General features: G+C 38.8%; 4 protein-coding genes and 2 long non-coding RNA genes across 10 annotated transcripts in view; 2 read left to right on the top strand and 4 right to left on the bottom strand.

Moving 5' to 3' along the window:
- LOC121368373 overlaps window positions 1-27,394 on the bottom strand; it is a 39,877-nt gene extending 12,483 nt beyond the window's left edge. Inside the window, exons 1-3 of one of the 2 annotated variants that reach the window (XM_041493067.1) lie at window positions 27,273-27,394; window positions 24,764-25,145; window positions 22,369-24,065 (exon numbers count right to left, since the gene is read on the bottom strand). In XM_041493067.1, coding sequence (XP_041349001.1) covers window positions 22,775-24,065; window positions 24,764-25,145; window position 27,273 — 1,674 coding nt within the window. In that variant the 5' untranslated portion in view covers window positions 27,274-27,394 and the 3' untranslated portion in view covers window positions 22,369-22,774. Of the gene's footprint in view, window positions 1-22,368; window positions 24,066-24,763; window positions 25,146-27,272 lie in introns of those variants that run through there. The other variant, XR_005957511.1, reaches the window with a different exon arrangement.
- Window positions 27,395-30,521: 3,127 nt separating this feature from the next.
- On the top strand, window positions 30,522-37,882 carry LOC121368371. The gene is made up of 2 exons (XR_005957509.1): window positions 30,522-30,642; window positions 36,559-37,882. It is a non-coding gene; the product is annotated as an uncharacterized LOC121368371 (long non-coding RNA).
- A 3,025-nt stretch (window positions 37,883-40,907) lies between these two features.
- LOC121368368 lies at window positions 40,908-48,877 on the bottom strand. 2 transcript variants are annotated; one of them, XM_041493063.1, is made up of 4 exons: window positions 48,732-48,877; window positions 43,800-44,190; window positions 42,816-42,872; window positions 40,908-42,189 (listed from the first exon to the last, which is right to left on the bottom strand). In XM_041493063.1, coding segments are annotated over exons 1-4 (1,719 nt in total). In that variant the 5' UTR covers window positions 48,733-48,877; the 3' UTR covers window positions 40,908-40,919. The 2 variants fall into 2 exon arrangements, with proteins under 2 accessions (XP_041348997.1, XP_041348998.1); XM_041493064.1 differs by lacking the exon at window positions 48,732-48,877 and adding an exon at window positions 45,220-46,069.
- A 920-nt stretch (window positions 48,878-49,797) lies between these two features.
- Window positions 49,798-73,415, top strand: LOC121368372. Its single transcript, XR_005957510.1, has 3 exons — window positions 49,798-50,136; window positions 62,913-63,031; window positions 73,178-73,415. It is a non-coding gene; the product is annotated as an uncharacterized LOC121368372 (long non-coding RNA).
- On the bottom strand, window positions 61,418-74,865 carry LOC121368369. Of its 2 annotated transcripts, none has more exons than XM_041493065.1 (4): window positions 74,302-74,865; window positions 68,750-69,664; window positions 65,037-65,093; window positions 61,418-63,165 (listed from the first exon to the last, which is right to left on the bottom strand). In XM_041493065.1, exons 2-4 carry the CDS (start codon window positions 69,493-69,495, stop codon window positions 62,367-62,369), a joined length of 1,602 nt encoding a protein of 533 aa, XP_041348999.1. In that variant the 5' UTR covers window positions 69,496-69,664; window positions 74,302-74,865; the 3' UTR covers window positions 61,418-62,366. The 2 variants fall into 2 exon arrangements, with proteins under 2 accessions (XP_041348999.1, XP_041349000.1); XM_041493066.1 differs by having other exon boundaries at window positions 74,413-74,865.
- A 16,747-nt stretch (window positions 74,866-91,612) lies between these two features.
- On the bottom strand, window positions 91,613-106,758 carry LOC121368367. 2 transcript variants are annotated; one of them, XM_041493061.1, is made up of 2 exons: window positions 101,582-103,672; window positions 91,613-92,942 (listed from the first exon to the last, which is right to left on the bottom strand). In XM_041493061.1, exons 1-2 carry the CDS (start codon window positions 103,429-103,431, stop codon window positions 92,147-92,149), a joined length of 2,646 nt encoding a protein of 881 aa, XP_041348995.1. In that variant the 5' UTR covers window positions 103,432-103,672; the 3' UTR covers window positions 91,613-92,146. The 2 variants fall into 2 exon arrangements, with proteins under 2 accessions (XP_041348995.1, XP_041348996.1); XM_041493062.1 differs by lacking the exon at window positions 101,582-103,672 and adding an exon at window positions 105,906-106,758 and having other exon boundaries at window positions 91,618-92,942.
- Window positions 106,759-117,212: the final 10,454 nt, after the last annotated feature.

The raw sequence follows: 117,212 nt of genomic DNA, 5'->3' as shown, positions 1-117,212 counted from the left end.
TGGGGTGGGGGGATTTGGGTGTTGTTTTGAGGGGGGATTGTGGTTGTTGTTGTTTTGTTTTTTTTGTTTTTTTTTACTGTGGGTCTACTCAAAGCCAAAAACAAACAAACAAAACAAACAAACCAATTATTGAAACATGTTTTGTTTTATGGCTGTCATTGTTTGTAGTACATTTTGAACTAATAACTAAATTGTATGTGAATTGATTCATTGGATGTTTTCTAATTATTTTATTTCAATCTAAATCACAATTTTTATTTTGATGCGCTTTGGCCATATGCAAAAAACGGGTCAGTTGTGGGCGGGTTTGTGCTTATTTATTTCATGAACATTATCCTAAACTGTGATTAATATGAAAACAGAATATAAATGTACAGATAAATAAGGTTTCAAAATGCTGGACAATTTTTCATGCACCTATAATTGGATATATGTACATGTATTTATATATATATATTGGGTTATTATTTCTTTTAAATCCCATTTTTTAAAGTTGAATAGAAGAAAAACTATGCAATATAGAACAGTGAAATTTTGCACATCGCCAGTGTATTGGTGTGTATTGAGGGTACGATTTTCATTTTGATACGTCTTATGGTATGACAAATTTTTTAAAAAGTCACTAGCCACTAGTGGATTAGTAAGTTCCACTAGTTCACCAAAATAAAGCACTAGCCCAAATTTCTGATAATTTACATAACACACTTGAGAACATAATGTCTTACTTTTAAAATGGTCCGGGGCGGGACGTAGCCCAGTGGTAAAACTTTCGCTTTATGCGCGGTCGGTCTAGGATCGATCCCCGTCGGTGGGCCCATTGGGCTATTTCTTGTTCCAGCCAGTGCACCACGACTGGTATATCGAAAAAGAGTAGCCCATGAAGTGGCGACAGCAGGTTTCCTCTTTCAATATCTGTGTGGTCCTTAACCATATGTCCGACACCATATAACCGTAAATAAAATGTGTTGAGTGCGTCGTTTAATTAAACATTTCCTTCATTTCCTTTAAAATGGTCCGTGATAAAAAAATGTAATGTCAGAATATGCCACATGCCAGTGAAAATCTAGATCTACTGTACGTATTAGAAACGATGATCAATTTGTTCACCACTTACTTTTCTTACAGCCCATAGTCTTTTGTACAGGAGGAAATACGCTTCTTTATTTCTTAGAGTGTTATTTTTGCCCCCAACATGTCGAGATTTTTCTTCTAAAGCCTATCTTCAGATGAAATTGTCCACAGGACCGCTGTCGACTTTCCCAGAGGAATAAAGAAAATGTTTTATTTAATGACGCACTCAACACATTTTATTTACGGTTATATGGCGTCAGACATATGCTTACGGACCACACAGATACAGAGAGAGAGGAAACCCGCTGTCGCCACTTCATGGGCTACTCTTTTCGATTAGCAGCAAGGGATCTTTTATATGCACCATCCTACAGACAGAACAGTACATACTACAGCCTTTGTTACACCAGTTGTGGAGCACTGGCTATAACGAGAAATAGCCCAGTGGGGCCACCGACGGGGATCGATCCTAAACCGACCGTGCATCAAGCCAAAGTTTTACCACTGGGCTACGTCCCGCCCCGGACCATTTTAAAAGTAAGACATTATGTTCTCAAGTGTGTTATGTAAATTATCAGAAATTTGGGCTAGTGCTTTATTTTGGATGTCAAACATTTGGTAATTCTGACATATAGTCTTAGAGAGGAAACCCTCTCATTAGTAGAAAAGGAAATTGTATATGCACCATTCCACAGACAGGATAGCACATACAACGGCCTTCGATTTACCAGTCGTGATGCACTGGCTGGAACCAGAAATAGCCTAATGGACCCATCGACGGGAATCGATCCCAGACTGACCACGAATCAAGTTAGCGGTTTATCACTGGTCTACGTCCCGCCATGAATAGTTTATAGTCATGCAAAGGAATTTTGATAAGTTGGGGGCAAAAGTAACACTCAAAGAATAAAGAAATGTTTTTTAACCAATATACATGTTGTCACGGGGATCCTATAATACCCGTAAATGAATAAAACACGATTATCCAAATATCTCTCCTAACTGTATATCTATTAGATCTCTCTGTAACGGGCAGTTCAAAAACCGCGTGGCTCGTCTAGGTATGATCAGAGATACGATCTTATATAAAGTATGTATTATTATAGCACGTTTAGTTCACTAAAAAAACACAACAAAAACACAATACACCTTGGAATCTGTATTAATACTACGCTGACAAATGTACTGCCGCAGTAGTTAATTAACAACAACAAATAATAACAACCCAGAACTGATCACTTAATTAGTTAATCTCTAGGTGTCTAGTTTACACAATATTCTAATCACTTCACCGTGACACAACACCCACACGTGTGATACTTGAGAAACGCTGCCAGGGGAACTTAATTAATAAGGAATTACAACTCTATTCCTAACTGGTTAATTTTTAATTAACCTGTAACTACTCATTCAGTAACCTTGTAATACAGAATTAATAAAGACAATAACCTACAGTTTACCTAGGTCCTCTAGGATGACTGGCTAAGCTTTATAATATTAGAACAGTGAAGCCTACAGTTTACTTCGTCAGATTACCGGAAACACTGTCTAAATAATATTGGTATAATACAGTATTAAAATATTTTAAGTCACATCAATCACATCAAGGTTATACAACAGAGCAGAAATAATATATAATTACCAGTCCGGACGGACAACGTTCCCCCTGGAAGCCTTCCTATGTTTCTCCTCGATATATCTAAAATCCTAGCTATTTATTATAAAAATCCGAATATCGCCTGGGGGCACATCGCGGTCCTCCCCCTATCGTGTGCATTTTCCACAGCGACCAAGACGACATCTTTTTCTTAGATGGTCAGACTAGCTGTCGGCAATCGCGGAGGTATTACTTAACTACTGGCCACATGGCCTCCGCATCTGGTCTGGATGTGTATTGGGAATAGCTCGACCACCGTCGCGCGGAGTTATTACGTAACAAAGGGCCCACCTAGTCTAAGTGCATATTGGGACTGCACACGGCCCTCTAAAACAATTAATATCGCCACAGGCGAAAAGAAATTAAGAGCATGTTTCGTCACACATGTATATATTTGTTTTTAATGGACAGGGTAAAAATAAAATGGTGCAACAATCGACCATCGTTGGTAGTGTTTGGTACGGTAGATGTTGAGTAGGTGCTCACTATATAATATTACATAATGAAAATATATCGGTATTCTTATTGGTAAAAAAAACACCCAGTCACATGACCTTCCATAAATAGTGATATTGCCCTGAGACGGTCTCACCGGTCCACCAAAAGTAGCATTGCCCTGGTAGATTTAACCAATGAAAATAAAGATGAGACAAAATTTTATCTAATTAAAGAGTAGGTAACGTAACGCAACGTCAACTGCTATCTCTAATGTAAACAAGCACAAACTTGTGACAAAACACTTTGCTGTTTTTCAACAAAAAGATAACATCGTTATTCATACTGTGTTTAATTCCGCAAATACAACAAAGACAAGGTCAGTAATTGTCAAAATGTATAGGAATATCTCGCAAATTTTGAAACGTACATGATAAAATGTTGGAATCGGCACTCTTAGCAGTTTATGTCAGAAAGTTAAAAAATGCATTTGAAGGTAATCGGTAACTGACATTTGCGGGATCAAATAGACAAGAACACTCGCAAATCTAAAAACTCCATATGGTTATCTCCTAATTTTGTTTTTATTGGCTGTTGCATCGGGTGCTATTGTAAAATTAAGCCATGTATCAAAATGGAAATGCCACCATGACTAAATATTACAAATGTTTTTTGTTTTTTGGGTGTGTTTTCTGTTTCTGTTCCGAATATCAATGATACGTTTTTCGCGCTATTCAGCTTCAAAATATTTATATTTATTTATACTTTTATTTCACAGTTTCAGACAAATGTGTATTTAAGCCTTTCAATCTGGACCAAGAAGCAATGGAATTTGCAGTCCGTTCTTTCTGTTCAAGTCTTCTTGAGAACTGTGTAGTTCCACATCTCACAGCGAGCAGGATTCCAAAGGCCACTGTTCAACAATTCATAGCCTTGTTTGAAGATCACACCTGCAGAAGTCTGACTCACCTGATCGAACACGTGGGTAGGTGTGCAGGTGTGGTGCTGACCCAGCTGGAAACGTGTGATGACGTACAGAAGTTGGACAGCTATCTTCATTATATTATGGAGAAACTTGACGAGTTGGATAAATATATATCGCAGTATGCACGAAGCTACTATGTTGACATACTTAGAAAAGGATGCAACAAGGATGATTCCAATGGTATTTTAAAGTTCTTGAGTTCGTATACACTTGTATTGAAAACACAGCCATTAGTCCATATATATATTTCTCTCTGGCACACACCCTCTTCACATTCACAATACACACACACACGCACGCACGCACGCACGCACGCACACACACGTGGATCATTTGTTTACAGCCAACAAGAGTTGTATAACTAAATGTAACGTTTTGATGAGACCAAATTAAAGTGCGTGAGGCGACTTCAGAACTTTGGTTTACTAAATATCAAATGAAAATATTGTTCTATAATTGTTATAGGATAAATAATAATATAATTCGCTACTCGTCTTTTTTAATATGTAAAATATCAACCTCGTCTAGTTAATCGGTATTTGTTTCGGCAGAGCCTCAACAAATATCGATTAACATAGACTCGGTTGATATTTTCCATATTAAAAAAACACTCGTGACGAATCCTCTGTATATTTTTTTCCTAATATTGCAGAAATAAATACTTCAAGGAACCCATCACCTTACCAAGCAATCCAAAAGAATTTTGAAAAAATTCGTCAATATCTTGATATCCATGGATCTGATATCAGAGACCATCTGGTGGCAAACAACATCATCACGGAAGACGACGAGGCTAGCATCATAGCCAAGCCAAACCCTCGAGAGCAAACGGAAGAGCTGCTAAAACGAATCGGGGAAAAGTGCGAGTATGACCGGTTTTCAAATATCCTTCTGCCTGCCATGCGTAAAGATCATCCTCACGTGAGTGAGCTACTGGAGAAGAGCCTGCAAGATGATATCATCATCCAGAACCTAGAGGAGCTGCCTCTCGCGAGAAGTGTGGCGTCTGTGTCATGCTAAATAAAGCAGATCCTAGAAGGTTGGCGCTACAGTTCTATCAAAAGGAAATAATTATGGCTAATCTCTATTATGACCTGCGAAATACTCGACTGTCCTGCCGGGAAAGGTGGACTATGTTACTGAACAGTCTAAAAACTGATTCTGATAAGGATGTTCTGATGTCAGCATTGAGAAGCGAGTACCGTGCCATAGCAGACAGTTTTCTGTGTGATGGAAGTATTGCAACACGCTGCCTGTGTCCAAAGTCTGAAGTACAAGATGACTATACGTCCAGTGTCGATGCGGGATCTGTGGACGGAGCATCAGATATTGCTCGTAATTCAGACCTGAATTCTATGTATACTGAGCTCGACTGTATGAGTAAATCTTCTGGTTTGTTAATTTTCATGTCGGTGTATATATAGCAACTACTAAACAGTATATACGGAAAATAAATGCAATTTCTTTATTAACGTTTTACCACTATATTCTAAAAACACAAGCAATGTAATTTACACACAAGGTACCTTTAAATGACTTGTTTTACTAATGAATCACACTTAATATAGCCTACAGCCACATTAATACGTGCATTTGTTTCCTTAGGTTGCATAATGTTTAGTTATCAAAGTTAATTATTTTCACCATATTGATACCAGGGCCGTACCCTGACCAAAATCCATGGGGGGGCACTAAATTTTATAAATAATTTTTAACATACTATAAAGATTAAACATTTCTATGCTATTACTGGAGATATATAAAAAAAAAAAAGGACAAAATTCTCAGGGGGGGGCAGCTGCCCCCCCCCCCCCCCCCCCCCCCCCCCCCCCCCCCCCCCCGGAGGGTACGGCCCTGGATACAAGTGTATTAATTAATCATGTTGGATAAGGGTATACATCAGATATATTGGGTCAAAGATTTAACGAACTTATTCTTCTAAAATTGGATTATAAATGAAAATTACAGTTATTTGGTATACCAAACCTCGCTACTGTGTCACCCAAAAAGATGTAATTGTGAACCAGGTTGTAGGGAAACCCATGTCAACCCTATCGGCATTTGTTGGGGGGGGGGGGGGGGGGGGGGGGTTTTAACATCTTGAAACGTTACTGAGCTGAATATAGCACACAGTTCCTGAAGATAGAGCGATGACTTCTATACCTGACTAGTACACTTTTGGGTACTTTAAAGAAATGTGAAACTGCTTAAGCCATAGTGAATACTAATATATGGAATTGTCGAAAGCTACAGCATACTTGGCACAGTAATGGATTTAACAAGGTCCATGGGCTTGGTAACCTATCACAGCCCGTAGATTTCGTTTTCCTGATATGATTATATGCACTTCTTTACTTAGAACTTCAAGGATTATCACTTCTCCAATATTTAGAAATATTCCTTTGAAGGGACTACCCTGAGTTTTCAGCCTTTATAAGATGTTTCCGGACTAACACAGCCTTTGAAGGGAATAAATTGCATATTAAATATAAATGAATGAATGAATGTTCAACGACACCCTAGCACAAAAAATACATCGGCTATTGGGTGTTAAACTAAGGTAATATATTAAATACATTTTCTTGTTTAGAATACCAGTGTCAATATAATATTATCCAATGTGTAATATAGGAATTTGGCAGAATTGTTTCTTCAAAAAAATGCTCAGCTTTAAGATAAAAAAAATATTATATTTGAATTATTTGTTTGATGGTAGATTTGTCATCTTGATTTTTTCACATGATGATCCTTAGGCATCATGGACTTGAACTGATTTCTTATGATTTTGTTTTCTTTCACAGATTATTCCAGCTATACAGCAGCGCTAGCGCCCCAACCCGTACGCTGCTTTGTGTTTTGCAAGGAAACTGAAGACGTGGATCCCGGTGTCCCGCACCAAGGCAACCGTTCAGACACTGAATCTTTGAAACGTAAACTGGAGCAATTTGACATTTCACTGAGACGATACTCAAATCCATCTTATGAGGAGTTGCGCACAGCCGTGAAACAAATGGCGTCAGAAGACTGCTGTGGTGGTTGTTCGGGGTTTATTTGCGCAGTGGATGTTAGCCTATTCTGTGATCAGATATCTGAAAGACGGACTCCGGACGAGGTCGGCCATGATATTATAACGTGGTACAGGGAGGCTGCTTGTCCTCAATATGCTGTCAAACCAAAGATTTTCTTACTCATAAATGACGAGTATCACCAGAGAGTCAAAATTTTATCAGAACGTGAGTATCATTTCCAAGCATGTCCTGGAAATCTCCCTACAAACCAAAATATTATATCTAACCAGCCACTTTATGATATCAACCGTACTGCAGGACATTCCCATGACGAATCGGATAAACTAGAAAGGGAGAACATTTTTCTGATTGCTTCTAAACATGAAGTCCACGTCACTGGCTGCAGACAATATGACATCAGAGGGGCGTGGTATCTTGACGTCATTGATTGTATCTTAAAGCGATATTCCGGTCTGAGATATTCCGGTCTGAGATATTCTCTGACGGCAAAGAGAGACTTGCAGCGGTTGGCAAGCAGGAACTGTCGAATGAAAACGTACTACAATCCGTATGTACTGAGAAAACCGTATTTCTTGTTGACCCATGCGTTGAGAAATACTGGATATCGCCTGAATGGTCTCTGTCTTCAAAGATTCAATGAGTAAGTCAGTCATAATTTGTTACAGCAAGCCGTAGACAGTAATGACCTTGTAGTCTGTTTGTGTCAGTGAAAATACGTAGTGGTCGCTAGAAGCCAGTGATTGGCTACTGTGGTAAGTCGTAGTCGGCACTGGTCAATTGTAGCTAACAGTGGTCAGATTTAGCCAGTAGTGGTCAGACAAACAGCAGTGCTGCTGAGTAGTAGCCAGTAGAGACGAAGGAAATAGTTTATTTAACGACGCATTCAACACATTTTATTTATGGTTATATGGTTAAGGACCACACAGATATTGAGGGAGGAAACCCGCTGTCGCCACTTAATGGACTACTCTTTTCGATTAGCAGCAAGGGATCTTTTATATGCACCATCCCATAGACAGCATAGCACATACCACAGCCTTTGATGTACCAGTCGTGGTGCACTGGATGGAGCGAGAAATAGCCCAACAGGCCCACTGACGGGGATCGATCCCAAACCAACCGCGCATCAAGCGAGCGCTTTACCACTGGGCTATGCCCCACCCCCAGTAGAGACGAAGTCATAAGCAGTAATGGTCAGTGTAGTCTGCTGTGGTCATCAGCAGACGGCTGTAGTGGCCATTCAGCCAATAGTTGTTAGTCATACCGGTCTCCTTGGTATCGTGGTTAAGCCATCGGACGTACGGCTGGTAGGTACTGGGTTCGCAGCCCGGTACTGGCTCCCACCCAGAGCGAGTTTTAACAACTCAGTGGGTAGGTGTAAAACCACTACAACCTCTTTTCTCTCATCAATCACTAACAACTAACCAACTGTTCTGGAAAACAGCCCAGATAGCTGAGGTGTGTGTCCAGCGCAGCGTGCTTGAACCTTAATTGGAAATAAGCACGAAAATAAGTTCAAATAAATGAAATGTTAGTCGTAGATAGTAGTGGTTAATTGAAGACCTGTGGTCAGTCGTAGTCATTAGTGGTCAGTCTTAGACAGTAGTGGTCGATCTTAGTATAGTGGTCAGTCGTGTGTCTAGTAAATGTGAACAAAAATACTAGTAGCCTACCTGGTAGTTTCAGTATCCCACATGATCAAAGTATATTTAACAGTATGCCATGTGTTGATGTTACACCTAACATTATAAGTGTCATAAACATTGAACCTTTAAGACAATCAAGTATTTACAGAACAGAAACAATATTTGAACTCAGATCACCACATGCACATACCCCAAATGTTAATCATCTTTGGTTCCAGACTCAATCTGTGCCAATCCCTCTATATCTGACTTACCTCCTAGCTGTACTACAAATGTCAGTTTATCTTCTGTACAAACTACATGTGCTGAATGTCCTTGTTATGCTGCTACAAATGTCAGTACCAAACCCGCTGATTTATTGTGTGAAGGTAAAGTCTATGTAATCCCACCAGCATATACATGTACTACCACAAATGTTGACTTACCTAGTATAAGCAGGACACATAAACTATACTTATAATACTATTATTAATACTACTACAGATGCTGACTTACCATGTGTTAATAGAGCATATGCTGACTTTGATTGTGTTAATAGTGCAAATGTTGACTTAACATTTGTAAATAGTGAATATGTTGACTTAAGACTGTGTATATAGTGCAAATGTTGACCTACCATGTTTAAATAGTGAATATGTTAACTTAGATTGTGTTGATTTACCATGTCTAAATAGTGAAAATGTTGAGTTAGATTGTGTTAATAGTGCAAATGTTGACTTACCATATGTAAATAGTGAAATTGTTAACTTATACTGTGTTAATAGTGCAAATGTTGACTTACCATGTGTAAATAGTGAAAATGTTGACTTAGATTGTGCTAATAATGCTCATGTTGACTTGCCTGAGAGTCCCACATATCTCCATATACCATTTGTAAACAATGCATATGTTGATTCAACTTGTAGTGGTAACACAATTGGTTGTATCCCATCAGTAAATACCTGGAGATAGTACTGATATTACAAGCCTATATTTACCCCCTATTAATACTTCATGTATAAATGTTTTCCCACCCTGTGATAATACTCCAAATGTATACTCAATAACAGATAATAATTTACCAGCATATATTGACCTACCATGTTATAGAAGTACAAATGTATTTTTATCTCGAAATGTATATCCACAAACGGGTAATAATTTGCCAGCATATATTGATCCACCATGTTATAGTAGTACTAATGTATTTTTACCTCGAAATGTATGTTCACTAACGGGTAATAATCTACCAGCATATATTGATCCACCATATTATAGTAGTACTAATGTTTCTTTAACTATGGTTAGTATGTTCCCTACATGTGTTAATTCATCTTGTGATAGCACAACAAATATATACATACCTCCAGATATGACAAGACAAGTTGATACTCATTGCGATAGTCCATATATCAAATCATGTAATGTTAATACCTCAAATGTACATACAGCTCCTATCTCCTATACAACTGTTGACTCACTTCTTATCAGCACTGTCAAATGTTTTAAATAGAAAGATAGAAGGAGAAATATTATATGCTATAAAACAACTGAAAAATGGCAAGACAGGTGGAATCGATAATATTATAAATGAATACATTAAAGTGACTGCCGACATGATGCTTCCAGTCTATTCCAAGTTATTTAACATAATTCTCGATAACAGTGTTTTTTTTAAAATAACGGAAATCGTCTACTCCCTGAAAACTATAGGCCGATATGCTGCTCTGTTGTATCTCGAAACTATTTACGACTATTTTAAACAACCGATTAAATATCTTTATTGAAGAAAATAATATATTAAACGTTTGATCTAATCTCTAGGACATGTCTTTGGCAAAAATTGCTTTAAAATAACATAAATGGAAAATTCTTTAAAATTATCTACCAATTTACCAAATGTATCAAGGAATAAAATCTTGCATTTGTACAAACAATGAAACATCAGATCTATTCCCTTGCAATATCGGTGTCCGTCAAGGAGAAAATTTGTCACCTGTTTTGTTTTCTATTTATTTAAATGATCTAGATAATTACTTAAAAAGCCACAATTGTACTGGTGTATCTATAGCCTCTATTAGCAATTCGCCAGAAAAAATAGGCAGAGTTACGTCCCCTAATCACTAACCACTTCCGGCGCGTTCCGCTTACTTCGGGAATAGCCGATGGTCACAGTTGTTTGTGAATCTTCAGCTGAGATTTATGCATGCCAGTCCCTGGCATCATAAATGTCCCCACCTATGCTTTAAAAATAAAGAATAATACAGGTAAAAATTAAGTTGATGAAATTGCGTTTTGTTATAACTGAGCATGTGTTAAATGTAGGAGATGAATCTAGCGAGCTGTCAAACACCCTGATTGTTTTGGTTTTCTTGCATGGAATTTTTTGTTTTGTTTTTTTGTTTCAAAGCTGCAATCTCGCCTCACATTAATTATCATAATTTCATTTAAACATACAAACACACCTGCAGTTTTAACGAATTGTGTGTGACAGTAACACCGTTGTAATAGATAATAGAAACAGATGACATAGCAACAATCTCGGAAACCGCTCTTTATTTTCTAAGCTTATTATATGCCGACGATACTGCGCTTCTCGCAACAAACGCCTCCGATTTACAATCCCTTAATGCCTTTTCACAATATTGCAATAAATGAAAACTTAAAGTTAACGTAAACAAAACTAAAATAATAATTTTTAATGGTACTGCTAATGACTACAAGAAGGTATTTACATTAGGAAACCAAACACTCGAAAACGTAAAAGAGTATACATATTTAGGGTTAACTTTTACAAAACTAAATAAGTTTAAAATAACCAAAAAACTGCTAACACAAAAGGCGACAAAAGCAATGTACTTTATCCTATGTAAAGACAATAACTTTCAGTTGAATGTAAATTAAAATTATTTGATTCCATGGTTGTCCCGATTCTTTTATATGGATGAAAATATTGATATTATTGAAGGTATTCATATTCATCCTACCAGTAAGGAAAGGAACCCCACTATTCATGATATACGGTGAACTTCGAAGAAACCCCTTAAATTAATTATCCAACAAAGGATGATAAGTATCTGGGCCCGAAATGTTTCTGGAAAACAAACAAAAATATCCCTCTTATTATATAAACTAATGTTGCACGACTCTAACATATCTGGATATAATTTTAAGTGGATAAAACACGTGGAAAATATATTTAACCAACTGGGTATGACCAGTATTTGGATGTCACAAAACTTTTCATCTATACCACTACGCATTCATCACGTTAAATTAAGACAAAACGATCAGTACCTACAACAATGGAATAGCGACATAGCTTCATCATCAAGGGGTAAAATGTACATCATATGTAAATAATATCTAACATTAGAAAAATATATTATAAAATTACCACAAATATCCTGGACTACGTTACTAAAATTTAGAACATCAAACCATTACTTACCAATCGAAACAGGACGATGGAACAACACCCCAGTAGAAAGCAGACTATGTACACTATGTAACAAAAATGACATCGGAGGCGAATTTCACTGGTCTACTTGCATGCTCTTTCTTTAATAATTCCCGCAAAAAATTGTTAAAGCCATATTATTATAGAAAAACCAAATGCTGAAATTTAAACAACTAATGACAAATGACAAAATAAGTCTTCTAAAAACATTCTGCAAATTAATAAAAGAAATTACGGATAAATTCGGTAAACCTTAAAAAGAATTGTCTCCCAAGCTTATGCTGTCTTATTCCGACTACTACTATCCATGTTTGCATATATATATATAGATTATTACTATTAGAATTATATTTCATTTTTTTTTATTATTATTATTATTATTATTAGAAATATTTTTGTTTTGATTTTGTACATATCAATTTTCTCCGGTAAAGCCCATCTTGTCACTGTCATAATATTATAATTATTGTTAATGTACCTCATATGCCGCTGAATAGCGGCCTGAGTGAAATAAAGTTCTGTTCTGTTCTGTAGCCAGCAGTGGTCAGTCAACAGAGAGGTCAGACAGTCGTATACAGTAGTGGTCAGTCGTAGAGAGTAGTGGTCAGTCGTAGACAGCAGTGGTCAGTCGTATACAGCGCTCGTCATTTGAAAACAGCACTGGTCAGTCGTAGACAATAGTGGTCAGTGGTAGACAATAGTTGTCAGTCTTAGGCAGTAATGATCAATCGTAGACAATAGTGGTCAGTCGCAGACAGTAGTGGTCAGTCAAAGGCAATGAACGCATGTGTACAGCATGTGTACAGTGAATCTAGGGGGTAAAGGCACAAGTAAAAAGTTCATAGAAAAAAAACCCCCAGGAAAACAAGTCACAGGCAAAAAGTCACAACTTTTAATTTAAAAATATATTAGGCAATGACACATTTTGTCACTGAAAGATTTTGTCAATGTTCTTTGTAGGGAAAAAGGTCACAGGGAAAACGTCACAACTTTTAATTAAAAAATATATTTGGCAATGACACATTTTGTCACTGAAAGTTTTTGTCAATGTTCTTTGTTTTCAATGTTGGTGGTTTAAGTGAAGACAGCAATGACGACAACTTTGTTTTGCGAGATGCATGTTTGGTAAACATGAACACCTCATAACAGATTTTGTTACCACCCTTATTGCTATGAATAAATTCCATACTAAAAATACTTTTGATACTAGAGCAAGCTGGAGAATATAATATGCACAATATGAAGCCTCTTTCTTTAATAGTAAGCCTAACTGACCCAGATACAAGAAGCCATTCTAGAAACCCACCCTAATCAATAAGTGACAAGCCCCCCACCCCCACCCTGCATACTATGATGCCACATTCAATACTCTGCAAACCCATACATTTGTATAAAAATTGTGACTTTTTTCCTATACTAAATTGTGACTTTTTTCTGCCTCTGTCCCTTTCCCCCTGAAATGAAAACATTTCCCCACGATTACAGAAGCGACAGGCAGTGGCTTATTTAAATATCGGTGATAGAAGCCAGTCGATGTTATTTTTTAATTTCCAGTTACAACAATATTCTGAGCATATTTTAAAGATGTTTAGGCTCACTGCATTGGGAGAGTCTGCGAAAAAGAAACCCCAGTGTCGCCAGCATAAAGTGTATAAAGTAGATCAGAGTTGTTTTATTTCAATTTTAAACTGTTACATTGTTTCTTGATCGTTCAGATATATAACAAACAGAATCTGACAAAGGTTCTCACCCTGATGTACACCGTCTTAAAGGGACATTCCTGAGTTTGCTGCAATTTTTAAGATGTTATCGACTAACAGAGACTTTTTAACGATTGTAATTACATATCAAATATATTTTTCTGCATAAAATATTAGTGGCTGTATATTAAACGTGTTTTTGATCGTTCTAGTATTTGTACTAGTTTAAATTTCATTTTATTTCCTAAAAAAAAAAAAATTGAAGACAAAATCCAGTTTGGGATTCTTACAAATATTAAGACGACCAGAAACACATTGAATATACAGACACTGATATTCTAAACAAGAAAATATATTTAATATGTAAGTTTAATCGTATAAATATTTTATTAGTCGGAAACATCTTACAATGCAGCAAACTCAGGAATGTCCCTTTTAGACGAATATTTGTTATTGCAATAAACACAGGATCTCATCAGTTTGTACATGTTCGTAAGAATTCTCAGGAATTTACCGTGTATATTTAAATTAAAATATTAGTGGCTGTATATTAAACGTGTTTTTGATCGTTCTAGTATTTGTACTAGTTTAAATTTCATTTTATTTCCTAAAAAAAAAAAAAATTGAAGACAAAATCCAGTTTGGGATTCTTACAAATATTAAGACGACCAGAAACACATTGAATATACAGACACTGATATTCTAAACAAGAAAATATATTTAATATGTAAGTTTAATCGTATAAATATTTTATTAGTCGGAAACATCTTACAATGCAGCAAACTCAGGAATGTCCCTTTTAGACGAATATTTGTTATTGCAATAAACACAGGATCTCATCAGTTTGTACATGTTCGTAAGAATTCTCAGGAATTTACCGTGTATATTTAAATTTTAAAACAGTTCTACAGACCTGTACACCATATCGTGTTAAATACATTTGAGAAATTTATAAATGCTCAGTATCTTTTTTCTTTTGTTGTGTAACTTTCATATAATGCATATATGGAGAAACTATGGTGATTTGTACTCTTTTTTTTTCTAAAACCAACTCTATTTTCTTGAGCTTCTCTTCATTCTAGAAAGTGAGTTATTCTTTTGTTACAAAACAGATTACAAGTGATACAGAGCTCTAGGATTCGGGTTCTTTCAGACTGCCACCCCCACCCTCGCCCCTTGTAAATAGGTTTAACAATGATAATTAACGCGTGCGTTGTTGTTTGTTTTGTGTGGATGTTTGTGCTTCCTCGAGACAATTATTTTTGACATTTATATATAGGACTTTGTTTTCTAGAGCACATTGATTTATTATTGGCTATTGGACGTCAAACATTTAATAATTCTGACGTATAGTCAGTCTTAGAGAGAAAACCCACTACATTTTCTCATTAGTACCAAGCAATCTTTTATATGTACTATCTCAAAGAAAGGACGGCGCATATGGCCTATGACATACGAGTCGTGGTGCACTGATTGGAACGCGACATCGCCCAATGAAACCACGACAGGGATCGATACTAGACCGACCACACACCAAGCGAGCGTTTTACCACTGGGCTACGTTCCGCACCATTTATATCGAGTGGCCAAAAATAAAACCCACAAAAAAACCCGTCCTGACCTTTAAAGGCATACTGTCACGGATTTAAGGACATTATTTCTCTAAAATTGGATAATAAATAAAAATTACATTTATTGTTGGCAACCAAATCTAGCTATCGCACCACCTTAACTGAGCCATGATGGAGTGAAATCCATGCCATCCCTCTCGGCAATTTTAGTTTTGGAATTATAGACCATTGCCATAATTCAATTATTTTTACAAAATGTCACTAATAAATAGAGTATTGTGGTTATAATTATGGTTGAATAAAGTACATTTAGGGACAAATCAAATTATTTTTGTTCGGGTAATACTTTGTTACACCATTAAATAGGTCAGTGGTCTGTGACAATATGCCTTTAAGGGTTAATAATTTGCAACTAACCACTATATTCTCGTCCGTAAAGTCAAGTCTTTTCACATCCTGTTTCGAATACCTGCTGTACAACGTTTTCGAGCGGGTCTTCCTTTTTTGCTTGACAGTTTTATTCCGCTGTGAAACTTATACGTTTTGAAATATTTTAATTCCATTTCTTTTGTAATGTTCTGAACTGATGAGCGTGCAATACCAAAATCTTTGGCAACCTGACGCTGAGACTTATGAGTCCCTGACTTGTCCTCCTGCGACACAATTGCTTTCTCCATGTAATCCTTATTTGTTTCGGTATTTGCGGTTCTTGGCCTTCCACTGCCTCGTTTTCTGCTGGTAGAACCTGGAGTCCTTATTTTCTCAAAAAGTCAGTTAACTGTTCGCATATTCCACTTTTTATCAGGGAATTCCCTTATAATTCTCGCACCACACCAGCCCTTTTTTCTTGAAACATACCTCAGTAATTGCTTTATCCCTCTGATTAAGTACCATGACAGGACCTCAAGAAAGCAAACATCAATCTCCCAGCCTGTTCAGAACAAGACTGAAAAGATTAACACCGCGTTAGTGCCAGACAGACTAGACACCTTCTCTTGACATTTGATTGACAGGTGCCATCCATGTCATTGCAGTTTTTATTTTTGTTTTTAATTATCTGACTGCAAAAGATTTGTTTGTTGTATATATTGTCATTTGGTGGTAAATGTCTGTATCTAGCAAGCAGTGTACAGGGGAAGAAGGGACTACGGGACTATGGCAGTCAACACGCCCTTCAGAGTATGCATGAATGAATAAATTGACGAAATGGTTTCTTGTTAACACTAGTTTGAAACGGCGTACTTTCGTGTTATCCGTAATTGATTAAAAAAAAAATCCACTTTCTCAAACTAAAAAAAATATATGGCGCTGCAATACTATACTTTCGTGTTAAGGCTTTAGAAAAAACAACATAAACATTATCCGTAATTGATAAAAAAAAAAATCCACTTTCTCAAACTCTAAATAAAATATATGCTCGACTCTGCAATACTATATATTAAATACCGTTTTACTGGCTATTTTGATAATAAAGATTCTTCTATACCCTGAATTTCACTTTAAGGAATGAATATAAGGAAGTTCTTTTTTGTCAGAAAGGAAGGAAGGAAATGTTTTTATTTAACGACGCACTCATCACATTTTATTTACGGTTATATGGCGTCGAACATATGGTTACGAACCACACAGATATTGCGAGAGGAAACCCGCTGTCGCCAATAAATGGGCTACTCTTTTCGATTACCAGCAAGGGCTCTTTTTATATGCACCATCCCACAGACAGGATAGCACATACCACGGCCTTTGATATACCACTTGTGGTGCACTGGCTGGAGCGAGAAATAACTCAATGGGCCCACCTACGGGGATCGATCCCAGACCGTCCGCGCATCAAGCGAACGCTATACCACTGGGCTACGTCCCACCCCTTTTTGTGGTGAAGACATATGGGGTTTTTGGGGTTTTTTTAATCCAATGGGACGAGCACGATATGCATTGATCGGATCCCAGTAGTCGATCGTTCCCGAAGGTCACCCCATGTAGCCCTGCCCGGGGGTTCATTGTACAGCTCTGATCAATGTTGCTGGTTAGTCTGAGTATACGCACACATCGTACCCCAAACTAGTCCCGAACGCTTCTCGAATGTCCTGGACACTGTGGCGGATCCAGGCAAAAATCCACTTTTTGGGGGGTGGGGGGCAATGACATGTGGCGGAATGCGAAATTCACCTTTTGGAACTTTTTGGGAGAGGTTTTTGGACCGTGGGAATGTGGGGTCAATGACATTATATTCATTTTTTTTATAACCCATTTGTACCCTTTTGCGTTTCTTTTTTTGAAGAGTATATATAATAAAATTATAAAGTCGCAAAATTTACGGGGGGCGGGCCCCTGCTCCCTTCCCCTAGATCCGCCTCTGTTGGAGATTTGTGATAATTGTTCCGATTACTAATTTTGTAATTCTCCGTTCATATTGTCAGTTTTATTTTCTATTACATATTCTATGTCACAGTTTGGTTCTGCCTGTCACAGTTTTGGTAGTTTACTGTAATACCTAAACATGCATAGGCTGACTGTTGTAGTTTGCTAAGGTTTAAACCTGTAGTCGAGTTTTGCCGGTAATTTCATGATCACATGGTCTGACTGTCACAGTTTGCTAAGTAACTAAACCTTCATAGTCGAGTTTTGTAATGAGGTATACTGTAATGGCTGGGCTTTGTGATAACATATTCTGATGTCACAGTTTGCTCATTAACAAAACCTGCATAGGCGACTTTTGTAATGATGTGTACTGTAATAGCCGGGGTTCATAATCATGTATCTTGACTGTAACAGCCTTTGTCACAATAGCACATATTTACCTCAGCTCATCTCCCCCAACATTCCATCCATCCTACATCACAACCCCGCATTGTTATAACATTCCCAGTCTGGAGCTCGACGCGGTAAGACGTGTTTGTTTCACTTGTGCACACTGCACGTGCTTTCGCGGCTCGACTTGGGGATCCTTCACTTCGTTGTTTTTGTCAGCGAAGTGAAGTTTTCTACTGGGATGTATGCGGCCATTGGAACTGATTGAACGCTGGAAGGTTTCTCGTTACGACAGTCTGCACCACCAGGTTGGATTCTTTTTTAGCGAGATTCCTTGCCTCCACGTCATTTCTCCGTCTGTCTATGTTGACTCGTTTTTTCGTGACTCGTATGACGGCCATTCTGCAGAACGCCACGGTTGTTCGCGTTTAGTCTTTGCATGTCCGAGCCTGTCCTAGCAACACTGGGAGATTGACCGCCCCACTCTAAGAAGAAATAGGAAGCGGGGTCGGTCCCTACTACTCTTTTCTAAACTTTACTTTGTTTTATCGTGATACCATCTCGTATCCTCCGGAGTCGGGCCCGTCCGCACCACTATAGGTAGTACTAAACCAAATAACTTCCGGCTGGGTCAAAGTGCGAGGTGCACCGAACTTTTGATAGAGAAGTGAACACCACAAGTCCTGTGATTGGTTATAAATGTGAGTGTGTTGGTTGTAAAAAATAATAGTTTCATCTGGGTAAAAAAAAATTGCAATTTTATTTCATCTAGTACCAATGTGTCAAGTAGCCTTGTGCTTGAAACATGTATGGGGTACCTGTAAAAAAAAGTACTCGAATTTTGTGCGAAACTAGGGTAGTCATAGATGCTACCCGTTATCTCAGAAACGAGCAGCTTGACCCCCATTTTTTTCTGATTCACTTTAAGTGTAAGGGGTGGTAGTATTTATATCCGTGGCGTTTATGTCGGTTGATACGTTGCAGGTAGGAGTTTTAGCCACATATGTTACTATTGTCGTCTATGGGATTTGATTTGGTAGTATACACCCTATACCAACCCATGACGACTGAACTATACCCTAGTCTGATTCTCTCTCTCATTCAGACGGATCCGGCTTCTCAAGATCTGTATTTCAGCACAGCACTACACCTTCGACGTCTGTTGACTGTCAATCTAGGGAGTTTTCTTATAGGAACGAGATGGGTTGCATCCCGTCAAGAAAACCCCTATTTAATAAAACGGTTAACTGTGACGGCTATTATATATAACGGGCGCAGCCATTTTGTTCCATCGCAGTGAATACGCCCTCTGGCGAGTCGGTGATTACGTAATACTTAACGCCTCACGTCATGAATTAGTCTTAGAACTGAAGAAAAAAACGTACCTGATTTTTGAGTGATAATAAAACAAGCATGCATCACAATGTTCTGTCATAATATCCATCCAAGTAAGCCAGCAATAAGTACATATTATGTTTCAGTACAAAATAAACCACCATTGTCAGTGGTCGAAATAACTGTATCATGTTTTGTCCATGCAGTAACCTACGTACTGAAATGATAATCGGAGTGTTTTCTTAGTTAGTTGGTCTATCGTGTAGTTGCCTCCACCAGTCATTCCTGATTGGCCGGTGTATATTTGGCAGGTAACTAGACGAGATAATTAATTACCGCCGTCTAGACACAAAAATACGTACTGATATTATGAACATCACAGGGTATGGTGAAATAACCTTCTACCCATTAGATCTAAAATTACGCTTTTTTGATTTCTTAAAGTGTCAGTATGTGTTGGTGGTCCGGGTATGCATCGTTCCAACACATTAGGCTCATGTTTGAGTTTACTTCCCCTTTAATGAAATCCACAAATTAGGTAAACCATGTATTGTCCTTTACATAGCCAGAATGACGAAACTCGCCAATTGTTTTCTCCGTGTGCCAAGGAAGCTTCTAACAAAATTGGTTGGAACTAATCATGTGTTTGGATAGCATGTTTTTAATTGGTTTAATTCTATAGGTCTTTCAAGGTACGAGTGGGATTTATCCGATTCTCACTCCCAAAGGATGGGTGTGCCTCAAGGTAGCATCCTCAGGAACTTTATTTTCTGTGAAAATTAACAGCATCACCCAGTGTTTAAAACCAATTGTTGATAGCTCGTTATATGTTGATGATTTTCAGACTTGCTACAAGTCGTTCAGTGTGAGTATCAGCATACAAGTATTACTTGCAGGTATTAGATCCTATACACAACCAAGGACTTAGGCTTTGTCTTGGTGCTTTCAGAACATCTTCTGTGGAGAGTTTGTACGTTGATGCACACAAACCTAGTTTGGGTGCTAGACGTGCAAATCTTTCTCTGAAGTATGCTACGAAGATTAAATCAATGCCAAAAAATCCTGCACATAATGCGATGTTTGATAACTAATATATGAAGTTATTTGATGCGAAGCCGAATGCCATCCGAACATTTGCTTTTCACATTAAGCATTTTCCGACATTGATTTAACTGACATTTTGGAATCGCTTTCATATTTTGTTTTGCCATCTTGTTCTGTAAAACCACCAAAAATTGGAATCGATCTCGTGTATCTGAAGAAAGATCGCACAGATGCAGTAATTTATAATTTAGTCATGGAAATCAACACGAGGTACAGTGATTACATTCCTATTTTCTCGTCACAGCCAGTGCACCACAATTGGTATATCAAGGGCCGTGGTATGTGCTATCTTGTCTGTGGTATGGTGCATTTAAAAGATCCCTTGCTACTAATGGGAAAATGCTACGAGTTTCCTCTCTACGACTGTGTCAAAATGACCATATGTTTGGCATCCAATAGCCGATGATTCATAAATCAATGTGCTCGAGTGGTGTCGTTAAACAAAACAAACAAACATTATATTCCTGTTTACACAGACTGATCACGGGATGGGAATTCTATGGCTGCATTTTTTTCATTAGACACAGTTATTTCCATAAGATTGCTCGATTCGGCATCAATCTTTACTGCTGAAATGTTGGCAATCATTAAAGTCCTGGAACAGATTAAGGATTCATATGCATCCAAACAATATTTTTACATATCTCACTTTCGTGTCTCCGAGCATTACAGCACATGAAATTGGAGCATGCTTTAGTTGGGATGGTGATACAAAAGTGTGTCTTTTTATCCATTGCCAATAAAGATGTTATATTTTGTTGGATACCCAGCCATGTTGCCATTCAGGGCAATGCAAAGGTAGATTTTGCTGCCATGTCTCCTTTGAATTCGCCCCCCCCCCCCCCCCCCCCCCCAAATCGGTATTGGTTCCCCATGCAGTGATTTTTAATATTATATTAACCAAAATATCTTTTTGACTTGGCAACATGTTTGGGACGGTGAGGTCACGAACAAGCTTCATTCTGTCAAGCCAGTCCTGGGACAGTGGCAGTGCTCCTACAGGCGGAGCAGGAAGTACATGAAGCGGTATCGTGCCGTGCCCGTATCGGGCATACGTATTTGACGCATTCATTTATTTTAAAGAAGGACCCTATTCCTCAGTGTGAACATTGTCTGAAACCGACGAAAAACGATATACTTGGCAAAAGAAATGTTTTGGTATCATTTAAATTACACAAACACCTTAATTTCTATACAAATAATATACTTATCTTGGCATACAAGTATATCTTTATAATATATGAACGTTTCAAAAAGGTGTAATTACTAAATAGTAAATTTCCCCTTAATATATTAGATAAACCATCTAATGCACTTTAGATTTATAAAGACTATTTGGTTAGCATTTCTGTGGTTGTTTTGTTTGTGGGGTGGGTTTTTTTGTGTGGGGTTTTTTATTTTTCAAATTTGCTTAGTGTTCCATTTTTGGGCCCTTTCCCAAGGTCCTTTAGTTTCTGAATGACCCAATTCAGAAATTTATCCCAGGTGACCTAAAAATCCATATCCATATTGAACTAACTGATGAACGTTAAAAAGATTTATGAAGACTATTTGGTTATAGCATTTCTGGGTTGTTTTGTTTTTAATTGGCTTAGTGTTCCCTTTTTTGGGCCCCGCCCCTGAGGTCTCTAAATGTCTAAATGACCTAATTCAAAAATTTATTTCAGGTCATCTAAAAATATTATATCCATATTGAACAAGCTGAGCAGCAGTATACAGGCTTACTTTATATGAACATGTTATTAACAACAATTCTTGGTATATATTCTTTGTAAAAGCCGAGATAATCAAGTCAAATGATTCATGTTTGCACCTAAGCCACCCATACCCCCTATTAGAAAATAGGCTGTTACCTATTGCTGGTGCCACATTTCAACTCTACACCAAGTCCAGTAATGTTTCAGAGGCATCCCCAAGCAGCCTGTTGAAGTGACAAACCAACTGTGTTATGCTCAACAGTTTTCTAGCCTAAGTGACTCGACTTGTTACAGGTTAACATTTGAATATTGCGTAAAATATAAAATGTAGATCACCAAATCTATAGCGTCATATTATTTATGCGATATAACCTTTCTGGCTACGGGGGTGATACAGTCTATGAGACTTTTACTCTTTTGGCTCTGTTGTTTCAGGTTATAAAACGTTGACTTTTCTCGATTCACATTCTCCGCGTCAGATTCACTTATGCCACCAATATCTCTCAACGTCAATGGAGTTAGATTCACACACGACCTGTTTTCTGGATTAGTGATCTTCTTGGAATATTTTAGTCTGTAACACTTCGTGTTAGTAACTTGTCCTGCTTGTTTGCCAATGTCATTTGGGTGTTTCTCTGTCATTTTTTTGTCAGCTGAAATCAGTTTGTGAACGCCAGAAGTTGAAGTGTTCTCCGTTTCCATTGATTTAGACAGTGAGGCTCTGACGGAGATGACATTGTCTTTAGAGATGACGTTGTCGAGATCACTAATCCTGTATGAACGCTTGAAAAGACGTTTTGACGAACACATGGATGGCGGCTGTTCGCATGAGGATCTGATGGCCAAATTGGTTTCCGGGACAAGATCAGGACTGGACACTTTACATTTGGTTTGTTGCTGTGTTTTTGATCGAGATACCTGTAAATTGAGCTCTCGATCCTCTGGTGGATCCGGTTCTTTAGAGTCATGAAATGCTTTCTCTTTGAGACATTTGCTATTTCTAACTGGGATGAGTTTAGGTAAGCTGCTGCTTGACATCATGTTAACCGCCCCGCCTTCAGACCGTGAAGCTCTGACGGAGATTGTATCGTTTGTGGATATGACCTTGCATGTTAATTCGTTTTCCATCTTTGATTCTGACACAGGATCGGTATGTATTACGGTCACTTTAATTGCTGATCGACAGATCTGTAAATTTAGCTGTCGATCCTTTGATGGATGCAGTTCTTTAGAGTCAGAGGATGTTTTCTCTTTGGGATATTTGCTCTTTCTGACTGGAACGAGTTTAGGTAAGCTGCTGCTTGACATCATGTCAACTGCTCCACCTTCAGACCGTGAAGCTCTGACGGAGATGGTATCGCATGTGGAGATGACCTTGCATATTGATTCGTTTTCCAACTTGGATTCTGACACAGGATCGGGACTTGTTACTGTCTCTTTCATTGTTGATCGATAGAGTTGTAAATTGAGCTGTCGATCCTTTGGCGGATGTCGTTCTTTTGTCTCAGGGTATGATTTCTCTTTGGGAGATAGGCTCTTTAAGACTTGAGCGAGGATGGGTAAACTTCTGTTTGACCCCATGTCACCCATCCCGCGTTCAGTCCTTTTGTCGTCTGCTTCAGGGGGTTTATTTCTCTTCCAGGATCTAGAAAAATTGAGCAGAATGATGTGCAATGTGCAGTATCTGAAAAACATGTTTACCTTTTCAAGGTGTTGGAGAAAGGTAACTTCTTTCGTCCTTTTTTCTTTGTGATTTGTTATACTTGTCTGTTTTAGAGTTGTTTTGTTTTAGTGGGTTTTTGTTGGGGGGGGGGGGTTCGGGAGTGGGGATGAGGGAGGTGTGTGTGTGTGGGTGGGGAGGTTTGGTTCTTTACCTCAAAATGGCATCAAAACATTGGATCTAGGGAGGGATCTATTATCCTACCCTATCTTTATATGATACAGGGGCTGATTCAAGAGAGGGACCAGTGCCCTCCACCCTAAATATATTCAAATGCCTCTTTTTTCCGATTCTGTGGTTTGTCTTTCTTTCTTTTTTATGGGGATGGGTTGGGTGGGGATGCTCTTTTAACGAGCTGGTTTATGTGCCCTTTTCCCTTAGTCCCCCGACAAAGATATTTCCTGGATCCGCTCCTGTGATAAATGTATAAATGTCTCAAAATGCACGTAATACTGAATAGATCGAAAATGTTTAGGATCATAGAACCTCTGAACCCGTGATTATTTATTGCGCGCGCACACACACTGACACACACACACACACACACACACACACACACGGCCTTTCCCACACCCGTTTCTCACTTGAAAATGAATTTCAATTGGACCAAAATTAATATTCACCGTATGTTCTTAATCTTCTCGGCATATGGGTCGATCAGATCGACTCCAAGTTTCGGAAGATCAAAAACATTGTAGTTGCAGACGTTGCCCACTGTGTATTTTCGTCGGTATTCGTCGATGTATTTACTCGACTCGGCGTGGTATTCGAAAGTCGAGTCCTTGAAGACGTTTGAGCAGGATTTCGACTTTTTCGAATGCTTGGCCTTCTGGCGGGTGACGTCACCTGCTTCCATGCACCAGCCGCAGAGGGGTGTTTTGAAGTCGTCGCTCTGTGCAGCACAAATGCATAGGGGTTTCTTGTCAGATTCCATTCCCAGGAACCACTGGGGGCTGTCGTTGCCGAAGGAATGGATTTCTGGACATGTCTTATACTCGGATGCCACTGTAAAATGATACGTGAAGCAAATACTTAAGTTGTAATGGTTGGTAGCGAGATGACGTCCATTGGTTAGTGGGTCCATAAACATTTTAATAGATCTAAAGTTTGATTTGTTTACCTATACCACTTGAGCACATTGATTAATGAATCATCAGGTATTGGATTTCAAACATTTGGCACTTGCATCAAGCAGTCTTTAAACCAAACTCGTCACATTTTTTCCCCAGAACCAGTAAGGAATCGTCTGTAAGCACTTTCCCACAGACAGGACAGCATATGCCCGTTGTTTGTTATATTAAGTCGTAGGAAGAAAAACTCAGATCATGGGATGAAGAGGGGATTTAATCAATCGTGTTCAGGGCTGTATTAAAAATCCCACAAGGAGACAGGCTTAAATTGTATGTCCGAAATTCGCGATAGAGGCCAATAAACATAGCCTATACACATCATTTTTAATACAATCAATCCCCCCGGTGGGCCTAACTACGTACCAAATTTCAGCTATATGGGCCCACAACATTTGTTACAAAATGACAAAATAAACGGCACAAAAATAGTTTTAACACAAAATACTACAAAATTCGCGATTGAGGCCAATACACATAACCTGTACATGTAAACACTTTTAATACAACCAGTCCCCCCCCCCCCCCCCCCCCCCAAAGTACCCAATTACCTACTAAATTTCAGCTAAATCGGCCCACAACCGTTCTTACAAGTCAGTTTCTATAAAATCTCATGGATTTAATTTTTACTGACTATCTACATAAAAGTGTTGAAATATTGAATTAATCCGCTGCTTGCTCCTTGGGGAATTGGGATTTCTAATGTTTTTGGGGGTTTTTTTTTCATTTTTAAAACGCGAAAATTAGTGTAGGGCCTAAGTCGAGAAATTGTCAAGTTATACCAATAATATTTTTACTGTTGTAATCTACTCTTTATACCTTAATAAACTGTTGATTTACATTTTGAAATTTTGGAAATGTCTTAGACAGATTTTGTAAATGAAAATTGTACATACTTGCGCAGTTTGTCTCTTTAAATCTATGAAGGTGGCAGAAATAAAATGTATATGTTTTATTAACATGTAAAACATTAAACAGGTGCAATGTTAATTTTTTTTTTTAAAAGCAAAACAAAATAAAACAGCACTACCAAACTACAATCTGCAAGCATGGCTCCTGCAGTCATTAGTTCGAAAACTGATGACACGGGTGAGTTTACGATCAACAATGGCGTAGCCAGCATGAGGCAGACGAGGCGCGTTCCTCGTCTGGAATTTCCCCAGATTTATTTTATTTTTCCCATGACACTGATATTTATTTTACAGGTCTGGGTTTTCCTTTACGTTTTTTCCTGTCTGGCTACGCCCCAGGAATACACAACACCCTCTGCTTATTTTGTGTGCGAGAGGTAAACCTGGTTCTCAAAGAAGCAATATGAGGTTTTATTTATGGGTTTATAAAAAGTATTATTGTTGTTTGTGAAGATAGTTCTGGCCGATTTGGCTGAACTTTTGTAGTTGGTTAGGTGAGAGGGGCGGGGCGTAGCCCAGTAGTACAGCGCTCGCTCGATGCGCGGTCGGTCTGGGATCGATCCCCGTCGGTGGGCCCATTGGGTTATTTCTCGCTCCAGCCAGTGCACAACGATTGGTATATCAAAGGTCGTGGTATGTACTATCCTCTCTGTGCTACTAATCGAAAAGAGTAGCCCATGAAGTGACGACAGCGGGTTTCCTCTCTCAATATCTCTGTGGTCCTTAACCATATGTCCGACGCCATATAACCGTAAATAAAATGTGTTGAGTGTGTCGTTAAATAAAACATTTCTTTTTTTGGTTAGGTGAATGTGTGTGTGTGTGTGTGTGTGTGTGTGTGTGTGTGGGGGGGGGGGTTACATATTGCTATAATTGAATAACGTATAAATAATGTCTGAGTAATGCACAGCTATTAGGCCTATAGCTTGCAGGCGCGGCACAGTCTAAAAAAACAAAAAAAAACCTAGTGGTACGGTTCGAGGTTTACATCCGAAATCCGGACTAGTCAACATCCCGTTTGTTTCGTCTCCCATATTGCTGTTAAAAAAGTTACAAACAAGTCTAATTTGGAAACAAAATACAAATATACTTACTACTTTAACCTTCACACCATATCAACACAACTTTTCAAATATGAAATTGTTTTTAATTAATAAACGATAATTTGCTTTATTATAACATCCCTTTTTGTTTTCTTTCTATTATGACGTCACACATTTGCATGACGACAACACACAACAAGCCATGACAACGCGCCATGGTTGGGGCGGGAGGGATGTAGGCCTAGTTATTATCCATATGGTTCAACATAACCGAGTGAATAATAGTCATACGAAGCACACATGTAATAAGTGTAATGACGTAATTTTGGGAAGCGACGTTATAACATGGTGTTGCTTCTTCAGTCCTAGCTCAGACTGTGCATTTACTGTAACTATACTGTGTCCCCCACTAGAATCAATATATCTCTACAGGTACTAATAGACCAAATCAATTCCTATTTGCCGATAAGTTTAACGTTTACTAATAAAACTGATATAAGCAGCGTATCAACACATCCAGGAAGTACAGCAATAGAAAGTGTGGCACCTCACATCTAATCTACCTGCAAGAAAATGGGGGGTCACGTATCATTTAAGAGATTTAGTTAATGTTTTTAATAGCAACCGTCTGGAAATTGCAGTTCCATTTTTGGGGGTACCCCGCATTAGTTTCAACCTCTGGTATATACGGCATAACAACTGTATATCAAATAAAAGTGTATTTATTTATTGTCAATGGATAATAGTATTTGCACAAATGATCAATCATATGTCACATATTACTACCAATCACACCCACAGCTTTTTTTTTTTAAACATTAATGTTTGCCATTGTAACTAAAATATAGAGGTTGTACCTGATCCGTCAGTGCCCCCCCCCCCCCCCCCCACTCCTTCCCCCCCCCCCCCCCCCCCCCCCCTCCCCCATTCCCAAAGTCGTTCCTACGGACCTGTAATAATCTCTATTTAGCATACCCACCCTTAATAAAGACACTAGTTCTTCAGATTGGAGTGTAAAATAGTTTTGACCATTACAGCTTTGGATCAATCTGAAGTGTTTCTGATTTTTCTAGCAGTTCTTAGTGCAATTTATGCTTAGAAAAAGGGGATCCGTTTAACAATTATCCTCGAGTGATAGTCAACTGGCCTATTGACAGAAAATGGCATCTGCGCACGCGCACTGTAATGTAGGATCAACTTCAAGAAATAATGTTTTATCTTGTTAAATTTACCATCGAAATCAACCAACAAATTTCTTCCTTGGCCAATTCAAGGAGTTTTTGCCTGAAATTTTAGTCCAAATACATTGTATAGGCCTACCAAACAGAAATTGCAAACAATGTTTTTTCTTTAAACAAAACCAACCACACCGCACCCCACCCCACCGGGTAGATCCGACCAATAAGAACGTGATAATGCCCAGGTTTGAAGTGCTTGCCGATATAGCAAACCATGCACCACAGCAGGCGTATTAAAGTCCGTGGAATGTGCTGTTTGGTCGTTTCGAATGTGTAAAAACAATTTAGTGCTAATATATTAATCAGAGTACCTTAAGTGATACAAGTGGTCTTGACAGAGATAATTACTGTATAGACCGTTCTTTTGTTCTTGAATTTGCACCCGAAATCAGGAATAGACAGCATCAGGCTCAGACAGTTTTTATTGCCATGGTGATGCCGCTATGGTCAGGGCAGAAGAGCGGTAGGCCTAGTTGTATAGTATACGAGCACACGTTAATGTGGACACCTCCACCTTAAAGGAACTTGCCCTCGATATTGAACTGTAAAATAGGTTTGATTATTACAGCTTTTGGTAAATCCAGCCAGGGCCATAGCTAGTGGGGGACCCAGAATTTTTTTTAAAAACTTTAAGAAAATTCTCTTCTTAACCGTTTAAGACTATTAACTACTTAGTTGCCCCCCCCCCCCCCCCCCCCCAACCCCAAACAAAAAATCCTAGCTACGGCCCTGCAGTATGTTTCCAGATAGAATACGGTAGCTCATAATGTAATACAATACACTTCAGGCGAAATGAAAAAGGGCCGTTCAACAATTACGTGACGCTCTAGGGTGCGGGTATTATGAGATGTGTTACTAAATGTAAATGGTATGGGAGGGAGGGGGAGTTTGTCAAGAGTTTTCTAAACCAATTAAACCAGTTTTCGAAATTGACGGGGCAAACAGCAAATGCCGATGAAATTGCACAATTTTTTTTTTTTTTAAATCAACTTTATATTACAAGCAGTGCATTTTCAGCCCAGTGGTAAAGCGCTTTCCTGATAGCGCTGTCGGTATAGGATCGATCCCTGTTGGTGGACCCATTAATTGAGCTATTTCTCGCTCTCGCTAATGCACCACGACTGGTATATCAAAGGCCGTGGTATATTATAACTGAGGGATGGTGCATATAAAAGATCCCTTGCTACTAATGGAAAAAATGTAACGCGCCAGGAGCCTAGCTTCCATATACGAAGCAGCGTACCACCTGAGATTACATTTTTTTAAATTAAAATATATGATGTAAATGTTTTATTCTCTATGTTTTATTCCATTGTCGCATACCTGTTAACTCTCACGCATTTGGCGTGAGTCTCACGTATTTCTAACAAACATCACGCTCTCAAGCAACGTTACTATAATCTCACGCTTTCTCTAAAAATAAAAATATTTTATAATCGTGGTTTATATTTGAGAGCTGAATGGAATTATATACTCATTATGCAGGGTCTCTGAATTCGTTACTTATTAATAATTATACAGCATATCATTTCAATGCCAACAATCACTCGCGGGTGCTACCGATGATCGACTTGTATGATTTGAATTAACAGTATATTAATTATTAAAACTTGCACTCGCTGGGGTTTTTTTTTTTTTTTTTTTTGGGGGGGGGGGGGGGGGGTGTTTAGATTTCCATTTTGGACTTAAACAAACAACAACAACAAAAAGGCCAAGAGCGTACAGTCCCTGGACCCTGACTTCTAACTTTCTCACGCCTAAGAATTGCCACAGGTTGACAGCTCTGTTGTCGAAAAAGTGCATACCACCTGAAAATCCCAAGAGCGTTTTCTCTCTAAGACTATAATAATGTCAAATTACCAAATGTTTGACATCCAATAGCCGAGATTAATACATTAATGTGCTCTGGTGGAGTCGTTAAATAAAACAAACTTTAATGTGTCAAAATTACCAAATGTTCGACATCCAATAGCCGATAATTAGCAAACTTTTAATCAAGTTTTAATCCCGAGCAGTGATAGATTCCGAATTTCGGAACACTTCGACCGACGTCGGTAATTTTCCGGAACCGGTCGACTGATGTGGCGGCACGTTTTAAAGCGTCTGAATACAGTGTGACAGGAAGTGCGCAGCAAAAGGCTGCCAAAAGATAAATAACATATTCATTACAAAGAAGAATAAAGGTAACAGCTACTTAGTCGATATTTTAAATATAATTATTAGCATATAGCCAATGATATTAACTGAGACGTAGGCGAAAGTTTCCGTTACAATATCATAACTACACATCACAAACCTACCCTAATGCTTTATAAGATATATCATTCATATAGGAATACAGTAACAGTAGGAATATAGTGACACATTACACGAGTTTTGTGGAAAAATATCCCGAATAACCGTGGACAACCCCCCCCCCAACAAAGGAAAGCAACTGTCTTGCATCCAACCCTCATTTTGAACGACTTTTTGTTCAAAGGGAAGTAACTCCGTTTGGCAAAAAGGGGTCTATTCCTTTAATCAGATCTAAAACGTTAAGTTAGAACAGTGATTGTTTCACCACAGAAATCATTAGATTTAATACACAATAGTCAACAATTATTTTCAAATTATTTAAAGAAACATAGTAGGCACGGGGGTGGGGGTAAGCACATGTGAGCCTTTTTTTTTTTCTTTTTTTTTTTTATCACATTAATTTGCCATTGTAACCAAAATCTGATATAGAGTTTGTACCCTATCCGTCATTGCCCCCAGTCCTCCCAGAGTCGTTCCTACGGGCCTGTGTAGTTCATTAACTGTTTAGGCCACTTAAAAAATTTAGGGGCGGGACGTAGCCCAATGGTAAAGCATTCGCTTGATGTGCAGTCGGTCTAGGATCAATCCCAGTCAGTGGACCCATTTGGCTATTTCTCGTTCCAGCCAGTGCTCCACAACTGGTGTAACAAAGGCCATGGTATGTACTATCCTGTCTGTGGGATGGTGCATATAAAATATCCTTTGCTGTTAATCGAAAAGAGTAGCCTATGAAGTGGCGGCAGCGGGTTTCCTCTCTCAATATCTGTGTGGTTCTTAACCATGTCTGACGCCATATAACCGTAAATAAAATGTGTTGAATAAAACATTTCCTTCCTTCCTTCCTTAAAAAAATTAGTTGGTGATCATCCCAGCATGCCACAGTCCCACCATACCTTTTTTTTTAAATTAATAAAAAAAATTTCTAACGATGTTCAATTTCGACATGTAGCATCTCTATCAGCCATATACAAATAAAGCAAGTATCAAATCATAAGCTTCTTGGTGTGTATATATATAGACTATTTCCTTCAATGGGATATACAAGCTGACAAGATCTGTAAAACACTGACTTAAAAACAATAATGCTGCTAGCAAACATAAAGAAGCATCTTACGCTAAGTATCAACAATACTTTATTTTAATGCCTATATTCAACCATTATTTGACTACTGTCTGACCCATATGGGGCAGATGGGCAATTCCACAGTAACACACGTGATATTCAGACATGTCTATCAGCCTGTACTGAATAACTGTGATATATCAAGGTGCTCTTGTGTGATTTATGATAACGTATACTGTCTAACCTTGTTCAATATCCCAAACATATTAGACTATGTTGAGGGGTTGGGCAGGAAAGTCCCAAAAGGGTCGGTAACACACGTGACGTTGAAGTTTTGAAGGGTCATGGATTTTATTCAAAAACTCTGTGAAGTGTGCACAGGTAATAAGTTGATGTCAAAGTGTGTTCATAGATGAAAAGATGGTCTACCTGTACCAGCTTAAAATAAAGGATAGTTATTCATAGTCTTGCTGGAATCTAAGTCTTAGTTGGTGGTAACACGTGACACTGTCTGAAAATGTCATCAGAACAACTGGAAAAAGACACTCAAAGCAATTTTAAACAACTTTTTTGACGTTAAAACAATGTTTTCAGTCAATTCCAGAGATTGCTGTATTATTCTAAAATGTTAATAAATAGTAGTTTCAAATGATACTGTCACTAATCAAAGTTTTTAAAACAAAATGTTCTCTGGTTTCATTGTTATATTTTAAGTTTTAAATGCATCATATGGGTTCTTTTTAATGAACAGTGAAATAGGTGAAAGTCAATATATTAACAAGAACAAGATCAGTTAATGGATAACTGTTTAAGGGTGATTCCTGGAATATTTAAAATGGAAATATCTCTTATAAGGCATAAAAATAATTGAATTATGGCAATGGTCCATAATTCAAAAACTAAAATTGCCGAGAGGCATGACATGGATCTCAGTCCACCTTGGTTCAATTAAGGTGATGTGATAGCTAGATTTGGTTTCCAAAAATTAATGTAATTTTTATTTATTATCCATTTTTTTAGAAATATGGTCCTTAAATCCGCGACAGTATGCCTTTAAGAAAGACAATAATATTTTACAGATATTCTGACTAACATCCTCCAAATATGACCCCAACCCTTACTGGTATTTTTCAAACAACTAAAAGTTAAAGTTTGTTGTGTTTAGTGACACCACTAGAGCACATTGATTTATTAGTCCCATACCGGTCCAACCTTGTCTGTCCTTCTGTCTGTGTGTGTGTGTGTCTGTCAGTCTGTTCATCCCACATATAGTTTTCCAGATTTAAAAAAAAAGAAAAAGTTTTTATGTTTGTTTTGTATATAGCTTTACCATATACTATTATATATCAAGTTTGACTTCCATGACGATTTACCTAATTTTGATGGAGTTATGGCCCATGAACTTTTGTGTATAGCTTTATCATGTACTGTTTTACAGATTGCTTTTGACTTTCATGATGATTTAACCATATTTTAAAGAGTTATGGCCCTTGAACTTAGGAGATATGAAAAGTTGCCTCACGATATTGAGCTAAACGTTTGTATATAGCTTTCTCATATTCTGTGCACCACAACTGGATAAAGGCTGTGGTATGTGCTTACCTGTCTGTGGGAAAGTGCATATAAAAAATCCCTTGCTGCATTAGGAAAAATGTAGCGGGTTTCCTCTGATGCCTATGTGTCAGAATTACCAAATGCTTGACATCCAATAGCCGATGATTAATTAATCAATGTGCTCAAGCGGTGTTGTTAAACAAAACAAACTTTTAGGCGCAGTAGGGGACATGTACTGAATTACCAGTACTCTCAGAATGCAACTATGCAGGTTAATCATTGGCAATTGGATATCAAACACTTGATAATTTTGAAATGTAATCTTAGTGAAAACCTGCTATATTTTTCTATTAGTAGCAAACGACATTTTATATCCACATTCCCATAGACAACACAGCACATACCATGGTTTTTGATATACCCATTATAGGGCATTGACTGGGACGGCGAAAAACCCAATCAGGATAGGTCCACCAGAGTGTTTTGACCCTACGAGTAAAGAACCGATTACTATTCCGACTGAGTTAGATCCTGCCCCTTCTCAAGCAATGAATACAACATACATGTACAATACTTAGTAAGATTTTTCAGATATACATGTAGGCCCATACAAATTCACTCAGCATTGATTAGTTCTGTATCCTCAAAACAAACCTACAGTGGCCCACCCAACCAAATATTCTAAACAGGGTACCGGTATTTGAAAACCATACCACCGTATGCTGTCTTCCCAAGACATGCGACTTCAATGTTTCTCAGTGTGGTGACTTCTGCCACAAATTTCTTATCAGATTTGTTTGTTAAAAATTATAAAAATCTTCCCAGCAAGAAATAATCATCAATGGAACTTAACTGCAGCCCTTTGAGAATGCTTTGGGTCTTGTGTAGAAGTTCTTGGGATTAGAGCAGTTTGCTCTACCCTTGGATTTCTGCTACTAGGACTACCACCATTAAAATTAACATCTTACGGAATCTTATCATCTTCACTGACTAGGAAATTGTCCTGGGGGGTGAGACTATACCTTCAATCATTATTGTATAACAACAGGTCTTCATTATTTGCCAATGGTTTCATAAAGTGTCAAAATTAACAGGATTATGATTTATTTTTGATATCATTGTTTCTTCTAACTTCCATTCATGTAACATCAGTTCCACTCCCCCCCCCCCCCCCCCCCCCCCCCCCCCCCCATCTATTCTAAACAGTCCTGATGCCTAGCTACATACAATAAGAGGAACTAATGACATGAATATGATGAAGAAAACAAATTTTGTCCAGGATGTCACGTGTGTTACTCATTAAGGTATGTGTGTTACTATCGTTTGTGGGAAAAGGTTTAATATTTTTTTGTTCATCTCTTGTGCAAGAAGCATTCACTAGATGCTAACAGAGAATCCAGCTTGGCACCAAATTTTCTCTTAGTTTTGTGCAGTAAAAAAACTTTTATACTGTAAAAGTAACACACGTGACATTTGCATCATCATCCCTTAAAAAGGCACGGTATGACTGAAATATGAAAATATATTGAACAGTCGTTTATACAGTTTTGCAGACTGATATTTAGTTCTTTGTTGAAAACCAGTAATTTGGTTTAATTTCTAATACGTTTTTTTATGTTTCAAGTTTGTTGATAAAGCTAGTGTTTGCAATGAGGCATTTTTTCTCCGTCCACTCAGTATAATGTTATGTAACTGAAATAGTCGGTAACAGGTTTTATATATATATATATATATATATATATATATATATATATATATATATATATACATACATACATACATACATACATACATACATACATACATACATACATATATATATATATATATATATATGAAGTGCGGTTTAGTTATCCGGGACCTTTGGCCTTGCAAACTAACAATAAACCACAATCAGAAAGCATGTTTTCCATTTTCACCCCGAGGTTGGTGTATTCGTGGAATTGCCCAGATGCAGTGCTCTAAATTAGGCTTACAAAGAATAAATAAAATACAGAAAAGAACCACATATTATTTTCGACAAATCGCCTGATGACCCAACAGACTTATGCTATGCTTACACCGTCAGCTGTCGCGATCAACTCGATGGTTGCACTGTAATTCCTCCAACTACCGACTTAGGATAGGTGTGCTCAGATTAACAACTAATGGGTTATACGACGACAAACGAGTTGTAAGAAGAGCACACAGTCTAGCAACTGGACAGTCGTAGAAGTCGTGAGAACAGAAAGTTGGCCAACGTTTTGCTGGCAGTCGGTAGTCCGAGCCTAGCATTACTCTTTCATGAACTATTGTTGTACATGTGTATGACTTTATTATTAATAACATGTTATTAAAGGAACACTCTTGTCACATTTGAGCCTTATGTGTAGAAAAGATGCATACCCGAACCACCAACTGATAGCTTAAGAAATGAAAAACTCGTAATTATAGAATTAATTTTAAAAACCCAAACCCCCCTCCCCCCAAAAAAAACAACAAAAAACAACAACAATCCATGATTATTCCTGCTAATTGAGGGCAGCCATTTTGTTTTGGGTTTTTTCGCGTCCAGTACTCTAGTTTGGAAAGAAAGTGACGTCAGCTGCTGTCAACTACTGCTGTATACATAGTGTAAACAAACGCAGTGATTTTAGAAAAGACGCTTCGCTTTGATCAGTCTAACTTGAAAAACAACATAAATATCCTGATAATATAATTTAATTAGGGGTTGTTGGGTTTTTTTTGTTGTTTTTTTTTTTTTTTGGGGGGGGGGGGGGGTCAACATCCTAGCCTAGTTCCCGTTAGGCAATTTTCGTTCCAGCCAGTGTTCCACAACTGGTGAAACAAAGGCCGTGGTGTGTCTGTGGGATGGTGCATATAAACGATCCTTGCTGCTAATTGAAAATGGTAGTCCATGAAGTGGGTTTCCTCTCATTATCTGTGGTACTTAACCCCACGTCCAATGCCATATAACCGTAAATAAAAATGTGAGTGCGTCGTTAAATAAAACATTTCCTTCCTTTTTTCCTTGCCTTCTACTGTTTATTCATTAATTTTTATTTTTTGAAAGCCCAGATTTTGTTTTAGAAAAAAGGGACGATCACCTTCCTTTTCTTCTTCTTCTTCTTACGTAGCCTTCTCTTTAATTGTTTTCTGAAGCAGGGTTTGTAAAATAATTTTCATTTAAATACAATTTCATTTTCAGTCCCTGCTAAGCCTGAAGAAGTTTCTAAACAACACCAAATAAGTCGAATCCGAACAAGCCATTTCTGATGTTCGTGTTTCTAATGAAACTGGTGATTATTCAAGTTACCAAGAATCAGCTGATAGATGATGTAGGCAGGTTCATAAAAGAAACTTTGATATGTATGGGGAAAAAAATACAATGAACAACATGGGTAATGGCCATTTTGTAAATAGACCATTCACACATTGGAACAAGAAGAATGAAAAGGCTACAATTCATTCTCAAACAGCTTATCATTTACATGCAGTTGAAATTTGTGAATGTTTTATTCACGGAATAGAGAACCCAGAAACTCGAATAGATGTCAAAATGAACAATAAAATTGCACATTATATTGAAACAAATCAAATAATTCTAAGCGCTGTTGTGGAATCTGTGTTGTACTGTGTAAGACAATGTATTCGACTCGATGTGATCATGAAAATTCTGTGTCAGATGGAAATCCAGGAAACTTGGCATTGGTAAGACTTCTTGCTCCTTATATCATATCATCATGCGATATCGTGGGCCATCAATTACTGTGGTACCTATCAAATTCACATTCGGTTATGGGTTTTTATAATCGATCATCTTATCAGCAGAGCTAAACCAATATTCGGTTATAATGTTAAATCAATAATTACTCTAGTAAACTAGTGTGGGAGTAGCAGTCCTCTCTCTGACGGTACAAGAAGGATGAAATCTCCAGTAGAGGAGCTTCTCAGGAGTGGCTGTCTTCCTATAGACGAGGCACTAGATAGAGATTCATGAAATTAACAACTAGTTTGCCCATTGGACTTTGCGTTGTGAAGAGATACGGCCCTGATAATGTCTTATGGTTTTGTCGTGGCAACAGGAAATAAAAATTAAGGTGTAACTGTGTGTTGCATGCCATTTGCTGGCCCATGATGATGGCAATAAGAGGCTATAGAATTTGTTGTCGCATCCAGATGTCACAGGTATTGATTAGTGAAAATATTAAGCTTTATTTAACTTCCACAAATAACTATTCCATGTGTACGGTATGCACTCGTCGTATCCCAACCCACCCATCCATTTCATAGTCCAGCTCTGACAATGTATGTTTATAAGTATACGCACATATTGTACACCAACCCATCCATCCCTTTCATGGTACAGCTCTGACAATGTATGTTTATGGGCATACGCACATATTGTAATTTGTACAAGATTTTAACTGAAGTCTACAAAAAGTCTTAATTGTTGTAGTTGGGTTTTTGTTTTACTTTACAAAATGTGTGCACATAGTGTCAAACTGTTAATTTCAAAGAATCAAATGTCAATATTGTTTTGTTTTGTTTTTTGTTTTGTTTTTTATTACATATCCTGATTGTCACGGTTTGGTAATTACTTTGATGTTCTGTAATGATGTGTACTGTAATGGCCGGGTTTCATAATCACATGTTCTGATGTCAAAGTTTGGTAATTAACTAAACCTGCACAGGCAAGTTTTGTAATGAGGTGTAATGTAATGGCCAGGGTTAGTGATCACATGTTCTGACTGTCACAATTTGGTAATTAACTAAACCTGCATAGGCGAATTTTGTAATGAGGTATACTGTAATGGCCGCGGTTGATAATCATGTGTCTTGGCTGTAACAGACTTTGTCACAATGGCACACATTTACCTCAGCTCCTCTCCCACCCCATCCCACCCAAACCCTTCCATATATCCTACACCACAACGTCGCATTGTTATAGTAGGTAGTCCAGAAGTCAGGAGCAGCTAAAATGGTTGAACACAACATTCACTACACAGTTGGTTTGTCACTTCAAGCTACTTGTGGGATGTCTCAGGTACATTTTTAGCACTGATGTAGACTTACAACAAAATCTAGAATTGGTCTCGTGGGTTTCGAGAAGAAGTCGTTAAATAATAGTTTTAATGTAATTCTCTTTAGGACTACAGTAAACCCCATCCCCTACCAGGGTACAAACTGTGCGCCCATCTTTAATGAAATTTACAAATTAGATAAACCAAGTGTTGTCCTTTACATAGCCAGCATGACGAAACTCTCAAATGTGTTCCTTCGTGTGCCAAGGAAGCTTCGAAACACATTGGTTGGAACTAATCATGTATTTTGATAGAATCTTTTTAACTGGTTTGATTTTATGGGTGTTGCAAGGTACGAGTGGGATCTACGTTATCTGAATCTCACTCCCATGGGATGGGTGTACCTCAAGGTAGCATTCTGTCAATAATTTTATTTTCTGTGAAAATTAACAGCATCACCCAGTGTTTAAAACCTGGTGTTGATATCTCGTTATATGTCGATGATTTTCAGACTTGCTATAGGTCGTCCAATATGAGTATCATTGAACATAAGTTACGTCAACAATGGGCAACTGACAATGGATTTCGATTCTCAAAGTCAGACTTTCTGTATATATCTGCCAGAAAAGAGATCACCATTTAGATCCTCAGCTGTTTCTGGACAAAAATCCGATTCCAGTTGTGGAGCAGACCAAATTTCTGGGGGTAATTTTGACAGGAGGCCATCTTGTGTTCGTCATTTGAAATATGTTTTAAAAAGGGCTTAGTGGCCCTCAATACTAAAAGTTATTGGCGAGACTGAGGGGTAGCATATCGAAAGCTTATGCTTCGTCTGTATTCTCTTGTGAGATCGAAACTTGACTATGGATGCACTGTGTACGGGTCAGCATACAAGTATTACTTGCAGGTGCTAGATCATAGGTACTAGATCATATACACAAGCAAGGACTTCGGCTTTGTCTTGGTTCTTTCAGAACATCTCCTGTGGAGAGTTTGCAAGTTAATGCACACAAATCTAGTTTGGGTGCTAGACGTGTAAAGCTTTATCTGCAGTATGCTACTAAGATTAAATCAATGCCAAAACATCCTCCACATAATGCAGTATTTGATAACTAATATATGATGTTATTTGATGTGAAGCCGAATGCCATCAGAACATTTGGTTTTTACTTTAAGCAGTTTTTATCTCTTTCCAACATTGTTTTAACTAACATTCTGGAATGGCCTTCATATTTTATTTTGCGACCTTGCTTTGTGAAAACACCAAAAATTGGATTCGATCTTGTGCATATGAAGAAAGATCGCACAGATGCAGTTATTTATAAAATAAAAAAAAGATTTCATGGAAATTCACGAGTTACGATAATTACATTCCTGTTTTCACACACGGATCACGGGGTAGTAATTATGTGCCTTCTGCTACAGGTTTTCCATTAAACAATCATTTCCATGAGATTGTCCGATTCAGCATCAATCTTTACTGCTGAACTTTAGGCAATCATTAAAGCCCTGGAACAGATTCAGGATTCATATACATCCAAACATATTATATTTAAATATTAAGTTTTTTATCGCAAGCTTTACAATGCATGAAATTGGATCATCCATTAGTTGGGCTGGAATACGAAAGTGTCTTTTTATCCATTGTCAATAAAGATGTTATATTTTGTTGGGTACCCAGCCTTGTTAGTATCAATGGAAATGAAAAGGCAGATACGTCGGTATTGGTTCCCCCAACAATCATTTTAAATATCATACTAACCAATATATCTCTTTGACTTGGCAAGATGATTGGGACCGTGCGGTCGCGAACAAGCCATGTTTGTGAGAGTGGCAGTCGTCCTAGAGGCGGTGCAGGAAAGATGAAGTAGTATTGCGCCGTGCCTGTATCGGCCATACATATTTGACGCATTCATTTATGTTTAAAAAGGACCCTCCTCCTCTGTGTAAACGTTTCACACATTTATCTCAGGTGACCTAAAAATCTATATCCATATTGAACTACCTGAGCAACATTATAAAGATTTATGAAGAGTCCTATTCGTTTAGAGCATTTCTGGATTGTTTTGTTTTTAATTGGCTGAGTTTTCCGTTATTGGGCCCTGTTCCTTTTAAGTCCCTAAGTATCTGAATGACCCAATTCACAAATTTATTTCAGGTCACCTAAAAATCCATATCCATATTAAACTAGCAACATTATAAAGGCTTACTTTATATGAACATGTTATTAACAAACATTCTTGACAGATTTTCTTTTTAAGAGTTGACAGCCCAGTCAAATTATTCAGATTAGCACCTAAGGCACCCCTACCCCCATTAGAAAATAGGCTGTTACCTATTGCTGGTGCCACATTTCAACTCTACACCAAGGCCAGTAATGTTCCAGCGGCATCCCCCAAGCAGCCTGCTGAGGTGACAAACCAACTGTGCTGTGGGTGTTATGCTCAACAATTTTCTAACTTAACTGACTCGACTTGTTACAGGTTAACATATGAATATTGCGTAAAATATAAAAAGTAGATCACCACAAAGCTAGAGTGACAAATTATTTATGCGATATAACCTTTTTGGCTATGGGGGTGATAAAGTCCATGAGACTTTTACTCTTTTTGATAGTTTTTTTCACTTTATAAAATGTTGACGTTTCTTGATTCACACTCTCTGGATCAGATTCACTTCTGCCAGCAATATCTCCCAACGTCATTGAAATTATGTTAACACACGATCCGTTTTCTGGATTGGTTGTCTTCTTGGAATAATTTTGACTTGAACACTTCATGTTAGTAACATTTCCTGCTTGTTTCTCTGTCGCTTTTGTGTCACATGAAATCAGTTTGTGAACGCTAGAAGTTGGAGTGTTCTCCGTTTCCACTGATTTAGACAGCAAAGATCCGACGGAGATGACATTGTCTGTAGAGATGACGTTGTCGAGATCACTAATCCTGTATGAACGCTTGAAAAGACGGTTTGACGAACACATGGATGGCACCTGTTCGCATGAGGATATGCTGGCCAAATTGGTCTCCGAGAGAAGATCAAGACTGGACACTTTACACTTGGTTTGTGGCTGTGTTTTTGATCGAGATACCTGTAAATTGAGCTTTCGATCCTTTGATGGATGCAGTTCTTTGGAGTCAAGGGATGTTTTCTCTTTGGGAGAGTTGCTCTTTCTGACTGGAGCGAGTTTAGGTAAGCTGCTGCTTGACATCATGTCAACTGATCCAGCTTCAGACCGTGAAGCTCTGACGGAGATTGTATCGTCTGTGGAGATCACCTCCCATGTTGATTCGTTTTCCAACATGGATTCTGACACAGGATCCGGACTTACTACGGTCACTTTAATTTTTGATCGAGATACCTGTAAATTGAGCTGTTGATCCTTTGGTGCATGCAGTTCTTTAGAGTCAGATGATGTTTTCTCTTTGGGAGAGTTGCTTTTTCTGACTGGAACGAGTTTAGGTAAGCTGCTGCTTGACATTATGTCAACTGCTCCATATTCAGACCGTGAAGTTCTGACGGAGATTGTACCGTCTGTGGAGATCACCTCCCATATTGATTCGTTTTCCAACATGGATTCTGACACAGGATCGGGACTTATTGTGTTCACTTTCATTGTTGATCGAGAGAGCTGTAAATTGAGCTGTCGATCCTTTGGTGGATTAGGTTCTTTTGTCTCTGGGGTTGATTTCTCTTTGGGAGATAGGCTCTTTTTGGCTTGAGCAAGGTTGGGTAAACTTTTGTTTGACCCCATGTCACCCATCCCGCGTTCAGTCCTCTTGTCGTCTGCTTCAGGGGGTTTATTTCTCTTCCAGGATCTAGAAAAATGAGCAAAATGAGGTGCAATCTCTTTTAAGTCAAGACATCAGAAAGTAAATAGAGTATGAATATTAAAGTAGCAGGATCTGGAAAACATGTTTATTACTTCTTTCGTCCTTTTTTCTTTGTGATTTATTATATTTATTTGTTTTGGGAGTTGTTTTGTTTTGTTTGGGTGGGATTTTGTTTGTTAAGGTAGGGGTTTGTTTTGGTTTTTGGTGGGGGTTTTGGTGTGTGTGTGTGTGTGTGTGTGTGTGTGTGTGTGTGTGTGTGTGTGTGTGAGAGTGTGTGTGTGTGTTTGGTTCTTTAACTCAGAATTAAAAAATGACATCAAAACATCATTTGCATGATTTGGAATTTAATTCGGAGATAAAGCTTACTTATTTGAAATTCTGTTTGATGGAGAGACACGCCGTGGGATCGAGTCCAGTCAGAACTCGTTTCAAAACACGCTGTTCTGATTATGCAAATGTTACTATGAATACTCAGTAAAGTATACAAGAATCCTATCACCATCAGTTATGTTCATAACTGCACCATCCATCGTCAAATACCTTTAGGTGTTAATAAACATTAAGTATCACAAAAAAGACTAAGCAGGCTTAAGAACGAAATACCACCATACCTGTTGTCCTTAATCTTTGGAGTTAGTGCTATCGAGAGACACGTGTTAGCGACAGGTCTGAAACGAAGCATATTACAGTGATCTACGAGAGAAGTGAGGTTAACATGCAGTGTAATGACGGACCTCCCACCAACGTCCAAATCCTAATTATATCTAACCTCTTTTTGTATTTATTTATTTTCTATCTATCTATCTATCAATCTATCTCTATATAACAGAAGTACGACGGAATAACCAAGTGACTGGATTATTCAACAATTGAGAAATTCCGTTGTCTTATTTTGTTTTGTTTATACTACAAGTGTGACAGCATAATCAAATGAATCGGTTATTCAAGAATACGTTTCGGTTGTTAATAAATTGTAAACAAAACGTATTAATAAATTTGTAAAAGTATTGATTACAGCAGTGATAGAAATAGACTTAAACTTAAAACCAAACATTCTGCTGCATAATTTAAGTCGCATAAACAATTAAATACAACAAAATAACATATTTTAAACAAAACATTTTGTTAACTACCAGGCCCATCGGATTTAGGGAATGGTGTGCGTTATATTATCCTACCATATTCTGATATAATGATACAGAGACGGGTCCAAGAGCGGAACCAGCCCCCCCCCCCCCCCCCACACACACACACACACCCACACACAAACATATCCAAATGCCTCTTCTTCTTTTTCCGTTTGGGGGTGGGGGTGCCCTTTTCATGAGTTGGTTCATGTGCCCATTCCCATTAGTCTCCCGACAAAAATATTTCCTGGATCCGCTCCTGTGATACATGTATAAAGATGTTTTTCAAATGTCTCAAAATGCACCTAATATTAATAGAATATATCTAAAATGTCCAGGAACATAGAACCCTTGCACCCGTCATTATTTATTTAACATTATATGTATCGCACCCACACGCCAACGGCCCTTCACACTCCCGTTTCTCATTTGAAAATGAATTTCAATTGGGCCAAGATTAATATTCACCGTGTTCTTTTAATCTTCTCGGCATATGGATCGATCAGATCGACTCCAAGTTTTGGAAGATTGAAAACGTTGTAGTTGCAGACGTTGCCCACGGTGTATTTTCGTCGGTATTCTTCGATATATTTACTCGATTCGCCGTGGTGCTCGAAAGTCGAGTCCTTGAGTCTCTGGAAGACGTTTGAGCAGGATTTCAACTTTTTCGATTGCTTGACCTTCTGGCGGGTGACGTCACCTGCTCCCATGCGCCAGCCGCAGAGGGGTGTTTTGAAGTCGTCGCTTTGCACAGCACAAATGCATGGGAGTTTCCTGTCAGATTCCATTCCCAGGGACCACTGAGGGCTGTCGTTGCCGAAGGAATGGATTTCTGGACATGTCGTAAACTCTGGTTCCACTGGAAAATGATACATAAAGCAAATACTTAAGTTGTTATGGTATATACAGGGCTAGAAATGAAAACAAAAATCTACATGCACCAGGTGCATGCTGAAAAAAAAGTTACATGCACCATTAAAATTCTGCATGCACCAAAAATAAGGCAACTTCGTTTGTTTTTTTATATGAAGCTAGTCGGAATTATGCGGCAATACCTATATTTATTTATTAACAGTACCGGAACGTTATACAACTGCGTTTATTACTGATTCTTGATCAAATTTGAAAATTTCACCCAACGTAAACGCCTTATAGAAATCTATAATAGGCCTATTACAAAAACGTACGAATATTTGTGTTTTGTATTAAGCAAGTTATCAACTTTTTTACGCAATACACAGTACTTGAAAAATATTAGCATGCACCGCGTGCACCCAGTTTTAAAAGTTACATGCACACGCAAAAATCAGCATGCACCGGTGCATGTACTAACACTGCATTTCGAGACCTGATGTAGCGAGATGACGTCCATTGGATAGTATGTGGCATCTGTGTCATTGTAATTTTTGTTTTCAAGGTTTCTGTCCGGACAAAATGTGGGGGAAATCTAACGGTAAATAAAGGTAGGAGAGTAATTTTATTAGGACTTTTAATTTGGAAATAAAATACAAATGTGCTTACTAGTTTAATCTCCACATTATAAACATAACTTTCCTAAAATTAAAATAAGGGGGAGGGGGTCCCGTTTAACACTTATCCTCAACAGAGCTGGTTTATCCTAGTAGCACGTGCTACCGTCCCCGCGCGTTAGGGACACCGCGGTGATGTGTACATCTATGTTCCCCTCTCCCCGAGGGTTTGCAAAATATATTTCCTGGGAAGGAGCCCCCGCTGTTATTTGTGCTACAGGCCCTGCGAATCCTCAAACCGGCTCTGATCCCCAATGTGTTTCATTCAGTTTAATTATTTTATCCCCCACGCCCTTCCCTACTGGATTGACACACATGCACCCAATAAGACTGCAACTGCTCAAGTTTGTGGTGCTTACCGATGCCAAACCGTGCACCACAGCTGGTGTATTAAACTCCGTGGAATGTGCTGTTTGGTCGTTTTGGAATGTGTAGAAACGATTTCGGGCTACTACTTTAGTAAGGTTGGGCGAACTGTGACATTTTTGTAGCAGACTTGTTTCTTTGACCATTATGTCTGTAGAATACAAATATGATGGAATTTTGTACCTATATTGACGTTTGATATCGGTTAATGGCAAACATTCAAAATGGCGGCCAAAACGTATACTTTTCACAACGTGTATTTTTATGGCTTGTAGTTTTTCTTACTTTTTTCAGAATATGATGCCTAAAATTTTATATAAAGGATGGAAATCAAAATGTGCTGTTACAGTGACCTATGATTAAAGTGACAGACCCGTGGGTTTAAACACTAAGACATATTTTTCACTATGAGAGCCGTTTTTAATAACTTAAATCATACTTTTGCTTATGCCTCGGTCACATATGATGCTGCCGCCGCACGGTTCTGCGGTCTGCAGTTTATAGATGGGATTTTTACAAATCGTACGGCTTTGCGGGCTGCTGAAGCAGTGTTCACAAATGTTACGGGGTCCGCACGGCAATCGTAAAAGTCATGAAATCAAAATGCGTGAGGAGACCGCAAGGCGCCCGTAAGGTTATTTAGAACAACGTACGGCCATCTCACGGAGGCCGCAAGACCACCGTGAAGTGACAGTAAGGAGGCCTCACGGTTGTTGTGGCTGCCGTACGATTTTCTAGGCACACCAGACAGGGTAAAAACTGTGAGATGAACTCAAGGTCACCTCACGGCCACAGTACCGATACTACATGTGGCGGGGTTGCGGCCTACGGCCTTGCGATTTCCGAAAAAGAGTTTAATGTCAAATTAAAAAAATCGTAAGCCCCTGCGACAAGCAAAACAACTTGAGATCGCCTCACGGCTACCGTATTCTACCGTGCGGCTACCGTACGGTTATGGCAATTTTAGGGACTTGCGGCCGCCGCCAACACGCCGCAGGCCAATTTTGTGACCAAGGCATTAGATTTTATTGTTTAGATTATCCATTTCCGTACATCTGAATTGTTTCTGGTCATCCTGTGTTTCTAATACAAAAAAACACACACACAAAAAACTACACAAAAAACCCCAAAACCCACCAACATTTTTCATATTTTTAAAGACGCACGTACGTCTGAGAAGTATCGGTTATAGAGACGAGTTGTAGTCTTTATGTTTAAGTGCATTTCCCCGTTTCACTGTAACAGACTCCTGTTTCACCCTGTTGTAACTAAACCCAAATGTGTTACAGGTTTGTAGATTAACTAAACTTAGTGTCCATTTCTACGGGTTGAAACTAGGGTCTGCATCTTTAATTAATTTATTTATAGAATCACATTAATATTAACCAATATTATGTTGTATCCATTCTCCCAGGTGCACTATCCTAGATGTACAGATTGGTTGAAGTTCTCCTTGTTTCTGTCCTATACTTATTTGTTATACAATAAACTGATAATGAAACGTAAAATGAAAACAGGAGAACGTTTTGGCTGAAACCAAACTACAAAATGAGGCTGCTCTCCAGAGAATGGCAAAAATGATATACATGTGCAAATAAAACGAAAGAAAGCTCGAATTTTAGATACTTCAAATAATCAAGTAGCTAAGAAATTTTATATTGAATGGATACATACAACAATATATCCCTTTGGGGCCATTCAAATATTACGTAACGCTTAGGGCGGGGGGGGGGGGGGAAGTCCAAGCGTTACAAGGGGTGGAGGTGTATTGAACAGCGTTACGTAGCACAATTTAGTTTTCTCTTAAACGTGTCATGCCATGACAACAATATGTAATGTAGGTTTTTAGAGGTAAATGTAAACCCAAAACAATTATAAATCAAGCTGAAATGCTTTAATACACCATTTTAAAATGGCGCAAGTAAAAACCCGCGGTTTTTTTTATCCCTATCGTACAGCAATACGTCACTTTAATTACGTCATCGTATAATGGGTATAATGTTGCTTTGTGTGTTGGGGGGTATCTTCGAGCGTTACGTAATAAAAAAAAAAAATTGGGGGGGGGGGGGTATGGTCTAGCGTTACAAGGGTGTGGATGGGTGTCTAATTTTGACAAAAATAGCGTTACATAATATTTGAACGGCACCTTATTGATCTAAGGGTTTTGATGAAAAGATGAAGAAAGGCTACGAAGAGAAATATAATAAAACAGAAAAATGGTATACGAAGGTAAGCACATTTAATGATAGCATGAACATGAATGCCTATGATAAAAGAAGAGAAACGTAGAGTATTGAAGAGAGTTTGCGAATTATTTTTGTTTAAAATGACAGATGAAAGCTACACTGCAATAGGACATCAGTATCAATCTCTTGGATGAAAAGAAAGAAATGTAAGAAGAAACTAAAAGAACCAGTCTGAAATAAAAAGGAAATGAAACAGATGAGACTTATAAGCACGAAATTATAAACAAAAGAACCTGGGGACTTAGATTTAGACTTAGATAGTATGGCCTCAACTTCAGTCAACAGTAATGTTGCCTTCCCAGTGGGCACAAGAAACAAATACATATATAAGCATCTCGTTGATGTGGTAATGAGTTGAATACAATCATATCAGGACAAGATACAACAATAGTGCAGAGTGTCTTTTAGATTCTAGAGTGTATTATAGATATTTAGCTGGTCTACATTTGTTTATCTACTCAATACAAATATTTTCATCTATAGTATTACCAGTACCTACAGTTATATATAAATTATATCCTTTTGTTGGTTTCTTACATACGTATATCATTCTTCACATGAGAATACTTCCATTAGATTGTTAGGATTTGAATTATCATTCCTTTTTAGTTTAGACTCCATACTCTAATAGAATCTGAAAAGACAACGTCATGGCAACGCCATACATATTGCATGTGTGTGACGTCATTAGAGCTCGAGTCTGGACTCTAAAAGTATAAGCACGGGCTTATACTAGTCAAAATTAATGTGATTCTATAGGCTTACCTTGCCAGTAAATATCAATATACATGCATCAGATCACATTTTGGACATTATATTTGAGATCAGCACCCTGATAAACAATAAATTATATATTACAACCCATAATTATTAAAAATAAACCTAACATTACGAAAATGGTCATTTATGGCAGCCATTTTGAATGTTTGCCCTTAACAGATATCAAACGTCCTGCTACGTCAAAAAATTCCATCGGATTCAGATTCTACGGGTAAACTGGTCGTAGAAACAACTCTGCAAACTCATCTTTTAAGAAAAACGTTCAAGTTTGCTCAATCCTAACCTTAGGTGATAAGCAAAAGTCACGTGCCAGCGGAGACAGAGCTAATTACTGCATAATCCGTTCTTTTGTCCTTGGATGTGAATCCGGAATAGTCAGCATCTAGCTTACACACACACATTTGTCTCGTCTCCCATATTGCTGTTAAAATAAGGTACAATTCAAGTCTAAGTTGGAAACAAAATACAAACATACTTACTATTTTAACCTTCACACTATATCAACACAACTTTCCAAATAAGAAAATAAAGAATGAATAAACGATCATTTGCTTTCTTACAGCGTTCCTCTTTTGTTTTCTTTCTATTATGACGTCACACATTCGCGTGACGACAATACGAACACGCCATGACAACGCGCCATGGTCTGGGCGGAAGGGAGGTAGTGCTAACATCGACACTGGTTCACCTTATTAGAGTGTAAAATAGTTTTGACTATTACAGCTTTTGGTCAATCTAAAGTGTTTCTGATGTTGCTAGAAGCTTTTAGTGCAATATATGCGGGAAAAAAAGGCTCGAAATTGACGGGGAAAACAGCAAATGTCGATGGATTTGCACAGTTCCTTTGTTCTAATTATCTCCATGTCACAAGCAGTGCATTTTCAACCGGGGGTGGGGGGGGGGGTGGGGGTGGGGAGGGTCGGATATGAACCAAGTGGATCATTTTTCTATTTTGTTTTTGCACCACCAGAAACTCCATGTGTATAAACCTGTATGTTTTAGTTCTGTAAGCGGACCATTTGCTTCAGCGGGGGGGGGGGGGGTTTGGGGGGTTTGGGGGGGGGGGGGGGGGTGTGGGGGGGGGGGGGGGGGGGGGGGGGGGTTCGTCCGACTCCCTCACCCCCCACCCCCGCCTACGCCCCTGCCACATACACACACACTGTTACAGATAGACCTAACGACCCCGCCGCGAATTCCGCTAATTTTATGTTTCAATTGTTTTGTAATAAAGTCTTTGCCGATTCATACCTAGGTTACCGCCCATTCGGGCTTAATTCATACATTCGGGGGGGGGGGGGGGGGGGGGGGGGAAGAGAGGCGAAATATTACCTTTTGGCTACAACACATTCCCGTGGTGGGAGTTAGCTCAGTCGAACCACCTCGGTGATTTCATTCAACTAATTGCATTTGGGTTTTTTTTTTTTTCGTTTCAACCAGTGCACAACAAGTTCAAATGCCGTGGTGTGTGCTTGGCTGTCTGTGGGAAAGTGCATATTTAAAAGATCCCTTGCTGCATTAGGAAAAATATAGCGGGTTTCCTCTGATGACTACGTGTCAGAATTACCAAATATTTGACATCCAATAGCCGATGATTAATTAATCAGTGTGCTCTAGTGGTGACGTTAAACAAAACAAACTTTTAATCAATGCATTCCCATTCGATTACTTAAGTCTAACATTGTGATTTCGAAGCACTTCGTAATAACGGAATCACCCGAGATTCGACCGACATCGGTAATTTCCCGGAACCGGTCGAAACGTGGAGTGACGTGGCGGCACGTTTTAAAGCGTCAGAACATGGGCAGAACTGAACAACGACAGCGAGACAGGAAGCAAAATGCTGCCAAAAGATAGACAGCATGTCCATTACAAAGAAGAATAAAGGTAACAGCTACTTGTTTGATCTTCTCAGGGGCGTAGGCTAGTGGGTTTCGGACGAGAGTCTTCCCCCCCCCCCCCCCCCCCCCCCCCCCCCGCTGAAGCAAATGGTCCGCTTTCAGAACATATGGAGTTTCTGGTGGTGCAAGAACAAAATAGAAAAAGGTCCACTTGGTTCATATTCGACCCCCCCCCCCCCCCAGGTCAAGATCACGCTACGCCCCTGCTTCTTAATATAATTATTAGCATAGGCCTATAGTTAGCGATATATTAAAATCAAGTAGGGTCTTACAGTGTGTGTGTGTGTGGATCAGACCACAACCAGTCATAACATGAATGTTCGTTTCATACTTTATAGTTTTATAATTATCATTTATTTACTGGAACATCCATCACCACCCGAACCCCACCCCCACCCCAAACAAACAAAAAACCCAACTATGTCTTACGCCCAAAGGGCCGTTCAAATATTACGTAACACAATTTTTTGTCAAAATTAGACACCCACCATCCCCCTGTAACGCTAGACCATACACACCAGACCATTAGGTAACGCTTGGAGATACCCAACCCCCCCCCCCCCCCCCCCCCCCCGTCATTCACCAGCAAGTCATGTGATGGGTGTAATATAAAGTTAACGTACTGTTTGCTATTTGGGAAAGCGCAGATACGCATTTCAACGTGATTCATAATCCTTATATATTGTATGTGTACGCCTAGCTACGTTAAACATTGTCATCGTGTCAGAGCTTTTATATATATATATATAAAAAACGCTGTTAAATACACTCACCCCCTGTTGCGCTACATAACGTTTGGACCTACACCCACCCACCCTCTCGAGCGTTACGTAATATTTGAATGGCCCCATACCTTCATTTCGTTCGATTTTTTATTCAAAGAGAATGTTGCTCATTACTTTTTGCCTTTACCATGTATTTTTTGTGCTGGGGTGTCGTTAAACATCTTTTCTATTTTATTTATTCAAAGGAAAGGAACTCCGTTTGGCAAAATGGGTCAATTCGTTTAAACTTATATTTCCCTGTTTATATCCAATTAAGGTTCAAGCACGCTGTCCTGGGCACACACCTCAGCTATCTGAGCTGTCTGTCCAGGACGGTGGGGTATTTGTTGGTTGGTTAGTGGTTAGTGAGAGAGAACAGGGTGTAGTGGCCTTACACCTACTCAATGAGCCCTTAAGAACTTGCTCTGAGTTGGAGCTGGTACCGGGCTACGAACTTTGTACCTATTAGCCTGTAGTCCGATGGCTTAATCACTGCAAAACCGAGGTCATTGTGTAGGCTATTTGGCTTACTGATTTCTATTAGAACATTAATTTGTTCACTACATAGTAGTATTAATCAGTCAGTTGGACACAATAGTGAAGAATTATTTTGAAATGATTTAAAGAAACATCATAGCTCATTGTTTAGGCCCCTTAAAATAAAATAGTTGGTGATCGTCCCTGCATGTCACATGAAAGAGTCCCATCGACCCCCCCCCCCCCCCCCCCCGAAATCGCTTTTTTTATAATTTAATATATCTGACATTATTATATTTACTCAACATAGAAATATATGCCCAATATCTCTGCAATCTATTTTGGAACCCCCCTTTTCAAAATCCTATGTACGCCCATGTCCCACCATTTTTATTATTATAAAAAAAAGTTTAAATGTTCTAACGATGTTCAATTTCAACCCGTAACATCTTTAATTAAAATGTGTTGAGTGCGTCATTAAATAAAACATTTTCTTCTTATATCGGCTATACACAAATAGAGAAAGTATCAAGTCACAAGCTTCTTGGTGTGTATATATATACCATTTCCTTCAATGGGATACACAGGCTGACAAAATTAATTTTGTAAAAGACAGACTTAAAAAGTAATTCTGCTGGCAAAAATAAAGAAGCTAATGCCTATATTCAACCATTAATTGATTACTGTCTAACTATATGGAGCAGCTGCAGTGCTCTAAATTAGAGTTAGAAATAATAAACAAATTACAGAAAAGAACCATTTATTATTTACGACAAATCACCTGATGACTCAATCGACATACGCTTTTTGCTCACACTGTCAGCTGTCGCGACAAAGTTTATCGATTTCCCCAACTCCCGACTTAAACAGGGTTTTTTTCAGATTAACAGCTAATGGGTTATACAATGAGAATCTGGTTGTAAGAGCGCTGATATTATTAACTGGACAGTCGTAGAAGTCGTGAGAGCAGAAAGTTGGCCAATGTTTTACTGGCAGTCGGTAGTCTGAGTCTAGCATTGCACTTCCATGACCGGCCTCGGTGGCATCGTGGTTAGGCCATCGGTCTACAGGCTGGTAGGTACTGGGTTCGGATCCCAGTCGAGGCATGGGATTTTTAATCCAGATACTGACTCCAAACCCTGAGTGAGTGTTCCGCAAGACTTATTGGGTAGGTGTAACCCACTTGCACCGACCAGTGATCCATAACTGGTCCAACAACGACCATTGTTTGTGCTATCTTGCCTGTGGGAAGCGCAAATAAAAGATCCCTTGCGCCGACAGTGGGTTTCCTCTAGAAAGCAGTGTCAGAATGACCATATGTTTTGACGTCCGATAGCCGATGATAAGATAAAAAATCAATGTGCTCTAGTGGCGTCGGTAAATAAAACAAACTTTTACTCTTCTATGAACTAAAGTGGTTAAAAATAAACGAGTTAATACCAAAAAGTCATTCTTGCAAATAAATCCCTAAATGAACTGGCTCCTCAGTATCTTTTTTTAAAAACCTGTTTAATCCAATGTCATCAATATATGAACTTCGCTCCATAAATGATGGAAATATGGTAGCTTCCCGACCAAAAATAGAGCTCGACAAGAAAAGTTTTTAATTTTGTGGGGTTGGTATCTGGAAGTGTTTACCTAAAGATGTTAAAGAATCTACCAGTTTAAATATATTTAGAACATCTTGTTCAAGCACTAATAGAAAAATAATACAGTACTGCAGTGTTCGAAATAAGCACTTGTTCGTTTGTCCTGATAAAATGTACCTCATCGAGTCTTTGTACTTGAATATATAGCAAAACATTTATTTGAACAAGTGAAAATATTGGTTGACATATTTTATTGTTGTATATGAGGTACATACATGTAAGATTTTATTATTATTGTTGACATATTAGGAAAGTCTCAGGTTAGAATAGTCTAGTATTGAATTACCTTTTATAAATAAAGATTTTATTATTTTATTATTATTATTATTATTATTATTATTATTTGAGAAGTAGCGAATGCGCAGTGACTCGGGCGCCAATGTTGAAACTTCCATACGATTTTACATAATAATAATAACTTGACAAAAGAAGTAAATAATGCCTTTTGTGGTTGTTGTGGTCCTGAAGGTACTAGCAAGTTGTATACTGGACAATTTACCAGGAACCAATGGGAAATTCTAGGTGACAGTACTTGGAAGTTTAAATGGTAATTCTGATTAAGTGCCTGGTGCTGCCACCTAAGATGTCCCAGTGGCTCCTGATAGATTCTCCAGTATGCCAAAACTATTTGTGTTGATGTGTTGATACTGAATATAATAAATAATGTGATGTTTAAAGTTTTTTAATTTGAGTACTAAAAGTTTCTTTCAACATCATTGCCTAGTTCCATTGGGCTATTCCTCGTTCCAGCCAGTGTTCCACAACTGGTGAAACAAAGGCCGTGGTGTGTACTACTGTCTCATGCTGGTGATCGAAAAGTGGCGGCAGTGGGTTTCCTCTCTCATTATCTGTGTGGTATTTAACCCTATGTCTGACGCCATATTACTGTATATAAAGATGTGTCGAGTGCGTCGTTAAATAAAGCATTCCTTGCCTAGTTCTGTATATACATTTTAATTTAAAGTCTCGCACCCCCCCCCCCCCCCCACACCCTCACCCTTATTTCCACAGCCTTTTTTTTGTTTTTGTTTTTGTTGTAGTTGTGTTTTTTTACTTAGCCTTATATTAAAACTTTTGTGTATATATTTTTCGAAGCGAGGTTTGTAAAATAATTTTCATTTAAATACAATGACTTTTGTGTATATATTTTTCGAAGCGAGGTTTGTAAAATACTTTTCATTTAAATACAATGTCACTTTCAGTTTACTGGACCTGAAGAAGATAGCTTAGTTTCTGAACAACACCAAGTCGAATCCTAACAAGCCATTTCGGATATTCATGTGTCCAATGAGGCCGGTGATTCTTCAAGTTGTACCACGAATCATTTGATAGATGCTGTAGGCGGTTCATAAAAGAAACGATTTCCGATTTTGATATAAAACTTTTTCAGCCCAACAGTGATTATATTTTGCCAGCAACATTCATTAGTGGATGCAAACGCTCATTCAGTAAAAAATGGTTACATAAATTACACATGATTGGTGTACAGTCATGTATCAAGTGCCTCTTTATTTTCCTTCAAATTTAATTTTATTGCCCTTTTCACCTGTTTGTGTCTGTGCCTTTATCTCCTTAGCCCCATCTTTAATATGTCCTTGGTCCGCCCCTACATACATTATTACGTTTTTAATATTCACATCTTTACAATAATGTGCAATCACCAAGTTAAGACAGTGTCTAGAACAGGGTATGTGGCTAATGGTGCATGTTCTTTGATTCTTGGTTGGACACCAACAGCAGAACTGCTCATATTTGACATCCCATCATAACCCTGACCGCGACAAATATCGATTGGAATATGCAACTTTTCGAGTTCGTCTTTTATCTCATTTGATACATGCAAGACTGTTGTTCGACAAAGCTAGGAAAACCGAAGGAAATCATCACGGATATCTTCTGTATGTGGATCAACATATCGGATGCAAAGTGCTAATTGTTCTGTATTGTGGAATGTCACTGCATCTGCTAAAATTGTAAAGTATTTTGCCCATTGTATTTTATCAGAAAAAAATATTTTTTAATGATATGAAGTCCAATAATGTCAATTATTTCATCCTGTATCGTTGAAGAGAGGTATGTTGAATTTCTCATTGCCGGTGCCAACAAGTGCACTTTGAGAACTGGATTGTAAGAAGCAAGAAGTCTTACCAATGCGAAGACGTTTCCTGGATTTTCATCTGACGCCGAATTCTCATGATTACCTTGAGTCCAATGCATTGTCTTGTACAGTACAACACAGCACCTAGAATTATTGGATTATTTTGAATATAATGAGCAATTTTATTGTCCGTTTTGACATATATTCAAGTGTCTGGGTTCTCTATTCTGCGAATAAAACATTCACAAAGTTCAGCTGCATGTAAATGATAAGCCGTTTGAGAATGAAGCATAGCCTTTTCATTCGTCTTGTTCCAATGTGTGAATGGTCTATTTACAAAATATTCTCTCGCTTCTCTGCAAAAATGAAATAGTATTTGCAAAAACAGCATCCTGCTGCCCCTTTGGATTCGCTTGTAATAAGCTGATATGATACTGGAGACAGTGAAAGGTAATAATGTTGATAATATCTGTTAATAATTGGTGATATAACTTCTCTTTTTTTAAAGCCAATTTTAATTTCTCCAAACATCACTTTTTTGGTGTCACTTTCTGTAGTGTGGGTTGAGTACTCACTTGGGGTGCTTGCGTCGCAGAATTGAACCACCTTGGTAGATCCATCCAACTTATTGGGTTTTTTCTCGTTCCATTCAATGCACCACAACTGGTCAAATGCTGTGGTATGTGCTTTCCTGTCTGTGACAAAGTTCATATAAAAGATATCTTGCTGCATTAGGAAAAATGTAGTGGTTTCCCTCTGAAGACTACGAGTCAGAATTTCCAAATGTTTGACATCCAATAGCCGATGATTAATTAATCAATGTGCTCTAGTGGTGTCTTTAAACTTTCTGTACATCTATATATTTAATTGTTATGTATATGATACACTATTTGATTACACATTGTTATCTAAAGTACTGGCACTGTGCATATAAAAGATCCCATTCTGCTTTTTCGGTAGATTAGCCTATTAAGTTTTGGTAGCGGGTTTCCTCTCATTATCTTTCTTTCTTTTTTTTCTTTTTTTTTTAATCTTCTGCTAATACTCATCAGATCTAGGTGTTTCTTGTACCAGGGCAAAACATTTTTTTCTGTTTTGCTTTGGTTTCAGAAGCACTGGCAAATCTCATTGGTATTATCTTGATGTGTAATACATTGTTGTTTAATTATTTTGTTAGATTTGCTGAACAGCAATTTCAAAACAAAAAAATTGACTCTTGTATTAACACTGCAAAAATAAAAATATTTCCAATTTCCAAATGGACCATTCACCCACCCACATCCAAATTATTTTTGGATTGGATTTTTGTTTATTTTACGAAGCTCCTTAGTACTGGTTACTAAATTTCATTTCTACGTATGTAATTTCCTGAGATAATGGGACTTGAAATATAGTATGAAAATTATGATGGTAATTTTCGAACTAAATTTAACATTTTTGACAGTTAGTAAAATTACCTGAGACCGAAGTTTGAGGGTGACACTAAACTTGAATCTTGCCATCATTTGGTTGAAAGCCTCACGTCCATATGTGGGATCATTAGCCTTTTTAGCGTCTTGCTTTACAAAATCTATCAGCTGATAAAACTTAACAATTTCTGAAATGTTCTTTGTCTTTTGGACAGTGTTACACCACCCTGAAGCACCTTGACAGATCCTATCTCTTGAACAGCATAATACTATTTAATGAGAAAGATCCAAAATTCATATAACGCCTTGGGGTTATCTGCTTCAATGTTGGGCCGTTCTAGTGCACGTTTGACAAAGGCATTAGCCAACACATCTGCATCTCCACCGGTTCTCCATTTGAAATTGAAATGAATTTATGGTATCCTACGTTGCATTGTTTTCTGTTTTCATTGCTTTTGACCTTGAATCTCTGACGGAGATGGCATTGTCTGTGGAGATGACATTGTCGAAATCATTAATCTTGTATGAACGTATGACAAGACGTTTTGACCTACACATGGATGGCGCCTGTTCGCATGGTGATTTGCTAGACAGCTTGGATTCCGACACAAGATCAGGTCTGGACACTTTACACTTGGTTTGTGGCCGTGTTTTTGATCGAGATACCTGTAAATTGAGCTGTCGATCCTTTGGTGGATGCAGTGCTTTAGAGTCGGAGGATGTTTTCTCTTTGAAAGAGTTGCTCTTTCTGACTGGAGCGAGTTTAGGTAAGCTGCTGCTTGACATCATGTCAACTGATCCACCTTCAGACCGTGAAGCTCTGATGGAGATTGTATCGTCTGTGGAGATCACCTACCATGTTGATTTATTTTCCAACTTGGATTTTGACACAGGATCCGGACTTATTACGGTCACTTTCATTGTTAATCCAGAGAGCTGTAAATTGAGCTGTCGATCCTTTGGTGGATTTGGTTATTTTGTCTCTGGAGATGATTTCTTTGACTTGAGCTAGGTTGGGTAAACTTCTGCTTGAACCACTTGCCTGTTTGTTTTGTTGGGGGTGTTTTTGGACATGGGCTCAGCTGTCCCTTATTCAGACCTCTTGTCGTTTCTTATGATTTTTTTGTTCCCACTGAACTAGATTTTGCAGATGTGCATTGTCTTTTAAGGCACTTGCCTGTTTATTTTTCCCTTTTGTGTCACTTCCCATCAGTTTGTGATCAACACAAAAGGAGTCGTGACAATGTCTGGCATTTTCAAAATTGAAAAACTTTCCCTTTTCAATGCTTTAGACTGAGATTTTATTGTATGTTGAAACGACATTGTTGTGATCGCTGATCTTGGCTGAACATTCAATAAGATGTTTCACTGACGACATGGATGATGCTTGTGTGCATGTTGATCCATTGGACAACATGGATTTCGATTCAAGATCAGGAACCTTTATGGTCACTTTACGTTTATTTATGGCAGGTTTTTTTTTTTTTTTAGAGAGATATCTGTACATCGAAATGTCGATCCTCTGGCGGATTTGGTTCTTTTGCGCCCAGTGATGTTTTCTCTTTGGGAGATGGGCTGTTTTTGACTGAAGCGAGTTTGGGTAAACATCTACTTGACCCTTTATCAGCCATCCCTCATTCTTTCAAGTCAAGACAGCTAATATAGAGTATAAATTTTAAAGCAGTAGTATCTAAAAATATGTTTACCATTTCAAAGTGTTATTGTATGCTCATTTCTGGAGAAAAAGAAAATTTTCTTTCGTCATTATTTTCTTGTGTTTTGTTATATTTATTTGTGTTTTGGAGTTGCTTTAATGTTTGGGGCAGAGGGTTATTTGTTTTGAGGGATGTTGTTTGGTCCTTTACTTGAGAGAAGAAAATAATTTTAAAACATCAGTTGCAGCATTGGAAATTTAATTTGGAGGGATAGTTTATTTAGAGGAATTTCTGTTTTGTTTGTTTTTGTTTTTTGTTTGTTTTTGCTCGTGGTTGCCAGACTCGCTTTTCAAATTACTTGTAAGGACATTTTCACAGATACAACAAATATAACCAACACGCAAACACATACAAAACACGAATCCAGTGGGATGTTTTGTCTACGACCACTTTTTATGTCTGGAACTTTAATCTATTCAAAATGGCGGCCAAATTTCATCTCGTTTTGTGTATTTTGTAGCTTTTAGATCCTACACCCCATGTAATATATCTATATATGGGTTTTCTGGGTCACAGAACACAAAAATGACACTTTCAAATAACATGCACTTCATATAGAGGTCTTTCCTGCCTTTTTGCACTAAAAGTATCACTTTTTCTACAGGATATAATGGAGTTTCACTATTTTGTTAGCACCATGAGTTGACAATTTTAAGTGGATCATGTCTTCCCCATAGTTAATACCAAAACATGGGTCTATATCTTTATTGTTAAAAATGGATGGCATAAATTGTCCGAACCATCCTGTTATGGCTGCACACACAGTGTGGACAGAACAGAAAACTTGTTCGTTGAGTGCTATCGGCAGGCTCACGAATACCAAGCAAAACGAAAACTGTTTCACGGGTGCCTACCTTATAAGTAGCACACTTTCTATATATTATGAACCAGAAACAAAGAGGCTTCAAGTGACTAAAAAGACAGTGCAAAAACAATTGTGGGTAAAAAGATTACATTGATTGGATAAATATACAGGTTTAACCCCAGAGACAGAAAGCTGACGAAACATTTCAGAATATGGGAACAAATTATGGGAGAAATTATGGAACAAATTATGGGAGAAAGTCCAAGATCGTCCGAGAAGTGTTACAAAATAAAAATTAAATGTCTGACCACTAACTCATTCAATATATCAACAAAGATAGCGGATGAAGTAACGATGACTGAAAATAATGAATATGTCTACTTGAATAACAGGCATGGACAATATAATGCAACAGTACATCTTCCATTCATAAACATCACGTTCCTTTAAGAAGAAAATGTGTGAACAGAGAAGGAACGTAGCATAAACAAGGATAAGGGACAAAGTAATGAGCTAAGTTAATTCTGCCACAGCGATTAATTTCGAGATTAACCAAGAACCCAATCAGCGAGTTTATGAAGGTGTCTTTTGAACTGTTTGACTATACATGATGCCAGTGGAGGTGTGGCTGGTGCCAAAGTCAGGGTGAAAGATGGTCATTCAAACTGTAGGCCTACAGTACACCAGATTCATTTGTGAACTCAACTGATAAGGTTTAGTAAAGCATGTAACTCCTTGGTAGAATTCATTTACCTCTTTTCTTTGTCCCAAGTCTTGCCGTTCATGCAGTTCCTTCCTACACAAGGTGTACATAATGCATTATATTATTAAAGGTAGTTTTTGAAATCTCATTTTGAAACTTCATGTTAAATCATACCTGCATGTACTCCATTTTCAGATTCTAACTTTTTTTCTGGTAACTGTTTTTGCATCCAATAGTGTAGTCATCGACATTTTAAAATATTTTTGTTTACTTTGGCTTTGAAATATTGTCATACTTCTTCAGTTTTCTGAAATGTTTCATAGTCAACAAATATTTGTTTAACCACTGCTCTTTCTGCCTTGCGGTAAAACATTTTATTATCCAATCAAATACAAAGTTCCGTACCTACAGTTTCACTTGTACTGCCCTTTCTAGTAGATTTAAGCCTCTTTTTTTCATTGCATACAGAAAGCATTCTGCTGATTAGGTAGCCACCAGTTTTCATTGTTGGTTGATATTTGTAAACCTGTGGAGAGTCCTCAGGGTCAGCGGATAAGTTATTTTTGTTGTTTTCTCTACACTGTGCAGATAATTCAAAATGGTTCATAGGATTGTGTCATCGTTTTTCAACAGCTTGTATTAAATGTGGTGAGTACATGAACCAATTACTAAGTATGTGCGCAAACTGCTCAAAACAAATTCCAGTGAAAAACCGTATTTTAGTGCACAAATGGCTAAATGTACAAAGAGCTTCTGTGTGAAGTCTAAGCTACATATAAATAAGTGTCGTAGTAACGTTCTACAGCTACCAAAATCCATATATTGATATATTATACGGATTATATGCTGTAAAAACTTTAAAATTGATGGCAAATTACTAAATTTGGCTTTCATTATGAATAAATTATATCAAACCAAACTGTAGGTAGAGTACTTCTCCAAGGTATAATTCCCTCATTTGACCTATCTGTTTGTATACAAATGCCCGATAAAGAAATACCAACGCTGATACCCATTGTGTGTGCGTTCTTATATTTGGTAAAGAGCGTATACAAAACACCATGTTTCCATTCAGTAATAGTAGTATTTGTGGTTACATACGTCCTGTCGCTATCCAGACCAAGTTTCAAAATACATTTGTTTGATGTATGTAATGGGGTGTTATTAAATAAATTCGTTTCATTCCACTCGTTTGTCTGTTTTATCATCTTAGAGAACCCTTTCAAACAGAGAAGACAATAAAAACAAACTTGTAGAAACAGGTTTTAACTTCAAATATAATGCAAACAAAGGTAAAGTTTAAAGTTTGTTTTGTTTAACAATGCCACTAGAGTACATTAATTAATCATCGGTTATTGGATGTCAAACATTTAGTAATTCTGACTCAGAGGAAACATTTTTTTCCTAATGCAGCAAGGGGTCTTTGATATGCACTTTCTCACAGACAGGAAAGCACACACCACGGTCTTTGGCCGGTTGTGGTGCACTGGCTGGAACGAGAGAAAACCCAGTCAGCTGAATGGATCCACCGAGGTGGTTTGATCCTGCGATCCCGCCCTGCTAAAAAAAGGTAATGCATGCAAAATCTGGCTGTGGGCATTTTGGATTATGACATCATGTGGACAAAATGACGCAATGTACGGTTGATCCTGTATTAATTTTTACTCTGCAACACATTTAAATGTCAAAAGTAGACATCATATTTCATATGCAACTTTTAAACCGAATGCATATGATTACGTTTGTCTTAAATCAAAAGGGGCCATAGCTTATTGCATCAACATATCATTTTGGGATTGATACAGGAAGTATATCTTAATAATTATTGTTTCCATCTCAGTGGGTTCCCCTAATGGAATGAATAATTTAGTGGATATGCATACAGGATACTCTCATCAGTATGTAGATTGCGAATACATTTACAGTCTGGACCATCACAAATATGGTCCAAACTATTGATTTGATTTTGGTACCCCCACCCAAGATACAAATGATAAAATAATGAAAAACCATTTACAGTTCGCCGTGTCATGTCCAACACGAAATAGCGCCCTTATCAAATCTGGAGCTTAGACATTTATGAAGACTGTTTGCTTATATCATTTCTGGAAGTAGAGAAGTTTAATTGGCTTAATGTCCCCCTTTTAGGCCTCGCCGTTCAGGTCCCTAGGGAACATGATAACCCAATTCACAAATTTATCTCAGGTAATCTAAAAATTCATATATCCGGTATTGCACTAGTTGAGCAACACCATAAAGGCTTACTTCATATGAACATGTTATTAACAATTACTGACATACATTCTTTATCAGAGCTGAGATAAGTCACATTTTCTCAGATTTGCACCTAAGCCACCTCTACCCTCTACACCAGGGCTAGTAAATGTTCAAAGACATCCCCAAACAGCCTGAAGTGACTAAACTAATTGTGAAGTGGTTATTGTACTCGACCATTGTTCATTGTTTAGTCTTCCATTCAAAATGCAGTCATGTAACCTAATTGGTACGACTTATTACAGTTATAACATTTGAATATTGCGTAAAATATAAAATGTAGATCGCCAAACATAGTGTCAAATTTTTGGTGCAATGTAAGCTATCTAGCTACTGGGGTGAGCAAGTCAACACGCCTTTTGCTCTGTTTGTTCAGTTTATTAAATGTCGAAGTTTCTCGATTCAAACTCTCGGCATCAGATTCACTACTGCCACCAATATCTCCCAACGTCAACGAAATTAGCTTCACACACGGTCTGTGTGCTGGATCGGTTGTCTTCCTGGAATATTTCTGTCTTGAACATTTCGCTTTAATAACGTTTCCTGTTTGTGCCTCTGTCACTTTTCTATCACTTCCCGTCAGTTCGTGAACGCCATTTTCCAACACAAAGGGATTCGTGACAAGGTCTACCATTTTAAAAGCTGAAGAGTTCTCCCTGTTCATTGCTTTAGAACGTGAAGCTCTGACTGAGATTTTATTGTCTGTGGGGACGACATCATCTCGATCACTAATCCTAGATGGACGTTCGACAAGATGTTTCGCCGTCCACTTGGATGATGCCTGTTCGCGTGTAGATCCGCTGGCCAATTTGGATTCTGACACAGGATCTGGGCTTACTACTGTCATTTTGCATTTGATTTTTGGCAGTGATTTTGACCGAGAGAGCTGTACATCGAGATGTCGATCCTTTGGTGGATGCGGTTCTTTTGCGTCAGGGGATGTCTTCTCTTTGGGAGATTTGCTCTTTCTGACTGGAGCGAGTTTGGGTAAGCTTCTGCTTGACGTCATGTCAGCCGCCCCGCGATCATACCTTCTGTCCTCTGCTTCTGGGATTTTATTTTTCTTTCCTGAACTAGAAGATTTCGCAGAATGAGGAGCAATCTCTTTTAAGTCCAGGCAGCTGAAAATAAACAGAGATGAATTTTATATAGCAGTATCCGGAAAATATGTATATCTTTTCACAGTCTTGTTATTTGGTTCTCGTTACTTTTTCGTTTTCCTTTTGATGGGGACGGGACATAGTCCAGTGGTAAAGTGCTCACATAGTGCGAGGTCAGTCTAGTATCAATTTATGTCGGTGGGCCCATTGATCTATTACTCGTTGCAGTTAGTGTTCCACAACTGGTGTAACAAAGGATGTGGCATGTACTATCATGTCTGTGGGATGGTGCATATAAAAAAAAATCCCTTGCTTATAATCGAAAAGAGTAGCCAACCGAGTGGTGAAAGCAGGCTTCTTTAATTACAGTCGTGATCCTTATTCATATGTCCAAGAACTTAAATCGTAATTAAAATGAGTTGAGTGCGATGTTAAATAAAAACATTTCTTTCTTTCTATTTTTTGTTTTGTTATTGTCGATTGTGTTTTGGAGGTACATGTATTTGTTTTGTTTGCTTTCTTTAATGGTTGGGGGGGGGGGGGGGGTCGTTTGTTTTGAGGGGAGTTCTTTGGGGTTTTCTTAAGAGAAACAAAAATTACTTCAGAACATTAGAGTTGCGGTATTTCAAATTTAATTGGGAGGTAAAGCCTTCTTGTTTGGGATCAAGTCCATTCAATACTGGTTTCAAAACACGCTGTTGTGATTATGCAAGTGTCACCATGCGAAGTTGACGATTCAAGGGTCTTACAGTTAGATTGTAGCCAGGTATTTTTTTAAAGAAATACCAAATATACAGTTAGTTCCATAGAAAAACGATTCAGTTTACAATGGACATAACCATATGGAGTTTTTAGATTTGCGGGTGTTATTTTCTATTTGATGCCCGCAAATGTTTCATTTTTGGGATCAAATAGACATAACACCCGCAAATCTAAAAACTCCATATGGTTATCACCTAACTGATTATCAATTACATTAATATTGATGCATGTACCTTTGAAGTGTAATAACTGCATTATCCATTGCCAGTTACCTTTTAAATGTTAATAACTATTAAAGAGAATGTCCGGAGTTTGCTGCGTTAAGATGTTGCCGACTAACAGATGTTTTAATAAATACAATTACATATTAAATACATTTGTTTCTGTGTAAAATATTAGAGACTGAATATTAAATGCGTTTCTGGTCATTCCAGTGTACTAGGTCAGACTTCACTTTATTTCCCAATGTGTATGTTTTCGTACATACGAAATTATTGGGAGACCAAATCCAGTTTGGGCTACTTCCAAACCTCTAGGACGACAAGAATCGCATTGAATATACAGACACTGATATTCTAAACAAGAAACTTTATTTGGTATGTACATTTAGTCATTAAGATATTGTATTAGTCGGAACATCTTACATTGACAGGAAACTCAAGACAGTATCTGAGTATCAATAACAAAACGTGTAGTTTGTTTGTTTTATTTAACGACGCCGCTAGAGCACATTGATTTTTTATCTTATCATCGGCTATTGGACGTCAAACATATGGTCATTCTGACACTGTTTTTAGAGGAAACCCGCTGTCGCCACATAGGCTACTCTTTTTACGACAGGCAGCAAGGGATCTTTTATTTGCGCTTCCCACAGGCAGGATAGCACAAACCATGGCCTTTGTTGAACCAGTTATGGATCACTGGTCGGTGCAAGTGGTTTACACCTACCCATTGAGCCTTGCGGAGCACTCACTCAGGGTTTGGAGTCGGTATCTGGATTAAAAACCCCATGCCTCGACTGGGATCCGAACCCAGTACCTACCAGCCTGTAGACCGATGGCCTGCCACGACGCCACCGAGGCCGGTAACAAAACGTGTGTGCAGACTTAAGAAAATAAATACCACCATACCTCTTGTCCTTGCTCTTTGGAGCTAGTGCTGTCAGGTCACACGTGTTAGCCACAGAACTGAAACGAAGTAGATGACAGTGATCTACGAGAGAAGTGAGGTGAACATGCAGTGATAAGTAAAGTAACGTTTGTTTTGTTTAACGACACCACTAGAGCACATTGATTTAGTAAAAAAAAAGAAGGTAATTTTGGACATATAGTCTTAAAGAGGAAACCCGCTACATTTTTCCATTAGTAGCAGGATCATTTATATGCACCATCCCACAGACAGGATAGCACATACCATGGCCTTTGATTTACCAGCCGTGGTGCTTTAAATGTTTATTTATTTATTTATTTATTTGTGTTATATGATGTGAATTATGAACATCCCTAGGATATGAACCTAAAATTGTTATTTGCATTATTATGGCAAGTTACAATATACACACAACAGACACGATAAACAATAAAAATAATTTCAAAAATGTATGCAATTTTATTTCATCTAGTACCACTGTGTCAAGTAGCCTTGTGCTTGAAACATGTATGGGGTACCTGTAAAAAAGTACTAACTTTTTGTGCGAAACTAAGGTAGTCATAGACGCTATCCATTATCCTTGAAATGAGCAGCTTGATCCCCGATTTTTTCTAATTCATTTTAAGGGTGAGGGGCGGTGGCATTTATATCCGTGGTGTTTATGTCGATTAACACGCTGCAGGTAGGCAGGTAGGAGTTTTATTCACATGTTACTATTGTCGTCTGTGGGATTTGATTTGGTAGTATACACCCTTAAGGGACATTGAGTTTTCACATAATTCGATATATCCCCAACATGTAGCTTATTTAAACCTACCACCGAACCCTTCTTTTATTAAAAAATGCACACATCATCATCTCCTCCACCCTTAATCACACTATTACCACCACCACTAAATATGTTTGGTTAAAAGAGGTTGCAAGGCATTAAAAGAATCTCGGAATTTATAACTTTTTTTCTTTTTTTAAGATTATGTATGTTATGTATTACCAGTGCAATATTTCATTGTTAATGACTAAACTCAAATTTTACAAACAACTCTTCGTTTATAATCTGACCAAAACCAATGTTAACGTTTACTTGTGCGATTTTTCGTTCGACCAATCAGAATATTACTGACATAAGCTTGATGACAGCTTAATGCATTCAAAATGGCTGTTCACAGACAAAAGATCGACTACACATGAAACTTTGTTGGTTAATATCAGACCTTACTGACAACGGAAACGAACCAAGTGGTTTGATTTCAGTCAGATTGTTAAGGACATCTGTAGAATTTTCATTTCAACTGATGGCTGTATTACTATTATACACTAATACTTTACAAATTGTTAAATTGTTGAATCCGTTATTTTACAAAAATATGTTAATAATACTGAGTAAGATTTGTTTTTAATTACTGAGTATTAATAAAGTAAAATGTATTAAGCTGAGAAATGAAAGCAATCATAATAACTATTTTAACATAGTCTAAAAGTAGTAAAAGTATACAGTTTTGTAGTACAATTAAGCAGGTACTATTTGTGCTTTCCCTGAAAATTATTGACCTTAGTATTATTTCTATTTAAATTAAAAGTGTGTGTGAAAAGTGCACAAAACTACGAAGGTGAAGTGGACATTCATGCTGAACTAAAAACTTTGACTAGCCACTGATAAACGAATACTTGCGATATTATAAATTATAAATACATTTTAGAATTAAAGTAAAGTAAAGTTTGTTTTATTTAACGACGCCACAAGAGCACATTGCTTATCTTATCGTCGGCTATTGGACGTCAAACATATGGTCATTCTGACACTGTTTTTAGAGGAAACCCGTTGTCGCCACATAGGCTACTATTTTACGACAGGCAGCAAGGGATCTTTTATTTGCGCTTCCCACAGGCAGGATAGCACAAACCATGGTCTTTGTTGAACCAGTTATTGATCACTGGTCGGTGCAAGTGGTTTACACCTACCCATTGAGCCATGCGGAGCACTCAATCAGGGCTTGGAGTCGGTATCTGGATTAAAAATCGACTGGGATCCGAACCCAGTACCTACCAGCCTGTAGACCGATGGCCTAACCACGACGCCACCGAGGCCGGTACATTTTAGAATTTGTCTATAGACTGATCATGTCAAAATACACAAATTAATAGAATCCAAACTAATTCATGAGTAGAATGGACTGTTTCTAAAGAATGTTTAGTAATATAATATAGTAAGAAGTAAGATATTATTTTAGATAAAGAGTGTTCAGTGTTTGACTGAAACTAACTTACCATGTGTGATTCAGCCTGTATAAATATAAACATTATCTGAACGGGGAGGTGTAAACTGCAATTACTGGCTTAAAATCGAACGCATTAGAACACACATAATAATAGTTATTGCTGTAATATCATGTGTGCGAATAAAGTAAAAGTTTGTTTTGTTTAACAACATCACTAGACTGCATTATTTTAACAATCAACGACTATTGGGTGTCAAACATTTGGTAATTCTTACACAGTTTTACAGAGAAAACCTCCACAGTTATGTGTATCTAAATATATATATATATATATATATATATATATATATATATATATATATATATATATACTAACTCTTCTACCTACTAACCTACTTATCACGCACGCACATGCACACACAAACACACATTAAATGATAAAAATCATATTAGTTTTTAAAATCCGAATACATGTACTTGTCAGAAGAAACAAAAACGGTTCTTAATAAATTGCAAGCAAAACTACATAATGAATTTGTAAAAGCTGTGATCACAACACCGATAGAAATAAATGTTAAATATCAGGTTCAACTGATCCGGGGAGGGGTGGTGGTTCCATCATCCTGCCCTATTTTTACAACGATACAGACGTGGATCCTAGAGGGGAACCAGCGGACCCCCTCCCCCCCTAAAAATATTCGAGTGACTCTTTTTCTGTGTGTAGGCTTTGATTTGTTTTTTGTTTGGTTATTATTATTGGGTTGCCCTTTACACGAGTTGGTTCGTGTGCCCTTTCCCCCTCGGTCGTTCCCCCACCCCCTCCTCACCTCCCCACAAAACAAAACATTTCCCGGATCCGCTAATGTGATATACAGAAGGACGTTTACCAAACGTCTCAAAATGTACCAAATTATCAGCTAGTTACCAAAAATGTTCAGGAAAGCAGAACCCCGGATCAGTCATTATTTATAATGAAACGCACACAGAGAGAATATTTTAGGCCTATAGCTATTGAGAGAGAGAGAGAGAGAGAGAGAGAGAGAGAGAGAGAGAGAGAGAGAGAGAGAGAGAGAGAGAGAGAGAGAGAGAGAGCCCTTGCCACTCCTTGGAAGGAAATGGTTTATTTAACGACGAGCTCATCATATTTTATTTACGGTTATATGGCGTCGGACATATGGTTAAGGACCACGCAGATATTGAGGGAGGAAACCCGCTGTCGCCACTTCATGGACTACTCTTTTTCGATTAGCAGCAAGGGATCTTTTATATGCACCATCCCATAGACAAGATAGCACATACCACGGCATATGATGTACCAGTCGTGATGCACTGACTGGAGCGAGAAATAACCCAATGGGACCACTGACGGGGATCGATCCCAAATCGACCGAGCATCAAGCGAGCGCTTTACCACTGGGCTACGTCTCATCCCTTTAAAATTAACTTCAGATTTCAAAGGGTCTAACATCATAACTCACCATATGTTTTTAATCCTCACGGCATACGGATCAATGAAATCGACGCCAAGTATCGGACGATCAAGAACGTCGTAGTTGCAGACGTTGCCCACGGTGCACCTTCGTCGGTATTCGTCGATGTATTTACTCGATTCGGCGTGGTGCTCGAAAGTCGAGTCCTTGAGTCTCCTCTCGGCAACTAGCCTCTGGAAGACGTTTGAGTAGGATTTCGACTTTTTCGAATGCTTGACTCTCTCGCGGGTGACGTCACCTGCTTCCATGCGCCAGCCGCGGAGGGACCTTTTCAAATCGTCGCTCTGCGCAGCACAAGTACACGAGGATATCCTGTCAGATTCCACTCTCAGGGACTTCTGAGCGCTGGCGTTGCCATAGGAATAGATTTCTGGGAATGTCTTAAAGTCTTCGACTGATTGTCTCACGGAACTCTGAGCTGCATCCACCATGGACAAAACGTCATCGAAATTATCTGTTTCTGGTGTTCCGCGTCTGCGTGATGACGATGATGATGATGACAGAACATTCTCTGACGCCAAGGACTTGAGAAGGTCAGACGCCACTGTTGATTTCTGGAGCACCTGGAGTATATTTATATTACGGTGGAGGCTAGTTCCTTTGACAGACAAATGCTTGCCATTTTTGCATTTAATTGCTGGGCCATCTCCTGAGACGCATTCAGTAGCGTTGTTGACGACAGATTTCCATGGCAACTGAACATCGACCGAAGTGGATACGTCGATTAAAGTCATATTCGCTATTCTCAGGAGATTACAGCATGTGAATACTTCATGAATGATTTCGGCGGCCTTCACGTTACAGTGTTGTCTTTAGCGTTTCCAGGTAATATGTGACCCAAAGTTAATAGAGTAACGTGAATACCTGACTTGGTGTCCTCTTTGATATGAATAACCTCATCATCTGAAATTAAGGGAAAATTATTGTAAATATTTAGAATACCTTAATCAAATGTTATGGCTGGTAACAAGATGAAGTTCATTGAATAGTGTATCCATTAACATTTGTTTATAGATCAAAAATTTGATTTGTTTAACGACACCACTAGAGCACATTGATTAATCAAAACCCACTACATTTTTCTTTTATATGCTCTTTTCCATAGGCATGACAGCACATACCACGGTCTTTGATATACTGCTGCAAATTGATAAACAGGTTTCCTCTGAAGACATGTCAGAATTTTCAAGTGTGTGTATGTGTTCTGTGCGTGTGTGTGTGTGTGTGTGTGTGAATGCCGATAATTAAACAAGCAAAGTGCCCTTGTGGTATCGTTAAAAAAAAATAAAAAAAATAGCCCAGCTATATTTAACAAGTATCGATGAGGTACATGATGCGCCCATCAAGAGTTTGATGGAAAACCATATCTATATTAATGAATATGTTACGGGTATGATTCAAGTCCTGTATGCAAGATATGATCTGGACAAGGATTTACTGTTACGTGCAGTAGACCGTGAAAAGTAGGTCACAGTGACCTAGTAACAGAACGCGACACACCGCCACCCTAAGTTGTTCCTACATGTGAGGTTTGATGGTCCTGTATGCAAGATATGGGGACGGACGGACAACGTCATACCATAATACGATCCATCATAGATGAGCGTATAAAAAGTATATCTTTTTCTGGCTTTATATTAGCCCCCTCCCAAAATAGACCGGACCTGTCCATGCTTATTTCTGGCTCGTACTAAGGTATATCCTTCTACAGTGTCCATCAACACGGGTCAGTGATAAATACGACATGAAAATCCATTGGTACGCTTGACATTTCAGAATTAAGCTGATTCGAGACTGCCGTACAAGCTGCCGGTTGGTGTCAAGTGGGTTATATAACCTGTTTAGAAATCTGGACATATTTATCGGTCGTTTCAGATATATCCAACGGCTACCGGTTTGGTTAATTAATAATTTAATCATGGAAGCTGTGTACGTGACGTGTTAGAGCTACTAATCGTAGTAAAATGTATAAATTAAACATCATTAAATGTTCTATAGACCCTTCCCTGCCCTGGACGGAGGAGCCTACCGAGGCCGGCATCTGTGCCCATGACAGGCGTGCGCTAAAACAGCTCGCTCTGAATGTGCACGTTAAACCCTATGACCTGACTAAACCAGGTGCTATAGCAGAGTTGCAAAATGGTGGTTTTCCAACAAAATTATTTATTAACTTCTGTTTTGAAATATAATCATTGTATTAAATACCCATACAATATTACAACTAAATAATTTACAAGTAGGAAAAAAAAAACGTCAGGCAGATGTTGCACACAGAATTGCTGTCTGCCAGATTTTGTGGAGTTGCCAATAGTGAGTAATATTATTTACATGCCTATATCCAAACAACGTTCAGGTACTTCGTCAATAGACCTACATTTATTTCACATTCCATCGGCACATGCGCGCGAAGAGTAACGTCCCTTGCCAAATTACACTACCATAGGAGATAAACACTTCAACTACAGGCAGGTAGGTATAGGGTTCTCGGCCCGATACCAGCTCCAACCCAGAGCGAGTTCTTAAGGGCTCAGTGGGTAGGTGTAAGACCACTACACCCTCTTCTCTCTCACTAACAACTAACCCACTGTCCTAGACAGACATCCCAGATAGTTGAGGTGTGTGTGCCCAGGACAGCGTGCTTGAACCTTAATTGGATATAAGCACGAAAATAAGTTGTAATTTTTAGATATATCCTAGCAAGGGAGCTGCTGTTAATAGTATTTAGTAATTTAAATTATTAGTCGTAGTAGTATTAGAGGTTACTGTAATAGTATCAAAGGCCGTGGTATGTACTACCCTGTTTGTGGGATGGTGCATATAAAAGATCCCTTGCTGCTAGTGGCGACAGCCGATTTTCTCTCATTATCTGTGTGGTCTTTCACCATATGTTTGACGCCATATAACCGTAAATAAAATGTGTTGAGTGCGTCGTTAAATAAAGCATTTCTTTCTCTCTTTTCTTCTTTCCATTATTGTGTGTTTGGTTAATCACCGACAAAATAATCATACAATTTATTTTGTTCAGAACAGTTTGTTGTAGGTTTCTAAATTTAGCGTCATAAAATATTAGCGTTTTATGTTACCTCTCTAAATTCTCTAATGTTAGCTATAACATAATTTCCTGCTTTCCTGGTTTACAGTATTTACGCAATTAACAGCCCACAAAATGAGGGGTCTTCGTTTCTTTTTCCTTTGAAGCCACCTTTCTCTCAACCCATCACGAATTACAACCACCATTTCCATCATCACCGAGTAGTGAAGACCACCCACCCCACCGGCACCCCTCCCAGGTTGATTTATAGACCACATAACGGAATTCGTTTAAGGCGAATTAGCATCCATAAAACGGCGATCAAATCGTGAGGAATATCGATTGCTCTCTAATAAAGAGGTTAATAAACTCAGCTTGAAGAATTTTGTTCCTCCTCCCAGATTTGAAGAGCTCTGGTTAAGGCGATTGGCTTAAGATAATATTTTGGTTTCAATTTTTTGTTTTAATATTGACAGTGTTTAAAGCCGCACACCCTAGTTCCATCCAGCGAAAATAAATTATAATTTGGTTAATCTACAAACCTGTAACACACTTAGATCACGTTTTTATCAAATGGAGTGAAAAAGCAGGTTTTATATCGATAAATACCATGGGAATCCCCATGTCCCAATTGCTTGAAATAATTTTGAAAGTTTGTATTCTGATGTCACCGGTAGATGTCGCTCGAAGCACAACAATGCCTACATCACGACAAATTTCACAGACTTGGGTGCGTTCTTTTCACCTCTCCTGGACATGTTCAAACTGTTCTGTCCTGGTTTTGACTTAGCAAAATTATTGGTTTTAAGGGTTTGTAACGTTTTGTATTGAGACACTTATTTGTCTGAACTTTATTGTTACTGAAAATGTTCACGAACTGTGAAGATAAATCTCACAAATGAACAACAACAAATCGGATGTTGATTGCGTGAACCGTGCACGAGAAAACAAACCGAACCAAAATGATAACGGTCACGTGGTATACCAACATCTGTGACGTTTACACAGGAAGATTCCCTCTAAAAATAGATTGGACCTCGCTTGCTTAACGGTTTTTTCTCGACAGCACGTCTTGTAAAAAAATGCAAAAAATGCATTTCGTGGTTTTACAAACATCAGGATTATCAAAAAGCACTTCAGGTGAATGGAAATGTGTATTCTAAATAATAAAATGTAAGTAAAGTGCAATTTTATTTGTGAAAAATGGGGTTTAATAGCGAAAAACAACGCCGTAATGGTTAACAAATAGCCGTAACTAGGGTGTGTCCCTTTAATCAAGTGTAAAATATTATAAGTATTATTGTAATAATTATTATGGTAATTTCGAGGGTATTTGTGGCACTCAAGCACATATCATATGGCATTTCGTTTGCTTGTCATTTCAGAAATGGTTGGAACGAGAAATAATCAACAGGGGATAATCGATCTTTCAATCTTTTTCATCTGAAGTGGAAACACCTACATCTCACTTAGCTCATTCATAAGAAATAATATATTATTTCTCTACAAAAATAAAATTACACATAAAACGTTTTGAAGAAAGAATAAAATTTTGCTTCGTTAATTAAAGGGACATTCCTGAGTTTGCTGCAATTTTTAAGATGTTATCGACTAACAGAGACTTTTTAACGATCGTTCTAATATTTGTACTAAGTTAAATTTTATTTTGTTTCCTAAAATTAAAAAAATTCGAAATTATTTGAAGACAAAATCCAGTTTGGGCTTCTTATAAATATTAAAACGACCAGAAACGCATTAAATATACAGACACTGATATTCTAAACAAGAAAATATATTTAATATGTAAGTTTAATCGTAGAAATATTTTATTAGTCGGAAACATCTTACAATGTAGCAAACTCAGGAATGTTCCTTTAAAGTCACTGATCCTTGCTTCCAAGGTACGTAGCTGTTCTGGTTCGCTTAAAAATGTAATTTTTATCTACTTCAAACACCAGGACGACCATTAACACATTCGATTTGTCAAAAGTTATAATTTAACAGTGAAAGGCTGTACACAACAGCTTACCATCAGTTGTGTACATTGTCTAATATCTAAGGTTTGTGTCTCTAAGCAAGACGTGGTAAATAACGTGTATACTAATTGGAGAAAAAAAAACCCACACGCGCGCATAAAAACACCAAAAGAAACCGACAAACACAAAAAGTGAACAACACACCCCCCCCCCCCCCCCCCCCCCCCCCCCCGAAGAAAAAAAAACACGTAGTTATCAACATTATTTGACACTGATAACTAACTAAAGCTTGTGTCTTTATTGTAACAGACTATGGTCTCTTTTATTACCGCTAAGAGAGATACAAAAGTGATGTGTGTGTGTGTGTGTGTGAGAGAGAGAGAGAGAGAGAGAGAGAGAGAGAGAGAGAGAGAGAGAGAGAGAGAGAGAGAGTGTGTGTGTGTGTGTGTGTGTGTGTGTGTGTGTGTGTGTGTGTGTGTGAAATTAAATTTTATAAAACAAATAACATATTAAAAAAATAAGTATACTAGTACCCGCATCACATCCTGAGAGTTAATTCCACACTAACTGTAAAGAACTAACCACATCTGTTCGTCACCACGTGTTATCCAACTCGCATTTTACTGGTATATATGTGCACGTACCGAAACCCAGTCTATAACTGCCAGGCTGTTCCTATGTAGAGATTTCACTGCGCCGTGTTTTGTGTAATCTCTACAGAGATATTGATTCTTGTTTGTCGTGTGTACTTCGCATGGTTGTGCTATTATTTCTCCGCCACCTGTGAATCGAACATGATATTAATTACTACCTGCCATGCGATACCGTGACACGACCGTATCGCTCCCTGTAACGTTAAAATTAATTACAGACATACCTGTCTACTGAATGAAGAATGAAGAAATGTTCAACGACGCCACAGCACTGACAAAATAAAAACGACAACAACAAAACAAAAACACCCAACAAAACAAACAAGGCCTGTAGGAGCGATATTTGAAGGGACTTTAATCAGCCTCGGTGGTGTCGTGGTTAAGCCATCGAACATAAGGCTGAAAGGTACAGGGTTCGCAGCCCGGTACCGGCTCCCACCCAGAGCGAGTTTTAACGACTCAATGGGTAAATGTAAGACCACTACAACCTCTTCTCACTAACCACTAACCACTAAAAACTATCAACTAACCCACTACCCAGGATAGCGTGCATAAACTTTAATTAGATATTAGCACGAAAATAAGTTGAAATGAAATTAATGGACTTTTTGCACCACCTTAATAGTTTATTCCCTACCACCCCCCCCCCCCCCCCCCAGCTCCTCGCACAATCTATTTAAGGTGCTGCAGAATGTTCACGCCTAGAAAAAGAGACAGGGAGATACAAAGAAGAGAAATTAGTAGACTATAAAACACGCATAAACTAGACCATGTAATTTACTCAACATTTTGAAACATTTTGCCATTTCTATAGCACAACACTCTCATATTAACTTCTACATACATGTAATTAAATTTAAAATACGCAAGATAATCAAGTCTTAAGCGTTAACGTCTTTGCCACTTTTGTTTCCAAGTAAACTTATCCGGTGTGTTATTTTCTTTGATGCCCATATATAACGTAACATCAAACGGGTACCAACGAACTGGAATGAACTGGATTTGAATAAAAAGAAATCTTTCAGAAGAGGACAATGACAACAAACTTGCTCTTTAGAAGTAATGGCAACTGGCGTCGGTGGTGTAGTGGTTAAGCCATTGTACCAAAGGCTGACATGTACTGGGTTCGCATGCCAGTATCGGCTCCCACCCAGAGCGAGTTTAACGAATGAAAACGTGGGTTTTGGAGTACATACAATGTTTTATTGTTTCTGGTACTGGTAGATCTGAGTCTACATATCATGAATCCACTTGATAACACCTTATGACCCTTGCGGAAACCTTTTTTATTAGCAAAATGGCCGCCATTTAAAACATATGGCCAATATCTCAGCCAAAACCAATCTAATTAAAATTAGCTCCACTATTACATGTGGATCTAACAGCAGCCCGTTGGAGCTCATGTCCAGTAAACCTTTCATTTGACAAATCAAAACCTTACTTGCAAAATCATGCCAGTGATTTGAAAAGTATTTGAAAACATTAGGGATTATGCCGAGGGTATACGAAATGATTCGGGTGAATTACGAAGTATGCCGGAAACTAATTTCAATATAAAATTTTATATAAAATTCGTTTCAAGACAAAACAAAACCCGTGATGGTATAGCCATAAAATCTGTTAATATTAATATACAATCCAGAGTTTATTACTGCACTTTTCCCCTGTTTTTTAATGTTGAAATAGACCAACAAGTTCGCCTATTGCATAAACAGCCTCGCGCGATATTTTTAGAATTTGTATGCTCCCAAATAGTGCTATAAAAAGCGAAGTGTAATTGGTCGATATTTAAACTGTTTATAGATGAAATGTCACCTGGACATGGGAGTCCACGCAAAGCTGTTAGATCTACTGGTAGACCAGTAGAGCTAATTTTAATCAGATTGAGCCAAAACTCACCCAACCTCAAAAACCTTATTCTGCAACTAGACGTGTGGGTGTAACTAACAACTAACAACAAACCGGCAGTCCTAGACAGATAGTCATTACATATTTTGCTGTACATTCAGGGCCCGCGGAGTGTATTTGAACGTGAGAGGGGCCACTGTTAGTGCGATGGTCTGGAGATGAAAATACATCAATTCCAGATATTAAAGGCATATTGTCACAGACCACTGACCTATTTAATGGTCTAACAAAATATTACCTGAACAAAAATAATTTGATTTGTCCCTAAATGTACTTTATTCAACCACCATACTCCATTTATTAATGACATTTTGTAAAAAAAAAAAATTGAATTATGGTAATGGTCCATAATTCAAAAACTAAAATTGCCGAGAGTGTTGACATGGATTTCACTCCATCATGGTTCAGTTAAAGGTAGGGTCAACTCAAACAAGAGCCTTATGTGTTGGAAAGATGCATACCCGGACCACCAACACATACTGATACTTTAGCAAATGAAAAACGCGTAATTTTAGAGTTAATAAAAAAACCATGATTATTCCTTCTAACTGGGGGCAGCCATTTTGGTTTGTTTTTGTGACGTCCGGTGGGATAGCTTGGGGCGAAGTGACGTCAGCTCCTGACCATCTCCTGTATGTACAGTGTAAACAAAAGCAGTAATTTTCGACAAGGCGCTTCTCTTTGATCAACCTGACTTGTAAAACAGCATAAATGACGTAATAAGATAATAAACTATTTAACTAAATATATTTCAAGTGGTATTAACGGAACAAAATGGGGTTATAGTATTTTTCTCTGTTAAATAATCCAAAGGAAAAATGTACACTATTAGGCCTATTGATATGCTACGTTGGAGCAAAATCGACAACCCACGATACCCAAGTGATAATTTTCTTTTCTTTGGGAGTGCGTAATTGGTCAGTTCTGTGGTTTTAGATGGAAAAGTCTACTTAATCAATAGTTTTACAGAACTATTTCCAGTAATAAACCATGTCCATTACAATTTTAGGGGAGACAGGTAATATTCCACAATACCGGTATGTATTTTTGTGTCTAGACAGCGTCAATTAATTGGCTCGTCTGGTTACCAATCAAATACACACCTGTCAATCAGGAATCACAGGTAGAAGCAACTAACAGCATATACCAATTAACTAAGAAAACACTCCGTGTATCATTTCAGTACATAGGTTACTGCATGGGCAAAACATTGTTAATTGTTTCGACTTGTGTAGCAACATTGACAATGGTATTTTATTTTGTATTGAAAAATAATATATATAGTGCTGGATATACTTATTGCTGGCTTACTGGGGTGTGTATTATTACAGCACATTGCAATGCATGACTATTTATCATCCCGCAAAAACCACGTAGATTGTGTCTCTCTAGTTCTAAGGCTCATTCCTGACGTTACGCGTTAAGTATTACGTAACCACCAGCTCGCCAGAGGGCGTACTCACTGAGATAGTACAAAATGGCTGCGCCCGTTATATATAATAGCCGTCACATTTAACCGTTTTATTAATTAACTATACGATTATACGTGTTGATATTAAGCAATAATGTGTATTATATATCGTTGAATATGCATACCAGGCCAAATGCCTTAATTGTCCCTTCCTTTAAGGCGATGCAATAGCTAGATTTGGTTTCCAACAATTAATGTAAGTTTTAGTTATTATCCATTTTTAGAGAAATAAGGTCCTTAAATCCGTGACAGTATGCCTTTAAAATATAACATTTCCAGCCTGTTGACCACAGTAACAGGGTCATGGGCCCTGTGGATCCCACCCCCGTTCTGTGGCTCATCATTGCCAAACTGCGTGTTTAGCTGAATACAAAGTACATACATTGCATGTCTAACACAATGTAAAACCAACACACTAATTGCCTATGTCCTCAGTTACCTTATTGTAAATAACGAAAACGTGGCTACGTATATACTTTTGCATGCATGCAGACATATACGACATGTGCAGGTAAATGGCAAAAGCCAAAACGTTTTAATTTACCCACTGAATGATTTATGGAAGTACTGCCATGTTTTGTTGTACATATGTTTGTTGTGTGCTCTACATTCATGTCCAGTTTTAAGTAGTCTCCATGAATGAAAACAATGTATGGTTTTATCAGTATGCGATAACAGGGTTACTGCGAACTAATGGCGATGGCTGTCAAAGACGTGTGGTGTGATTGAACCCAGCACCTGATTCAGATCAATATATAGAGTGTGTACCCAAGTACACTTACACCTAGCCGCGTGCATCTAGTTGACTGTTCAGAAACGTACTCTTGAGTATGGGTGTTAGCCCAAGGTGTAACCTTTCACCTATCGTCTTTTTCCCCCAGTTATATAAATATGTTCACTTGCATCCTAACGAATATACCTCGGTAAACAAATATAAATAAATAAATAAATACAATATAATAAATAAATAAATAAATTGCTTTCTTGTAGATCTACAGGAAATCAAATTATGTAATAACTGAAATTCCTGCATCGTAAATGACAAATGTATATTCATTCATTTGGCGGTTGTTAAACTTATAAATGAATGACTGAATGAATGTTTAACGTTAAACTATTATAATAACGGCTGTTTGTCTTGCATTATGATTTTTGGAATGCAATTATATTTGATATATTAAAAAATGTATCTCTACACTGTTGTTTCGTGTTATAAAATACACCCTTAATAATGGTAACCAGCCTAGACATAGTAGGTAGATTATTTTCTCCATGTATGTTTTTATGTGTGTGTGTGTGCGTGTGTGTGTGTGTGTGTGTGTGTGTGTGTGTGTTATTTATTTACACTAAAATCTATTTGGTATGTTTAGCAAAATATATAATAATAGGCCTAATAATAATAATAACAATAACAATAATAATAACAATACACAGAAACGTTATTCGTCTTGGTATACAAAACATAACGGTAAACCTTGAGCGATCAACGATACCGTGAAATCATTGGAACACTCGAACACATACGACTGATACGCTTCAGTGGAGTTAATAACCCGCATCACACACTACCCGTTAACAGTCACAACCGGTTAAAAGATTTGAGAACGAGGATAAAGATTGTGAAAAGAAACACGTCCAAATGAATTAAAGCCTGGCACGACTGATCTTTTTCACAAACACCCGTTTGATTCCTTTGTCATATCATGTAACGTTCGTAAATGATGAAGCGTGCCAAGACGGTTCTTTAGGAATGTTATCCGATACAGAATTCAAAGTGTGGACCTGCTATACGTGCGTGGAAAACACGTATACTGCCACTACTACTTACTAGTAGAGACCATGAAACCGTGAGATCATTGTTTATGGTAAATCCAGACTATTTTAGGGATTGATATTATAATTTCAAACAGTTTGTCACACACGTCAAGCCTTCGGCGTGTTTAATCCTGTCTCCTCTGCGTACAATTTCGGTAACAAATTAATTAGTTAGTTGTCGATTCCTTCTATTACTGAGGTTTTCTTTGTTCAATCAACCGTTTGTTTTTCACGCACAAGTACATTTATATAACGATTGTTTAATGAGGCCAAAGAAACAGTTTAGGGCCTACTATTTGAAATTAACGGAGAATGATTCTGACACGCACGTACACACACACACACACACACACACACACAGGCGCGTGCACATCCTTGAGTTAGCAGAGAGTGTAATATGTTTCCGATTAACAGTTTCTTGTTTGGTGGATTTTTTTTGGATATTTTTTTTTTGGGGGGGGAGGGGGTGTTGTTTTTTAACAAGTATAATTTCATATTAATTACATTTCCTTGTTTATAATATCATTGTGTTTTTAAAAATACTTAAGTTATATGTTTTTAGTCGTTTATAGGAATATAGTAGTTCAAATATTTTATTGGAACCCGTCAGGGCGATCAACTTAAACAAACCAAAATCTGAAATTTTAAAATTCGTTTTACACTTAAAAGCGTACGTGCGACTTTAATTTTATTTATTTATTTATTTATTTATTTATTATCTTTAAGCATGTAAAAAAAACTAAATAATAATACCAAAAAAAAAAATACGCACACAACCACCGATGCTTAACAAAAGTGGTTATACAATGACTTGAATCAGCAAATATTATAATCATTTGCATAACCTGTACTAACGTAATGTCGTGATTAACTATTTTATCTTTCCTTCATTAATAAGACGGATGCAGACATGCAACAATGAAATTTATGCGCTCTTCAGTAGAAAAAAAAAAGCATTTAATAATTATCGGCCTTGGTAAAAATTCCGAAAAAAAGGAACCTTTAATCCTTACATAATTAACTAACAACTAGAATTGTAATGTGTTGTCATTTGACGCAAACAAAGGTTTCCTCGAGAATCTTTGGCGAAAAATATAAAGTACATGTTTACAGAAAATCTTTATAGTGTATGTATTCTATTAAAATACAAGCCTTTTTTTTTTTCGGGGGGGGGGGGGGGGGGGGTTGTTTTGGCTTTGTTGTTGGGGTTTTTGAGGGGTGTGTGTGTGTATATTGTTGTTGTTTTGTTTGTTGTTGGGGGTTTTTTGGGGGGAGGGGGGTTGTTTGACAATATAGATGTATTTTTATGGGCATGTCATTCAAGATATAAACCTTTATATTTAACAAGAAAAATTATAAATATTGGGGTCATTATCCAACTTTGAGGCAGGCCATTTAAAGTTCTTAAATAAGTCGCTATCAGGTAAACAATACCGAACACGTTAAATAAGAGAACAAATACCTTAAAACAAAACTGTAGTAAAATCTCACCTGAACCAAGCCACACGAATCACACACTAACTGCTACCCTACTCTCACACTTGCCAACTAATACAGGTAAGACGAACACTGACCACTTAATTTATGTCACGTGATTTCAATCGCAAAGTGTGAATGCAGCGCAGGTCATTCGGTGTTTACCTAAAATTGGTCGTAAACAGTTATACACACGATGTAATTTGTTTTTCACAAAACAATACCCCCACCTCATCCTCGATGAATTGTTTGCATTACTATTTTTCAATGAACCGGTACGTAGGATTATTGTAGTTCTACGGAGCGTAACAAAGGCGGTTATACTTGAATCAGCAAGCGTAATCATTTGTATAACCTGTACTAACATGTTGTCGCGATAAACTATTTTATCTTTCCTTCATTAATTGGACGGACGCAGTCAAGCAACAAAGAAATTTATTTGCTATTCACTGGAAAGAAAATTAACATTTATTATTTATCTTGTCTCGATAAAATTCTAAATAAGGGAACATCGCTGAGATCTAACGGAACGTTGTAGGCCTATAACGTTTTAGTATTTTTATGTATCAAAAGTAAATAGATGTATTTTATTGGAATCGACCGGCCTCGGTGGCGTCGTGGCAGGCCATCGGTCTACAGGCTGGTAGGTACTGGGTTCGGATCCCAGTCGAGGCATGGGATTTTTAATCCAGATACCGACTCCAAACCATGAGTGAGTGCTCCGCAAGGCTCAATGGGTAGGTGTAAACCACTTGCACCGACCAGTGGTCCATAACTGGTTCAACAAAGGCCATGGTTGTGCTATCCTGCCTGTGGGAAGCGCAAATAAAAGATCCCTTGCTGCCTATCGGAAGAGTAGCCCATGTAGTGGCGACAGCGGGTTTCCTCTCAAAATCTGTGTGGTCCTGAACCATATGTCTGACGCCATATAACCGTAAATAAAATGTGTTGAGTGCGTCGTTAAATAAAACACTTTTTTTTTTTTTCTTTTTTTTGGAATCGGTGAATAGTTGCATTTCATATGTATTAGTTTTAATATGCATTAATACCACTATCGAATTATTCGCATGTCTGAGTATCTGTTAAGTGCCTGTAAAATCGGTTGTTTAGCAATTTATCGTTAATATTGTTTTCGATTCCACAGTTAAACGATAAGTTTAGGTACGCGCAGAATTTATTTAGCAGTTACATCGAAGATCATAATATATACATTCTTTTCTATGGGAAAGTGCATATAAAAGAGCACTTGCTGATTTTTGATAGGAGTAGCCTATGTGGTAGCAGAACGTTTCCTCTCTCTCACTCTAGACTAAGTGTTAAAGGGTGTATACTATCAAATCAAATCCCATAGACGACAATAGTAAAATATGTGGCTAAAACTCCTACCTGCAGCGTATCAACCCCTGACCCTTAAAGTGAATCAGAAAAGAAATGGGGGTCAAACTGTTCATTTCTGAAATAACGGATGAAACCGTTACTTTACCATGGTTTACGCTGTTTGCCAAATTAAATAGCCAAATGCGAATGACTTGAATTCGGCGAATATATCGCATTACTAATTCGCCGAAAAGCTGTTTCGCAAATCGTCTGCCCTCTATACGGTATAGCCATTTCATTACGGTTTGACTAACTGAAAGTTGAATTTGGTACAGTTTTTTCTGACCAAATCACAGAACTTAAGAAATGTAACGCTACTCTCTTCATTTGTACAATTTTAATCTCGAAAGAAAAAGAAAACCGAAAACTAATCATTTTTTTAAAAATAATAACATGCTATTTACATGTTTTTATTAGACATGCTTTTAACAATGAATGTGAAAGTTGTATTGTCTGTTTAATATTTCATAGAGGGTTTTTTTTAATAAATAATAACAATAATAAATATAGAATGTATACTAGTATTATATTTGTTGGTGTGTTGAGGGGGGGGGGGGGGGGCACATATTCAACTAAAAAAAGACACATTTTAATCATAAACGTCATGACAAAGCTTTTTACATAATACACGCAAGAATTTACGAATAATAAATTTTAAAATCGTTACTAATAATGAGCGTTTGTGAGGAATCCATACACACTGTTAGTCTGTTGCGAGGGCGGGGTGCGCAATGCGTATTATTCAGAATTAGAGGCAGTGTGTTCGACGTAAGCGCACTCATACAATTTCGACCATGCCACCAGTTCCTTTGTGTGTGCAGTGTACTGAAGGATAACAAACATGGCGCCACAAATCCTTTTACCGCCAACATTTATCAGACCAACCTTTTTTCATCTCCCTATAATTAAAAAACAAAACTTACATCAAACGAAATGTTCGTACCAATTTTTCATTTAATATGGCGTCAGACATATGGTTAAGGACCACACAGGTATTGAGGGAAGAAACCCGCTGTCGCCACTTGATGGGCTACTCTTAGTAGATTAGCAGCAAGGGATCTTTTATATGCACTATCCCACAGACAGGGTAGTACATACCACGGCCTTTGATATACAGTCGTGGTGCACTGGTTCGAACGAGAAATGGCCCAATGGGCCCACCGACGGGTATCTATCCTAGACCGACCGCGCTTCGAGCGAACGTTTTACCACTGGGCTATGTCTCGCCTCACGTTTGAGTAGAAAAAAGTATCGCTTTCTGGATCGTATTTACTTCAATCTTGTATCATTGTTCAGGGGGCAAGACTGCAAACAGTCTTCTGGAGATTAGTTCTGTTTGACATATAGACAGTCGTACGTGACGGGGGTGGGGGAGGAGGGGACGGGGAGCAACTGCTAACCTCAGACCTTTTTACCATTACATTTATTTCCATCATTCTACCCGCAAAATTAGTTGTAATTCATGTAAAAATGCGTAGTGGTTCGTTTGCAACTCTATATGTCTGTTTGGCATTAATGCTATTATAAATAAATATTGTTATCCAGATTCGCTCATTTTTTGTTTAATACGGGCAGAAAAGCAGCTATACTAGTATATATATATCAATCAAGATAAGTATTTTTTAAATTTAATTTCAAAATGTTTCTAAAACTTTAAAATTATAGGTGGAATTTAAAAGATTACAAACCATTTCTGTTGCCAAAATATATCGTTTCTCGTCGGCTTCAGATGATTACACTCCACCAAAATGTGGCGCACAGTCAGAGTACACACTGAGGATGAGAAACCTCCTTTAAAATGAATGAATAAATGCATTAAGTTAGATCGAGTCACATCCAGCCCTACCCCTTATTGATATCAATATTGGATACAAGGCTGGTAGGTACAGGGTTTGCAGCCAGGTACCGGCTCCCACCCAGAGCGAGTTTTAACGACTCCGTGCGTAGGTATAAGACCACTACACCCTCTTCTCTCTCATTAAACACTAACAACTAACCCACTGTCCTGGCCAGACAGCCCAGATAGCTAAGTGTGTGCTCAAGACAGCGTGCTTGAACCTTAATTGGATAGAAGCACGAAAATAAGTTGAAAAGAAATGAAAATGAAATAAGCGAGCCTTCATTAGCCGTTTCACCAATCAGCGTGCTTGCTGCTAATCGAAAAGAGTAGCCCATGAAGTGGCGACAGCGGGTTTCCTCTCTCAATATATGTGTGGTCCTTAACCATATGTCTGACGCCATATAACCGTAACAAGCCCGTAGCCAGGATTTTTGAAGGGGGGGGGGGGGGGTCTTTTTGGTATTAAAAGGGCACTTGCGAGCGTGGATTTTTGAAGGGGCGTTCTTTTTGGTATTAAAAGGGCACTTGGCACTTGGCCGGGGGCTGCCGGGGGGGGGGGGGGGGGCTCTAGCCTAGTTTGAAAGGGCACTTCAGAAAAAGGGGGGTTCGTTCGAACCCTACGAACCCCCCTGGCTACGGGCTTGCGTAAATATAATGTGTTGAGTGCGTCGTTAACAAAAAAAAAAAATGATTGCCTTCCTTCAACAGTACTAGAGTACATTGATGTATTAATCATCGGTTATTGGATGTCAAACATTTGATGTTTACATATAGTCGTAGAGCGGCTATTGAAGGCCTGTCGATTGTTGAAACGGTTAATGAAAGAAAACAATATTTTATTTAACGACGCACTCAACATATTTTATTTACGGTTATATGACGTCATGGGCTACTCTTTTCGATTAGCAGCAAGGGATCTCTTATATGCACCATCCCACTGACCGGGTAGTACATAAAACATTTCCTTCTTCCGTCTTCCAATAGCCGATGATTAATAAATCAATGCTATCTAGTCGTGTCGTTAAGCAAAACTAACTTGTTTGCTACAGTAGTGTGTGTTGTCCTTTGTTTACGGACAGTGTCATCTATTTGAATGATGTGCATTTATTTACCTTGGTCATCTCTGAGGGACATGGGAGACCTCACCAACAAATGCGGTATTGGAACGTGGTACAAAACACTCATTTGATGCACAGCCGGTCCAGGATCGATACCCATCGGTGGGCTCATTGAGCTATTTTTCGTTCCAGCCAGTGCACCACAACTGGTATATGGGATGGTGCATATAAAACATCCGTTGCTACTAATGCAAAAATTATAGCGGGTTTCCTCTCCAAGACTATATATCAAAATTACCAAATGCTTGACATGCAATGACCTCCGATGTTTAATAAACCAGTGTGCTCTAGTGGTGTTATTAAACAAAACAAACTTTAACTTTGTTGCCGACTACATCTCAACTTTAATCAACGACGATTCGTATAACAGGCATGGGTGGCCAAAATGTGTGCAGTATACGAGGGTTTATACTAAACTGTAATAGCAGTCACTTCGTTAATTTTGCCAGTGTCATAGAAGTGGTTTGTGATACACGGATGCCATCTGCCATTGTAATCCATGTTACATTGGCCAATTTCAGATGAAGATTGCCAATAGAACGGGTTCTCGTTGGCACTAACAATATACACCATTTCGAACATACGTTATATAAGCATTTATTTTTACTCCCCCTGCGCGTGCTGTAACCTCACCGTGGTGCAGGGGTGTAACATTCTCTTTGAGAATGGCCAATACAGCACAAATCCCATTGTTTTCTTCGGGATACAATGGGATTTGTGCTGTAACCTCACCGTGGTGCAGGGGTGTAACATTCTCTTTGAGAATGGCCAATACAGCACAAATCCCATTGTTTTCTTCGGGATACAATTAAAATTTTGAATAAAAGTCAGTATCTATCTGTGATATTTGTATTTCTGCACAGTTCTTTACACCGTGTTTTTATTTAACTGTTGAATGTTTATATTGATGTTGATCATCACTTTATTTGTTTGCATTATCATAGTTTGACACCCAATAGCCGATGTATTTTTCGTGCTGGGATGTCGTTAAACATTCATTCATTCATTCATTCATTTATTTTCACTCCAAAATTGAGAATATTTTCGTCTCAGTTTTTTGCTATTTGACAGCATCTGGCTGTAGTCCGAACAGGTGGTTGATTGACCGATTCACTCCGGCTGTCTCTTGCGCTATACACCCATGTCCCACAAAGTCAATGCAACATATTACAAAATAACATGGGCAAAATCCAACCAGAAGGTTTACCATTAAAAAGACAAATTGTTTTAATTCTTCCCCAATTACTAGAAGTGAATATGTGAACCACAACATATGTCTTAATTAGGAAATATACTGGACAGTGATGAACGGACTCTCACCCGGAAGTGGACCGGCCTCGGTGGCGTAGTGGTTAGGCCATCGGTCTACAGGCTGGTAGGTAATTGGTTCGGAACCCAGACGAGGCATGGGATTTTTAATCCAGATACCGACTCCAAACCCTGAGTGAGTGCTCCACAAGGCTCAATGGGTAGGTGTAAACCACTTGCACTGACCAGTGATCCATAACTAGTTCAACTAAGGCCATGGTTTGTGCTATCCTGCCTGTGGGAAGCGCAAATAAAAGATCCCTTGTTGCTAATCGGAAAGAGTAGCCCATGTAGTGGTGACAGCGGGTTTCCTCTCAAAATCTGTGTGGTCCTTAACCATATGTCTGATGCCATATAACCGTAAATAAAATGTGTCGAGTGCGTCGTTAAATAAACATTTCTTTCTTTTTCTCTCACCCGGAAGTGAACTGTGTAGTAAGACCTTACATTTAAGTGACATAAAGCGAACCGTTGCAAAATAAAGATAACTAAATTGAAACGAACGAACAGTCATGGTCACTCCTATGTCTACCCCTTTACGAATTTAATAAATATAATTAAATAAACAATATAATTATATTAGGACAGCCCGTTCCAAAATAGCGTCATGATCGTTGTTAAAGATAAAATAGTTCTATCATAAGCATCATAAATATTTACCATCTTCCCTACTTTACAGACAGGTCAAAGTTGCCGCTATCAAGTATATTCCCTTCTTCAATTACCTGGATCAAGCCACTGGCCAGGCAAGTACTTAAACGTTTTCACCAAGCTAGTTATTTTACACCTTGATATTGTTTTTAGTTAAAGGGACATTCCTGAGTTTGCTGCAATGTTTCAGATTTTATCGACTAAATAAGACTTTTTGACGACTGTAATTACATATCAAATATATTTTTCTGCATAAATTATTAGTGGCTGTATATTAAACGTGTTTCTGGCCGTTCTAATATTTGTACTAGGTTAAATTTCATTTTATTTCCTAAAAAAGATTGTTTCGTACGTACGAAATTATTTGAAGACAAAATCCAGTTTGGGCTTTTTACAAATATTAAGACGACCAGAAACACATTGAATATGCAGACAATGATATTCTAAACAAGAAAGTATATTTAATATGCAAGTTTAATCGTAGAAATATTTTATTAGTCGGAAACATCTTACAATGCAGCAAACTCGGGAATGTCCCTTTAATAATAATGCAAATATTAAATTGGGATCCATTAATATATAGTCATTTATTACAAATACAGTACATGTATCAACACACAGTAGCGTACTTTCTTTGTTTTAACTTTATTAACGTGCCTATATCCAAAACAAAAAGGTTCAGGTACAGTAGTCTACTTTTTGTGACTAGGGGGTTGGGGGGGGGGGGGGGGTGATAAAGGGGAAAATTAGAGATACTACAGCTTAATTACTTCAAATGCAATATTTTAAAAGTATAGTTTTCTCCTAAGAATTACTTTTTTATATATATATATAAAACGCTTGCTGAATAGAAGCGGGTTTTTTCTTAAATGCTAGTATCTAGAAATATGATATATTTTGTATGTGAGCAGAGATGTTTTGGTGTCGAATACTTGTCAACGCTAAGTTGATAAAACATAAGCAAAATAAAACAAAATCATCGTGTAGAGAAGGTCGAGAAACACTTGGCCATGTTAACCATAAATAAAACCTACAAGTTGTAGTTTTAAATTATATTTTCTTCTTTCGTTCATTTTTATTTTCTGTAAATATGGACAATCGAATTCAATATGACATAATATATATATATATATATATATATATATATATATATACTACTTTTTACGTTTGGATTTTTTATATATCATTGTCAAAGCTTTTCTCGAACTCATTTCACTTTTAGTATTGTATACAGGTGTGGTCTTTTTGGGACACTGGTCAACATTCTGTGACCGCTGCTCGTTCTCGCATACGCTTAGTCTACTGGAGTTAGAAGTATGAGTATTCGTATCCCACTTTCCTTCGAAAACGTCCACACCTCCTTCACCAGGTGGTGAGAGATGTTCCTGATCAGTGCCCTTACAGTCGGTCATCTGTTTCGGCGAATTTAGATCGTTCTCGTCCGGTTTTCGAATCATCGGAGAACATTCTACACTCGCCACGTAGTTGTTCATAGTAGGTCTCAGAGCCACGGACTCGTCGGAAGACAGTCCCACTAGACAAGGACTTGGGAAGCGTCGTCTGCCAATGTTCGAATCTGATTTGTCCATTAACACCACGCAACTCCGCGAACGCGTCATCGGGGTGAGAGATTCCTTGCTCCCAGTACTAGAGGACATGTCCGTTAAACTGGTGGTGTTGGCGGCAGAATGTGCATCCACCGAGCTGGCGGTAGAAGACGCATTCACAGAATCAACCATGTTGCCGGCAGAGGGAGAGTCCGCTGAACCGACGGTGTTCGAGTCGTTGGGGTAACAATGGACATACTCCTTCCAGGTCATAAACAATCTTCTTCTGTGTTTGTTTTTAGGAAAATCGGAGAAACAAAAACGGTTGTAATTAGGGGAATTAGACATGCGTCTGTCGCGAGTGATTTGTTGCTGCCGTCGAGAACAGTTGTAGGTCGAGTCACTGAAAAGTAAAAACAAAAACAAAAGATATAATTAAGTACGAAATACTCTGAATTAGTTTTCTTATACTTTTTTTTTTTCCATAGCCCTTCTTCTCGTTGGAGTTTTTAGGTGTTTGATTAGTACCAGTCGATGGAACACTCGTGCGCGCTACGCTATTAATTCATTTCATTTCAACCTTTATCGTGCTTATATCCAATTAAGGTTCAAGCACGCTGTCCTGGGAACACACCTCAACTATCTGGGCTGTCTGTACAGGAGAGTGGGTTAGTTACTAGTGGTTAGTGAGAGAGAAGAGGGTGTAGTGGTCTTACACCTACGCAATAAGTCGTTAGAAACACAGACAATATAGCGTATTATACATTAGTGTTCCATCGACTGGTACTAATCAACCATCTAGGAACTCCAACCAGGACTCGAACGCCCGTGGATCCATTGTGCACTCCCAATAAATCTTGTCGTCTACCTCTTGTACTAACTAAAAAAGTGAAAAAAAGAAGTTTAGCAACTATTGTACTACAATATATGAGTATCAGTGAATGCCCAGATGTACTTAAAATTGTATTTCTGTTAATGACATCAATGCTAAAACTCCGAAAGCCAAGGTACCCATTCCGGTCAGATACTCCCATTTTGAATGGGTACCTTGGCTTCCGAAGATGCTAGAAAACATGCTATGATGCATATCCAAGAAAGCTGGCAAAGGTTTAGCGTTAGGCGAATAGTTTTGAAATTTTGACCTCAACACCAGTCTTAGTGTAATGCCAGGCAGCTGGGTTTTTTGGTGGGTTTTTTATATTTTTTATTTGTTTGGTGTGCATGCCGGGTAATCATCCCCCATCTGGGGTCATACAATCGGGAGACACACCCATAATCGCACCCGTGAAATGGGTGAAACTCGGTGTATGTGGCTTTACACCTACCCATTGAGCCTAGCGGGGCATTCACTCTGGGTTGGAGCCGGTACTGGTATGAAAGTCCCACATTGCCTCAGGTGGGATACGAACCCAGTACCTACCAGTCTGAAGTCCGATGGCATAACCAAGAAACCACCGACGCCGGTTCCAAGGCAGCTGTTGATAATATACAGATGGAAGAAACAAGGGATCAGATAAACAGTAAAGGAAAGAGTGACTGCAACTAAAACCGCCATTCACAGTGTCAGTATGTCCAGAGTGTTACTGACATTTACAGTCCGTCCCATCATCATACAAAACTGTTTTGTGTAAATACTTTCAGTTTGGTTTGACGTAAAAAGAAAAGTAAAAGTGTTTAAAAAAAAAAAAAAAAAACCCACCCCACTAATTTTGTGTGCAATTTAGAAAACAATCGGTTCAGAAATAAATAACCTGTAGTAAATTTAATAGTATGAAAAAAGGCATTCCCTGTTGGAAGGATTATAGTCCACATTACTGATATTCAAGGCCCCATTTACATCAAATCATGTTATACAGAGACTACTACACTAGCTAGTAATACATTAAATTTGATTTATAATACCTAAAAAATAGTATTCCCTTCTTTATTTCTATCTGTATTGTGTAAGGAATATTCAAAATTTTTCACCACACAGTGAAAGATACACATTTTGCGCATTGACATGACGCTAATATATATATATATATATATATTTAAACCCAAGAAGACGTGCTCAACAAGTGATCAATGTCATAACCAACCTGGACAGTACGAGCAATTTTTTCCAAAACACCCTACACTATATTGGGTGCCCCCTCAAAAGAAGAATAAAGAAGATACCCCTACTGAATATGGAATTATTTAAAAAGTAACTGATATTTCAAACCATTACTATATGGATATTAGCCACCTTCCGTGTAAATTTGAGGCCCATAGGTCAAATATTGTTAACATAAAAGTTAAAGTTTGTTTTGTTTAACGACACTACGGGAGGACATTGATTTATTAATCATCGGCTATTGGATGTCAAACATTTGGTAATTTTGACATATAGTCTTAGAAGGGCAATAAATGTATAATACCGGCCTCGGTGGCGCAGTGGTTAAGCCATCGGACTACAGGCTGGTAGGTACAGGGTTCGCAGCCCGGTACCGGCTCCAACCCAGAGCGAGTTCTTAAGGGCTCAATGGCCACTACACACTCTTCTCTCTCACTAACCACTAACCAACTAACAACTAATCCACTGTCCTGGACAGACAGCCCAGATAGTTGAGGTGTGTACCCAGGATAGCGTGCTTCAACCTTAATTGATATAAGCACGAAAATAAGTTGAAATGTATTAAACTGCAAATCTGAAAATACTGCTTTAGTGAAGTCCATTTGCGGCAAGAGGGAACCGATGAATTGGCATATATCAAGACAAGACAAGACAAAACCATACAGTATATTTATGGTTTTAGAGATATTAGAGATACTACAGCTTAATTACTTCAAATGCAATATTTTAAAAGTATAGTTTTCTCCTAAGAATTACCTTTTTTATATATATAAAACGCTTGCTGAATAGAAGCGGGTTTTTTCTTAAATGCTAGTATCTAGAAATATGATATATTTTGTATGTGAGCAGAGATGTTTTGGTGTCGAATACTTGTCAACGCTAAGTTGATAAAACATAAGCAAAATAAAACAAAATCATCGTGTAGAGAAGGTCGAGAAACACTTGGCCATGTTAACCATAAATAAAACCTACAAGTTGTAGTTTTAAATTATATTTTCTTCTTTCGTTCATTTTTATTTTCTGTAAATATGGACAATCGAATTCAATATGACATAATATATATATATATATATATATATATATATATATATATATATATATATATATATATATATACTACTTTTTACGTTTGGATTTTTTATATATCATTGTCAAAGCTTTTCTCGAACTCATTTCACTTTTAGTATTGTATACAGGTGTGGTCTTTTTGGGACACTGGTCAACATTCTGTGACCGCTGCTCGTTCTCGCATACGCTTAGTCTACTGGAGTTAGAAGTATGAGTATTCGTATCCCACTTTCCTTCGAAAACGTCCACACCTCCTTCACCAGGTGGTGAGAGATGTTCCTGATCAGTGCCCTTACAGTCGGTCATCTGTTTCGGCGAATTTAGATCGTTCTCGTCCGGTTTTCGAATCATCGGAGAACATTCTACACTCGCCACGTAGTTGTTCATAGTAGGTCTCAGAGCCACGGACTCGTCGGAAGACAGTCCCACTAGACAAGGACTTGGGAAGCGTCGTCTGCCAATGTTCGAATCTGAATTGTCCATTAACACCACGCAACTCCGCGAACGCGTCATCGGGGTGAGAGATTCCTTGCTCCCAGTACTAGAGGACATGTCCGTTAAACTGGTGGTGTTGGCGGCAGAATGTGCATCCACCGAGCTGGCGGTAGAAGACGCATTCACAGAATCAACCATGTTGCCGGCAGAGGGAGAGTCCGCTGAACCGACGGTGTTCGAGTCGTTGGGGTAACAATGGACATACTCCTTCCAGGTCATAAACAATCTTCTTCTGTGTTTGTTTTTAGGAAAATCGGAGAAACAAAAACGGTTGTAGTTAGGGGAATTAGACATGCGTCTGTCGCGAGTGATTTGTTGTTGCCGTCGAGAACAGTTGTAGGTCGAGTCACTGAAAAGTAAAAACAAAAACAAAAGTTATAATTAAGTACGAAATACTCTGAATTAGTTTTCTTATACTTTTTTTCTTCTCCATAGCCCTTCTCCTCGTTGGAGTTTTTAGGTGTTTGATTAGTACCAGTCGATGGAACACTCGTGCGCGCTACGCTATTAATTCATTTCATTTCAACCTTTATCGTGCTTATATCCAATTAAGGTTCAAGCACGCTGTCCTGGGAACACACCTCAACTATCTGGGCTGTCTGTACAGGAGAGTGGGTTAGTTACTAGTGGTTAGAGGGTGTAGTGGACTTACACCTACGCAATAAGTCGTTAGAAACACAGACAATATAGCGTATTATACATTAGTGTTCCATCGACTGGTACTAATCAACCATCTAGGAACTCCAACTAGGACTCGAACGCCCGTGGATCCATTGTGCACTCCCAATACATCTTGTCGTCTACCTCTTGTACTAACTAAAAAAGTGAAAAAAAGAAGTTTAACAACTATTGTACTACAATATATGAGTATCAGTGAATGCCCAGATGTACTTAAAATTGTATTTCTGTTAATGACATCAATGCTAAAACTCCGAAAGCCAAGGTACCCATTCCGGTCAGATACTCCCATTTTGAATGGGTACCTTGGCTTCCGAAGATGCTAGAAAACATGCTATGATGCATATCCAAGAAAGCTGGCAAAGGTTTAGCGTTAGGCGAATAGTTTTGAAATTTTGACCTCAACACCAGTCTTAGTGTAATGCCAGGCAGCTGGGGTTTTTGGTGGGTTTTTTATATATTTTTTATTTGTTTGGTGTGCATGCCGGGTAATCATCCCCCATGTGGGGTCATACACTCGGGAGACGCACCCATAATCGCACCCGTGAAATGGGTGAAACTCGGTGTATGTGGCTTTACACCTACCCATTGAGCCTAGCGGGGCATTCACTCTGGGTTGGAGCCGGTACTGGTATGAAAGTCCCACATTGCCTCAGGTGGGATACGAACCCAGTACCTACCAGTCTGAAGTCCGATGGCATAACCAAGAAACCACCGACGCCGGTTCCAAGGCAGCTGTTGATAATATACAGATGGAAGAAATAAGGGATCAGATAAACAGTAAAGGAAAGAGTGACTGCAACTAAAACCGCCATCCACAGTGTCAGTATGTCCAGAGTGTTACTGACATTTACAGTCCGTCCCATCATCATACAAAACTGTTTTGTGTAAATACTTTCAGTTTGGTTTGACGTAAAAAGAAAAGTAAAAGTGTTTTGGAAAAAAAAAAAAACCCACCCCACCAATTTTGTGTGCAATTTAGAAAACAATCGGTTCAGAAATAAATAACCTGTAGTAAATTTAATAGTATGAAAAAAGGCATTCCCTGTGGGAAGGATTATAGTCCACATTACTGATATTCAAGGCCCCATTTACATCAAATCATGTTATACAGAGACTACTACACTAGCTAGTAATACATTAAATTTGATTTATAATACCTAAAAAATAGTATTCCCTTCTTTATTTCTATCTGTATTGTGTAAGGAATATTCACAATTTCTCACCACACAGTGAAAGATACACATTTTGCGTATGGACATGACGCTAATATATATATATATATATATATATATATATATATATATATATATATATATATATATATATATATTTAAACCCAAGAAGACTTGCTCAACAAGTGATCAATGTCATAACCAACCTGGACAGTACGAGCAATTTTTTCCAAAACACCCTACACTATATTGGGTGCCCCCTCAAAAGAAGAAGAAAGAAGATACCCCTACTGAATATGGAATTATTTAAAAAGTAACTTTGATATTTCAAACCATTACTATATGGATATTAGCCACCTTCCGTGTAAATTTGAGGCCCATAGGTCAAATATTGTTAACATAAAAGTTAAAGTTTGTTTTGTTTAACGACACTACGGGAGGACATTGATTTATTAATCATCGGCTATTGGATGTCAAACATTTGGTAATTTTGACATATAGTCTTAGAAGGGCAATAAATGTATAATACCGGCCTCGGTGGCGCAGTGGTTAAGCCATCGGACTACAGGCTGGTAGGTACAGGGTTCGCAGCCCGGTACCGGCTCCAACCCAGAGCGAGTTCTTAAGGGCTCAATGGCCACTACACACTCTTCTCTCACTAACCACTAACCAACTAACAACTAAACCACTGTCCTGGACAGATAGCCCAGATAGTTGAGGTGTGTACCCAGGATAGCGTGCTTCAACCTTAATTGATATAAGCACGAAAATAAGTTGAAATGTATTAAACTGCAAATCTGAAAATACTGCTTTAGTGAAGTCCATTTGCGGCAAGAGGGAACCGATGAATTGGCATATATCAAGACAAGACAAGACAAAACCATACAGTATATTTATTCAGTTATTGGAAGGAAGGAAATGTTTTAGTTAACGACGCACTCAACACATTTTATTTATGGTTATATGGCGTCGGACATATGGTTAAGGACCACACAGATATTGAGCGAGGAAACCCGCTGTCGCCACTTCATTGGCTACTCTTTTCGATTAGCAGCTAGGGATCTTTTATATGCACCATCCCACAGATAGGATAGCACATACCACGGCCTTTGATATACCAGTCGTGGTGCACTGGCTGGAGCAAGAAATAGCCCAATGGGTCCACCGACGGGGATCGATCCTAGACCGACCGCGCATCAAGCGAACTCTTTACCACTGGGCTACGTATTCCCCAGGCCGAAAGTCAGCTCAAGTCGCCAAATTATTAACAGTAGTGAGAAGTCGAAGTCGCCGTAATATTCTGGACTAAATCCCAACAAGACCCCTACTCGTTTATTGTCAGAGCTCACTTGGCACCTTGTCGCCGTATGTCGGACAGTGTTTTTACTTTGGCGCCAGACTGTTTCCTCGCGTAAACGTGAATGAATCCAGTACAAAACCCCACTCGGACAAAACCCCACTTGACAAAACCCCACAAGAGAAACCCCACTTGGACAAAAGTTCACTCATTAATCAGAATTTTGGACAAAACCCCACTCGGAAATATGTCTAAGTGCACTTCAAACGAATGGTTTTTAATCGAAATTCTGGTTGTGTTTATTTCTAAAGAATCCTCTAATGACACATTGCAAAGGTATGTTTAGTAGTAGATGGCTTCCCTTAATTGCTAGTTACATCACAATTGATCTGCATATAAAATCTGAATTCTGCACACACAAAAAAAACCACTGAAATATTTCCAAAAGCACCAGGAAACCTATACAGAACTTTTTACAGCTATGCAGGATCGGTGCAATGAGCTTAGCTTCATTGTCGATCTCAGCACAGTGACTACTGACTTTGAGCAGATAGTGATCAATGCTGTGCGTTCAGCCTTTGGACCTCATGTCAACGTCCATGGACAATATCATCTAACTCAGCCTACATGGAGGAAAATCCAGAGTCTGGGTTTGGTACAGTGTTATCGTGAGGAGGAAGACGTTAAGCTCTTCTGTGGAATGATAGATGGTCTTGCTTTTCTGCCAGAAGATGGAGTACCTGAGGGCATGGTCTACCTCCGTGAGAACATTCCTGATGGTCTAGAATCCCTTTTGGAGTACTTTGATAGCATCTATGTGTCCGGTACTTACGTCAGATACAGATACCCCAGCGTCCAGATGAATCTTTACCTCCTCTTCGCATGCGTCGCAAGTAACCTATGTATCCACCATCCATATGGAATGTACACACCATCACTCTTCAATGTGGTTCCAGAACCAACAACATCTGTGAGGGTTGGAACAATGCCTTTTTCAAGCTGGTAGGACATGCTCACCCCACCATCTGGAGAACCATTAGCAGCATTCACAAGGGCCAGGCTCAGATTGCCACTACATTGCTAAGTGAAGAGCATGGTGGTTCACCAACCAAACGTATACGCCGCTACACACTGACCATCGTGATGGTACCAAGTCAGTTCCTGAAACATCGAGGGGCATTGGACTCTGTGTGCAATGGAAGTAGAGACGGTTGTATTGTTATATTTGTGTTAAATGAATAAAAAGAAGAAGAAAGCTTATTGTTTTGTTTAATATGAGTGAAGTGGGGTTTTGTCCAAATGGGCTGTCGAATGAGTGGTGTTCTGTCCAGTGGGGTTTTGTCCGAGTGCGTTTTTGTCCAGTGGTGTTATGTCCGGTTACCACGTGAACCGGCATATTAACAGGAAATGGTTTATACGCACGCGCATTGTAGTTTTTACCTTGTTCAATGTATTATAAAAATCAACCAACAAATGTTAATATTCATGCCAGTTTCTGTTGTGAAGAGATTAAACACAGTCACCAGTACCACTTCCAAGCTAACTTGCGATGAGGACAGACGTCTCGCCATGTACTCTCGAGTTCCCCCCCTACCCCCCCCCCTCCCCCCCCCCCCCCCACCTGGGGGGACTCTTACTGAGTTACGAGAAGCTACTTGAGTATCGCGTCTCGTACACCGGGTCACGGGCTTCCGTGACTTTGGTGTACGGCGACGCGATCGTACAGAAGAAGAGGAGGAGATGGAGGAAGAGGAAAAGTGCGCCAGGAACGGCACGGGGGGGGGGGGGGGCAAAACTGGTGGCTCAACCGCCAGCAGCAGTCCCTTCTGCGACACCGCCCCCAGCCCAGCCTGAGTCGAGGAAACCAGCTACGCCGGAACCGTCGACCACCGTGAGGGACAGACTCAACACCGCCCTGTAAAGGCCCTCCATCGCTGACCACTACGTGGCCCAGACAGAACTGGCCGGTATCCCCGGTACTGCCAGTCGTCAAGCCACCGGCCCGATCAGCCGCCGTTGGAAAGAGGAATGCCGTCGCTCAGCCGAGCGACCAACCTGACAAGGCCCGGCCTCCTCTAACACCGGCACCGTCCCCCTCCGACTCGGAAGCCGTCTGGAAAGTTCAGATCGGGAAAATCAGATCCGGTTTCCTGAAGTTCGTGCAGAAAAGAATTGACTGCTCGGTCGAATATTTATATAATTTGCAGCATTTTAGAAGGACAGTCCAAAAATAAATAAGAGAAAGAAGAGAGGATCGGACTATTTAATAATATTAAAAAAAGAAAGTAATTTCGACATAAACTTTTGAACGAAAGTCTAAAAGTTTAAAGTCCGATCTATATGTCCACGTGAGTGGCCTCGTTAAGGCCGTTAGGGTGCACAGCTTGTAGGGACGAGGTGGGTTGCATCCCGTCAAGAAAACCCCTAGATTGACAGTCAATAGACGTTGAAGGTGTAGTGCTGTGCTGAAATACAGATCTTGAGAAGCCGGATCCGTCTGAACGAGAGAGAGAATCAGACTAGGGTATAGTCCAGTCGTCATGGGTTGGTATAGTGGTGCGGACGGGCCCGACTCCGGAGGATACAAGATGGTATCACAATAAAATAAAGTAAAGTCTAGAAAAGAGTAATAGGGGCCGACCTCGCTTCCTATTTCTTCTTAGAGTGGGGCGGTCAATCTTCCACTGCTGCTAGGACAGGCTCGGACATGTAGAGACTAAACGCGAACAACGGTGGTGTTCTGCAGAATGGCCGTCTTACGAGTCACGAAAAAAACAAGTCAACATAGTCAGACGGAGAAATAACGTGGAGGCAAGGAATCTCGCTAAAAGTGTTCCAGCGTTCAATCAGTTCCAATGGTCGCATACATCCCAGTAGAAACTTCACTTCGCTGACAAAAACAACAAAAGTGAAGGATCCCCAAGTCGAGCCGCGAAAGCACGCACAGTGTGCACAAACACGTCTTACCGCGACGAGCTCCAGACTGGGAATGTCACTTCACCTATTTTTATCAAACATCTCCCCTTTCTTCTGGGAAGAGAGAAGTCACTTTTCTCCTACTTTTTCAATTCTAGATTAGGGCCTGATACCCCCGTCGGTGGGACCATTGAACTATTTCTCGTTCCAGCCAGTGCACCACGACTGGTATATCAAAGGCCGTGGTATGTGCTATCCTGTCTGTGGGATGGTGCATATAAAAGATTCGTTGTTACTAATGAAAAAAATATAGCGGATTTCATGTCTAGACTATATGTCAAAATTACCAAATGTTTGACATCCAATAGCCGATGATTAATAAATCAATATGCTCTAGTTGTGTCGTTAAATAAAACAAACTTTTTTCTTCTTTTGTTTCACCCCTGTACCAAAATAGGATATTTAAACTATGCAGTTTTGGTGTTTTAATCGAAATATTTTGCGAGTTGGTATGGATTTTAACGTTATCCGTTATATACTCTTCAAGAAAAGTAGGGGAACCTGAAATATTAATGTTAATATCAACTATTAGACCGAACATACGTTTTGACCACAGACATCCTAGTAAAGAACGTTCAGGTCCGTTTATCAACACACCAAAACACATTCCATAGTTTGCATGTGCATCACGCAGTTGCCCCGTACACGTGCGTGGGGTGTCATTCTCGATTTTGACAATTTCCAGGAAGGTCGATTAATCATTGTCGAACATTATTTCTGTCAATCTTTTTCATTTTGTTGATCATACAGTTGTTATTGTTTTGTTTTTAGTCATTTTTATTGTTTGAATTTGCGATGCGGCGTATGCAACGCGATGAGCGTCTACGGGCTATTGGCATGCTGCAAACGAGCAGAAGTCAGCGTGAAGTGGCCAACACCTTCAATGTTTCGAAGTCAGTGATCAGCAGACTATGGAACAGGTACCAACAAATCCAAAATGTTGACGATCGACCCCGTTCAGGTCGTCCCAAGGCAACGACAGGAGTACAGGATCGATTCATTCATAACCAGGCTCTAAGAAATCGAGCTCAAACGGCAAATCAAATTGTTGCAAACCTTCATCAGGCTACTGGTGTCCGAGTTTTCATGCAGCCCATCTTCATGCTCGACGGCCACGGGTTGTGCCTACCTGGACAAATCGTTACATTGCCCACAGACGTGAATAGTGTAGGGAGCGTCAAAACTGGGGTATTCGTCGCTGGTCACGTGTCATGTTTTCAGATGAGTCCCTATTCACTTTGGACTTCCTTGACAGGCGTGGTCGGGTCTGGCGATGACGAAATGAATGGCACGTCAACGTCACAATGCGATTTTATGACAGATTTGGCGGTGGATCGGTTATGGTGTGGGGTGGTATCGCTATGACTGACAGAACCCCCCTTCATATTGTGCAAGGAAGGGTCACTGGGCAGTACTACCCTACCGGGACAACATACTGACACCGTTTGTCGTCCCGTTTGCTACGCGTGTCGGTGGACGTTTTGTTTTTCAGGACGACAATACCCGTGCTCACCGTGCACGAATCGTTAATGCTTACCTCCAGCAGCACAATATCTATCGACTACCATGGCCAGCAATGACCCCAGACCTTTCCCCCATTGAACACGTCTGGGGCATGATAGGGAGACGGTTGCGTCAACGTCAAAGACCGACGACCACGTTAGCGGAACTTGGTCAGGCACTGCAAGAGGAGTGGAACAGACTCCCTCAAATGGCCATTGGGAGACTCATATGCAGTATGCCTCGTCGACTGAATGAATGTCTGACAGATCGTGGCGGTATCACCCACTACTGATAAAAAAAGTCAACTTTCAAATTTGACTTCTGACCCCAATCGTCCTTCAAGATATTTGGTGGTCTTAAACCTACTGTAATACTGAACTACCGGTTGTAATGTTTGCCCAATTAATTCACTATTATCATATAACCATTCCCCACAGCTAATATACCTTACAATTTTGGCAATTGTAAATTCTTATTAGAGTTCCCCTACTTTTATTTTAGAGTATAGCATTGCATGCCAATTCATCGGTTCCCTTTTGCCGAAAACGGACAAGAAATAACAGTTGTATTATTTATAATTTGAATAAATATCAGTTTAATGCCTGCACATATATGATACTTTCATTTATTGGTGAGAAAATTAAATACAAATTATACATAGAATCCTACTGTACTTGATCGTAATACAAATGACCATTAAAATTTCATCTACCCACCAATGTTTTAGCTTGTGGCACTTGTGATCCAGAGGGTTTTCAAAGGACACTGTATTGTTCACCATTGAATATACATAAATAAAGTACCAAAAAAAAGAAGATACTAATAGTCTAATTACACAAGCTATAGCTTCGTGAGTCATGCCATCCAGTGGCGGATAGAGAAAATCCATTTGGGTGGGAGGGGACCATGACATGAGGCGGAATTCCAAGGGAAATTTGGGGGAGGTTTGGATGGGGATCGTAAAACAATGAAAATTAATATACCTGTCGCAAAATTTCCAGATCCGCCTCTGCCATCACATTCTACAAAACCTAATTCTGACATGTTTACAGATTACTGTAGACGAATATAGTTTTGAGTTTGAAAAAAAAATGGATGGGATTTTATTATGAAAATCTACAGTTTGTTGGAGGGTTTGTTTTGGGGGGTTTTCCATACAGCAAGAGTCCATAGCCAGGAATGTTAGTGCGGGTGTATCATGTATGTAATCTTTGAAAGTTGATGTCAGTATGGTAACACTAAACAAAAAAAAGGAGAAAATATTGAAGAATTAAAACCAAATAATGAAATTTACATTAAAACTTTCCCGCCCGCCCGCTCCCCTATCCCACCGTGGCTACGACTGTCTGCTGCACTCACTGTGACACTTGTCTCGCAATCTGAAACTGGACGCTCCTTGGCGAACGTTTGGTCTTTGGAACGCACCCTTGACGAACGTGTAGCATAGGAGCAGAACATCCAACTGTTTGTGGACACTTGATCAGTGAATAGGACACATTGCGGTCTCCTACAACAAACGTGGCTCGGAGTCTTGACGAATGCTGGTTTTCTGTACTGTTAGTTTTCTGAAACTTTCTTGTTACAAAGAAGGGCTGCATTCGTGGAAGGCAGGTGGTAGTTTCACTGGATTCTTCACGAGTCTCCACTTTCACTTTGTTTTTGGCTACCCGGGAAGGATGAGACCGTGCTTTACAATTTTTATCAACGTTTTGAGTCATATCAGATTTTTGGACTTTTGTCGAACATTTTATTTTATCTACACTGGACTCTTTACAAACATCTTTGTTTGTAGTGGACCTTTTGACGCTTTGCGAATGCTTTGTTTCTGTATTGGATTCTTTGCTAGTTATGTCTTCATTTACAATGGATCTTTGTACTTTTGGCGAACATTTGGCTTCAACTTTGGATCCTTTATGAACATTTCCGTTTATAATACATTTTTTGTCTTCTTGTGAAGACACGATTTCATCACTGGAATCTTTTTCAACATCTTCGTTGATAATAGATGTTTTGTCTGCTTGTGAAAGCACGGTTTCATCATTGGAATCTTTTTCAACATCTTCGTTGATAATAGATGTTTTGTCTGCTTGTGAAGACACGGTTTCATCACTGGAATCTTTTTCAACATCTTCGTTGATAATAGATGTTTTGTCTGCTTGTGAAGACACGATTTCATCACTGGAATCTTTTTCAACATCTTTGATCATACCAGGTTTTGAAACATCCTTTGACTTTACATCAGATTCTTTAGAAATGTCTTCATTCGCACTGGGTCTATTGACGTTAGCCGCACAGTTGGTCTTGCCATTAGATAACCGGCAGACTGTTTGGACCATAACAGGTTTGTTTACTCTTGATGAACATTTAATATCTACGCTGGATTGCTGGTGGCCATCTTCGTTTGTAATAGATCTTACTTTGGGAAAGCACTTGTCCTGTACACTTGATTTACGATAGCCACCCAAGCTTGTAAGGGATCGTTTTATGTTTTGTAAACACCTGGAATCAGCACTAGATTGCTCACAACCAGGTATTTTGACTTTCGATGAACATTTGGTATGTTCATTAGATTGTTGGCGGCTATCTTCTTTTGTAACGGACTTTTGTACTTTGGGAAAACATTTGTTTTGTACATTTGATTTCTTGTGAATGTTTCGTAAATACCTGTTCTCGACATTGGATTGTTGGCGTCCATTTTGGATCATAGAATATCTTTTGACTTGAATTGATGAACAATTGGTATCTACTCTTCTTTGTCCGCGGGCATCTTCGTTCGTTAGATACCTTTTCTTTTCTGACAAATATATATACTTGTTTTGTATATTTGATTTTTGACAGACGTTTGAGAGGCTTTTAACATATCTCTTAATGTTTTGTAAATAGTTGATGGTAGAACTAGATATTTTGGGCCCCTTCTGGACAGTAACAGTTGTTTTCTCTCTTGTTGAACATTTAGTATGTCCACTGGATTTTTGGTTGGAATTTTTGTCCGTAACAGATCTTTTTGCTTTTGTCAAACACTTGGTTTCTTTCTTAGATCGTTGGCAAACATTTTGGTTGGTAAATTTTGAGGTTTTCTTTACTTTTGATAAATACTTGGATCGATGGTGGACACGTTCAGTAGTAATCGTTCTTTTAATTTTTTTAAAACACTTAGTTTGTACATTGGATTGCTGGCGGACACTTTGGACCATAAGGGGTTGTTTCATTGTTTGTGAACACTTAGTTGTTTGGTGAACATCTGGACTTGAAGTGCATCTTATGACTTTTGGTATAAGCTTGAGTTGTGTGTTGAATTGTTGGTGAGTATCTTCACTTACAGCAGATATTGGTTGGCGGACGTCTGGACTTGTAACGTATCGTTTGACTTTTGGTGACAACTTGTTTTTTCCCTTGGAGTGTTGGCTGGTATGTTCGCTTGTTCCAGTTTGCAGACGCGTACATTCTGTAGCAGAAGGAATTTCTAACCAACTGTTCATGGCACTCCTACAGGTAATAGTAGTAGTAGTAGTAGTAGTAGTAGTAGTAGTAGTAGTAGTGGTGTTGTAGAAGTAGTATTGTAGAGGTTTTTAATAGTAGTAATAGTAGTAGTAGTAGTTGTTGTTGTTATTGTAGAGGTTTTTAATAGTAGTAATAGTAGTAGTAGTAGTAGTAGTAGTTGTAGTAGTAGTTGTAGTAGTAGTAGTAGTAGTAGTAGTAGTAGTAGTACAGTTTAGTAGTAGTAGTGCACACTGATTTATTAATCATCGGCTATTGGTAATTTTGACATATAGTCTTAGAACGGAAACCCGCTAAATTTTTCCATTAGTAGCAAGAGATCTTTTATATGCACCATTCCACAGACAGAATAGCACTTACCAATGCCTTTGATATACCAGGCGTGGTGCACTGGCTGGAACGAAATATAGCCCAATGGGCCCACCGACGGGGATCGATCTCAGACCGATTGCACATCAAGCGGACACTTTACCACTGGGCTACGTCCCGCCCCTACGAGTAGTAGGAGTACTAGTGGTAGTAGTAGGAGTTGTGGTTTTTGTTGTTGTTGTTGTAGCAGCAGCAGCAGTAGCGGTAGTAGTGGTGGTGGTGGTGGTGGTGGTAGTAGTAGTAGTAGTAGGGTAGTAGGAGGAGGAAGAGAAGGAGTAGTAGCAGCAGCAGCAGCAGCAGCAGCAGCAGCAGCAGCAGTAGTAGTAGTAAGATCCCCTGAATACCTTGTCTTGGAAATTTTGATTAGTGATCAGCAAGTGAATGTCAGCTGTTAGTAATATTACTTAAGTTAACAAAATTATTTACGCTGTTTAATAAACTAGGGTCTTCGACTTTAACAACACTGCAGCACAGTATTTAATCAAGGGTTGTGACAGAGAGCCCGTTTGACGCGCCACGAGCTACTTAAGATAACTTTACGGATGCCTGTTCAGAAGGGCGAGCGATCGGTAGACTGGTGTTTGTGCCTAACATTGGATGAATGTGATGTGAAAGAAGACGATGGTACCAGTCAAAATTAAATGTTTGTGAGTACTGGGCCTTCTGAACACGCCGGCCACTGACTTCGGCAGAGTAGTGAGTAGCCATCGGCCTCAAGGCTGGTAAGTACTGGGTACGCATCTCGGTATTGGCTCCCACGGCTCATTGGGACTGCGTTAAGATACTACCGATTTCTCACTCGCTCACCAACCACTAACCTCTGTCTTGGGCAGACAACTCAGATAGTGATGTTTTGTGCCAAGGAGAGCATGTTTGAACCTTCATTGGATATAAACACGAAACTCAAGCTGAAATACTCGACAGAATAGGTCTGCAGATATTCCTCTCTTAAGCTTCTGATGTGAGCGACAGGTCATAGGGCTTTACGTGCACATTCAGAGCAAGCTGTTGTAGCGCACGCCTGTCCTGTGCACAAGATCCGGCCTTGGCCGGCTCCTCCGTCCAGGACAGGAAAGGTGGGGGTGGGAAGGAGGAGAAATCGCCTGCACTGGCAAGGGAGCACCAGCAGCCCGACCGTGGTCGATAACAGGCGGGGGGGGGGGGGGGGGGGGGGGGGGGGGAGTAATGGTGCTATGGAATTTTGAAGGAACAAAGAATAATGCCAAAGAGAAAAAGTGCGCAGTTTTGGATTAAGGACGTTTGGCGCAATTTTGAACGGTCGATCGAAAGAGAAAGACCAGGAGCTTACATATAGGTTTTAAAATTAATAGTCACTGGTTAAGTCGTCATACTTATAGGCCATGCCCCGGCTCTTTTCATTGTACAAAGGTTGGTCAGACACCAACTATTACCGGAAGTGGTATTACTCACGTAATATATTAGCCATGCTTGTGATCAATATCATTGGTGATATAGATACATATATCTGATATGCAATGTATTTGTAATATATTAAATATATGTAATACATGTTAATAAAAAAAATGTCTTATAAATTTATAAAACGTTGAAAACAAATTGAACGATATAAGTGAATAAATGGCGACAGAAAGTACAACACTTTTTTAGAACTCTCAGTATCAACATACACACACATACACACACACGCACGCACACATACATGCACGCACATACTTACGCCCACACACTTGAAAACACACACATACACACACACCTAGTTACGTTTAGGATTGGTGTACCTTAATTAACTATATACCATGATTACTCGCCGTTGGTTTACTGGTATACAACTTACCTGGTCGCTGGCTCAATGCCAAGCTCTCTGGGATCCCCCATCGTTTTCCGACACACCCCTCCTACGGTATGGTAATACCTGTACTGTTCTATGTATTTACTCAGCTCCGTGTAGTGTTGGAAAACGAACGTGTGGTTGTCCTCGGGAAACGACGCTCCTCCATCCGAGTAGTTCGTGCGATTCCGTTCCGCGTGTCCCTTGATCGTCAACTTGTTTCTCACGTGATAAGACAGTGTAGGGCAATCCTTAAACAGATCTTGGAAAATGTCTGGAAACCTGAACGCTTTGTTGACCCGCACATTCCCGGCTTCCAGCAGTGAGGAATGGCGGAAGTCACGGAAACTACAGGCATGATAGTTGGTGCTTCTTCTTGGACTGATTACCTGTCTTTCACGTAGATGCATTTCAAGTCGTCAGACGCCTATAGATGTTGGTGAATTTTGACGTCTATGACGTCATAGACAATGCCTTAAGCAAATGAACTGTACTGAACACTATTTACATTCAGGTTGTGTCCCAACGACATAATACATTAGGGCTTTTTTTTTCTTTTTTAATTTATCGATATGTTTCTTTACCTTCCTGTTCCTAAACAAATGTCCAAACGGTGTGCTTCAAAAGCCAGTCGGCCATTTTGTCGTGCCTGTTGCTGTTTAGGTTTTTGCATAATATGAACGGTCCACAAAGTGTTCTTGCGTAACTCTTGCAACACTGTGCACGCTTCTTTCGTGTTCACCTGTGAACGAGTATCGGTGCATTGTAGGACTCTGAAAAATAAAAATATATGCGTTAGATACTGCAAGAAGTGTGCTTAACATTTATATAATATGCCTTCCAATAAATCAATATGGCAGATTCATGATTTTAATTAACATAGCGATCATCTTTCTGTAGGCCTAATTTAAAACTTATGTAACCTATGACATTACCTTGACTACTCGTGCCGGCACCAGTATTTATAATAGTGTCCCGAGGACGGGTTAAGAAAACCTCCTTAATTAATTCCAGTAATGCCCCTGTCAACCTGTACACGCTAGAGATAAGTAATTGTGTATCGCGGCCCTGCATAATCAATGATCAAGGAAAGGTTTCGAGTGGAATGGTTTATAAAGTACATGGGCGGAGATGGTAGTAAAACTGTTAACAACCAAAACCCTTTACACTTTGATGTTATACTGTTAGTGTCTGTTATGTACATACACTGCTATAAATAACTGTCACAAGGACAGATCAAAATATTTTTTTATAATTATATTACTGGGAGGAAATCCACGCAGTTATCTCACCCGTTCGTTCTCTCTCTCTCTCTCTCTCTCTCTCTCTCTCTCTCTCTCTCTCTCTCTCTCTCTCTCTCTCTCTCTCTCTCTCTCTCTCTCTCTCTCTCTCTCTCTCTCTCTCTCTCTCTCTCTCTCTCTCTCTCTCTCTCTCTCTCTCTGTGTGTGTGTGTGTGTGGTGTGTGGGTGGGGGGGGGGTTATCATCAGGTAAAAATAAATAATTATGCCTACATGCACAGCGAAAGTTGTGGGGGTTTAATGACCACTCAACGTTTCGCCTTATATGAGATTGGCTATGACTAAGTGCAATTTATATTTCCGAAGTACTGACAGCGAGTACCTATCATGTAGGCTGGGCGGGAATTAGCTCAGTCTTTCCGATCTTGGTGATTGTATTGCTATAATAGAATAACGGCAACGCCAAAGCGAAATTTGTATTAATATTTGGTCAATTAATTTAGCTTACATACGGGTTTTATTATTAGTATTACTATTAGTATTATTATTATTGGACATTAACAACTAAATTTATAAAACGTTATTAACAAAGACGTCCAAGTGTTTTAAAACCTATTCAACTTCTAAGTACTGGTAACATTAAAGAACTTAATAACCATGGGAAATGTTTAGTACGACCAAATAAGAAAATAAATCATTGGAATAAAGTATATGTCAATATACCCAGGTAGCATTATAGTATATTTTACCTCTGGTTAAACATATATCTAATTAAAGGCATACTGTCACGGATTTAAGGACCTTATTTCTCTAAAAATGGATAATAAATAAATATTGCATTAATTGTTGGACACTATATCTAGCTAACACATCACCTTAACTGAACCATGATGGAGTGAAATCCATGTCAACCCGCTCGCCAATTTTAGTTTTTTAATTATGGACCATTGCCATAATTCAATTATTTTTACAAAATATCATTAATAAATGGAGTATGGTGGTTATGAAGATGGTTGAATAAAGTACATTTAGGGACAAATCAAATTATTTTTGTTCAGGTAATACTTTGTTAGACCATTAAATAAGTCAGTGGTCTGTGACAATATGCCTTTAATATATTATTCAGTAAAGCTGTGATATGTTGAATTAATTATATGTTTATATGTATATATAGAGAATATTACACGAGTGGCCGTTAGATACCATTTATCTTACGAGTTGTTTTGAAACGTATCTAACGAGCGAAAGGAGTTGGATACGTTTTTAAACAACGAGTTGTAAGATAAATGGTATCTAACGGACACGAGTGTTGTATTCTATTTCTTACATATCCTGAATAAACAGTTTTAAAATAAATTTAAATGTCTTTTTCAACAAAAAACTGTTTCCGGCTCTTTCGCTTATAGTTAACTTGTGCGTCACAGACAAGTCAATTTCAGGTTAACATGTACGTCACTCAGGGCTTCTGGAAAAAAAAAATATCCACTAGCCATGGGATCAGTGATTTTAGAAATTTACTAGCCACAGTTAAAAATTCACTAGCCCTACTTTACTTAAGTTAATGCAATTTTATTAAATAACAGTAATAATAAGATATGTCATCTAAAGAGGGAGATACTTAGATAGAGCTCAAAAACACTAACATTGGGGGTTGGGGTGGGCTTAGGATAGTCATATTTGCAAAACAGACTTAACTGCAACATCTCACCCTCCAAAAAAAATCACTAGCCGTCGGGCATGGCAATAGTAGTTATTTACTAGCCCAACATTGAATATCACTAGCCATGGAAGTGGGGCTTCCATAATCTAGAAGCCCTGGTCACGGAGTGATCGATTCGACCCTTTTTTTCTTCTTTTATTCCATTATTTTTTATTCCATTGGATACTATGGCATTTATGACCTGGTCATCACCTAGGAGCAGCCAGTCGTATGTCTTTAAAATGTTAACACACGTATATGTGTTAACAAGTATGTGTTATCAAAAATAACGAATGATGTTCTCACCAACGGGTGTGTAAGAATGTGTAGGCCTATTTAATAAGGTAAAATATGTCTCCAACATTATTCTATACAGTATGTATTTATTATATGCTTATGTTTGTATAATGTCGATAAGTTGTAAAGAATTATAATAAGTCCATATTGGACATTTTATAAAACAGAGGAAATTACCACACCGTATTTCATTTCATTTCATTTCAACTTATTTTCGTGCTTATATCCAATTAAGGTTCAAGCACGCTGTCCTGGGCACACACCTCAGCTATTTGGGCTGTCTGTCCGGGGCAGTGGGTTAGTTGTTAGGGTGGTTAGTGAGAGAGAAGAGGGTGTAGTGGCCATACACCTACCCATTTAGCCCTTAAGAACTCGCTCTGGGTTGGAGCCGGTACCGGGCTGCGAACCCTGTACCTACCAGCCTGTAGTCCGATGACTTAACCACGACGCCACCGAGGCCGGTACCACACCGTATCTCCGTCCTTTGCGCCCCTGACACTAAATAAACATGTTCTGTTGTGAAGGTAATCAATTATGTAGTAAAACAATTCCGTTTGGAGATACCTCTCGGATGTATTATATAGATTAGGGGCGTGTTTGCGTGACTTCTCCAACGTTATTAAATGTTCAAATACTTAGTGCGTTTATCTTGTAGGAACACTCGGTGGTGCAAAAACGGTTATTGATTTTGTACGGTAATAGTTTCTTTGTGGTTAAAGAAAAACGCCATTAGGACTTGGAATTAACAAGAAATCGAAGTTATATTACTTTTCCACTTAGTGACAGCGTTGTGCAAAGAAAACAAATCTGCCTTATAAAACGTCTGTAGGAAGCTGGGGGAGTCTTGTCCTCTCCCCCCATGAGGACTTAAATGTACTTTTTTGCCCTACTCTTTATAAGCAAAAAGTGAACAAACAAAAAATGTTTTGTTTAACGACACCACTAGAGCACTATGATTAATTAATCTTTGGCTATTGGATGTTAAATATTGGTAATTCTGACACGAAGACATCAGAGGAAACCCGCTACATTTTTCCTAATGCAGCAACGGATCTTTTATATGCACTTTCTCTCAGGCAAGAAAGCACATACCACGGCCTTTGACCAGTTGTGGTGCACTGGTTGGAACGAGAGAAAAATCCAATCACTTGAATTGATCCACCAAAGTGGTTCGATCCTGTGACGCATGCACCTTAAGCGAGCACACAACCGACTGAGCTAAATACCTCCCCCGTTTATAAACAAAGACTGAAATATGGCTTCTGTCCACCGCTCACTAAAGACTGTGACCCTCCAATAGAGGTTGTGCCTCCCAACCCCCTCCTCCAAGTATTGGTCCTATATGCCTACTGTCTGTTTGACTATCCGTGTGCTCTAGTGGTGTCGTTAAACAAAACAAACTTCATCTAGGATGGGGAGGTGGCATAATATGCTTGTTACACCAGCTTCAAAGTTGTGTACTAGAGTTATCTGAAGACTGGCCATCATTAAAGCTGCAATTTTACCAGGCTCGTAGGAACGGTATATAAGAGATATATTCTAAAGTAAATATATATACAAGAGATTGCAACTTTAAGAACATATTATTTGTAACACACTTCCACGTCCTGCTCATAAATAAATTATAACAATCGCGTGTGTGCAGTACACTCTTTATTTATTTCGCTGATAATTCCATTAGGTCAGGGAAACAAATACAGGACTGTATCATGTATAGCAGGCCCGAGGGACCTAGATGTGTGTAGGGGTGGGGGTGGGGGTGGGGGGGGGCGACATACGCCACCTTGGTTCCTACGGGCCTATTAGGAAACGATGTCATTAGATAGAAACTAGCAAGCTCGTAAGAAAGCCAGGGTGTTGTCCCTCCCACTCACCACCATATCACATGTCCAATACTTCACATATTGCTATTACTGGTCTACCTAAACTAAATTAAATAACTACATGAGAGGGCCTCATAACAAAGCAATATAGTGTGTTTTCCAGCTAAACGAATAGAGCGTTTTCAAGTTTTAAACTTTAATTTTATTTTATGTTATCTTATTTTATTGTTTTGATAGGGCAACTATATTTCTACCCTATAGCTATATATATATATATATATATATATATATATATATAAAAATTCACAAATTGTGTACAGCATAAAATTCAGCAACATACCATTAACTAATAATGAAAAGTCATCTAATTTCATAACCTGAGCAACCAAACAGCATAACTAATTCGATATTACCTTTTAGTAATGATATTTTACCTTTACAGCCCATTGTAGAGAAGACCGGCATGCAGTGCAACGTTATCCATATGTCGCACAAATCATCCAATTTGATACACCCGACACGCCCCGTTCAAAGCATGAGCTAGCAATCGATAGATATGACATATTGATATATTGCCTCAAACTCTTACTCAATAGGTTAGTAAACAAGATATAGAATATCTATTAGCATTTGCTGCAACACGAAAGCGTAAAAAAAGTCTACACAAGACATTCTAAAGTAACTAAATGTAGTACCGTGCCTGCCTTGGGAAAATTTACCTGATAACTCAAATGGCATGTTCAAGATAGACGTGCTTTAACCTTCCGCAGCGGACGTGAGCATGTATCAAGTGGTTGATTGATTGTTTAGCAAAGTTGCAAGAAAAAAGCAAGTTCTTACACTGAGACAGCGCGCGCGCACACACACACACACACACACACACAAACAGAGAGAGAGAGAGAGAGAGAGAGAGAGAGAGAGAGAGAGAGAGAGAGAGAGAGAGAGAGAGAGAGAGAGAGAGAGAGAGACACACAGAGAGAGAGAATTGGGTAGATTTCCTCCCAGTAATATAACCATTTGCGGATCTGTCCTTGTAATAATTATTTATAGCAACAGACACTAACAATATAACATCGAAGTGTAAAGGGTTTTGGTTGTTCACAATTTTACTACCATACCCGCCTATGTACTTCATAGACCATTCCACTCGAAACCGTTTCTTGTTAATTGATTATATGCAGGTTCGCAATACACAATTACAGAGAAAGAGAGAGAGAGAAGAGAGAGAGAGAGAGAGAGAGAGAGAGAGAGAGAGAGAGAGAGAGAGAGAGAGAGAGAGAGAGAGAGAGAGAGGGGGGGGGGGGAGTGTGGATGGGTGGTGACGTATAAGATGTTTTACATTATTTTTACTTTGTCATCAGAATGGTTACACAATACGACTGGCGAATAGGCTCATACAGTACATTATGCATATCGTAAACGTTTTAAAATGGGTTCTCTCAACACCGTTGATACTCTTCATTAATGTTTTGTTTGGGGGTTGTGTGGGTTTTTTTGTGTGTATGTGTGTGTGTGGGGGGGGGGGGGGGGTATTGATTGGTGCAGTATTAGTTTCCACAGTCAGAACATAGCGTTTGGTATGCTATGCGTCATTGTGTCCTTCGGGAATGTGATTCCATCACAGCTGTTTACACTGTTTTAGAAATTCTGTAGTGATGTTAATCGACCATTACATTTGTTTAACATCCAGTAGCAGGTGTGGGCTGTTGCCCACCCCCCCCCCCTCACAACCCACCCCCTCCCAACCCCCCTCCCTCCCACCCCACCCTCCCACCCCCACCCCTCGTGTTTGGGCGTCGTTAAATATGATAGACGTCAGAACTCAACTGATGATGCCAACAACTGGAGTAATACTAGTACATTTGTTTAACGTCCAATAGCAGGTGTGGGTTGTTGCCCCCCCCCCACCTCCCGGTTTGGGTGTCGTTAAATATGATAGACGTCAGAACTCAACTTAAGTAATATAATACTAGTACATGTATATTAATACAGCTCCCAACATACGGATGTTGAGGTGAGGATGCAACGTATTGGCACCGGAGTTAGGGTTGGTTGTACCCCCTAGCACCCCTCCACCTCGAAGATATATGAATATTCATTCATTCTTGTTTTCAATATTTGTAAAATGTTTAGATCAGGTTGAAATAAGCTTTAATACAAGGAAAATATAACTTTACAAATTCTAGACATCATCTGTTAAAAACAAGTGTGTTTTGTTTAATGACACCACTAGAGCACATTGATTTATTAATCATCGGCTATTTGGTAATTTTGACAGTCAAAGAGAAGAAACGTGCTACATTTTTCCATTAGTAGCAAGGGATCTTTTATATGCACTATCTCACAGACAGGATAGCACACACCATGGCATTTGATATACCAGTCGTGGTGCACTGGCTAGACATCATCTAACGCCAAATAGGTTGAGCGTATCGCTGGGCAGCTCTGTTTGTATGTACCCCGACCGAAACTATTCTAGATCCGCCACTGATTACCCTACCTCTTCGCTGACGGACCGGAGTGGGCTGTGGGCTGTGGGTGAAGGTTGTAATTCAAACATAAAGACACTTAGAATGACTGTAAATACAGTTGACGTATATTCCAAGAGGCGATTAGTTATTTTCCAAGTGCTCTTCAGTGTATTAAAAACCTTGGAGTATAAAATATGTGTCGCAAGAGACTTATTGTGCCCGCTTGTATACTCGAAATATCCTGAACGTACTAATGTCGATACAATTAAATGGAAGAATGGCAAGGTTATTGGACATCTTAATTCATAGTATTTTGTTCGATATGTACGCCATTATGATTTCTCTAATTGTAATCTTTCAGTCCAATTATATTCAATTAATCCACACAAATATAAAGCCAAACATAGTACACCCTTAAGGCTCATATAGCATGGAGTCGATCCGGCTAAACAAAAATCGAAATACATTAGTTTCAATGAGAGAGTGCGATGTGTGCGTCTAACGCATTCGGCCAGCCGCAATGAAATAATTGTATATATGGTGTATGTGCCCAAAATGCAAGCCGCAGACGCATCAGACGAAACAGTCGGGCCGTACGCGCGCGGCGCATCCAGTCTATGGGAGTCTTTATACCAGACCGATCGTTCAATGGTTTATAGTCTCCCGTGACAGTATTATGAAGGGTGTAAATAAACACTGAGGGCCGAATTTACAAAGCCTGTTTTAGAATTACATAACCTACATACATTAACTATGCTAAATACATTAACACCTTCGTTTAGAATTACATAAACTATATACATTAACTATGCTAAATATATTAACACCTTCGTTTAGAATTACATAAACTACATATACTCTTCAAAAGAAGAAACGCAAAACCACATTGTCGTAACATTTGGAGAATTGATTTAATTATTGAATGGTGAGTCCGATAATTACCAAATGTTGCAGGATTGTTCACAATTCACTCTAGTTCATTGTGAGTAAGTGATAGGACACACCACCAAGGTCAAGGTCATCTGGAGTCAATACCGGGTGTGGTCTCCGCGTGTGTTGACAACTGCCTGGCACCGCCTGCCCATTGAAGCAACCAGAGTACGAATGACGTCCCGGGGGATGGTGGCCCACTCGGCCTGCAAGGCTGCTGCCAGCTCGGGCAGGGTCTGGGGATGTGGTTGTCGCTGTCGGAGGCGTCGGTCCAACTCGTCCCATAGATGCTCAATTGGGTTCAAATCCGGTGATATCGATGGCCAAGGAAGGACATTAATGTTGTTGTTCTGTAGGAAAGCCGTTGTGAGACGTGCTGTGTGAGGCCTGGCGTTGTCATGTTGGAACACTGCGTTGGCGTTGGCCATAACTGGAACGATGTGTGGCCGGAGGATCTGGTCAATGTAGCCCTGTGCATTCAGGTTGCCCTGCACGTGGACTAGGTCAGTTCTGCCAGTGTGTGAGATGGCTGCCCACACCATGACACTACCCCCGCCGAATCTGTCCACTTCCTGCACGCAGTTCACCACGACGCCTATACACGCGACATCTTCCATCATGACGTCGGAGCAGAAATCGGGACTCGTCACTGAACCACACCTGTCTCCATCGCAGTTGAGGCCATTGTCGATGAATGTGGCACCACTACAGTCGGAGTCGACGGTGTTGTGGTGTTAAGATGACACCTCGAACTGGACGTCTGGCACGAATTCCTACCTCACGTAGGCGGTTCCGTGCGGTCTGGTCGGATATCCTGCGCAAACTTGGTATTGCTGCGGCTGTGGAGGTGGCAGTAGTCAATCGTTCCCGAAGGTGGCGTACCCGGATGTAGCAGTCCTGCCCGGGGGTAGTGACCCGTGGTCGACCGGATCTAGGGAGGTCACGTGTTGATCCATGTTGCTGGTAACGGTCCCACAGTCTGGAGATGGTGCTTGGGGACACATGGAATGCCCTGGCAACGGCCGTTCTGGATTCGCCTGCGTCTAGTCGGCCGATGGCATTGTTTCTCTGCGGTTCACTGAGACGTGGCATGTCCTGGATTGTCAACTGTCGGCCAGATACAGAGGCCAGGCAAGCGAACACCCTGCACTTTTATACTGTCGGTGTTCATGTTGCACGTGCAGACAACGCACGTGCAGTGGTGACATGGTTTGCACGTGGCTGCGTTTTTGCGAATATTCACAATTTGGAACTTTATTGTACAGTAGCTGCGTTTTATCGAATGTAACCGTGGGAATGTGTTTGGGACATGTAATGACCTTATATTCACAAAGCATGAACCGGTAGGAAACATAAAATCGGAGTTATAACCCATTTGTACCCTTTTGCGTTTCTTTTTTTGAAGAGTATATATATGCCGTCGTGCAAGCCAGTAAATACAGAGGGATGCACTAAAAAAAAAATCTCCTTACCAGTTTGAAAAAAAAAAAAGATTCAATTTTTAACTTTCAGTAGTAACACGTTTATTGTTCCACTATATTGTTGAGAAAAATCAAATATTTTCTAAGATGTATTTTGCCTTGAAAATATAACACAAATGCTTAGGTGCGCGCTTTATTGCCACCAGGAAGGAAGAAAATGTTTTATTTAACGACACACTCAACACATTTTATTTACGGTTATATGGCGTCCGACATATGGTTAAGGACCACACATATCGAGGGAGGAAACGGAGGAAACCCGCTGCGTATAAAGATAAAACTATGGCTTGTCCCCCTCACTCCAGATATCGTTCCCACCATCCCTGGTAGGTACTGGGTTCGGATCCCAGTCGAGGCATGGTATTTTTAATCCAGATACGGACTCCAAACCCTGAGTGAGTGCTCCGCAAGGCTCAGTGGGTAGGTGTAAACCACTTGCACCGACAAGTGATCCATAACTGGTTCAACAAAGGCCATGGTTTGTGCTATCCTGCATGTGGGATCCCTTGCTGCTAATCAGAAAGAGTAGCCCATGAAGTGGCGACAGCGGGTTTCCTCTCAAAATCTGTGTGGTCCATAACCATATGTCTGATGCCATATAACCATAAATAAAATGTGTTGAGTGCATTGTTAAATAAAACATTTCTTTCTTTCAATCTCAAGATATCCTGACCTCTTTGAGAGTATAAAGGTTAAAATACCGACGTTTAACTGTATTATAATGGTATCAATACCATCTATTGACAAGTAGTGTGTATGAGGCATGCTTCTGACAAATTGTTCAATTCTTAGTGCTCCGAGGGATTTCAAATCAACTTTTCCATATTCTTACACACACATTTGCAACATGTAAAAGATCTACTTGAAGAAACCTGATTGGCTGCTCCACGGTGATGATACACAGTCACACTGATCAATGAAATATCATGAACAAGTTAAAGGGACATTCCTGAGTTTGCTGCAATTTTTAAGATGTTATCGACTAACAGACCTTTTGACGACTGTAATTACATATCAAATACATTTTTCTGCATAAAATATTAGTGGCTGTATATTAAACATGTTTCTGATCATTCTAATATTTGTACTAGGTTAAATTTCATTTTATTTCCTAAAAAAGACATTTTTTTCGACATACTAAATTATTTGAAGACAAAATTGAGTTTGGGCTTCTTACAAATATTAAGACTACAAGAAACACATTGAATATACACACTGATATTCTAAACAATAAAATATATTTAATATGTAAGTTTAATCGTAGAAATATTTTATTAGTAGGAAACATCTTACAATGCAGCAAACTCGGGAATGTTCCTTAATAAAACTGATTGCGCTATATCATACGTTTAGTATGCAAGGGTAGATGCACA

This window comes from Gigantopelta aegis, chromosome 3, assembly GCF_016097555.1.
Source record: "Gigantopelta aegis isolate Gae_Host chromosome 3, Gae_host_genome, whole genome shotgun sequence".
Taxonomy (NCBI): Eukaryota; Metazoa; Mollusca; class Gastropoda; order Neomphalida; family Peltospiridae; genus Gigantopelta; species Gigantopelta aegis.
The sequence above is the reverse complement of the archived record's forward strand: the minus strand, read 5'-3'. Positions and strand labels throughout refer to the sequence as shown.

Bases quoted from the DNA above. Each gene is read 5' to 3' on its own strand.
- LOC121368368 (XM_041493063.1), bottom strand. The intron at 42,873-43,799 runs GTGAATATTAAT...GCTTCGTTTCAG, and splicing joins GAGAAGATTAAAAGAACACG to ACCTGTCGCTAACACGTGTC. The intron at 42,190-42,815 runs GTATGGTGGTAT...TCATTTTTCTAG, and splicing joins CCAAAGATTAAGGACAACAG to ATCCTGGAAGAGAAATAAAC.
- LOC121368369 (XM_041493065.1), bottom strand. From the start codon at position 69,495: ATGACTTTAATCGACGTATCCACTTCGGTCGATGTTCAGTTGCCATGG. The intron at 65,094-68,749 runs GTGAGTTATGAT...ACTTCGTTTCAG, and splicing joins GTGAGGATTAAAAACATATG to TTCTGTGGCTAACACGTGTG. The intron at 63,166-65,036 runs GTATGGTGGTAT...GTTTATTTTCAG, and splicing joins CCAAAGAGCAAGGACAAGAG to CTGCCTGGACTTAAAAGAGA.
- LOC121368367 (XM_041493061.1), bottom strand. From the start codon at position 103,431: ATGAAACAACCCCTTATGGTCCAAAGTGTCCGCCAGCAATCCAATGTA. The intron at 92,943-101,581 runs GTGAGTGCAGCA...TTTACTTTTCAG, and splicing joins ATTGCGAGACAAGTGTCACA to TGACTCGACCTACAACTGTT.